This window comes from Tauraco erythrolophus, chromosome 5, assembly GCF_009769465.1.
Source record: "Tauraco erythrolophus isolate bTauEry1 chromosome 5, bTauEry1.pri, whole genome shotgun sequence".
NCBI classification, from domain to species: Eukaryota; Metazoa; Chordata; class Aves; order Musophagiformes; family Musophagidae; genus Tauraco; species Tauraco erythrolophus.
This window is the reverse complement of record NC_141469.1, coordinates 5,636,543-5,780,721: the sequence shown is the minus strand read 5'-3', so window position 1 is coordinate 5,780,721 and position 144,179 is coordinate 5,636,543. Positions and strand designations below refer to the sequence as shown.

Sequence of the window (144,179 nt, the reverse complement as noted above, 5' to 3'; positions counted from 1 at the left end):
ATTGGCTAATACATGTTAATTTTCCTCTATAGCAGCAGTATATTTTTGTGAGCAATAACCTGTCTGACAGCATGGTGTTGTAACGACCTGTGTTGTGTGCACATCGACTGTATCACTTGAGCTCTGATTCATTGTGCAGAAGCCTAAAACTCATGTGTAAAAAATTCCAGTAGTCATTGCTCATAATAGGAGTGGAAATGCTGGTTCAGAGCCATAAGAAGTGGCACCAGGAAGTGTAAGAGATTGTTTAGTATTAACTTTGCATATTCCTAAAAAGTAGGTGCATGGTTTAATAATAGCAGGCACAACCGTGTTTATTTTTAACAGGGCTTCTTTTTTTTTTTTCCTGCAGTCTTTCTTATTGAACATTATATTATCTCAACATAGGAAACTACTTGTAGTTGATCATTTGGGAAAGTCCGAATAAAAGTTTTAGCTGTACTGGATTAGCACCTTCAATTAAATAATTACAAAAAATGTGAGTTTCACATTTTAAAACTGGATTGTCATTCTTAGTACATTCTGCTCATTGTTAATTCTGTGCGAAAAGGAGACATAGGAGCAAAGAACTTGACCTTGCAAAATGCTCAGAGCTTCACGGTAGCTTAGTGCAAGAGCTAATGCCAATTCCACAGAGGTATTTAGGTGCTAAGAAACTGGCTAAGCACCCAGTTTCCACTAATCTCACATCACTTCAAGTTAGCACCCAAAACTTGTTTGAGGCTCTGGATCTCAGTATTTTTACTATGGAGTTCAGAATCCATTAGCCAATAAAAACAGAGTCCAGTCCAGATGGACTTGATTCCTGTAGTGTTTTTGAAACAGTAGTCTTTGGGAGTTGAGAAAGCTGAGGAAGAATTTATCTGGTAGGGGAGGTAGAACTAGTCAGACTTGCTTGTCTTATGTGAGTGAGATGTAGTGCTTTGTATGTTACTCATAACTCTACCTTTGACAGTTTATCCAGCTTCAAGAAAGCAGATGGAATAAAGGTACTAATTTAACTAATATTACAAACTCCTGAACAAATGTAGATTCATGCTGTCTTTCCCACAGATGATTACTAGGTGCTTCCACACTGGTAAAAGAGGCTAGAAAATTTTTCACCAGTAAATAGTTCTTCAATCCTAATAGGAATTAATCTCCAAGAGAAATCAGATTGTGTGGCTCTGTTCTGCAGCATTTGTCTGCTAGCACAGATTCATTTTCATGCAGGAGGAAGAAGGGTAGCTCGTCTGAACGGTCTATTCAGAGATCCTCAGAATCCAATTTCTCTGGTCCTGCATTCTGTCTAGTGCTGTGTGCTGTTGAACCGTTACTGGCTGTCTCACAGAAAGCCCTGCCTCACAAGGCAAACGTGCTTGACATTTTCTGCCACGACTTCTTCCTTCATTGACCTGCCAGCATCACAAGATCCCTGCAGCATGAAATGTGTACTAGACCCCGACTAATGCCTCTATGAATTCCTTAGTTCTGATTCTGCTGCTGTTACAAAAATTGCACTGCTACAGGGCTCAGAGTCGCCTCTTCATTGCCGGCAGTAGAAAAAAAGTCTGAATGCTGTTTAGTGCTGAATGTACTGTTAAACCCTGTGTGTGTGCATCTGTTTCAACACATTGGATGTCCCTAGCTGCCGAAGTTGTGTTGCTTTTACATTTTGTTGTGTAAGAAGCAAAGCTGAAAGGAACCTGCCTATGGCCTGTAAAGTCTGAGTGCCATTTTAGCAGATACCACTGAATAAACTGGGAAGAATCTCAGGCCCATTTCCTTGGGGAGTCCTGTGCATCACACTTTCTGTTAACCACATCCCTTCCTGACTCATGATGACTGTACCAGTGTTTTGCAGGAGAATAAACGTAATGGCACTTTATTGAATGATGAAGCGTGATAGAAAGCTGTGACTGATACCCTCACTGATAACAAAATGGTGCCATTATATTGCACTCTAGATGTTTAATACAGTATCATTTGCTTTCTCTCCAAGACTGCAATTAAAGAAGACAAGGATGCTGTGACCTAGATGCACAGAATGACTTAGTAGGATCTGGGCACAGAAGTCCAAAGAGATACCTCACCTTATGTGCAAAGCCCATAGGCTGTGAAATTCCTGAGATGCCTAACATTTTCCTTACACAAATGCTCAGATTTGCCTTTATCTTGGCTATACTGGCAGCTGCACCCATCTTACACCAAAGCCCATATGTGATTCTCTAATTAATAGTCTTTTGCCTAAACGTCCATACTTGAAAACACACATAATATGCTACTGCAGCAAGCTTTGAGCAAAGTAGCACATCAAGGCACTTTCACTCAAAATCCATGGCTGTTATTGTTGAACCTCTGTATCAAATAATAGTATGTTTGTGACCAGAGCTATTCTGCAAGAAATTGGGATTGTCTTCAGCCTGAGGGCATCTCTTCATAAGAGTGGAGCTCACTGCTCACAGTATTCCAGCAAAAATGCTACCCAGAAATAAAAAATTACAGAGTAGGACTCTTAGCCTAAACACCAGGCCACACAACTAATAGCAGAGAAGTGCAGGTCCTGTTTTCTGCTTCTAAATCTGTTTGTTTAGTTTACTGTAAGCAGTAATTGAAGAAAGTGCACTGAAAGACATGGGAACTCAGATGTAGGCCCAGGTTTCTCTTTCCCCAAGTGTCTTAATTGTTCAGCTGGAGAAAAGATGTTTACTCCCTCTAGCCCAAAGAGGCTTATTATTTTCTGTGCTATGGCACAGGTCTTAATAAGGGAAGTGAAGAGTGTTCCCACCTCTTCTGTGGAAGAGCCAGAAGCCAGATTGTTACACCTCTTCTCAGGGTTTGACCTTCCTGTAGAAATAAATCCAGGCTGGCCACATTCTAGGAAAATGCTTTTTCCAAAGAAATGAACCTTATTGTCTATACAAATTTTAAAAGAATACATGTGACCCCTCCTCTGTTTTTGGAAAGGAAGACTTTAATCTAGCCTTGACCTGAAGACAGGCAGACAGAATTAGGTGCTGTTGGCCTTAGCAAAGAGAAATTTAAGTTACATTTAGCCTTCTCTATAATGTTTTCTGTTGGTTACCTTGACATGCAATGTACTGTCCATTTTGAATCCCCCAGTCAGACACACCACTCTCTTGTGTATTTTTAGGAGTGTAGACACCTAAATAATGGCTGTAAAATCCTCTCCAAGAGGTTAGTATCTTGAATTTCAATTTAGCAAATTCTCAATTCCTTTTTGGATCTAATCCTTCTTGCTAGAAAACATAAACCTGAGTGTGCTGTATGTAACAGATCTTCTAGGTCCACCAGGCATCCTTTTATTTTCTTTTGGATGTGGATTTTTTCCATGAGGAGGAGAGTTGTAGTGGATTATATTTGCATGCCTCGTGTTTTGAATTTGCCAATTTCATAGTTTGGATCTGGATTTATGTGCGTGGTTTTAGGTTTTTATGGCAGTAACAAGAGAGAATATTGACCTTTCCCTTATGTGAATGCACATACGTTCAAGAAATTCGGACTGTAGTGAGCCACAGTTCTGCCGTGTCATACATAGAGAAAATCCTCATAGAAAGAAATCCGAACAGTTATTGGAGAGGACAACTAACAGACTATGAGACCACAGAGCAGCTAAAAAGCCACAAAGAAGCCATCATATACCATCTCAAGACACTAATCCCTATTAATGGGGCCCTGTCTGATCCTGTCTTTCCCAGTAACGACTCGCATGATGGATTCAGAATCTCTCTTGTAAGAGAGAGAACTGATCCTGTCTCTATTCCATGTATATGTATCTTTGGCTTTTTTTTATTGTTGTTGGGCTGTTTGTGTGGTTTTTTAATAACCATAGTACATAAACTGTGCTGTTACTGTTCCAGTGTTAGCAGCTGTGGCACGTCTCTTGGGCTTGTATTTGCTGTTTTGTCTGCTGAGAAGAGTATGACACACAGACTTAATTATTAACATGGTGATGTATATGGCTGTTATGAAATCAGAGTTAGTGTAGTGTCTGCAGTGCCAGTTTTGATGTTGAATTGTGTAATTTTTTAGTCTTTGCACTCATAGTTGAGGCCCACCTCAACTGCAGGAACACAAGTGATGTTTGTGTTATTTTTTTCTAAGTTTGTATTGCCATGAGTTATTTTCTTTTTCAATAGATTGCTGTCTGGGGTTTTGAGGAAGGGTTTTTGGTTTGGCTCAGCTGTCTGGAACTCAGCAGGGGTTATTTAGAGAAAAAGTGTCCATAAGTTCAATAAATAAAGATAGTGAGAATGGTATGAATGAAAGCAAAAGACATAAGTAAGAATGTGTTTTAAAACTTTCAAAATAGTTCAAACCTCAATATTGTCCATATATTTAGAGGTTCTACTGAAAGCCTCAGACTAGTTACTATGTAAATAACTTCACTCTCAGATCCCGTTCTACTTTAAATGTTTTTTAAGTCTGCTTGTAATATTTTCTGTGTTAATTTGTTACTGAAGGTTGTCAAAGATATAAAAAATGTTAACTGCAATAAAATATGCTATCTGCTAACTATTTGGTGTGAGGGATTGGCTGAGGGATAAAGTTCATTGTTCTATCATTACATAAGAAACAAACCATGTGTTATATTAGAAGAAAAATAGGCTGGTTTGCATTATACAGCTTACAAAGAAAGTTTTGACTGAGAGTTTCCCTGCTAGATCTTACAATTCCATTCCTACTGGAGTTAACAACAGAAATACTGAAAGGAGTTTGAAGCATTGCTATAGCCCATGTTTCCCATTTATTGAGTACACTGGATTCTAATAATTTCCTTCTTTCTTTCAAAATTTTCAACAATTCGTCTTGCATTCCTGGATCTACAATTTAATTTCGGATCCGTACTTTAGAGAGAGACTAGGTTCCTCCCTTATGCTCTTGTTTGCCACTTGTAGTCTGTGTACATGTTTATGCTTATACTTGCAAACACAGCTGGTAGGGTTTTTTTACAGCTGATGGAAATATTTCATTTCATAGTAATTTTTCTCTGCACTGTAAAATTCAGTGTCCATTCAGAATTACCTGTTAAAGCTCCTGTAGTCAGGCAGTTCTGGCTTTGCTTCAGGTTTAAAAAGCTTAGGATATAAAGCTTCCAGCAGCTCTGGGTCATCCCTAATGGCTTCTATCCAGGGAGACTGGTAATACTTTGGCACAGAAGTAGTGTTGAACTTTTCAGGAGGAATTTCTTTCAGTGGTCCAGAATATCCTGCAAGGTGATCAAGGCAAAACTGTTGTAATAATACTTTGAGTTTTCTGCTTCATTACCACTATCCATGTAATTAGGAAGTAAGATCCCATTATTTCACAGTTAGGTAAAATGAACGATTGGATCAAGTCACCTGGCCAAACCTACACAGAAACAGAAAGCTGACAGAGGGAATTTGTAGCCTTTTAGATAACTGCTCCAAAGTACTCCACCCTCTTTTGAGGCTAAGTTTATTTTAGTTTTACATAAATTTGTTTCTATCATTATGAGTATGTGTTTGAAACCAGACTATAACTACACAGCCCATGGACTGAATTGACAAAAAGATTTTTAAAACAGCCATTTGGTTAAAAATAAGGTAATTCTATAGTCTTTGAGTGAAATTTTCCAAAAGTATTAAAATGAATTAAGGTAACAGCCATTATAGTGGAGTTTTTTTCTTTGCCTCTGCCTTAGATGCTTTAAAATGTCCTACCTACTTAGTTCTCTGGTCCTTTTTGCCATCTGAAAAAGTGAAGAATCAGTTGTTTTCCCTGCATAATCATCTGAGGATCAAGCTCTGATCAGAATTTTACTAAATAAATAAACTCCATATTCAGTGTGATTTCTTCTAAAGCCAAGTACAATACGGCAGGAATAAATAGGGGCGGGGAGTGGAAAGCCAGACAATTTGAAGAATTAAAACCAGCAATGGATAATCCAATTATATGAGTTACACTATTTATTTGAAAACCAAGGAAAATCTATTCTACCCTTTTACCCTCTCACTGCATCTAGCTCTTAAAATTAATGCTGTTTCTTTCTATAAGCTTAAAAAAAACCTGTTGTTTAATATCTACTCCTTTTGCCAGACCTTTTTTTGCCTAAAGGCTTGAAGATTTCTATCATGTCTTAGCAATGGAAATTACCTCTCTCTGCATTGTATTTGACCAATGGATGCACAGAATCTTAGCAGTCACTAACAGAGTAGCATTGACCTAGTTTACATAGACTGGAAAAGGTCTGCACAAAACATGCATTGAGTAATTCCGAACAAAGAATGAATTTGTGAAAACCACAGTCTGCTCATGGATAATTCATAAACAGGAAGAAGGGCTATATCACTGAATAAATTAATTAAAACAGATTAGCCTTCTCTAGTCTTGAAAGAATACAAAATAAGGCCTTCTTGTAGCTCACTGCTTTAAATAAAGACAACAGTACCCTCACAGTTGAGGACTCACAAAACAACAGTTTATGCACCCAGAGGCAAATTCCTTTTGAAGTTACTCCTCTGTAAAGGTTTCTAGCAAAACTTAGTGACTTCAGATTTATGTTTATGGGTAATTACACTGCAATGGATAACTTTCAGACTGTTGAGCAGTGTTGCATATTAGAAACAAAAGTTTGGTAAAGCAAAATCAGTATGTTAATCTGCTTTTAAATCTAAGGATCTGTTTCTCAATGTTTATAAGACTAGTACATATAGGAGCAACCTGTCTTGATATTAGTGTATGTTTTCAGTTTAGGGAGAAGTAGTACAAAAGGCATATGAAATCTTTAAAAATGAACAGAAACAACTGAAGAGCACCACTTTACATTTCTGTGGGAGATTCTGATGAGTTATCAGACTCAAACTGATCCATTTCTAATAGTAAGTCCATTAACAAATTCTTGTTGAAGAAACTGTTTTATAAAGAGATCCTTCCTCTGCTGTGGAATGAGAACTAAATATATTTAATGTCTGTAAACTCATGTATTACCTGGGGCGATGTTGTCAGGGTGTGGTGGGCTCCGGGGATCAGGTGTATTAGGAGGTGTCATCGGGGCATGCTGGGGAATTCCTTCCACACTGAGGCCGTCCATTTTAACACTCTGTATGGGCTCTCCGCGCTGCATTCAAACAGAAGCATCATTGACAGCACAGGCTAAAAAAGCCTCTGTGATTCTCTGTTGAGAGGTGGAGTGATACTCCAGTTTACAGCCCAGATCTGAGACCCAGGGTGTACTATCCGGAGGCATACTGTCCTGCTGCTGGGTGCCCTGTAGCACTCCCCAGGATTTTCTGGCTCTTAGCCAGAAGACGGAACAGTTTCACAACTCCCTTACATTGGCTATGTAGGCAAAAATGATGAATTCTTCGGTGTTAATAGTGATATCCCAGCACGATTTTAAATGTCTGTATTACAGCTGTGTGAATGCTTTACTGAAAGGAGCGGAGGTGGTGTGTACTAGGTCAACAAGACTCCTAAAGCCTTATAACCATCCAGCTGAGTTGTCTGACCTTTTCCTCAGATTGGGATATTGTAATATTGGTACACAGTCTACGGAGAGAGTTCATCCCATCTGCTGCTTACACCGATCACCATAGCATCTACCTGTGCATGTGGGCTGTGTGGTTCACAGCAAAGAGTAGACCTGGTCACTTTGGCAGGGAGGCCCATAAAATGTGTCCCCTCGATCAATAGACACTAGAAGCTGTTATGTGCCAGATAGAGCACCCTTGCTACCCAAAAGTTCAAGAAATCTGGCAAGTTTGAGCCATCTGAGTTTCAAAGCACTGAAGTGTCTCTTCCCATATCAGTTAAAAATTCACTGCATTTGTTAAATCGCTTTTGTTAGGGATTTTATTTTCCTTTCTTTGTAATAGAAACAAGAACTTCAGTGCAGGTCACTTTCTGGAGATTCATGATATGCTGTTATTTTCCACCTTCCTATCAGGTCATTTGCTCTAAGGAAACATCCAAAGGCTTAATCATTGTTGCATAAATAGAGAATTAGAGTCTCATAAGAAGTCAGTATCTTATTTTAGCTATGACACATAGGCTAAAAGCAATTTAAATATAGACTGTTTTAGAGTAAGAGTTTCTTAAAGTAGGAAAGCAAGCAAATAATACTTGTTTAAACTTAAAACAAAAAAAAAGATCAAGGCAGAATGTTTTCTAGCCACCATGAAATTTGCTAGAAAGATTAATTTTGGCAGGCAGAATCACAAAGATGATGAAGACAGCACCAGTGGTAACTAAATAGACATTTAAGGAACAGGAACAGAAACCAAAGAGGCATCATTTTGTTCACATGTCAGAATGTCGTACTCACTCTATAGCATGTGTGCTTTATATGGTGTTGTGAGAAGTAAACTAGAGGGGAACTGATCTGTCATACTTAGTAGCAAAAGCGAGGAATGGATACAGAAATTCTGATGAGACTGATGGTGCTGTGCTCAGAATTTATCTGTGTAGCTTCTAATAATAGAGGGAGAAATTGGAGGGACAGTATTCGTAGATGGGCTTCTAAATAATAGTGTTCTAATAATAGTTTTGGGTGTGAAAAGACATTCAAATTTTTTATATTGGCTTTCTTCTGTGCAGATTTATTTTTAAAAGGCAGATTTATCAAAACTCTAACATGATCCCATTTTATCCCCATGTAATTTAATTTCTGTTGTGAGTGAGTGACCAAAGAAGTTTGAAATATCTGCACCATAAAAAAAAAAGTAAAAATCTTTATTCTATGACACAGGATAATAAGACATATTTTTCTTCCAAAGTAAAGTTAATTTTTTCTATGGGAAATGTAAAGGCCACAGAATTACCTTTACGGTCAACAAAGGATAGAGAATTCCTTCAAAGGGAACAAAAATATTTTAGGGATTTCAGCTGTGATATTGGAAATATTGAACTCAGCTCCAATACTCACCTCTCTGATTGTTGTGAGATCCCTCAACATTTTGGTTAGCATGGACAACGGTAAATTGCAATAGTTCCCTATTTGTACCGATACAAACTTTAGCTTACATCACAACAATACATTACATGTAGTTACTCTTTTTCTTATCCCAAGTGAAGATTAAAGAATTGAGTCAAAGTCTTTGTATGGATTCTGTAGGGGTTGGGTGCCAACACAATCATAGCACCACCTATGCAATGATCAGTTGTAAAAGCTTCAGGGAAACACAATTGCTATTCTACAAGAAATATTTCTTGGGTTAATTAACACTAATTAACTTTTGTAGCGTGTATTTCTTTTAATCTCCACAGCAGCTTGAAAGTACTAGGACAAATTCTGCTTCTTCAGTGGCATACCTTTGTATCCGAAATCAGTGGGGATGCATGCACTTAACTGTGAAGAAGAAAATAATGCAATACTGGAATTAGAGGGGCTGCTTGTGTGTTGTATTAGACTGGGCATAGAGTATTCATGTTGAGATAATTAAACCTTGCAACACACGGGAGAGTTAGGTCAAATTTATGAATGTTGTTGTCTCTATTTCCAGAGGTTAAACAAAAGGGTTAAATATTTTGCAAAGGCCACAGATGAGACAAGCGCCAGGTGTGTTTAGTTGCTGCCATGAGGATTCCCAGGTATCAGTAATGCTTTAACCCAGTTCCTCAAGGACTGGTTCGAAGAATAATTGTCTTTCAGTGACAAGCTCCATTCTTTTTCTCCTTGTTACGATAGGCAGGCCAGAAATGTATTAGTGCCAGTTGTGAGAGTCATTTTGCTGCCTGGGAACCATGTTCAGACCACCAACTTATTTTAATAAAAACACTTGCTGGTTGCATGAAACAGACTTATTTCTTACAGCCTTTTGTATATCATTAACTAGTTAATTTTTAGTAGTCAATGAGCAATTGTTACCGGATAACATCACTAGTAGCCTGAATCAAATTTGAATGAGAATGATTTGAATCTGATGTTCTTAAACACTAAGGCTTTTAGGTTTTTTCTCTGTAGGAGCTCAATAAAATACAAATGGTTCACTTCATGTTAGCCTTATTCTAGTACAGAATTTTGCTTTCATTCGTCCTGAAACGACAAATAAATCATTCACAATGTGTATCATGAGCACCAAGGGAACCCAAGCTGGTCTTATTGAGTTTCATTAATAAGTTATTACAAAATACTTACATTTCTTGGCTTGTTTGCTACATAATGATAATTTTCGTATGTATATTTGTCAGATCTCCGCTGACGTCTCTTGAAGAGTCTTGCACCTCTGTTGCTGAGTGTCGATAGTTCCTCTACCATGATATCTCTGGGAGTGCTGACCTTTTTTCCAAGGTTTAAGGTGGGTGAAACTGCAATACAATGGATAAATACATACCTTGGTTTTTCTTAAATGCCTGATAATGCATACCCTACACCTGAAATCCAACAACATGTTAATGCAGACTAATCTAGCACATAACATAGCTTCATACAGTGTTAGTGAAATTAATCATTCTTCCAAAATTTTGGAGCAGAGTGTGGAAAAGCACAAACCTGTTTTTTTGGAGATGCTAAGCACCTCAAGCTCCAAATTTACTTCAGTTGAATGACATCCAGCTGTTATCAAAATCAGATCTATAATTCCTACACACTCTCTTAATAGCAGACAGATAAAAACTGGCTTCTGCTGAAACCAGGAACAAAACTCCATCTGATCCCAGTCTTCCCACGTTAAACCTTCAGTTAGCTTTGTGTGTCCTGTGTTGGATAGATTAGCAGGTAACCCTTTTTAAACATACCTACCAGTTTCTTATTGCTTATAAACATTTTATTTTCAGTTATTCGTTAATATTCTGCCTGCTTTTAAAATTCGGGACATGTTTTGTACTTGCATTAGAAAATCTGTAATAACATATTTTTAACTATATTGAAAGAAGCTTCCAAAATAAAGCTCATGCTTCTATGAAATGATACATTTAGAAGATTTTATTTTTAGTTCTTTCTAAGAGGAAACTGAATTACTAGATGCAATATTACTGTATTGACTGCTTGGGAAAAATTCCTTCTTTGTCTTTAGTGACCTCCTGGGTGATTTGAAAATAAAAATGCATAAGCAGGGGAAGGGGAGATCAACTGGGACTGTAAATGGAGAACTCTGAATATCAGCAACTCTACTGGTCATCTTCGTGGTAATGTTCTGGAAACTGGGATGCTGGTGACAATGAGCAAGCTGTTGCTTAGTGACTGAACTCTCTCCCTAGATGTCCTCAACCTATAGATAAAGCTTAAACCTTAGAATACAGTAACTTCAGCACCCAACAAACCATTTTCTACTAATTTATTTCTGCTTAGAACGTTGTAGAATTTAACAAATATAACAATAATTGGATCACAGAGTGAAACAGAATTTTAAAGAAAATAATTCCTATTGCACTTACTTTAATATTTATCGTTTTATTAATTGAAATTGCTCTCCTCAGTTCATAAGCTTCAGGAAGAAAAATAGGAAGAAGCAGTGTGCTTTGAGGATTATATCAATGGTGTAGTATGTTTCTTTGATCCGCTTATTCAAAGTCACATTCTGTTATTTCTTTAATAACAAAACATTCTATTTTTTCACATATTCTTGTGGTCTACAGGATTTAAAGTTCTGAACTTTGACAGATATTTTAAGGCATTAAAATGAATGAAAGCAGATTACTTGTAAGATACTGCATCATGCTTCCAGAGTAAGTGCACAGGAAGCCCGGTTTAAAATAAACATTACAAATTAGTTAACTGCAGAAGGTACGGAATGAGAAAGTTAACATTGCATATGCAGAGTTTCATTTTGAGTAAATGACATGTTCAACATGGCACATGTCTCCTAGTAACTTGATGTTTGAAAAACAGTGTGATTGGCTGACGTTTAGGAAGACTTAATTAAGACAGATATATTAAATATTTAGCCGAAGCTGTATAGAAAAGAGTTTTCCATGTAGTAAATCAAACAAGTTTGTGGGCCCTGGAGTGCATCACTTCTGTTCATACTGATTCCAATTGAATGTTTGCAATAGATTTAGCTGGAGTAAGAGCAGGCTAATTGTAGTGTGAGCTGGAGCGTGTACTTCTGCTTTGGATCAATATGCGCAAAGAATCCTAACACCCTCCTGTTATTTAAGAGGTAACTACAAAACAGAGGGTTCTTAACATGGAAGAAAATGACTCAGCTTGCCCAGTGTAGCCATATCAGTGACTGATAGCAGCGGGGTTTTGGCTCTGTCATTGAGATAAGTGCACTGGTTATTGGCCTGCGGCCTGAAATTTAGACCCACAAGTCATGTTTTGATTTTGTCATTTCTCAAGATTACCCAGGGGTATGGACTGTTGGATGTTTTTTTATTAGTAAGGAGTAAGAAATTTAGCCCTCAAATCAGCAACAGTTTCACGTAGAAAAAGCTTTTCTTCATTGTACACAGAGTGGGTAGGATGTACATCTTCAGAGACTGGGGTGTCAAGGTGCTTGCAGATCTCTGTCCAAACCACTCAGTATTCTTCTGGGACACGCTGGATGTTAACTATTTTGGGCCTTGCTGTTCCCTTGCATATGTACTGTTCTTGTTAATGTTGACTGAAGGCTTCAAGGTACTTTGTAACCCACAGTTGTGTATCCGGGCAGCATCCCAAAAAATAAGTGTGAAGTTCATTTGAATCTCTTGCCAAGTAAAATCTAATCATCTGTCCAGTTTTATGATGTGTCTAGGGATCGTTTCAGTGTCAGTGCAGAAAAGGTGATGAAGAATGAGAAAAGGAGGACATTTAGAGGATGATAGAAAAAAAACAGCAATGTCATAAATGAACATTGTAAATTAATACTGGAAGTTTAATTCATTGTTTAACCTTAATCTTAACTTTTAGCTTCATTTCTTAATTTGTTCCTGCCAAGTCCTTCCTGTCCTGTGCTTAAAATCATAACAGACTGTATTTAAATATGATTTATATAGTTCCTCCTGCATTCACCGCCTAATCTCCTTTAATCCTCCAGTTTACAATCTTCTAAATACCTTAATCTGGATTATAAATTTTAATAGTGAATATTAGATAGTATGTTTGTTGTAGTATTAGAAATAAGATTTTTAAACTGTATCATGAAAGATAGTTAATCGTGTAGCAACTGAAGAATGCATTTAAGAAATAGTATAGAACAGGAGGTGAGATTTAAGTGTAATTGAAGGCTAGCCTTATAAAATCCAAGGGTTTCTTTAAACATAGGTATTTACATACATGGTTACCTCCACCAAGTAGCCTTAGAAGTGTTATGATTAGTCCAAGTCTGCCAGTGAAAAACCAAGGGGTTGGGGAGGGCACTACAACCACACGCTGATTTACTACTACAGTCTCTCTTCTGAGACCGTAAGAGAGTTTACAGTCAGTGTCTAATCCTGCAGCATTTTATGACTTGTTGAACTTCTCTAAAACACAGTCGTGTCCCACAGACCAACAGGAGATGTGGACTTTCAGTCATTACTGGTCTTGCCCAGAGATTGGTAATCTCTAAGACACTGATAAAAACTTGGCTGGTTTTGTATCTTATCAACAACTGTTTCTACTATGAATATCTTTTAACAAGGAATTTGAGATTCACTGTTTACCTGAGAGCATTATAATAAAAAGAGGCTGAAATAAAAATGCAGGAGGTATGCTTTCTGCGTGTCCTTCCAAGCTACCGGGGCTTGCAGTATACTGTTACTGTATAAACAGGTTACTGTTTGCCTCTGTTAACAGTGGGGAGTTCCACAGGTCTGTGAGACTGGCTGAAACAGTACATTTAATTTTTATGTTATTACCAGGTGCAGGACCTTCATTACTAATTGCGACACAAACCCCAGAAAGGAAGCAGTTCACCCTCCAGATCTCAGGTTAAGCTTGTTGAATTAACAATTAGGGGAAAATTTAAATGTCAACAATAAATAGACCTGAATTTATTCATTTAAAAACGAGATTTCTCCTTGATTTTTCCAAGAATTGTTCAGATTTCATCCCAAAGAACTAGTGTATACTTTCTGTGATTGCAGCTTTGATTATCCCTCTGTTTGTTAACTGGTTTCACTGAGCTTGTACAGTTACAAATTTCAGACTCTTACCACACCCATTTCATGAAATTTCATATTTTTTTTCAACTTTTAAATTTTCTAGGCATCCAAAGAAGATGCAAAAGCAGAAGGTACACTGAAAGAGTTAGAATTGCCTTCAGTCACCACATACTACAGCATATCTTGTAGGATAAACTGTCATATCTATGTATATGAATCTAAACCTGACAGCAAATCTGATAATGCGTAAATAATAAAAAGGACAGATTATGTGAGGCAAATGCCAAGCATCAGCACAGATTATCCAATAACGCCAATGATTTCAAGGACTGTGTGGTAGATTTATTAGTGTTGCTATGAATAGTAGCAACATTTATCATATGAAATGCTTGGTTCCAAACAAACATATGAAAGACCTTTTTTTTTATCACCCTGAAGAGCTTATAGGCTATTTCAGGCTAGTTCAGGCACATATAGTTTGGGTTTACAATACCCAAAAAAAAGTGGAGTTGTGATGAAATCTGTAAAGACAGACTGGCTTTTAGACTTAAGCGTGTGTTCAGTGCAGAATGGAGGGAGGAAAAAGGTACTTGCTTAGGAATAAAAATTACAGAAAAAAAATATGGAAATATCAGAAGGACTAGGACCAGGCACTGAAATTCATTACTTTTTTTCCTAAAAACCTCATGTTTCTTGCCCTACTCTTCCTGTAATCAATGGTCAGTAAGTAAGTACAGAAACCATCCCCAAATTCTTTGAAGCAAAAGCCAACAAGAAGGATTTTCAATACTGGCATTTAACGTTTAGTGTTTTATCCTCTGTGAGTGGTATAATTTTCATAAATTCTAAATATTAGCAGAGCTCCCTATTTTTTCAGTGAGGCTTGTGGGGTGATTATTACTTTTAAAACATTGATCTTTGACATAGATGGTAAAAAAGGCTTCCCGGGGAGGGCTGGAAAGATCTCCAAAAGCATCCAGCACATACCTAATGAAAGCCAAGCAGATTTGTATTCCCAACTGAGATAATTGCTTCTAAAGGTGTCACACTGGAATCATAATTTTAAGAACTTGGTTTAGAAAATCAAACTGCCTTCTCATAAGTATCTGCATTTCCATCAGTGCAACAACAGAAAAGTAAAATTTCTTCGTATAACATTAATCAGTGGCTGTGCATTAGAGAAAATTGCCAAATGCTAGTAAAGTTTGTTAGTTACAAATATAAAGTTTGAGAGAAAGGAACAGAGATGTGAACATTTGTTTCAAAATTTTTGATCATTCATATGAAAAAGAGTGAAACTGAGCAAAAGAAGAGGATACAGATCAGAATGTTTCTTAGATGATAGCCTTTTAAAATGGAATGAAGTCATGTTATTAACCCCAAAGAATATTCTGAAAGGCTATCCTAGCAGAATGTACATCAGCTGTTAGATTACTTCATTCCTCCACAGCAGTTGTTCATCTGAAAATAGCTTTCAAATGAAAAGAGGCAACTACAAAAGGATTAGTTACCATAGGCAGCATGATACTCCCACAAGATTATTTATGGTAAAACACCCAGAGACAAAGCTGTAAGAGAGTTAAACTCTATGATTAAAAAAATATATTAGGGAGGGCTAGAGGACATTGCATATACAGTAAGCTGGGTTCAGCGCTATACCATTGCTGTGTATTTCATCCATAATGGCTGATGCTTGTTGTTTCCTCTCTTTGACCATGGCAGAATGTGATAACATTGTGATTTTCTGATACGATTTTTCCTTGCTGAAAAAAAACAACACATTTTTACATTGTTGAGCCAGCTTGCACAATTCAGCCGACTTTAATTTCTAATAGCCTGGTTAGAATGGCTGAATAGTGAAGTTAGTTATTTCTAATTTAGAAATACTGCACTCCGAATTGCGCAAAATGCACTGGCAGTTCTTGCTTGCAGACAGATGCTAGGACATGTTCTGGTGGGTAGAAGATTCGAAGGAACGGACTTTGAGTTGGCTACATAAATTCTGTAGCAAGATCAGTGTCAGTGGTCTAGGCCTTCTCACATCTACGCATTATATAAAAAGATGTAAATTCATAACTAATATTTTAATTACGTCTTGGTTTATGATTTCAGAAATGTTACATTTTGACATTTCTTAATCTAATAAAGAACTTGAAGAACTAAATGAGATTCTCTGGCATCTTTAAAGAAAGTGCATTTCTAAGTAAAAAAAAAAAACATCTTTTTAATTGCAGAGTCAAGAGGTTACATAAATGTCTTTTATATGACAGTTTGTAGGACAGACAATGTCAAAATATTTCAGGAAACAATACACTTACCCTACTGTTTTGTTGTGCAGATAAAAGCGATCTCAACCCTTTAGTTGAAGCTTCAGGAGTTAGTTATGTATGGGGATGACCTGCCTGGTCCAGGATGGTTTCTACCCTTGTGCTTGGATCTGCATGGTACCTAGTACCGAGACAAACTGGGGGCTGATCCTCTTCAAAGGAATTGGCATCCAGCTGACATCAACTAGTTATATATAGAACCAAACACTCCAGCCACTCATATCTTCCTGGCGAAAGAAGGGAACAGAAAAGATTCAACTGCACCCACAACAAAGAGAGTTTATATCCTTTTCAGAGCTTATTGGAAGATTTAATGGCGTGCTCCCCTCACAGTCATACAGATCATCTCCTCATCACCTCTGAGAATAATAATCTCCATTATAACCAGGAAAGAGACATTTAAAAATAAGGTTTTAAATATATGGATGGGCAAGACTATATCAGATGAGAATGGCAAGGGCTAATCCCTTAGTGAAAGATGAAACCGTACTTCAGTAGTAGCTGATGGATAGAGTCAGTGGCAGATGGCTGATATACAAAGTTCATTCTGAAAAAGAAATGAGAAGTTTTTTGGTATTATATGTGGTAGGGAATAATTGCTCAACAAGCACGTGCCTGGCACACTGTTAGTCAGTCTCTTAATTTTCTTTGTGCATTAGGAACAGAAACCTGCAGTAATTTGAAACTTTGTAATATTCAGCATTCCAGGGTACTCTTGTATCAGTTCGTCAAAGAAATGTGCGATACGTAGAGTACAGATATTTCATGAAGGCAACCAACTTCAGACAGAAAAAACAGTGGCAGAAGGAAACATTCACTCTTTGCCCTCCTGTCTGAATGCAGCTAGCTGAATTACGGGGCAGTAAAGGCAAGATGAAGTTTTTGTATTGCTGATTCAGATTTGGATTTGTTCAGGGAAGTTTCTTTTTCTTACAGAAAATTATGGTCTTGTTTGGCTTGGAGGATTGATCAGAAAATTACTTGGATCCTGATATGACAATAGAAAGGAATTCTGACTGTAAATAGAATCTAGAGAGTAATAAAATACACCAACATGATGTGCATAACTTTTCAATCAAGAAGCATTCTGAGGCAGATAAAATGTATGTGCCTGATACAATGCCCTAAAAGTCCACCTGTCCAAACAAAAAAGTCGCGTTATTTTTTCCTCAAGGTTTTTCTTCCTACGCTTAGCTTTGCAAAACGTTTTGCTGAGATCCTAGACATCTCTGCCACAAAGAGGTGTTCATTTTAATCTTCGCTATCAGAATTTATCTGCTGCTGTTACTCATTGGTAATTCTTTTCTAGTTTTTGTGCTTGGATCAGCCACTTTGAACAGTACCAGCAAGCATGATCAAAGTCTTGGTTGAATCCTATTTATCTGTTCAACTAAAGACTAAGATTGTTCTCAGTGGGCCACCACCAAGCTGTCAAGTGGGATTGCAGGAAAGTCTGTCAAGGGTTTGTGCTACTCGGTATTTTCATTAATAACTTCAGTAATGAGGTAGAGAATGTCAATTAAATGCCAATCTAGGAAAATTACAAGTCATCTGTAGGGAAAAATTTAAATGTTAAATTAACTTGATGAACTGAAAAAAAAATAAAAAAAACAAGTGCAATTCAGTAAAACCACGTCCAAAAGAAATTATAAAGTGGGCATTCGACTGATTGACACTGAACTTGTCTTTAAACTTGAGTTTTTGGTCCAGAAGGAAATATCAAGAGGCATCCCAAATGGGATGGTCCTGTGCTTAGTCTGTTCTACTGTCCATTAACTAATTATTTGAGAGAATAAAAAATACACTAGTAAGATAAATTGTGCTTTTATGTATTGGACCAGCGTGTACAATTGAGCCAACCATGACTTCTGAATGACTGCAAGCTCTTGAGAATGGTAAGATTGCCATTCAAAATTACGCTGAAAAACTGTTGAAATAATTCAAAATCAGTAAAATTAAGGAATAAAATGCAAAGTAGTTGCACACAAGAAGGAAAAATCTATTGCAGGGAGAGAAACTAAGGAATAACTGCCAAAACCAGTAAGGCAGAAGAATTATATTGAATCACAAAATAAATACGTCACTAGTGCAGCACAAAAAAAAGGCAAATTTTTGTGAACAGAATAACAAAAGGAAGATAATCTGATTTTACTAACACTGAGGAGGTAGAAAATTCTGATAATCTTAAAAAAAGATATAAAGATATCGAGAAGAACACATGCTAAGGAATACTACCTGTGAGGAAAGAGTGAAAGAATTTAGTTTGTTTGGCTTAACAAACACAAGAAGGAGATGAGTCGTGATAGCAATCTCTTCACATGTAAAATGAATCTGTAATCTAGACTTCGGTCTTCTTCACAAAGTTTGGAATAAGAAGCAATCAGCGTATTTTATATCAGCAGTATAGACAACATATTAAGAACTTTCTTTTTTGGCGGATAGCTGGCATTGGACCAGCACACTTAGCGATGTTGTGGAAAGAATGTCCTGGCAGTGTTTAAAAGCAGGTAGTTTAGACATGTTGATCCTGCCTCAGGGCATGGGGATGAACTTGATGACTTTAAATTTCACTTTGAACCTTAATTTTTGTATAATTTACATGAAGACAGATATCCTCTAGATAGGAGTAATCACTATTTAACAGTCCGACCAGTTAACCTATTAGATAAGTGTTTTGCTTTTTGTTGGAATCAATACTGGAATTAGCTTCTATTTTTGCAGTTTTATTTCCAGCACTTAGCAAATCCAGGAGCTCCTGTTTGGCGTTCACCAAGGGGCAGTACTCACAGACTTCAGTTACACACGTCTATTTTGTTTGTGTTGAAGATTTTCACAAGCTTACACTTAGGCATCCAGGACCTGCTTCTGATTTTGTTTGCAATATTTTAATATCTGGATAATGGAAATACCATAAGAATATCAGATGTTGCATTTGATGGCCCTGAGGAAAAAATGGGAACACAAACACTGACGAGTTTGGAAGTTTTGTGAATTCAAGCTACTTATTTGTGGTATTTGTGTACGGATCTAAATGTTTATGGCAATATCTGCAGTTCAGCAAAGTGCTTCCGATTAGAGTTTTAAGAATGTTTTTAGTACTTTTGTTTATTTTGATACAGTTTTCTATTTTATGTGGTGTCACTTACTGCATTGTTGAACTTCAAAAGTATATTTTATTCCAAAGAAAATGTGGTGATAGCAACTTACCGATGACACAATCTGAAACTTTACTGACAGATATTTTTATTTGTGAATTTTATCATTTAGACTTTGAACTTTAAAAAACTTTGTAGAATGACTACCCCAGAATTTAACTTTCTACTTACTAGTGTGTCAAGATTTTGCCATTAACTGAAACAGAAATAAGCATATGTCCTTGCAGTTGGAATAGAGAATGTTTAACTGTCATAGCTGCAAAACTGGACCCGATCCTATTGAATGCTTTTCTTTATAATGCTCAGAGAAGTTCAGGGCCCCATAAAATATAACTAGTTACTAAAAGATCATTCATATATATACATGACTAATGGGATGTCCATAATAATGAGTAAAGGTTAAGGAAGTTGAAAGAATTACAGTACCATGTGACAGCATAACAAAATCAAACTTTGCATTTCAATGACAAGTATTATTTATCAAGTGGCAAACTAAGATGATTAATTCAGCCTGGGAACAGGGACAACATTTAGCTGTCTTCTTCCTTTAGGTCATTTTTGGTTAACCAAGAAAGACTTTTCTTTTTGGTATTGTCTTTTCCAGAACATTGTGGGATCTTTCCCACCACACTGTTTCCTCTGAATTGCATAATTGACCAGAAAGGAGGTCCTGGCTAGCAAGTGGAAAAAGCCTGAACTACATACACTCATCCACTTCTCTAACTAATTTCTGCCTTTTCTGTCTTCTTTTCTTTTTTTTTTGTGCTTTTTCTCTTCAACATGGAATAGAATGAGTTACTGGAATTTCCTCTGAAACAAGACTTAAACTAGAGGCAATTGAAGTGCTGAATAATACCTCAGTTCTTAGCAGATGCTTGAATTCATCATAAGACTGTGGTTGCCATATGTGCTTGATTTTATGCCATGAATTTAAATCAATGAATTATTCAGGGTATTAAAGTTAATATATATATAGTGTTATTCACTAATACTAATAATATACTAATAGTATATTATTCACAATATGAGTGAAATCAAAAGGTACAGGGATTAGATATGTTCTGTTTTTAAAAAACGGAGTTGTAGTTATGACACAATAACAAAGTCATTGCTCAGTTAATGATTTAACTGATGTTTCTGTATTCTGTATCCATCTTAGCTTCAGACAGCTATTTACAGGTATAACTGTTACTGTGAAATACCTGACTGGAGCCAAAGAATAAATTAGGCAGAGGTAAACTGCCAACAGCTGCTTTGTTTAAATCCAACTGGTCCTTACGGACATGGAAGTGAATAAAGCATTGCAAAAATAAGAGATGCAGGAGTCTCCCTTCTGAAGAAAACTTCCACTCTCCTCTTTTGCAGTGCTTAATTGCAGTAGTAGTCACGATAAAACTGTTAACTTTTTTAAACACAAACAATCGTAAAATGTTGTATACAGATTTACCTCGTAATAGATTTCCATGTATGTATAGAACATGTTTGATTTGTGCCGAAGTCAGACGATATGTATGTAAGAAAGAAATGAATGCAAGTAAAGGCTGGCATTAGAAAAAAACTTGTTCCATTTGTCAAGCAACGAGTTGCTAAAGAAAGCCTATATTTTAATATATTTGCTAAAACAAAATCTTAAAGACATCTGTCACATTTTCTGTCACAGGTCTTTGAAGTTGTATTTTGCCGCTAATGCATTGAATATTTTCTTTGCCAGTTCTCTCACTTTCAGGAAAATTTGCAGACATTTTTCTCACAAATTTAGCATGATCTAACTAAATAAATGTTTTTCTTGGCAAAAGTAAGAAGGTTTACTATGTCTTTGTAAAAGTTAAATCCTGAAGAAGATAGACCTATAGTCCTGCTTTTACTGAAATTCTGAAGTTGAGCAAACCTAAACCTCCCACTTGTGTTGCAAATGAAACTAAGTCCTACTATTGTTAAAAAATTTCATTAAATACTTCTTACATTCTGACAGAGGCAGTACATGGTTCACTAGTTTCACTTCTAAATTAAAATTCGTTTGAATGAAAACAAAATTTGTAGACTTATCTGGAATATATTTCCCTGCCTATGAAAAGTGTGGAAAAAAAAATTTAGTGAATATGTCCAGTTTTCAGTTTTGCTTAGGGGAAAAAAAAAAATCTTTATATTTGCGGCCTGAAAAATGAAGTATTTTCATTTCAGGTATGTGCTGGATTGGTAGTTTCTCTGTAGCTGTGTTGGACAGACTGGCAAGAGATCAATATATTTGAGGTATTTATATAATGTATTCAATAATGTAGAACTTACCGTTCTGCCAAGGTGTTGAACTTCTGTTACCAGAGCATTTCTTCAACAGCAATTTTTCTGTGCTGTGGGACTCTTCTGTATTTAGGACAGGCATATTAGAAATATATTTTCTGTGCAGAGGTGGTGATGGAGCAGAGCATCATTTTTTCCTGGAGGCACAACATCACCCCTGCTCCTTACTGAGAATGGTGCAATTGTCTCAGCAGCTCCAGGGATGCTCCAGTACTACAGGGATGTTTTTAGTTTGGGATACAAGAACAACAGATTAGGAGTGACTTCTCAAGATTTATCACTTACAGTTGGCTCACGCTTTCATGCTTTATTTCCAGTCTTCGAGGGTTGACAGACTGTCATTTTAAGAAAACACAACGCTGAGAGCCCGATTTAATCCCAAGAGCTAAGGCCACAAGCAGAGGCCTGTGCTGTCAAAGACTTAATCAGAGCCAGCAGCTGGCCAGGAAGCTGTAAGTTAGGATGTGCGTTTTCTGATGATCACTCGTTGAAAACTCATTCATTTCTGTGGGTGCTCCACTGCACTGCCAGGCTGACATATTGCTGGGTTTTTTCCTTTCATCAAAAGGCTACAGGTCTTCTCACTTCTCATAACAACACTACATTTTGACATAGTGTCACAAGCATGTGTTACACCTGCATAAGGAGCTCTTCAAGAGAGAAGCCTCACTTCTGAAATGTTGCATGGCATGTGCATCTCTTTGGCAGGTCGATGTTTGTTTGGAAATAAGTCCTGCTTTTAATTCTGACTTCTTTCTCTATATTCACTGAATCTATTTAGATCCCTTCACTAAATGATTTGAATACCTGCAAATTTTATTTCATTAGCTTTTTATGCTGGTGCTGTGCTTTTAAAAGGAAGCATTCCAAAAGAAAAATGAGTTCAATGAAAAGACTCTAAACTTATAATTCTATCAAGGTGTTGAACTTCTTCTGTTTGCTGAAGAGTGCCAAACATCAAATTGGCAGAGTATCTAGAGGCTTTTGATTTTGAAGGTGCAGGGGAAAATTTTAGTCCAAAATATGTTTCATAATGGTAAATCATGTAGCATGTTTTTACAGTATTTGAAGATGCAGATCCAACTCAAACCTCAATGTATATCTGATTTTTATGAACGCCATCGATATTATTAGATCAGCTGATTGATTTCATACTTATTTTCCTAGTATTGTATTAAGAAATCCAATCATTCAGAATTAAGATCCACAGTCTGGACAATGGTTTATAAATAATGTGGGGTTTTAAGTGCATTGCGGGGAACATACTAATTTTTGTCTGACGTGCACTTCAGGCATCTTTTCAGTTTTCTGAAAAGAAACTAATGAGATTCTTTTGAATTCAGGAGCTGGAAATTGAAAAAAAAAACAAACTTTGAAACTTGAGATTAAACCCTGAAATCTTAACAGCCTTGCTGTTCTGGCTCTGCTTTGCTGTTCTTCGCCAGTCCTTACTTGGAGAGAAAATACTTGCCTTCTTCATGTCTAATTCTTTTCTATTTGTTAGGGGAGCAACAAGCTTGATGATTATGCCCAGTGATGCTGGTGTTACTCGTTGTGCAAGTATCTTTTCAGTAGGAGTTAGGAGACAGACACTGAAATACCATCAGATGACAAAAACTTTGCGCGTGGCTTCGTTCTCCTTTAAACTACGGAGAATCAGAGAAGTCTCCAGAAAAGTTAGCTGAGTACAGCTCCTTTTGTGAGACTAGAAATAGGACCAAAGTCTGGCATGGCTACCACACACATTGTAACCATGCCATGGTGACCAGCAGCACTAGTGCAGACTCACCCACAGAGGTGTTCAGGCCAAATGTTGTCTCCAGTTTGACAGTATAACTTTGAAGTAGCTCCACAAATTAAGCTGTTCTACAACTCCTAAGGGTTCCTCAACCTATGTCTGATAAAATTTATGTAAAAAATATTTCAAAAGCTTCTCTCAGCCACCAGCTCTGAACTCAGTCGCCAGGCTTAAAATGTTGCTCTAACTTCTTTAAATTCGGTGGTTTGAACAGCAAGACTTTTGTTATGAGCAGGGGAAGTGCCTTTATATGTGGTTTACAGCTCATATGTTTGTTTTTAAGTCAGGATAGTGTGAACTCTTAAAAATAAACAAAGAGGAGAGCAAAATTCCGCCACGTAAAAATCAACCTTAAAATGGTAAACACAGGTAAACGAAGCTGAGAATAATCAGTAGGCAAAATAATTTGTGGTTTAAAGAAAAATAAAATTCTGATCCACCAGTAAATACCTGTTCAATTTTATGCATGCTTGGTCTACAGATTGCTACAGGGTTACAGTTCCAAATCAAGACTAGGCTAGTTGAGGCACAGGTTCAAGAACGCTTCAGTAGAAAGATGGTCTGCAGGATGAAATAGAGCTAGAGCTCTAGTGTTTCTAGAGCTAGAAACAAATTTGAACAGAAAGAAGAGTATTTGAACTATTTTTCTTACATCCAAGCATAAGCAATATCGAGCCTGTGTTTATTGAGTACGGCTTATATAGCTTTTCATGCTGAAACAATTTTAAACTGAACATAAAAGCTGCCAACCTGAGAATATCACCCAAGTGTAAAGGCAGAGACGGTGAGATGGAGTTGCGGCTCAGTAGGAAGACTGTGGCATGCACTCACAGGAACTCTCTTGGCAGGAAGTAGTCAATAAAAAAAAAAAAAAGAGGAATCAGGTGGCCAAGTGTTTTCTTTGGAAAAAGTTGGCAGGAAAACACCCTTGTATAAAAAACCCAGTACAAATAAGGTGGAAACGCTTACTTTAGTGCTTCTTTTTTTTTCCACCCTTGAGAAAGAGAACAGTTATCAACATTTTGACTTGCCTCAAGAACAGGCAGCCTGGCTGGCAGCCATAGGTAGCCCTGCTGTGAAAACATTTCTGTGGCTGATACAAATACTTTATGGTAACCATTACTGTCCAGCAAGAAGCACTCTACAGAAGGTTAACACAGTAACTGTTTCATTGATGACGTGTTTCAATTATTTTAAACACTTCTTCCTGAAACAAATATATAAAGAAAGCATGTTTTCTGAAAGATGTAAAATACACGGATGAATAGAGATACAAATAACAGCAGCAAGCCATATTGCAAAGCCATCTCGTGCAGCTTATAAATAAACAGTGTAAAACCGTTGCAGGAAAAGTAGTTTATTATAAGAAAAGTATTGTCAGTAGTCTTACATCTAGATGTCTCCATTTTTATTTACTATTTTGCTAAAACCAAGTGTTCAGTACTGTTTCAGTTTGTTCCTCCATTGTCTGGTACTCTGTACAGTTTATCATCTTGCCCAAGACCTCTGTGTAGTACTTCAGTGGACTTCTGGTTTGACAACCAATGTCAATATTCCTTTAGGATCTCAGGTTTCATTTATCACTTGCTCTAATTCTTTCCCCCAGATGATAAATTTACTGGGCTGTAAACTTATTCATGTTTATTTTTTATTCATATAGTTTTTTTAAGCCAATTGAATTCTCCCAGAAAGGAGAACATGTCCTCTTCTATAATTAGAAACTATATCCAGAAGTCATCATCTTCTGAAGGAGAATTTTCTTCTTTTGGTTTATTCATGTTCCAGACAGATTCTTTTGTCTGCATGAAGAATATGATCTAACATAACTTCTAATTACTACTTTCACAACACCCTAGAGTGTATCAGCTTCCACTTTATTATAACCGTTAACTGGAAAACATTTTGCTATTTTCCTTTTAGGAAAATAACATCTTCATTTTTTGCAAATAAAAAACATCTTGTCCATCTGTTTTATGATTAATCTTTGACTGAATTCTTCCCAGCACTAGAAATATGGAAACCAGATCATAGTACAGTCTTGTGGCTTCACAACCACCTGGTATGCCATATCACAAGTACACAGCTTAAATATAAATGTGATTTATATTGTCAAACATTCTACCAGAGGAACCAATAATAACTAATGTAGCAGCTACTAGAATTTCTTGTTATTTTTTCATCAGATAGTCCTTATTTTCCCTTAAAACATGTCCAAGCATAGTAGGACAGAGTGGGTAAAATTATTTTCATAAATTTAGTAAATAAATTAAATTAAATTTATAGCTGACATCATTTCCAAGTGTGCTTTCTAAGAATATTTTCTAAATCTTTTCTACTGTTGTACTGATTAAGGGTCAGCTAGATATCTTACCAAGAGGATGCACTGTGTTGTAGGCATAGTAGATCTGTAGGGTTTATGGGCTTTTTGAGTTGTGGAAGTTGCTTGTCAGATTTTCTGTAATAGAAGTATCTAACACAAAAAAATGCTAACAGATTTACTTGCAGAATTTCAAGCTGTGCCATGTAACTTAAATTTCCTTCTTGGGCAGTAAAACAAACGTATTTGTACCATCGGTGCTTATTGCCAGTGATGCAGAGGTTAAACTGGTGAGATGCAGAAGGTTAAACTCTAGGTTCAAGTTCTGCCTCCTCTGGCCTGAGAGGTAACTTGTGTGAGGTGAGGAAATGGGGTATCTGATAGGTCTACCACAATCCAGTTTAATTTGAGATCAAACACAACTCTGCAAGCACACAACACTGTCTGCATCCCCTCAACGGGATTTAGACTGTAACTTTGCTACAGGTTTCAGGGACAAACAAGTGCTGTGCTACCCCCAAGCACAGTGTCTCCAGTTCCCTCCTTCATGCAGCAGCGGAACAATCTGCAACTGCTGTGTCACTGAGAGCGACGAGCTTTCTCCTCATCAGCCTGCCTGTGCTCCCACAGACCCTCGCTGGAGTCACAGCGTTGAAGCCTCTCTTTCCACGCTGCCATGGCAGAGGACCCCTCTAGAGGCTGTTCTCCTTGCTGAGTTGCAGCCTGCAATAGAAAGGACCTGACTAATTTGGCATCCCTTTCTTAAGTCACTGTGTAGGCTGTAATATAGGTTTGAAAGGTGACCCCAATGACTAGTAGCCTTGAGCTATCCTGTCTCTTGATGCAGACATGTGCATGAGTGCCTATGACCAGGCACCTTATCCTATTTTACAAGAAAAATGGAGAAATGATGTGATACCCCTGCTGTCCTGCAGAAAAACCTTATGAACCTTATAATCCCTTGAATGAGGTGAGTCTATCCTGGAAACTTTAGCACAGTTCCAAGAGAAGTGTCATCCTAGGTAACGGTGGTTTCTTTCCAAGACACTTGTTCGTCTGGGTACAGTTGCTATTTGTAAGTGATTCAGACTAATGTCTCAAAGTCTGGAGGAACCTTCAGTCCTGCCACGGGGCAACTGTGTTAACCGTGCTTTGTCCTGGGTCGTTTTGGGCAGGCAGCTCTTGCACGCGTTGGTATCGCTGAGCTTTAGGCCTGAGTGTCACAGGGATGATGCTGTGCTTTATGAAGTGGGATATGTCACACAGCAGATATTCTGGTATTGGGTGTAGCAGTTTTTAGTTCTTCCTTAACATATCCCTAATGCTATACTCACAAGAATATTTTACTGTAAATTAGAATAAATTAGGAGAAATCCATTTGTGATTTAAAGCAGCTGAGGTCTCTCTCAATAACAAAGCTCCTGTTCACTCCAGAGAGAGCAAGATCATGTCTCCCTTCAGAGACATGCAGCATATTTCAGTAAGTACACATTACATAACTTGTCCCACATTTCTTTCTCTTTTTAATATCCTAGTGTTATGAAAATTATGTTCCCATTAATCATTATAGCTGCTCATCTTTTTCTGTTAAAATAAATTACCCTCTGCTGCCCTTCCTGCACAGGAACGTGTTTAAATCCAAACAAGTATATATACAGGATTGGTTCAGGGAAGGGAGTGTCAGCTAATGGGGGCTTTGCTACTGCAAAAGTATGAAACCAGGATTGTCTCTGTACTCAGTGGATTGCAATGCTGTGTGGTAGTGTCACCTGCCAAATAAGATTTCCCCTTTAGCACATGCATAGCTTCCTTGAATGTCAACGGAAACTGCGTGCATTCGTTGCAGGGAGACCTGCAGTTGGGTCTTAAATGTAATATTGAATCCTACAGCCTGGTATATCATCTACATCTGAAAACACTTTTGCTGGAAAAGCAGTACTTTCTAGAAAGCACCTATACAACTGGGAAAAAACAGCAGGCCTCCGAATTCCTGTTTAAGATTGTCACTGACTTGATTTGAGACTGTTTTTAGAAAGCGTTTAAAATCTCAATGTCTAAAATTACATATGCAGCACCATATTCAGCCTGCAAAACAGTGGGCTGATTTTTAGACATGGTGGACATTTATGCATTTTACTGGTTTGGGGTCTCAGCACCTCTGAAAAGTAAGTCATTTTTATTTACGTGCTTTGAACGTGGATTTAGTGACTTAACTTATCCAACACTGTATATATAGAGGCTAGGTTATTTTTAGACTTCACAATGTGATACTAGGCAAAAGGGCTTTTGAAACAGAGATTACTGGTTGCAAAACCACAAACTTGGACCAATACTTTTCGGTAACTGTCTATTTCTTCTTATTCAGGACATTAATTGAGAAGACTGAGATAGCAAGTTAAAGGCTGGTTGCAGGTGATCCTCAGGGAACAGGTCCTATATGTAGAGGTCAGTTTTCTGCAGTGAAGAGATCTGTGAATTTCCTTTTAAAGTGTATGTAAGAGATGAATTCGGTATTAGTTGTATAGGGAAAATGAGTTTCTTATTTGGCTTTTGAAGAGAGATGAATTTGCATTGATTTTGTGGAAGAGCATATGTTATATTTTGGAAAACAAACATACGATACAAAAAAGACTGGAAGTTTTAGGGCAAATTGAGTTAACATCGTTCAGACAATGAAGTACTTAAGAATGAAGCTTTTCTGCTGACCTCTTCAATTTTGTGATGAGAAATGAAGTCCTTATGTAGTGGAGGTAGCAGAAATTAAGAGGTCATATCAATAAATTTTCTGGTCGTCTTCAGCTGACAATCATAGGACCAAAACAAGTGGTTCCTTTTGCAACCGTGCAATATTTGCTGACGTTATAGGTATTAAGTGTCAGTTAACAGCCAGGCTTGTGAAGCAGGGACACCTGGAAGTGTTTGAAAAGCTTTCAGAGACTATTTGTTTAATAAAGTAGCAGAATGACTATTGACTAATAAGGTGATGCTTAAAAATCTCTAAGTCTACCTCTGGCATTTGTGAAGGTTCTTCCCAAGGTGTTTTTGCATAGGCAGACTCAGTATTAGCAGACAAGTAGGATCTGTTAGTTTTGTGTGTTTTCCAGAATCAGAGATGAGGTCTAGACCCCATTTTTGAAGTTGTAGTCTAGCTGAACTTTTTTCCCTTTGGTGTTTTCATTATCAAAGAAGCATAAGAGTTTCTGTCTTGTCACAGTTAATTTTGCTGAAGAAAAAGTTATACCTTTGCCCACCACCAAAGCAGCCTCAATGTGAAAAGGGAGATTCTCATTTCAGAAACTGAAGCCCAACTTGAAAAAGATTCAACACTATTGTCATCACCATAAGAAAAAAAAAAACAATCAAATTTCATATTTGGACTGTTTTTTTTTTTCCTATCTCACATGTAGGGAACAAGTTTCTGCACTCAGTTAGTGGTGCAAATCATTAGCAATCATCTTGAGTGAATTTTCACGAAATTGTACTGATGATGTTGCTATTCTACTTTGTGATGTTTCCAGTGTTTGGGTATTTCCTGCTGATCTCATTAACTTCTAAGTTAATTGGAATACTTCAGGGCTGAAATGTAAAATGCCTATAGTTGAGCAGATGTTCCTTTTGTAAAGGTAGCGCAGAAGTACTGGATTAGAGGTACCATTTCTTGGTTGCTGTTGTCAAGATGTGTCATGACCTTATCTTTCAAAAGTTTTGATATTGTTTCCAAACAACTTTAAAAGGCTCTGTTTGTCAATACCCAACCTCTTTTCATGAAATTGAATACTATATCATTACCTTAAGCAAGTATAAACTGTAAAACTGTTACACATCACAACTAAAGAAGTGTTACTATATTATACCCACAAATATACCTTTCAACCTGACCCCTATGAAGTGCAAAATATTACAGTAGTTTTCATTGTGTAAAGCACATCTACTGTACAACTGTGGGGATAATTTCTAAGTTTGTGATTCATCCTTGGCATTTTTTCCCTTTTTTCCTTTAGCTGTTATTAGAGTCATGCACAAAAGATCCCACAGGGAGCAGATTGCCACAGTAAGTACGTATTTTACAGTATTTTTGGAAGGTATGCAATAGGTTGGATGCTGTTCTTTACCAAGTATGAGCAACAGCATTGGAAGTAATACTTGCTGGATTACTGTATCCAGATTACACCATAATCAGTCCGCCTCTTCAATTTTTTTTTTAATAAAAATTAATTTACTGCATCCAAATAACCATGAATTCAGTTATATAAGTCTTAAACGTGGAGAATCAAAGACCAAATTTTCATCTATAGTTCTATCTTTGTATAGATGGCTGCAAGAAGAAATATTTTAAAATAGAAGAAGGAATATTTCACTCTTGAAATATGCTTTATTCCCCATCAGTATTGTTGCTCTTATTTCTTTCTTCACAGATTGACTTAGTTTAGAAACATTCCATGACTAATGGGCTTGTTAGATGATTAACAGAAAACAAAACTCCTACCATCTCATATTTTCCACTTTACAAGAGTCCAGCCATGCCATAGATATTTTCCATTCTCAGTCTTGATATCCTACAGATGTGGAATTAAAACTCCTTACACTATATGGGAATGCATCGTGGAATTGTACATGTATATTTTACTTTACTAAGTAATCTCTCCATTACTTTAGCTACACAATGTGGGCATTGTGCCCAGTGGAATAACACTTGCTGTACCAACACTTTTATACACCTTAATTCAGATAAAGCTTATCTGTCAAATCAAATAGAAACTGCCAGCATTTGGAGATTATTTACTTTTCCGAATTCCTCTTTTGCTTAGGATAGTGAACAGAACTAAAAGGAACAAGAAACTACTGAATGCAAAGGTCTGGAACTTCACGTTGTCTCTATAGTTCCATCCTCTAGAAAAATATATTGCAAGAATAAAGGTCATTGTTGCAGGACTTAGGGTTATTTTGAATGGAGAACTAGAATTTTAAAGCTTATTTCCCCAGAAATGTGAATTCTTTGAATGGAGAACTAGGAGTGTAAAGCTTATTTCCCCAGAAACGTGGACTCTTTGAATGAAGAACTAGGAGTGTAACACTTATTTCCAAAGAAATGTGGCCTTCCTTTCATCTGAACTCTGACAGATGCTATTCTTCAACGCCATTTCACTAGGAAAAAAATATGTATAGTATAGAGAGTACACACATAAATACAAAGGCTGAAAGTTTTTTTCCTAAGGAAATATTTATCTTGATGCTATGATATTTGATTTAGAACAAACAGACATGATCTGTAGCCCTAGGATAGAAGAGGCATGGATGAATGATATCTTAGGGAGGACAGATGCAATGTTTTTTTGCTTTTTTACTGTATTGTATTTACTGTTAGAAAGGAAATTAAAATAAACAGCCATGTAATACTGTCATTATCCTGTTTGGAGGTGGAAGAGAACTTGGGCATGCATGGCAAGGAAGCTGGAAACATCAAAGTCTGTATGATTTTTGACAGTCTACATAATGCATTTTAATTATGCCAACATCCTTCTCTTTCTCCAGTCTATCTTGTGCAACTTACTCTTAATATCTTGAATAGAAATGGCTGATATTTTATATTATATCTGCAGTGGCTGGAGTTTGTGGACATATATTCACATCAACTTACTGTTTGTCTGACGGTTATCCTAAAGCTGTTCCTTGCTACTCTGATTTTAAGGAAGGTTCGTTAGCAATAGGTGTGTTGTTTTTTCCGTTCGTGTACTTTGTCTCTTTTTTCCAAAAGATTCTGTTTCCAGGAATTAGCATTGCTAATTAATTAGAACAGATTTTTTTTCTTTAAGCTTTTATTTATAAAAATACTCTGCCAGCGAACTGGTTTTATCTGCATATATTATTATGCCACCTGTTTAGAAGTAGAAGTTAACTGTTAACTCCACTTTGTTGAGAAAGAAGTGGCAAGTTTGACAAGTTCTACTCACTCATTTTTGAATTAATCATGCAACTTCTTATTAAAGTAGTTTTCAAGGAGTAAGAGTAAGAAACTCTTACACCATCCACAATGACATAATTTTTCATGTATGTCATCTCCCCAGGTTAATGGAAGAGACTCCTGACATAAACATGCCTTGTGTTGATTAACTGCCTTCATTTGGTGCCTTTGAGTGTGGCTGTGTTATTCTTTTCCTTTTAGTGACACAGTCAAGCACTTGGGCAGCAGCTGAGTGCGTATTTTACGTTACTGTTAGGATAGATATGAAAAAAACTGCTCCTTAGTAACAGACATCATCAAGACCATCTGAATCTTAATTATTTAAGACTGAAAACATTGCCGGTGATGATTTGGCACACTGGCTCATGGGGAAACTCAAAGAGACTGTTAATTTGGATGGGGTTTATTTGCTTTATTATAGACTTTAAGTGAGACTAGAGTGGTGACATGAGAGGGGACAGGTGCTTTTATTAGAATAAGACAAATGCAGAGCCCTCTTTTATTTCTTCTGATTTTTTAAATTAATCCTTCTACTGCCCTTTGAGGTTAATCCCTATTCACCCTGCCACGGTTACTCTCAGTAAACAACTCCAAAGCCTTACATCCTCTGCCACAGGATTTGCTGAATTTTGTCTGGCAAACTGGGCCATAACTTGATCAGTCTCTTGAATTACTAGATTGTTTCTTCAAAGGATTTGGAGCTTCCTTGCTATTTCTTTTCTGAGCTGTAAGACTGTAATTACGCTGGTTGTTAAGTATACGCTACTACTATAAATAGTTAGTGGATTATAGGTGAAGGTAAGAGCCAAGCCTGGGTTGAAGTCCATTGTTACTGTTGTCTCAACAGCCTTGGGCAATTCACATGCTCTTTCATTGTCATATTTTCTTCTGTTTGTACAGTGAGATAATGACATCAGTCCTCCCATGGTGTTGAGGTCAGGAATAATTAGCTAGTATCTATGTGGTAGTCATTAAATAGTGTTGTGTGAGTACCTCCTATATCATCTTATTTAGCTCAAACTGTAAAGTTTTGTGGCGTTTGAGTTCCACTTCTGTTGCAGCATATATGTGGACTAACTGGTAATTACATTGTTTGGCGTCTGGTGTCCAGACTGATCGCCTTTAACTGAGCCATATCGTCTCTATTGAAACAGAGGCCTTGCCAGGGAGAGCCCATAGCATGTTGGCTCATATGGTTTGTGTACCATTGCCCTCTATTGGACGGCACTAGACTTAGTTACTAACTGCTTATCTTGTTTTGGACTTGAAAGTTGTACACTGAATGAATACACCAAACATTTTTTCAGGAATTGGAGTTTTGAAAAGGCAATTGCTTTGTCAGTAATTGTGCACTTCAGGATCTTCCCCTTCCTCAGCCATTAACAAAGATTAGATTTCACTAGTAATGAAGATTTGCAGATAATTTTAGATATCACTGTTCATGGATACTGACTTAGCAATTCAGCCATCTAAATTTTGTGTCAGACTCATCTGTTTCATCAGCTAAGGAAACAGAAACATCTAACAGCTACAGCCTAATCCAGTCAAACAGCACAGCTCAAGCTTTGGAAAAATTTGACAGAGAAGAAACATGATAACATTCTATACGTTAAGTTTAAAGTGTTTAGTGACAAATTGACCGACTTTTAACAGAAAATAAATGAAATTCACTGGCCAGTTTAGTTATTGCAGGTAAGTTCAGGATTGCATAGAATATTCGCATTGCTGAGTGTCCATAACATGGTAGTCTGCTTAGCTCTGTCATAAAAGAGGATAAAAAATAAATATAGTCTCTTTGATTTTTTTTTTTACTGGCGTGATAAGCCAGTGTGACTTGATCAGGGCATGAAATCTTCAGTGGCCGAAAGACATCGTGGAGTAGCAAGTCTGTTTAGAATACTGCTTAGCACTGTTGCCTGCTAACTTGTCTTAGCTCTGTTTTCTTGTACTCCCCCTAGATGTCTTTCTGTCTTTTTCTGTCTTTCTGTCTTTGCTAGACATTGGGCAACGGGGACCAGAGTCAGGTGTTCCAGAGATTGCACCAGTCCCTAAAATGCAGAGGGAGAATAGAAGCATGGAAACCTACCACGTCCTACAGTCTAATGTAAAAGTACTGTTCTGCTTCTCCGTTAACATATGATTTATTGGGGGTTTTTTTGCCTCTCACTCTGTGCCTATCTCACATCTTCTGTGGTCGGTAAGCATTCTGTGTGTAGGTAGGTGAGTGTTCATTATAATGCACTGCCTGTTTGACTTTACTGTGCTTCTTCAGGGGGTATATATGCTTCGTCAAGAAATATAATGCATCTCATACACACTATAGTGTCTTAAAGAGAGATCATGAATAATGGCAAAAATTTAAATCAGGAGAAAGTAATAAGTATCAAAGTAAGACACAAACAGTCAAATTAATATCTGGGAAATACAATCTGCCTTGGAAATGCCCCTAATCCTCACTGTAGTTGTGAACTTAGTCCTAAAGCACTTTCATGTTCTCTGCCCTCTAGTACACAGTTTATGGCAGAGTGTTCAAAGGAGCAGAAACCATTATAAAGGTCACCAGGAGAAATAAAGATACTGTTGCTACTGTCTGAATGTTATCCATCCAAACATCTACCAGCTGCCATCCAAACCTGTATTTAAACTGCTATTCATTTGAGGTTACAGAGGAGTCACATCTAGCTCCAGTAATACACATACAAAACACAATGATCCATATCTAATTCTGCCAGGGTAAATAGCAGCTGATTAAAATACAGGAAGAGATGACTAATGATCTCTTCCTTTGAAAAACCTTCATGTCGATTTTGAAAAAGTATCTACCTGAAGTTCAAGATCTTTATGGCTACTGAAACAACAATCATCTCTTCACTATCCTTGGATGGATTATCTGGTTCATTGATGATCCTTGTCACAAGTGCGGAACTATCCAGTCTGACCTCTGCAAGCCTAGATGAGTCTGGAGTAGCACAAGTAAGTGTTTGGGGTCCTGGGACTACATTTCTCATACCAGATCAAGTCTGGCCAGATGAGGAGCAAATTCAGGTGCAGCACTGCATTAGCATGATTATATAGCGTCTGAGACTGAGCTGGCATTGCACGCCCAGGTAGCATGATTTCAGAGCTATGGAGTCCTCTCACAATTCATTGTACCTTATGTACAATGTCATTAGGACATGCTCTAACACAAAAAAAAAACAACTTCAGGTCCAGAAACTGAAACATATATTTTGTTTCTTTGCTAAGTTGCCTTTTTATTTTACTATCTAGCTTAATGAAGAGTTGCTTGCAAATTAACAGCGTACTTGTCCTAATGTGACCAAAATTAAAATTTCACTTCCCATAATAGCTTCAGCCTTTTTAAAAAATAATTTACATGCCAAAGATTTTGCAATACTTGTACTGAAGAGGTACCTGTATATATAGAAAGCACTCTTCCACGCACATCTTCCAGCACTCTCCATGCTGTCAAAAACTCTTTGATCCTAATCTGTCCGAATATCCTGTAGATTTAGCATCCAGTCCACCTATTTTAGGCCTCTATTTGGGCATGGAGTTAGTTTCTTTTTAAGAATGCCTCTCCACATTGATTACACAGGGAGCCAAAACAGTAATACGAGCTTCAAGAGAGTCACAACTACAATGACTATCCGTGCTTCTGCATGTTGGAAAGAGCAAGTTCCTAACAGAAGATGACGTTAGAAAATCTGCCTAGTGCCTCTTATTGTTTTATTGATCACGTTTTAAAACTACAGGCTTCAAAATACTGCAGAACTACTGATACCAGTTCAGTGCTTGTGAATTCATGACCAGTTGTGCATTGTGGTCCTGCACATTTCTATGTGAGGTGAAAGCATTCTTGCCCTCCTGACATAAGTGGTAAATTAGTAAAGCTCCCATTGATTAGCTGGGATCAGGATTTTGCTTCATGGGATTTTTGTTGCCTTATTGTTCTGTTCTTGGTGTTCCTTTGAACTGCATTTTTTTCTCAGGGCTTTCTTATTCGGTAGGTAGATTTATCCATTTCTACACTGATCTTTTTATTTTAATTTACTACGATATAATAAATCATTTGGAGTTTTAAACTGCCAGAGGAAGTAAAGAATGGTGGAGAACTCCACAGAAATAGTGGAGAAAATAATTTTGAACTTTCACATAAGATGTGAAATTGTGTGGATGCATAGTGGGCAATTTCTTGGAAAATAGAAAATATATCTATTTGTTTCTCATCTTTTAGAAAAATAGCATCTGAGACTATTATTTTGTGCATGCAAGTAATTCACCAGAGGTCTTCAAATTAAGGTCTATGTTCCAATATACAAACTATTTAATATGCAAAGAGATTTTTATTTATCTGTAAATATTAACTGTTTCAAACAGACCTGAAAATCAGAGTGGCCGAGGAGCACCTGATCAAAAATGCTATGTACTGTTTATGCTTATAAGCTTTTCTGTTAGAAAAACGATTAGAAATACCACAGGGCTGAGCATATGCTGACTTCATGTTTATTCTTGTTTTCCAAAATTTACTGTTTTTCTGAGATTAAACTGAAGTGCATCCATTAATAACAGGAAGAGACTGATTAAGATGGCTTAGCAAATTGTTAATAATATTGAAAAGCGGCAATTGTTTATAACTGCCATAGTCCCGTGAGGTTGTCCATGCTGGGAAGAGATTCCAGTGCATCTATTATTCTGATTCTGAATGCCGTAAAGCTTCTTATTTTCATTTTTTGTCTTGGGCAAATTCTGCTGGTGAACAGCCTGCTTAAAATTATTGTTTCCAACATACAAAATTATTTTCCAGCGATTAGCATATCTTTCCTTAGATTTCTTTATTTATAGGGAGTCATGAAGTCATGCAGTCACTTTTATTCATAAGTCATGAACCTCTGCACTATTTAGCCAAAATTATCCTTAGATTTTTATTTATTTTAAAGTTGAAAATAGATCTAGGTATTATTAATAGCTAGGGCTTTATCAACACCTTCTTTTCTATATGTGTGTCACTTATATGGTAACCTTCCAGTTGTATTCAGACTGTACCACAGCATAGTATGTTCTCCTAGTTCTCCATTAACATCTATTAATTAATCATCAACATCTAAACATCTATTAATTGACCATTACCTGTCTTTCTCCAGAAAAAAAAAAACACCAAAACTTAGATGTGCATGCACACAAACACTCCTGAGGTCATTTTGGTTTGAATATAAAATACTTGAGTCCTTTTTTTTAGGATTGAAAATGTGTGAACAAACACCAAACATTTTGCAGCATATTGAGCACTTTTTCTGACTCAGCAGCAACACAAGACTCTTTTTTAAAATCCGATAATATATCCAGTGAACAGTGTAAATGCTCTAATGTTCAATTGAGGAGAAGTGGACACTGGCCTGGAAACATCCACCTTTCTTTCTGGACTTAAAATTACTCATTAGACCAAATATTCATTCCACCAGACTCACATCCAGTAATCGAGCAGTCTGCCATGCTGTAGTCATTTTAAACACTCTTAAATGTTGATGAATGCACCAGAAAATCTAGGGCATGTCAAGAAACCCAAAGTACATTCTCTGGAGGGTAAAACGTCATACAGAACCACTGACTGTTCACCTGCGTAGTGAGATTTTTAATCCGTTGCAAATTACTGAAGTCAAGGGAGTTGCATTAAACTGTGAATGTGGTTTATGCTTTCTTTCTTTACAATGTATTTAAGAATTATCAAAGAAAAATGAAAATATAACCGTGAAAAAGAATGATACTGGGGCTCTTATAACCTTGTAAACCCTTTGCAGAGCAAAGCTATTACACTGCTATTGTCAAGCTTCATCAGTTCCCCAAGTTTTACATGCATCAATCATTTTTCTTGGGGGCACAAAATTGGTATTGGGGGCAAAATCCTGCTTGCTTTAAGAATGCAAAACCACCTTTGTGATTCATTTCACATAAAGAATGAAAATTTGATCTAGCTTTTCCCAGATAGATTGTACATGCTGATCTTTTTTCCTTAAGAGCTATTCACCCAAATGGCCTGAATAGTTTAAAGACTGGGTTCACAATATATTCTCAATATTTATTTCTTCTTTAAATAGTATGTTTCAATTAAGAATAAACAATAAGAGAATACAGCAATGAGCAAACCTTCAGGAACTAAGCAAAGGTTTAGATACATGTAAGGTACACAATTAATTGCAGTAAGTAGATGTTAGTTGCTGTTTTTTATGGTGGGAATGAAAATGTTCAAACTAAAATCTGCTCTGACCACATAATTTTACCTGGCTGGATTGTGCTTCACTGCGTTTCCTTCCTCTGCTTGGTCAGTACAAAAATGAAATTCTACTGAATTTGACAAGTTACCTTTTGACCTGATGTTGATTTAAGCTTCTAGAACCTCATATCAGCATGAGGTCACCGACAGGCAAAGTCAGTGAATCTAAAAATGGTGCAGAAAAAAGAGATTAGGCTCTACTTAGACTCAGATTATTTAAACAAACAGACAAGAATTTAGGGGAAAAAAAATTGTGTTTCTCATCTGATTGGTCAAATCACTTTATTAAATGATACAATTTACATCTCTGGCATGCACTCTCAATAAAGTGTCCTTTGCAGTGAGCAACAAATCTTTAGAAGTGAAAAGCCTTGGATAAATGTAATACAGTCTGTAGCTACTAGGCAGAAATGCAATGTGAATAGACATTTGGTTGTGTTAAAGGAAACCAAAATGAAAACAAATTATAAACAAGAGTTGTGAACATCATCATCTAACATAACTAAAGAAAGTAAATTTTCAGTTATATTGTGTATTCAAATACTCTGCGTATTAACAGAGACACCTCTGAGGGTGAAAACAAAAGTAACGTATTTAAAAATCAGGATAATTTTTTTCCTCGCATTTGCTGAGCAGATCTGTGCATTCAAAAACAAATGTAAGAAATACTTGCGTTAATATATTCAGAACTCACGCACAACTGTCACAACTATGTGATAGAAAGATGCTTTGCTAGTGGAGGAGTGGAGTGAAGAACAGCAAGTGAAAAATGCCGTGTGGTTCTTCGTAAAGCTCTGTATGCGTTAATATTTCATTTCGTAGTCTGGGCCTGCTGCTTCCATTGAAATCAGTACATTGTCTCAATCTCGTTTTAGTCTCACTTTCTTTGTAAACAAGGCTACGTGATCTGTCTGCATGCCCGTGTGTATGTCTGTCCTCCCATTAATAACTTTGAAAATATTTATTTGTTTCATTTCTGTGTGGCAGTGGAATAGATCTCAAAGACAATCCATTGCCCACAGACTTTGTAAAAATAGACGACTGGGTGGAGGACGAATACACTTACCAGTGTGGCTTTTGAGGGAAATGCTGCAGTGTGAACTCATTCCTCATTAGATATGAGAGAAGCCATATGGGAAAGAGAGCTAGTAAATCCTCAGCAGGAGGAAAAAAAAAAAAATTCTGTTGTAGATCATGTTAAACGCCCAAGTTAATCTATGATAAGATACAAAGCCACATGAAACTCAATGTCAGTAATTCTCATGTTCACAGAAGTACTTAATGATGAATTGCTTCTTGTGAATAGAAGAAAGTTGTAAAGCTACAGGCTTTTACAAAGCTTCTTGGGATATTGAAAAAGTCAGTGATTTTGTCTGAAATTCTCTGATTCTGCCGTTCTTACATGTTTGTTGCAAATTTCAGGGGGGTGTTAGAGCTTGATCCTAGAGCATGTTTTTTGGTATTGCTATATGATCACAGCATTAAATCCTTTTTAATATCTCTTTGTATCATAACTTTTTTTTGTAATATCAAAATTTAAAAACTCTTTGGGCAATTTTCAATTTTAATTTTTAATTGCATGTACCTTAAAATTAAGCACACATTTCCTTCTGGTAGATATCTGACCTTAGAATTCACAACGGTAGTTTCGATGAGAATTCACAAGTTAGACATCTGATTCTGAGAGTTAAAATAATTGTATTCATGTTGCATATATGTTTTAGTTCTTTCTAATCTAACCACTTTACTCACAGTTAACAACCTTACTGAAAGTAGGGATAATTAACAGTGCTTCTGCAGTTATTTTAGTGGACTGTGCTTGACAGGTCTTGAAGAATGCCCCACAAAATGAGGAGGAGGCAGAGCACTTCATAAAACTGAGGGTATTCATTTAATGCTTTAGCAACATCTAAACTACCCAATAAGCTTGGAATACATATATTTTTAGCCACATATTTCTATTGTTTAAATAAGCTGTAAATGCAAGATATTTTTCACCAGCAAAAAAAATCATCATCTCTTCAGATCCATCAAGATAGTTTAATTGTAACCAACCGTCCAAATATTTGCTACTTGTACTAAACTCGTACCGTGTAACACATGTCAGACACCTTCTTTCACATACCAATTTCTGTGTAGAACGGGTATTGTTCTTGATAAACAACATATCTGTCTCATTCCAAACTGAGAATACAAATCAAAAGCTTTCTAAACATTGAGCTACCTAGATGCTAAGAGTAACTGCCCAGCCAGTCAGATCACCAGACACTGTAGCAGTAAACGTTCAGCAAGTAGTGCATTTCACAGAGAAATAAAGGCTGTTCGGCCTCTGACTTGTTTGATAGTTTATTACAAAATTAACTTGCAATCCAGTTTAGATACACTCTAAATACTTTCCTCATCCTTTTCGTTGTTCGAGTATCATGGTACTGATCTCTAATAGTAACACCTTTTTTCCTGTTGTGTTCAGACTGTTTGAGTCATTATAATATGTAAACATCAAAACTGTCTTGAAATCTGTCTGAAATGGATGACTGCATAAGATCGCATATATCTACATGTTGTAGGGATTCAGGTACCATGCTCACAGACGTATTTTAACTGTTGCCACACTAAAAGTATTAATTGATTTACTTTCTTAGCTCATTTTAAAAATGCAGTAAAGAGAACATACGGCAAATAAGCCAGTGCTTCCAAGTATTCCACTTCCATTGGAACTTTCCCAAGTCTGGTTATATCTAGTATCTTGGAACTCAGATATCAAACATACCTGGAAAACCTACAAGATCCTGTAAAATACTTCTTGCCTTTAAAATGCCCTTATTTTACTTTTTTTTTTTTTCACATTGACTTAACTGCAAGCACTTGTGCTGTTTCTATCTACATTCTTTCTAGATTTTTGTATTGAGCACATTGGTTGCCCCACTTTCATCCTACCCCTCATCCCAAGAAATGTGTATTTTTGCCTTTTGATGGACCAAACAGTCTTAGGTTAGGTGTAAAAATGAGTCTATTCTAGAGGCTGCTACCCCTGCAGTCACAAACTTCAAGTGAAAACTGTGCTCCATTCAATTTTACCTCCTTATTTCTTTAGTTCAGAAATGGTCAGGCCAGCAAGAAACTTTCCTTCTCCAACTCAAATCTAAGATTTGTAAAGCTGGGAGAAGGGAAAATATGCCAGGCCCTGCAACTGCTCATGTTGGACGCCTCCATCCCCTTGGCTGCGGATTGTAGTTTGAATCAGCTGTTGACAAGCAGTAGTCAGACCTGGAATCCATGGACATTATATCAGGATCTGTTCTGGACCGTTGACTACAGTAAGCATACTGCAGCTGAGAGCTAGCCTGTGTGGTGGCACTTGGGGCAGACAGGGAGCTTCTGGAGGCTGATACAACACCCGATTGCTTCCCTCCTAGCAAGGCTACACTACCACTTGGGGCTGGAGGCTCATAAGAAACCTTTTGTTTCCATTCATCTGGTGGCTCAGGAAGTGTTTTCCTGCGAGCAGCTGATACTACGTTAGCAGCAATGGATTCCTGCATGCTTTGGGGCTCAAAAGCTTCGTCCACTAGGCCAAGAGGGGATCTCGCCGCTGCTTCCCAGGGGGTCAGTCTCTTTCCGGGCCTGTCGGCTGCTGTGTCTGGCTTGCTGAAGTAATCAGGGGCAGGCTGAAATATAAGAGGAGAAGTAGGAGATATGGCTCGAGAAATGAATGAAGGTCTCCCAGGAAGTGATAATGAGCGTCCGCTTCTTCTTTCCTAGGAAAATAAAATACCAAATAGAGTTATTAAACAACAAAAAAGGAAGCCCTTTCTCCTCACCTCCAAACTGGAACAGCAGACCCTGAAAGCACATAACATCTTGGCAATCCCTTTTTATGTTTATGGGTACTTTTAAATACTTCAATTTAGTGGGAAGAGAGGAGGTATTAAAAAGGAGGAAAAAAAAAGAAAAAAGAAATAAACAGGAACAAAGACAGAGCAAATCGAATTTTTAAGGAAAGTAAATGGACCAATGATAGGATTTTTCTGAAAGGATTTCCACTACTTAGATAGTGTGCCTTGTTCTGAAAAGACCGTTCTTAATGATGAAAAAGGAAGTCGTATTCTGATGGTTCTGTATTTACAAGATTCTTCCTAACATGCAGGCACAGCCTAATTTATTTGGTAGCAGGCTCTGTCTAGGGCATCTGTCCGAGAACATATCTTTGGCAAGCTCCTTTTAAGAAAGGCATTTCTTACTCTAAAATTATTAGACTTATCCTAATTTTCACTTTTCAGAGCACAAAAATGAGCAGAAAAAATTAAAGACATTAATGCAATTGTTCACTTAATACCCTTACAGGACGCTACTTAACCTGGCTTCTTTAAAAGGCAATGCCCTCAAAATTTCAGTACATTCCGACCCATTTATGGGAGCAATCCATTCATATTTGTCAAATCCTAATCTTCTTAGTAATGCAGCACTTTGAAATAGAAACTGTGTTTCTGAGAAGGTTCTGCTGCAAGTTGATGCGTGTGAAACAGGTATAGTGTTTTCCCCAAGCCAGTCATGTTCTTTGTATTCTATAGATAAATTGCATTGTTCTTACGGAGTAGTTTCTATACATGTGGTTCCTAAACTCATTGATTTATACACACTGATTCATATCCTGAGGTCTAAATGCCTTTAACTCTGAAATCCGGTGTGAAATTCCAGGCTCTTTTGACAGAGGCTTTGCTAGAATTTCATTCAAACAACATTGGCCTGTGTTACTTTTCCTAATTAGCTTCTGAAACTTAAAATACTGTGAGCTTGATCTAGATACCAGCCAATAGGTAGCTGATCACACAAGGTATAGCTTATCTAGCAAAGATTCACATAGAAATGTTATGTTTTACAGGCTTTTCTGTCACAGGATCTTGATGCATTTAAGGACCTCTGCTTCAAGGTCCTTCAAGGCTTTCAAGTTACATTTTAATATCAGCCTTGTATATGAGAGATGGAAACTGAGAAAAAGGCTACTGATTTCATTATTTTCAGGCAGTTTGGTGGTGCTTAGTCTGAATCTCCTAAAAAAAGTGCAGAGTGACACACAGAGGTTATGTAATGAGAGTTTTGACAAGTTTCACAAAAAATGTTCATAACTATCCTATCACCTCTGAGCTATGACCAGCTACTCCTAGTTTGCAGTTCCAGGAAGGAAAATCCCCAACGCTATTAATCCTACCCCCATACAGTTATGGAAAATTTTCATGAGGTTCTACTTCTATCCAGAAAAAAATACTTCATTTTGGGCAACTTAGTTCAGTTAATCTTTAAGAATCCTCACTTAAACCTTGAGATGATCAAACATTAAAATGTGGCTGCTCAGATCATCACAGGTAGACAGATCCCAACAGACTGCTCTAAGATGGCAGCATATAAAAAGCAAGAACTATCTGTTTGGAAGGTAAGTGAATAAAAGAAAATACATAACTTCCCGTAGATTAAGTTATATGCTGTCAAGAATGGATTAAAATGGATTAAAATTTCTCCATATCTTCACCTAATGGGAGGGATTTCTTTTCTTACCTAGAAAATAAGAGTCAAGGCAATAGATCATGCTCGGGGCTGATAAGTGGTAGACCCTGATAGGCCAGTCAGAATACTTGTCCTTCCTCTAATGTATTGCAATTTCTTTCTTCACTGAACCCACAGAAAAGAGCTTATTCAACAAGGCTGGTTAGTGCATTTTGTTTAAATTATTGGCAAGAATAATGTTTTTTAAAGTTCAAAATCAAAATAGGTATGCAAAATGAGATACAGTTTCTATTAGAAATTAAGCTGATAGCCTGAACCATGAAGCAAAGAAAATAAAGTGGTACTGTGTAACTGCCCTCAGGAGGGTTCTAGCACATTGTCTGTGCTTAGTAGACAGAAAACTTCCCCTTTATTTACTGGAGGTTCCAGTTCCAAGCCCCATGAGTACTTTGTAGGATTCCAGAGATGCAAAGGGAGATGATACTGTTGAAAGAAGTGTTGCATAAAATATTTGACATTTCAAGACAGTTAGATCAAGATACTGTTTAGTCTGCCATGTTTAGAGAAAAAACGCAGAGGTCAAGTTGCAGAAGTGTCTTTTTTGCCTAACCGTTAGTGATAAAGCGGGAGCCAGTTTTCTCTGACAGGATTTAATCAGAGAATGGTGAGTTGTCAAGTGTATTTCACTATTGTCTAACTAGATGGGCCATGCTACTATGTTATGAAGGTACAAGTTTAACTTATAAAAGCAGAAATAATGTAGACAAAACTAAACGTTCACACTATAGTGGGTTCTACGTTTTTGTAGTACGGGTGTTAGATTCAACAGAAAATCAAGATCATTAATGGAAAATAAGATATTATTCTATGATGATGAAGACTTTTCTACAGATAGCTTTGTTATGGTATAAGGCAAAGAGACAGAACTGGCAGAAGACAGCTAAAAGGACCTAATAGAAAAAACCTCTGTATTAATCAAACAACACAGTATACAGGAACTAGCACAGAGTTTTGACAACCAGCAAACTGGAACATCAGTAGTGCATTGGGAATAAGCTTGGTTGTACTAAAATTCCTTGTATTAATTTTTTGCTTTGTTTTTAACTTTAGTCAGGCTCTCAGGGATAAAATCACTAGTTAAGAATGCAAATAGTTCATAATGTGTCATGATGTGAAGAATGTTTCATTATCTAAGGATGGCTTTCCTCGTCTCTGGATAGGAATACCCAGTTCTCACTCTATTGGATGAAAATGTCCGTGATTGATAGATTTTTTCAATGGAATTCGATTTACAGACTGCCAGGTAACCTACAGCAGCTGTAATAATTTTTCTGGCCAGTGAGAGATTGTGCCAACTTATCTGGAAAAAAAAAATCATTAAAAGTTGATAAATATTCTCCTTTTCTACCTCAGAACCCCAAGATAAGAATAGTTATTTCAAGTCTTGTCCGTTTTGCCAAAGTACTGTTTGAAAGCACTGGCTTTCATTTTGCCAGAGTGGCTTATGTTGTTTTTTTTTTTCATGGGTCTCCCGGATGTTGCATATTTATAGACATTTCTAGAGTTCATCTTAATAGCCGTCATCTGAGAGACTTCATTCTGAGCGAAAAACAGACCAGGTTATCCAAAGAATGCCTCAGTGGACTGCTTTGTTAGGTGCTACGTATCTTGTTTGGAGACTAGATACATTGGGTACAGTGATCACATTTAGTAATATCTGTACCATTGAAAATAATCAATGATTATTTCCTTCTGGCTGATTGTTCAATCCACGTCCAAATCAGAGCAACAAAGTTCGTTCCTGCTGCAAGATCAAACTGTCAAACTATGGTACTATCAGCTGGATGATTCTCATCTGTAGGCAGTTCTTTAGAATACTTGGTCCTTTTTTGATATTCCCAGACCAGTCAAATCCTTCTCCTTTCCCACTTGGTAGCTTGTATTTAGATACAGTTCTGATGATAGGCTGGTTTTTAACTTTAGAATTCTAAAATATGAAATTACTTATCTCTTTCCTCTAGATTTAATAAAGTAGGGGTTAATCTCTCCTTCCATGAAGGAAGGGCTGAACAATGTGTGTTTTTAACTACCAGTTATCTTCCTGGATTGTAAGAGGACAAAATCTGTGAGGATAAATAGCGTTCCAGATGATTTACCTAGAAAAAGGCTGAAGTATATGGGAAGAACTTTGTCCATTCCATAAGGATTTGAAGGAATTTGAGGTAGAAGTTAAGAGAGAGCCCCACTTACTAATGTCCAGTTATAATGTTGGGTCTGGCTTTTGTTGGAGATGAACAGTGGACCAATAATTTTTGACAGAAGAGGATATTGATAGAAGAAGCTGGTTGAATTCTCTACATTTCCCAAAAAGAAAAAGTCATAACTATGCTAAAAGAGAGCAGAAGAGAGTTTGAAGACTCAGAAGATCGAAGAAGGTAAAAATGTATTTGGCTAAAATGAGACTTAGTTATTTAGAATTGCATTCTTCCTAAAATAAATAGCAGGTTTGATCATCATGTACATTCCCATAAGCTCAGAGAGAAGGAATCAAAATTTTACATTTGTTTTATTTTTAATAAATCTAGGAAAATTAAATATCAGTTTTGGCCTGAAACAATTCTCCTAAGTTTTGTGAAGTGGCCTCAACTTGAAGGAGTTATAACCCTTTGGATTCAGGGAATAATTTTCTAATTTTCATGTCTGTTTCACAGAAAATTATTGAATTTCTTTCATCGCCCTTGGAAGAAATATAGCAAATGTATCAGTCACGTGCAGTATGCCATCATGCCTCAGTGTTTACCTGAAGGAGGAGGAATTTAGTCTCTAAGCCTACGGCCTGCTAAGATGGTTATGGTAGTATCTGTTGTAATAAAAGCAATCCAACAGCACCCTGCACAGCAGGTTTTTGTACATTGCTTAGTGACATCGTTTTGCAATAATTGGGTTAAAAGTAGAATATTTTTTATCTACCTCAAATTTATTCTGAAATTGAATAATCTTTGGCTTCAGAATATATAACATCACTCATTTTTTCACACTCTGTGGTTAATAGGTTTTTTGTACTTTTAGAAAAGCATGATTTTGCTAAAATAGAAGTGTATCTCAAATGTGGGAACTGAGAGATTATCAATATTGCCTTGTTTTTGTTGCAGTTAATTTTTATTATTGGTAGTGGTGTTCCTAGACTGAAAGTCTAGATCTGAACATTTCTAAATTCAAAGCAGATCTGCATTTAATATTCATAGACTAATTTCTGTCACTACTTTGGTGTTCAGCCTGTTCAAACTAACAGACACAAACTTTGGAATTAAGGCAACATTTACTCACTAGAATTCATCATTCATTTACTGGACAGCAGCAGCCAGATGTAGTGATACTTTCAATTATTTTCCCTTCATATTTAATTCTTGGAGATACATCTTTTGACAAGCAGGTACTAAAAAGAATGCACAAACCTCAGATCATAAGTGAGATAGTGGGAAATATAAAGTGCAAATAGAGAATAATTATCCTACCCTCTATCTCCCTTAATCTACAAGAAGATCATAAAAAGAGGGGTAGAGATTTTCCATTTTTCTTCCCAGAAATTGAGGGAGAAAGGAAAAAAGAGTGGTATGTTACCAGAATTATGACATTATCACATATTATATTACTGTAATCTTGTTGTAAAACATTCATTATAATACTGTACCGACACTCAAAGTATTATGCTGCAAAACAAACCAGAACCTTGTACAGTGATTACTTTGTTCTTTCTGTTGCCTCATGTGAATGTTTTCAGAGGGAAAGATCTTTTCTGCAATAGTTACTGAAAGGAAAATGATTCTTAGATGTCAAAAAGAGGAAAGGCAGTTCAGAGCTGTCTGTTGCGTTCGTAGAATCCTAACAACACCTGCTGACTGCTCGGTATCTATGCCCGCAGATTAAGCTTTAGGTTTAGGTTAACACTGGTTTTGAAAATGCAAACTGCTTATAAACTAGTCAATGAAGCAAACATTTATTTTACCACAAGCATCTTTGATATTTATAAGCTGTATATTAATATAAACTAAAACGAATATATTACTTCCAAAAGAAGCTATTTCCATATATAAGTAAATGAATGTAAGCGCAGTACGTATAAAAGGTGTATGCATGTATACATCTATTTAATGAAAGTAGGAGTGTGAATGTGTACCTTTGATTCAATAATATCTATAGTCCAGAAAAAATGATTATTTTGAACTTACTGCTATTTCAAATTTCTTGAAAATTATGAAAAACTTAAAGTCAAAAAAAGCATAAAATAGTGCAAATTTTAAAGGCAAGAGTCAGAAAGATGTTTTCATTTTACAGACCAAATGGGAATGCAAAATACTTAGTGAAATGATTTCACAGTAACTGTTGTTCTGTCTCAGGTGGCACATCTCCTTAAAAAGTGAAAACTGTTCATATGTTTCCATGCTGAAACTGCCTTTTCACCAGTTAAGGAGACATATATTACATTTTTGAAAAAAGTCAAGAGTTCTATTTTCAAAACTATGCTGAACTCTTAGTAGTCCATTTAAGTTCTCTACAACATAGACTCCCTCCTGATCAAGTCACTTGAAAAAAAAATGGACCGAGGTGTCTGAGTCATTAAGGCAGTTTTATTTTTATCTTTTCATTATAGTCCTGGCCCTTAATCCTATGTCAAAGCATATTCAAATCTGAGTTACCATTACTGCCTGGCTAATGTTTACGCAAAAAGGGGACAAAGGAGAAGGAATTAGATAAAACTGATTGTACTATCTCAAAAAATTACTCTGTCTTTACAAAAAGCCTAGAGTGATGCATTTCTCATTTTGCTTTCTATGCTCTTGTAGTGGTTATTGCAGTTAGAGACCAAACCACTGAGAAACGGTAGGACAAAATAAGTAATATTTGATTTTTATGCCTTTTAATTCCTTCCTTCTTTCCATTTTTTTAAACTTAAGCACTTTGGATTTTTAGATTGAACTGCATATAGAAGGGAGACATATTGTTAATCTTATTATAGCTTTTTACATCCCAAACCATTTCCAGTTTAAACTTTATGCAATAAAAAAATAATTTCTCTGTGAAGTGCTGCCAGCTCTAGAGTAAATGCTGCAGCTATTTTACAATGTGAGTATCAAAAATTTTGAAATACAAATGGAAAAATCATGTTCGTTTGAAACTCTGAAACTAATTTATAGCAGGCTGAAATTGGAATGCAGTGTTTTAATTAATGGGGATACGAATGGATGGACATGCAGGGAATCTTACCTGTCTAACAATTAAAGCCTTGTCAGTGACTGTACTGAGACTAGAAATAGACGAGAATCACATAGTTCGTGTCTGATCCTAACTTCCTCAAAGCTGGCTTGTCAAGGCTTGCTTTCAAAAACGCATAGGGAATTATACATCTGGAGCCTAATTTATTCTAAGTTTAGGTTGTTTATAACTGTGGTATTATGTCAGGTGAGAATAATCTTGTTTTCGTCATTAGTATACGAACTAATGAAACAGTTACTGTCAACCATTTTACATAAGCTTTGTGCCAAATTCTGCTTTTGACAATAAAGTTCTTTTTAATTTTCAAGTAATGGTAGAAGAGAAAAGTAAGACATTAGAATTAGGCCTTCACTACTGCAAAATGCCTCCATGGAAAGGAAACATAAGAGTGCTGCTACCCTGGCATGAATTATTCAGTTAGCTTGGTTTGTACATGTGTAAATGAAAGAAAAATAGTGCTTTCCTTTATCATTTAATCTTCTTCCATATACGATTATCAAAATACTATACAGTTATGCCTATGAAAAGCAAATGGCTGAAACTTTTTTGGCCATAGGCACCTTAGCTTTCCTTGGAAAAGACAATTTCTTGTAAGGAAAAATATTTGCTGCCACCTTGTGGACTTTCATATTACACAGCTGAGAGGAAGGTCTTAGACGATGAAGCCTTGTGAATGAACATTTGAAAAACAAGTGCAAAGTTGGTCCTGGTTTCTGACCTTGCTGTTTTGTATGAACAATAAAAGGGTTTTAATTAATGTAAAGTAAACGTTAAAGATATCTTTTTCTAAAATCAAAGAAAATAAATATTAATTATATTGTAATACCGTGGCACGATTGTTGCTGAAGGTATCCAAACTAAAAAGTAAATTATCCAGATCCTTATAATTTTCTTATCAAATCTTTCAAATTGAAATTTTCAGTCTTAGTTGTTTGTTTTCGTATTTACTTCATCCCAAATGATCCAACCATTCAGATACCTTTCAACTACATGAACCTATATAGTTCAAATATTTCAAAGAGTGAAAGTAGGGAAAAATACATGCCAATGAGAAAAAATTCTATCATCCTTTTCCTCGGAAAGTGTTACCACTACATGCTTTAGAACTGGTTTGAGACTAATCTTTGTATTTGAAGTGTCTCACATTTCCATGCAAACTTGCCTCAGGCAAGCTGAGAGCCTTGTAGGCTCAGTAGGAGCACCTTGCTTTTTACAGCTGCTTCCTGAGAACTCTGTTAGCAGCGATAATATTCTGTTAGGCAGGAAGATTTTATTCATTACTACAGATCTAAGCTGCTGTAGGCTGTGATGTCTATGCAAACCACACAGGAGAGCTGGGAGATTGTCCTTGTGTTTTCTCTGCCTGTCTAAACTGTGGGCTACGTGTACCCCCCAGGCTGGAGAAGTCACTGGGGTGTTCCACAGCTCCTGCACTGGCTGCACAGCTGGATTTTCACTCACAAAAATGTAGTGCATGCAGATGTATGGTGCATATCCGTGTCTCTTCCCACCATCAGGTCCGGACCTGAGGCTGCACGCTCACTGATCAGGACTGAGATGCACTGCAGAGCACGGCTGCCCATTGACAGAGGCCAAGACCTCCTGTCTGGGCCCAAGCAACCTCGAAGGGGAGAACGTCTGATTTGAATACAGAGGGGCAAGAAGCAGACTTGCAATGGGGTAAAAGAAACAGACAATGGGAGGACAGAGAAGAGGTTGGACAAAGCAAAACGAGGAGCTGGTACAGAAGGAAAATCTGTATTCGGCACTGGCTTGGAGAGTGATGAGACTAGGAGCTGATAGCCAAAGTTCCTGAGCTTGGATGAGAAGCTTAAGGAATGGAAAATTGACCTGTGTAGCTCGTAATGAGACTACAATGAGGAGACCAAGAAATGAAAAAGATTAATAAATGGGACAAGGAAGGTACATTTGGGGAAAAGAACCTGTGCACACTACTGTGTACTTTCCTCCAAAGTTCTAGGGAAATTTCTTCCCCAGGGGAATGGAGGTTGTCCTTCCTTGGTGTCTCTGCTGTCAGAAAAGACCATGAAGGCACACTGGAAACCTATGTCACTCTCCCAGTGCTGCTTCGCAGGTGGGATGTCAACATGTGTTTGCTGCCAGTTACTGTAGCAGCACGATGGCAGTTGTCTATCATGGTTCAGGCCATGCTGGAGGAACCTGTTGGTTACAGTGTGCTGCATGATAGTATTCTGGGGTTTGATTTGCTGTTCTTAGAAAACTCTTGTGTCTTAAACACACACAGCTACCTCGAAGCAATGCCGGTGAAGTTGGAAGGCAAAGTATTCCAAAGCTGTGAAATGCAAGCATCACTGCCCAGTGCATGTGCATTTTGATTAAATTTCAGGACTTCTGCCTCATCCAGTGCTTTTTCAGGGCTTCATTTAGGAAATACTGGGATTATACGGAAAAGGAATGTATTGTGCAAAAGGAGCTGCTTTCATCGGTTGGATTTCATAGCTGGTAATTGAGGATTCCCTTTCTGGGCTTCCACCTGGAGACCTGTGATCTGTTAACACTCAGACTGATGTTAAGGATCACATACGTTGATACAGTAACTAGTTCATATGCTACTGGACTCTGAAGATGCCAAATATCTTGAACTGGACACCCAAGGCTACTTAGTGTCCTAATATCAGTGCTGCATTCTTCATGCCTTATTTACTCATTTGTAAAATGTAATAGTGTAAAAATCATAGAATCATAGAATGGTTTGGGTCGGAAGGGGCCTTAAAGATAATCCAGTTCCAACCTACCTGCCATGGGCAGGGACACCTTCCCCTACATCAGTTTGCTCAAAGCCTCATCCAGCCTGGCCTTGAACACTTCCAGGGATGAGGCAGCCAAAACTATGAACTATGGCTTCTGACAGACTTGGATACTAACTAAAAAAAATCCATGAGGAAATAATTCTGCATGAAAAGCACACTTTGAAGAGTGTATATTAAGTAAGGAATGGTGCTAAGCATGAAACAATATCAAAACAAAACAGTGAGCGCTATTCATCAGATGAGCAGTACCATTCTGTGCCCTGAATTGAGTGTGGAGTCCTACAGAAAAAAAATAGCAGATGATGACATGATTACAGATGTTTTTGTGTACACAAATTCCCAGGATGGTTGGATTAACATTAATTCCAAGTGCCTTATTTTACAATCTAAACAGTAGTATTTAACATGTTTTTTCATAATTACATGTATGTAGGGTCAGGTGTTTGCTTCAGTACTGTTCCTGTAGCAGTACCAAGTCTGTCATGTTTCTCTACCAAAACACCTCTCTGAAAGTAATCTTAGGATGGGAAAAGTTAATAATTTTGTACATATGAAGTACTCACAGCTGTGCAACAGAGTACTGTGGAGGTACACCATAAAAAGTTGTGTTACTGCCTCTCGTTTTGAGCAATTTTTTGAATTTTTAATAGAATGCCGTCATGAATTTTTTTTTATCATTTGTCACACCTCTGTACTTTCTGACATCAGCCTAACGAGCAGCAAGGAAGTATGTGGAAACCTTTTCTGAAGAATACAGCCCAGTTTAGTTCATGAAAGATACTCAGGTAACATGGCTAGGACTGGCAGAAATATCTCTACATACCTAAAAATGTTTACCTAACCAAAGAAAATTAAACTGAAGGCAAATTTTGAGGTTTTCTTGTCACCTGCTTAGGTTCCACTTTTAAGTTATAGGGCTGGTGTGGGAAAATTACGAAGACTAGGAAGAAAACTAAGTGTACCCAGATGCCTATCCTTTGCCTTTGTTCACAATGTAAAGCAATGTACCAACAACAACCTGCACAGTGAGACTATAAAAAGCAGCATTCTCACAGATCAAATAAAAGATCACTAGCAGTTATTGACATTTAAAAAAAAAAAAAAAAGTTTTTTTTTTCACAAAAGCTTTCTTTAATAATTGAAAATATTTGTCTACAGGTCGTTACCGTGTGTAAACTTGATTCTGACATAAGTTACTGAATTCTTTGCTTTGCAGTCAGTTTAAGCTCATACTGAAATCGATGACTGTTGTGCTCCATGTCACCCTTTGAAATCCAACATGTATTACAGTGATTGGGAGTGTATTTTATTTCTGTAACGTTCTTCCTTTTCTTCTGTTTGTTGTGCATTTCTTAAATCAGTTAACATCTATTGTCTCAGATATAAATGGAAAGATCAAGAGAAACATTCCATTTGTTCAACATCTTAGTCTTTACACCTGTTTAGAAATGACCTGGTTACTTTCATAGCAGCTTATCTTTCAATTGCCTGGAATTAGGAAGGGACTCTCTGTTTTAAGATATCTGTCTTAAAGACATACAAAAGAATCAAGGATTCTTGTTTGATAACACTATTTTTGTGCTGATTACCCCACACAGGAAGCTTCATCCAGATAGTCAATCTGTAAGCATGGTTCAGTAAGTTGTTTTCTCATAGCTGAGTTTCCTCAGCCTAAAGGAATGTGCAGTTTTTATAAGATACTACCACAGAAGTTTGTGCAGGTTTCACGTGCACTGAAATTAAAAACAGTTTGTCAAGATCATTACAAACAGGAATAGATTTTTCCCTCTGAAAACTGCAGAGGATAACAGGAGACTTGATTAGGATGCTACATAAAGAAAAAGTCTTTGCCTGCCTTACTCAAGGAAGCAAATGTTAAAACCATGGAAATATCATCGTATGGTAAGTCTGAGCTTGTAAAGGAAGAGTTCAGGTCTGCTTGTTTAGAGATCCTTCCAACATAGTTTTTCACTGAGCTTCAGGATTTTTCCTACTTTTTAAATAATTTGATAAAAAACCTGAAGTGCTGCCTGAAAAGCTCCTGTCAAACAGCTCTTGAGTGGTTCCAACTCCTCCCTTATGTAATCACATGCAAAGGTAACGCTGACTGTAAAGCAAGAACAGTCGTTGTCATGTGTAGTATGAAGTTATGATGGTGGCACCAACTGTGCTATGAAATTATCAGGCTCACATATTTTCCCAAGAAATCTACCAACAGTGAGTAATTCAGAGCTTCTGAATCCACAGGTTTTTGAAGATCTCATCAAGTTTCTTCTTTGTATAACTTTTCTATTTCAAGCTGAGTAGACTCGTTATGAAATCACATTATGCCAAGCTGTGTAATTAAGATTTGCACTTGCCATGCTGAACCACCAAAGCAATCAGTGGAATCCTGGGTGTTTGGCTTCAGGCAAAGGAAGTTGTATCATGCTTTGTTAAAAAGGCAAGACTGGAAGAGTGGATCTTTTTAAAACCAATCATTTTTTATTCTTAGAGCTACGAAATCTGGAAAAGGATCCTGGAAAAAGAGAGGAGAAAGATTTTGCAAATTGTTAGTTGCAAAGAGTGCTGTCGTTTCACTGGTATTTCCCTACCTCATAGTGTACAGACGATTCCCCACAGAGATGCTGGAGCAGCAAAGCATGATGATAAGGCTGGTCTCTTGTTGAGGTGTTGTCCTGGATGCTTGATAAACAGTGCTCCTCCCAGATCACATCATCTGGTGTCAAGTTCTCTTTATAATTGTGTATCATTTTTTGTCAGAGTTCATCTTAGCACTTTTGAAAATCCTTGTGTATAGAAGCTATCTAGGATAGTATGTTTATAGATCTCTTCTCTCCAAAGCAATAGTTAGGGCCTTTTTTTTTTTTAAAAGCTCAGTTTTTTCTTTTTGATGAGTATTAGCATTTCAGTTCTTTCACTATTTCTTTTTGTAAATAGTAGAGGAAAAAAATCATACCCAGTGATGAGCACTATGTTATCCAAGAATAATCTAGAAAATTTCAACAAAAGGCTGGAAATAATCAGCCATCTCTGTGCAGAATAATTAAACCCTTCTTGCTGATTGTTTTCTTCTCTTGTACTTTCAGTATTTCATGATCCTCTGATAGGTATTTTATCCTAGCAGTTTTTTCTTTTAAAATTGCTGCTCTGCCACTTAGCAATAATTTTCCCATCTGAACCACACACCAGCCCCTCACTTCCTGATTTTTGGAGCCTGCTAAGACTTCGACATCTTAGTATTTCTTTATTTCAAATACAAATTTGTGTGAATTATGAACATTTGTTTTAATGTGACTAAAATCAGCACTCTGCCAGAAAGCAAATAAACTCTTTGCCACATGATTGCCGTGGTGACAGCAAAATAGGTCACTGCAGTTTTAGGGGTGATTTTGTGTCCTGACACTTGAATGTCTCATGTGAAATAAAATTAGGTATACAAAAAACAAACAAACAAACAAACAAACAAACAAAAACACCAAAAAACCCACAACTGCAAGTCTTGATATGAGTGTATTATAAATTCCCACGCTGTTGGCCCAGTGCTTTTGGAACCAAGCAGCTTATTGCCACTGGATATTGTCACATATCTTAGGACACTGGCAAAACTATTTAATCTATCAGAGAGCAAAAGATTGAGGCTTGCTTATAAGAGATGGTAATGTTTACTCCGTAAATATTCCTACAGAAAGAAATTAATTGAAATATCTTTCTATTTGTTTCATAATATGTTATCTTTTGCTGAGCAGGAACATGGTAAGCGTGGTTCCCCTAGAGAAGGGGGAGAAGTTAAGCCGTTCTTTGTTTAAGAACTAAATTTTGTCTTTTATGTTTACAACAGAAATTTTAACTTTTTGTCTGAAAGCTGCTCATCTCCAAAACAAAACTTTTCAATTCAGGTTTTATAACAAGATGTTTATAACAGAATCAGAAATTGAAAGTATATAAACTCTTGATTGAGGTAGCTGCTTTCATTAGAAAGTCATCTAGAATGTGAGATCCAAACTAGTGCAGTATAACACCTCCAGTATGTGCTATAATTAAATAGATAATTAATTCTCTTAGTGCTAAAACTAAGACAAAACACTTAAATTCCTCTTTTAATGTGAACATACTGGAAGTATTGTTATTAGGAGTGGCCTAAAATTCACTGTTAGATATACTTGCACGGTAAACATAACAAAATTGCATCTTGGTAGCCTTGTCATATTATATTAAAATAATTCTAACAGTTTTTTCAGAAAACTATTTACAAAAACCCACTGACGTTTTGAAGTGAAATTTCAGATGGCTCCTCTCTACACAAACCATTCATTTTCTTGACATTTCAGCTATGTTTGACATCATCATTAGCTTTTAATTTGGACCCATGAAAATGAACAGCTCAACTTTCCTCTAAATATCTGCTTCACAAGAGATTACGTTTTAGATAATACTGTCACTTTAAGTAGGCTCGTCTTCCAAAATGTCAGTAAGAATTATGGACTTACCTGATTAGTAAAAAGAGTCTTGAAGTCAAGTTGGATCCAATCACTATGCATGTAGAATGATGTGTATATGTGAAATTGAATTCAGAGTTGAACTTTGAATGGGATTTTCAAAAGATTTTACCTGAGTTAAGGGGACTAGTCACTGGGGCTTTTGATTTTAACTCTTATTGGTGGTTTAAAAAATCCTTCTGTCATTGCTATAGGCCATATGAAATACTTGAATAACAGAAAAAAATCCAAATGTGATCAAAATCGAAATTTTCGGCATAGATGCACTTGCTTTTGTTTTGGACAAAGTAAAGAGAAGACAGGCTGACAGCTATATTTTATATTGCCATCACAGGAGCTGTCTTTTTGCTTATTGCTGTAAACATGCATATGATTTAGTTGACTTCCTAAGTGAACTGTTGGGTTGTGCTGAAACTGAAAGAAATAGCAAAATGACTTTTAAAGATGACAATTACACATTTCTGTCTTTTGGATGAATTTAGTTCTAGACAGATGACTCAGGAAACTGAAACGTTCTGTTTCAGTCCACAGCTCTCCTCTAGCTCCTATTAACTTAACTTCTTTCTGCAGAGCTGATTTCCTTCGCACGAGAATATATCCCAGCTTTACATCTTGTTTCTTCTGCTGATAATTAGAATAATAGCACTTACTATTTTTCACTGGGAAAGTGATTCGCCATATAGGCATACGTATGCTAGAAGTTACATTTTGCTAATGCCCATGTTTCGCACAGGATACTCAGAAGCTGGTGATGAATTCCTGAGCCTGGTATGAACTGGTGGCTGTGCCGTGTAAGCTGCAGTATCTTGTTAGTAGCCACATGCGTCAACATCAACACTTGTGGTGAATGTACAAAACTGCTAAAAATCTCCTCATAAAGGAAATATTCTTGGGGTGGTAGCGTGAACAAGCACAGAGGTATGATTATAATTTACAGATGCATTTTACAGGAGGAGATTGTAATTAAAGACTCATAAGGCAATATGAGGCTGATTGGATTTCTGTGTATCTCTCTAGCAGCACTACTTATCTTTGGAAAGATATCTTTATTCCAGGTAGAAACTAGTATCTTAAACTTCTACCTCAAATAGTTTAGATAACTTCAGATAAAACTTTTCGTAGAGGAGAAGGAAGGAGGGAGGGAAGGGAAGGGAAAGGGGAAAGGGAAGAGGAAAAGGAAGGAGAGGAAAGGAGAGGGGAGGGAGATTTCATAGTGATAGAATAGCATAGAAAATAGATTTCCCCTAAAATATACTGTCAGTCTATACTTGTTAAGAGAAACAAAAAAATAGCAACCAAACCAAAGGAAAAACCTCAAACAGGCAGAGAGAAAAGGGACAAGTTTAATGACAAAAGAAAAATACAGATATTGACAGTGAAAAACAGATAGAAGGGAGATCTCCAAAGGATTAAAATACTGCTACTTTCTCCTTCCAGGTAAATGTGGTATAATTCTTGAGTTTTCCAAACTATTTTTTTTTTCAAATTTCCCATTATTCTCCTGAATTTTAAGAGGGAAATGGATCACTTGGTCATTTTCTACTAATGCAGTCAGTATCCCATCCAAAATTTAAAGGGGAGAGTAGGATTTTGGAGACCCAGAACTCAAAGGAGTGATTTTTGTTGGCTTGATTTGACTTTGATTCCAGCCTGCTTTCTGCGTGTACAACCAAATGCATTCTTCTCAACTTAGACTGCAGTTTGAGTTACTACCATGGGACCAAACTAAGGAGATTTTGTTCATACAGGGGAATGTTTTCTTCATCAGGATAGATAGTTCTATTAAAACATCTATGATATAAAAGATCCATAATCTGATCTGTAGCTAGCTGAATGGTAGTTTAAACAAATACAACAGATTCTGCCACCTTTATTCACAGAGCAATACTTTAATCTTGAGCTTCACACGTGGGATGGATTTTGATACCCTTAGTTGCATGAAACACCACCTTGTTTCAGACCTAGCACCACTGGTGTTAATAGGACTGCTTGCTGAAAAACTATTCAAATATAGTTCCTTGATTTCGGCAAGACTGTGTATTTACTGCAATATTATACAATAAGTTTCAAGACCACAGACTCTAAGAATTTTCTACAGTAGCAGTATTTCAATACTTAGTCCCTGATACAACTAGTAAAAGGTGAAAGTAAAAGACCAGAGTAAAAAGATTTAAAGTGGGAAAAGGCACTGTAAAGCCCCAAGTGAAAATACTAAAATGTGTACAGGAGACCAATAGGAAAACATGGTCATATGTTCGATTTACTGTTAAGTGCTGATTTCTGTGGCATGTACTACTCTGGCTGCAAGAATCAGTGCTCTTGAATGTACGTGTCTCTTCAGTTCTCAGTCACTGTGCTTTCACAAGAAACCATTGCGTTACGCTGTAGCTGCAAAACCCAGCTCACCTCTCTGACTCTTCATAATTTTGATTTACCGGCTTCTATCTTACTTGCTGGATTCAAGGCAACCTTTGGCTAAAAAATATGCAAATATGCACTGGGGATGTCAAATTTCCCCAAAATGGGAAATCTTTAGCAATTTTTCCAGCTGTCTTTCCATCTCTTTTAGTCTTCAGAACGCTCCAGCATCTCTTATAGGATGTTCTCTGTGAAATCACAGAGGCAATTCATGATTTTGGATCACAGCTGATCCACATAGCTTACAAACTAAGCCCCTGGCTGATCAACCAGATTCTTGTGGAAGGACCTTTGAGCCAGGACAGATTCCGACTGAATTCAGTGGGGCTCTGTGCGGGCCAAAGGTCTATCCAGTTGTAGTTTGCAAGTGATCAGTCAGAGTCTAATGTTGTCTCTATTTTATGCTAACTAGTAATACATATTACTATTGATATGATTTAATAAGGCACTTCTTTAAAAAAAAAAAAAAAAAAAAAAAGACCTTATATCCCTAGGTCATTAGAACACAGCTGGGGAGGGGAGCAGAAAGAAAGCTCTTCTCTGTTAATTTGACATACCAGGAATATTGCTTACTGTTGTTTCTGTTGTAGTAGTCCTAAAGCAAAAACCTAGTGTCCTGCTTGCTTAATACGGTGGTACTTATTCATTTCAGGATGTTATGTGTATAAAGCATCTGGTAATATGCATAAACATGCTAAAATTTGTATCTATTTTGATTCCTTAAAAAACTTCAAATATTTTGGACCCAGATTTGAGGTGATGCATCTGACATTATTAAGTAAGCTAAGGAACAGTATTGGCTCTGTTTCTGTGCCAGGTTACCACTGCAAACAATTGGTCGCAAGCAAAAGGGGACACTAAGTTTCAGCTATAAGGTTTACTCCTCAATAATTGATGGCTTCCACACCTGTGCAATGACGCCAGCTTTCTTTGCTGAAAATTTGGGCCTCGGAGCAGTAAACAAAGAAGATGTGGTGGTTTCTGGCTTAGAAAATGCAGAGTAGCCTGTAGATGAATATGATTCATTTACTGGGATAGAGGCATTTGACTGGAAGGAAGGTTGTGTACTGTAGGCTGGCACGGAGTACACTGAAGATGCCCGGGCATTAGTAGGAGAGCCAGCACTAGGTGGTCTTAAAGGTAGAGCTTGCTTTGAAGTGGACAGCTTCGATATCTGCTTAATACCAAGGCTTTCCTTAGGACTGGGAGGTTGAAAAGTAAATAAAGATGCATCAAGTTGATAAGGTTGATGTTTCATAATATCCAAAGCATTGAGACCTTTCTTAGGTTTTCTTTTTGTATTTTTGGTAGCAGCAGTGGACTTAGAGGAGGGCTTGGTAGCAGCAGGAGGGTAAGATGGGCAGTGGATGGGATTATAAGCAACAGGCGGAGGTGCTCGGACATTAGATGAATATTTCCAAGAAGCTGGTAAAGATGGAGTTGGAGATGGGGCTCGCGCCATGTTTGCCTGCACAGTTTCTGAATCTACCACATACTTCTCCATTCGAGAGTGCCTTCTGGCAAATAACTGTGCTCCTTTTCCACTCATAGCTGGTGGCATCTCAAAGGGTGGCTTTGTCCCGCCAGCACTTGGTGTGACTGGTGTTGTCTTGGGTGTATGGTTTGGACTTGCTAGGGTTGCCTGAGGCCCTTTGAAAGGACCAGCTAGATTGAGAGTGCTTGGGGGATGGGCAGGAGAAAGAGGGTACTGTGGAGATTTGAGTGGTGCAGGATATGCTGCCTGAGGTGAGGCTGGTGCTGGGAAACAAGGAGCCTTGTTGGAAGCTGCAGCTGAAGGTGACCAAACTGGTGAAACTGGAGTACTGGCAGTAGGAGAGACCTTGAGTGAAGGCTTTGGAGCAACAGGAGGAGGGGCCTTTTGTTTCGATGCTTGAGTCTGCATGAAATTGCAAGCTTCTGCTCCTAAACTGAGGTAGTCTTCTTCAGGTCCTGATTCAAAACCAGCTCCGGTACCTTTTTTGCCCTCTGCATTGTGTACAAGGGACAACAGGGCAGGATTAGGACTCACTTTGGGTGTTTCTTTGAAAGTGAACATAGGTTTTGAAGTGCTTCTTCTCTTTGCCTCTTGCAGTATGCCAGTTCTTTTGGCTGGCACCGCAATCCTTTCATCTCTGGATGCTATGTGTTCTGTTGGCTCGGTGAGTGACCACACGCTTGGGGCAGCTCTGCTGGCTACAGGAGCTGAAACAGGTCTGTATAAAGCCTCAGGTGGTGGGCTGATAGAGCAGTAAGGAGGTGGTGCTGGGATATCTGAAAGAGGACTAGTGACATTTCTTATGGGTGAAAATGGTGCAGCTGCTCGGTTTTGAACCCCAGAAGGAAAGGGCTTAGCTGTTTTATTCAAAGACATTGCTTTTTGGGCTTCAGAGGACTGAAAAGAGAGGTTTGTGTCTGGTGCTAAGCCAAAGCCATTTTGTTGTACCATTTTGCTGTGATTATGGCTCACGTCTGCGTAGCTTTTGCTCACGCAGGTCTGCTGTCTTGACACTTCTTCCTCTTTTGTTTGATAGACAGAAGAGCTTACTTTCTGGAAGTTCTCTGACATGGTGGCTTCCCTTCGTTCCTCTGTATGCGTTGTCCGTGCCTTCATCTCCTCTTGCTCAGCTGTAATCTGATCCATCCTCTGCCGTCTCTTGGCAAACATGAGGGCCCCTTTACCTGTGCTCTCTGGAAGCGTCTGCATCTCGTCTCCACTTTTTGTTTTCTTTTCAACCTCAAGTAGACCACTGTCCCAGTCAAACGTCACAATCTTACCCTCGTTTTCAATGTCAGAGAAGAAATCTTCATCTATTTCTGACTCGCTCGTTGCAAGCAAACTCACTTCAAAAGTGTTTTCTTTGTCCCCCTCTTCACCTTCGCCTTCACCTTCTTCACCCTCGTCTTCGTCACGTTCTAACTCCCCAGTACCGTAGCTGACTAAAGTATATTTCCTCGCCCTTTGACGACGCTTCTTGAACATCAACACCCCCTTGGAATTGGGATTGGGAGCTGCTGTCAGCAGCAATGCAATACTTTTACATTTAGATTTGGCTTCTTTGACCTGCTTCTCCGACAGACTCTCACTTCGCCGGAGCCCTATGGAGACAGTTGAAGTGCACACTTCATTACATGCAACCCAGAAAAATACAAGAAGACAAATAACAAACAGTTCTGTATTTACCTCTAATGAAATTTACCCACTGACCCCTTCCTCCATATTGAATTTTTTGTTTTCTTTTGTATGGAGAGATCGTTATACTTAAGCTTTTCCCACAATATCAACTGTGTTGAAAAATCCATACCCAGCATTCCTTAGAGTCACACCCATGCAAGTTCAAAGGCTACATCACTTTCTTTAGGACTTTCTTAGCTCGACAGGAATGTTGCATGTGTCTTTATTTCTACCGTTCTCGATTTGTATTCTTGTAAGTCATCTCAGCAGCAACAGGCAGATGGTATTTTCTCATTTATTCAATTTCTAGGGTCTGGTATTTAGCAAGTGTTTGACCACAGTTTGTAGGCTTACAGCAGACATTCGCAGCCAGCCAGGCCCATGGCTTCTTAACATCTGAGGCCAAATGAAACAGGGTGTGTTCTATCTGATGGTGGTAGCGTCTGCTATTTATGTGTTTATTTTACTCATATGAATTAAAAATGTATATAGTTGCTAGAAGTAGATATGTATTAGCTACTTGATTTTACATCACAAAGGCATACACAGAAACTCTCAGCATTAACTTTCAGCCCTTGGAAGACATGGGAGTTTGGCAATGGTACTCAATGAAAGCAGGTTTCAGTCTTTTAACAAGCATTACTTGTCTGAAACATAATCCAAAATTGTATAGGACGTAACAGCTCTAGAATATTTCTTTTGAAAATGTGGCAAGAATGAATACACATTTAAGAACTGAATCAGCTCAGCTGAATCAGCTAAACTGAACTAGGCTCAGCTAACTTCTCGAGTATTTGCTATCATATATCAGTAATACATATGTCTTAAAGCATAAATTACATAGTTTTCATCAAGTCGTGTCGAACAGGAGTAGATGCAGTGTACATCAGCATGACTGCTTCCTCGTTGTGTGACATGGAGCACGTGCCTCATGGGGCAACGCTAGTCAGGTGGTGTCCCTGTTTCTTTCTCTTCCTTGTATTCTACAACATCATCTCATGAATGACAGCCTCAATAGCTTCTCCCTGTCAAAACGCTAGAATTTAAAGCTGTTCCTCCCTAAATAAATGGTCCCCTTCCACTTAATTGCAAAAAGAAAAAATGTGCCTCTGATCTATGAAAATAGAACAGTAATTTATCTAGTATTTTTTGTTAGCATAAGTAAAGCAAACTCATTAAAGAAAGCCATGTGATCATTCTATTAACGATCTTTTCAGCCATGTCAGTAGATGGAGTCTGATACTTCTCCTATTAAAGACAACTGGAGTTTTGCCATTATGCCACATGGCAGCATGACTGGACTCATGGTTCTCACAAAAACCTATAAAAGAGAAAAGAGCATGGCCACCGTACCAGCAATTTGTGATATTTTATTGCGAGAGGGCCGAATCACAAAATGCTTGGCTCAGTCCTTTGGCAATCCAAATGCTTACAACGGTCAGTGAAGACATTTTCCCGAAGTACGGGCTTTAGTGTTAGAGTCCCTCTGCAAACAGAAAGCATGTAAGTTCTGTGCTTTCAAATAAGCTACTTGCATCAGCAGTGAGTGTTTTTCTGGGAAGGGGATTCAGCAGGTACCCAAACAGTTCTGTGGAAAGCGAAAATTGAAACTTTTCATTTTGCTAATGTGTTTTTTCTTAATTCGTCTGGATAGTTACTTTAATCAGTAGTTTCAAAAGATGGCAGAAGAAATGTTACCTGTTCAGGTAAATATAATCTGATTACTATTTACAGAGAAAATTTCTGCTAAAGAGATCAAACACCTATAATAAATGTGTTTCTCTAGTTTAGACTTAAATGCTGCATTGTAACTTTTAATTTTACAACAAACATGCATGATATTTGCTGTACACAGATTATTCCCCTATGCTTGGCAATTTGTTTGTTGTAATGTGTAAATAGGATTTTGCAAGCAGTAATAATAATAATAATTAATAGTTATTAATAACAATTAAAAAGCAAACATTTTTATAGATAAAGCCAGTGGTTCCTAAGGAAAATGACCTGGCACTAGATTAGAAGGAACTGAGGTTTTCGTAGTTGAGATGGGAAAGGACAGAAACTGTGTCCTACTTGAAATAAGAGTTTATCATGTAATATGTAGTTCATTCTTTGTACTTTTCCCGTATTAGATGGACACTGCAAGGAATTCTCTAGGAAGGACAGGCACAGTCCCTCAGTTGGTTCTAACGTCTCAGCCAAAATTTAAAGCATGTGCACTTTTCTTTTATGCTTTATTTAATATGCCAAAAATATGTGGGTTGCATACAGACACTTAGGCATAGTAACTGGTTAATCCACTTGCCAATAGATGCAAATGGTTATCATGCTAAAAATATGCTTACAGAGGAATTAGCAGTGGGTTAGCAGACTAATTCCAACACTGCATATGAAGTAGCTTGTTGCTACAGTATATCACTGCACACATTCAAGCACCTTTGACATACTGCTACTAAATCCCCAGACAGGATTCTTAACATTGTTGGGAAAGAATGAGATAGAAAGATCTCAAATGAAAAAAAAAATAAAAAATAGAGAAATAAAGAAATAATACATATCTACACTCAGTTAATATTGGATCCAGTTGCAAGTTTACTTTCATGTAAACTTCTTGGACACATTTGAAGCTGACCTCTGAGTATGGGAGTCAGAAGAAATAGCATGTTCATTTTACAGTCTAGAGAAGACTGACAAAACCGAAAGGATCATGTAACAGTTACACACATGCTAGTGTCTGTCAAAATCTCTTCTGCAGGCAACATAAGCTTTTCTACTAGCCTTTTTTATTAACTTTTAAGAGCAGTGGCATGGCTTTGATTTTAGATGATGCAAATGACAACACGAAGGTTTTGCTATAAAAGGAGAAATCCACAGGACTCACTTAGACATGTGCAAGCAACTTGCTTTTTTGTTAATAGTCTACAGATTGCCTCTGAATATACATTAGAAGACCAGCAGAATTCAGCCCTTTTTGGAGATGTAAGTATTTTTAGTTGGACAAAGTCATGAGTTAATTTCCAAGTGGAAGTCTACTAAGCAAAGTTATTCAGCACAGTTAAGGCATGGGTATACTCTTGGCTCATCACCAGGAGCATTGTATTACCCTGAAAAAATATATAAAGCAAGAACAGAAACTTCATTTAAAAGAAAAAGTTAGAAAACTGCAGAAAAACTCTCTAAATATTTTTTTTTAATGCAGCCTAAATTCTGGAATTATGTTTAAAGTTACAACAGATACCCTCAGGCAGTGCAAATGATTAGATGGGACATACTTACTTGCGTGTCTCGCCCTGTGCTTGAGAGGTCTGTGATCCCTTTCCGAGTGCTGGTCGTCTTCTCCCTGTGCTGCGCCTTCTGATGAGATTGCAAAGGAGAGGAGGGAAGGAGGTGCTTCCGACTGCCCTCCTTCCACTTGAGAATCAACACACCCCCTTTCAGCGACAGACCTGGCTGCTTCCTTCTCCCTGTCCGAACAGTCTAGGATCACCTCCACCCTGGGGAGAGATGGAGCTGCACCTTGGATCCTCTTGACCTCTTTGCCACCAGAAAACTGGACTACTTTGCTTGACCACTGGATGTTGCCCTCTTTCACACCCAGGGGAATTGTGATTACAGGGCTAGTCCCGGCTTCTTGTACACTGGGTCCTCTTCCTGAAGGGGTGCATTTTTCTGCCCCTAAGAGAGTCACAGCAGGAGCATTGGTGCCCTTGTGTGCGTCATTTGAGAGGGACAACTGCAGCTCAACCATAGTACCTGGCCTTCTTTCTTCTGTCTTCCCTCTGAAAGCAGCCTCATCTGTCACGAGCACTTGGGAGGTGCCTATCACTTTGGGAGTTATTCGGTGGCTTTGTGTGGTCTCTTGTTTAATTTCAGAAAAGTGTATGTTGCTTTCTCCTGCTCCCTGGTGAGTCTCGCTGTATATCTCTGTGATGCATAAATCTCCATGGGGTCTCTCCTTCTCTGTGTTAATTTGCAGTGTAGTACTCTCCCTATAGTCCTCATTTTTTATGTTATCGTGCTTTCCATTTTCTCTTTCAGTGCTCAAGGTTTCATTTATTCCATTGGAGGATCTGCATATACATAAACAAATAATTCAAGAAATTAAACTGCTGTAAGCACAGCAATTGTAAGTACAGTTTAAAAAGCCATTTCTATATAGCGTTTTTTCCCCTATATTAATTGGTATCTGCTAGCAGGTCTATTTAAGTAGAGGTTTCCCAGAATGTAGAGGTCTTAAATGGAAACAACTCTGTATCTTTCAAAATTCTTCAATTTAACAGTTCTGTAAGAGGTAAATTACACTAGTGAGGTAGAACTACGATCCATCCTTCTGCAGTGTTGAATTATATCAATCCTAACATCAGTATGCTTTCACAGACAAATTTCTGTTACAGTGTTTCCAGACAAATGCTACTGAGACTTCTTAGACAATAGTTCTTCATATTTCACATGTGCATGAGAGAATTAACTGTGTGTGACACCAGAAGAGTGGTTAATTTTTGGCTCTGTGGCTACTACTGCAACTGTTTTAGGCATCATCCTCACACACAGTTCGTGTCCCAAATAGTTTACTCTCTAAGGAATAGGTAAGTACTGGATGAGGATCAGAGAGAGGAGAATGAATACTTAAAATGCACGTTCAAAGAAATCTTATGAGGATCATCATCCTTATATATCATGGCGTAATTAAAACATTCTGTGCCTATTCCAGTGATCCAGTGAAAAGGGGTAGTGAACCCATACAGTATTTCCTGGTTATTAAAAAAATACATGTTTCTTCTTGACTTCCTGAAGTCTATTATATACATCAGTGTAGCTCCCTTTTTTAAACTATTCCTTCTCCTGGCCCAGTTAGGCGGTTTTACTGGTCTTAGGACTCCTAGTCTTTCCGTACTCTCGGCCACACTGACTACTATTAATTCCAGAAGAAACCTTTTCTATACAGCAAGACTGCAGCGTGTTATTAAGGCTTTCTGTTGACTGGAAGGTCGCAAAGCACTTTTTCAAATGAGGGAAGCAGCAGGTATCCTTAGTGAAGTGTTAATATCAAGTATTAGGGAGATTTTTGAAATCAAAAGTGGGTCCCGGGTATTCTGAAACTCTGGGACCCCCTACAGAGAAAGGCTGGAAGAAGCAACAGAAGAAATAAATCTGTCAGTGCACTGAAGAAACTTCAATATCAATTGCTTTTCTAAAGATGCAGCACACTGTAACAGTCTGGGTCTGCATCAAATTGCACAAAATGTGTAACATCCATTAAACCACATATGGAGCTACATAAAGGTCAGACAGATTTTAATTTAGGGAGCTCCTTGCGAGTGCTGCTGGTTTCCTTCTTATTATGCGGTTTGGATGATCTATTGTACTGCTCTTAAGTACAGATAAATTACAGAAGTCTCTAAACATTTCCTTGTAAGATATGAGACTGGCAGCTGGGCCAGCTAAATGTTAGCCTTTATTGGTAGCTGAATAATTGTGTGTATGTGTGAGAGAAAGATTTCCACCTTAAAAGGCCCTTGTTACTTATGAATATACTTCTACTCTATATAGACATAAATGTGTATCCATGTGTCAAGAGCCAGAATACTGGGTCTGATCTCTTTTTTGTCATTTAAGATTCTGTTTTGTTAAATTATGATTTTTGTTTCAGGTGTTTCCAGCTCACTGCAGGAACAACACCCCTGGTGTTATTCCAGCAAGGAAGCAGAAATAATGGAGTCAGCACGGCAGGGTTTGTCTCAGAGTCATGTTTTACTCCCTACATGGTGCATTTCATTTTGGTATGCACTGAGCACACTCCCTACTTCCTGCTAGAAATGTTCTTTCTAGACTCAGCAGCAGCCCAAGGGTTGCTAACACTGATGTGAAAAGGGCAGGCTAGCGTTTCTGTTTCTGTCTCCAGTCTCGATGTTTTGCAGATACATCTGGTCAGCATTTGTCGGGAAGGTCAGTAAGATGCTCACCCACATGGCATCTGGAGAGTGTCTGCCCTGCAGGGTGTCTCTTTCCTCTCCTCCCGTAAATTGAAGATTTTGTGGGCACTGCTGGTCAGTAATTGACTGTGGTTTGCAGGGGATTGGGAAAACTTTTTGTAGGCATCAAAGGCCAAGCAGCATTTTTAAAACTACTGTAAAAGCCTAATTTTCCTCCCAGTAAGCTTAGGAAGAGCAGAATTAGACCAACAATGAATGCCTATGAAAATCTCATCCTTCATGTGAATAGTTCAGGAACAGTCAGAACAGAAGCTTCCCAAGGAGAAATATTTTTTTCCTGGCAGCAAAAGATGCTTGGATGTAAAGGTCACCATTGGAACACCACTTTAATTGGCCATTATTCTTTCCCCATGATTTCCAGCATTTTCTTGAGATGGCTGCTAACAAGTGGCTATTCAGAAAAGGATTTGTTTCTCATTATTCTCAGAGGATGCTAAGACACTTCCTGAAAAAATCCTTCTGGTGGTAGTGCTGAGAGAGCTACTATGTGCAAAGGAGGTGGCAGGGAAAGAGAAGTGTTTCAGTTTATTCTCCCATACCCTGGAAGATACTGGCAATAGGGGCTGGGACTTGGAGGAGGTGAGCTGATGAGCAGAAATTCAAAGATTCTCACGGTGAATTCCTTTAGAACATTCTAGTCACTTTCAAAGTGTTGTGCAACTGCAATTTTCTTAAAATTTCTAACAGACACAGTTTCATTCCATGAAACACTGAATCACGTGGTCTAAGCACTCTGTTTCAGTTCTGATTTTCAGAACTTGTCTTGCCATTCACCATACATGCAAGGAGAGACAATGATGTGAATGGAGGATGTGCTGTCACTTACAGCTAAAGCATACTGTGGCCTTCAGACCAAATCAAACAGCAGTTATAGAACAGCAACAGGCAGGAGTCAAAGCATAGGGAGCTGTTTCTATGGCTGCAAAGAAGACAGCTGGTCAGCCGCAGCGGGTCAGCCACAAATACAATTTTTACAGGTGCAGTTTCAGCAGTCATGTTATGAATTAAAAACGTAAGAATGCAGGTATCACTTGAGGAGCATTCAAACGGTACACTGCTGAACCAGAAACAAGAGCTAGGCACTGTGGAGAAGGTAAGCTGTAATCCTCAGCTATCACTGCTATCAGTCTCATCACGTTGATCCATTACTCAGCCCAAGACAACGTGCACAGACAGGCCATGCAAAATGTCTATTCTAAATAAAATGAATACTCCTTGAGAGCATCTTGTTTTGAAGGCAGATCATGACTTTGAACTGCTAGACACTTTAGGAAAGTTCCTGTGTGCAGGTTGCAGGAACCACAGAGGGCTTTCACATACTGTATAGATATCCCTGTTAAACATAGACAAGTGCATTTTTTGCACAAGTGTCCTTTCGCCCTTTCCAGTGACACTGCTCTGTTAGCTGTTGCGATGAATCCTGATCCCTTCTGTCCTCCAGGTCCTGCCTGTGGGAGAGCAGACACAGGGAACTGCATTAGCTCAGGGGACAGCCATAATTCCTTACAAAGAGTGTGGAAGTCTGAGGTCTTTTCTTCCTCTTCTTACCCACACTGAAGGCAATCCAGAATTCATCTTGTCAGAGTTCACAAAGAATATGCTTACTGTAGGTGATTCTGAACTCAAGATTGCACATATTACACTGATGACAATTACAGAACGGTCATTCGAACAGACTGATGTGCAGTGAGCAGTAACGCTGGCTTGCTTGCAAATTTACATCAAGGTTCTCTAAAAAGCTCAAAGCATTTTCAAAGAAAACTGAAATTCGCTATCACTATTTATAAATGGAGAAGCTGAGACCCAGAGAGCTGTGACTTGCCCCACCTCATCTACTGAAGTGATAACAGCTACAGAAATAGAATTTGTGATTTCCAGACCCTCTCTCCGTCCTGACTACTTACACATTTTGCCACCCAAGAAGACCATTCGCCGTGTCATCATGAAGGCATATCTATGTAACACACTTTCTCCATCTCTACAGCCTTTGCTTTTTGTAAGCCTCACTTCCCTATCTATGGGGAATAACAACACTTCACTACTTCAAAGGGGTGGAAAGAATAATTGAACTCAAGACTCTGCAGTATGCAGATATGGTAGTGGACGTCTTGTAAGTATTAAGAATGCTGAGTAAAAAAATAAAATCGTTACATTTGGAGACTGTACTCTTAATTCTCTACTTGCTGTTCAAATTATATACATCAGTTTCTTCAGATCAAATACTCTATCTTCTCTCCCTTTTCATACAGATAAGCAGAGTTACAAACATTACTGAGGACTATCAGAAGCTCACAGTATAAGTCTGCAAAATGAGTGCATTCAAAACCAGCATTTTCCATGTGGTTCACTGAACAGAGTTGCATCAAAGCATTCTGAGCATTCCTGTACCTCTTGATAAGCATCTGCAGGACGTCAGTCAGGTTTTCCATCAGAACAAGAACTTCAGCATAGGTTAAGTCTCCACAAGGCTTGCCATTGATAGACACCACCTCATCTCCCTCACAGAGTCCAGCCTTAGCTGCTTTGCTCTTGCTGCGAACCTACAATGAGTCAAAAACAAATTCCAAATTGCACAATTAGTGTTCATTTGAAAACAGCAGCAACCATGTCCTCAAACTACTTTTGTCTGTACAAAAGAAAAAGAATCTAATATTGATCATAAACAAACTTCCAGTACCACAAATTAATGTCCCATTTTAGGTTAACGCTGTTCTCGCCAGTAATAACGAATACAAAAACTGCTTTAGTGAGCTTGTGAACTCAATGTCAAACAGGCTGGATTTTAAAAAAAAAAAAAACAGGGAGATGTAGAAGTTTGTTACAACAATCAATTGAGAGAGTTTAGCAGAAATGCAAAACAATCTCATTAGTTTCTCCCAAAATGAACGACTACTAGAGCTGAAGTCTACACCAAAATTTTAGAAGAGGGTGTAGCTTCAGGGTCCTCTAGACAGAATGTCAGTATCTACATACTATAAGAGCTGTAGGTACATAGACTTCTGGTATACTGGACACTTTTCCTTAGATGCCCAACTGTAGGTTTAGTTGTCAAACTTCAAACATCTGAATCACTGGAGATCCTAAATCCATGTTTAGTCATCTGAGTAAGTGCCCTGACTCTTAAGTTAAGACACGCCTGTTATGGTTTAACCTTCCCCGTTAAGTACTCATTCAAGAATCTCATGCAGCTCAGTTTTTGCTGTTTCACTTCTTTTTCCACTGGCAGCATGTTGTAACTTATCATAGTCTTTGTATAACAAAAACTAGACAGCTTTAGCACCACTCAAGGTATGCCATACAGTCGACTGCTATTTTTAAAGCACATATTTGGCAATCAGTATGTTATATTAACCAGGATGCTTGCAGGGGTCTATTTTAGAATGACACTTATACATAAAAGGGCTGTTCTTGGGTTCTTTGCTTTCAGTCTTCCACCTGTTGGTGTGAGTACTTTGGCCTTATGCGATATTCAGTTGGAGGGTCGATACATTGTCCTTATTAATTCTCATAGCATTTTCTTGAAAATTTTTAAAGCAGCAGTATAGTTCTTTATATAGCAGCAGAGCCGGTACCCGCTGACTCTAGGAAAGTTACTTCTGATATACAACAGATTGGAGAGTGCAGCTGTCCCACAGACTAATGGAATTATCCCAAATATACTATTAGGCCACTGGGCTGGTAACTAAGATGCATTTCTGGAGGCAATTTTGAAAAAGTTCTTAGAGTCAGGATGATATGTGGAACAAAGAGTGCGATTGCATGTTGTTCTGTGGCAGGGCCATGTGTCTCTGTTGTTTCAATTTACACATACCTGTGTGTCAAACTGTGGCTTTTTGAGCAGTGAAGAAACAGAAGCCTGGTGCATACAGAAGCCAGTTTCTACCTTGCAGAGTTAACATTTACAAATATGGAGTGGTATGCTGCTCTGTTTATCTCCCCTTAGGCAAGAGCATAAACATCCTTGTGCTTTCGGAAGAAATGACAGTTTAGACAGTGTTTAGAATATTTTGCTTCATATATGAGCTAGGATTTGGGTTGAGGTTTTGTTATTGTTTTTTTAAATAGGAGGATATGCTATTAAAATTTTACAAGACATCTTAGGCCTGAAAGTACATGTTTAATGTGGATGCTAGGAATAATTTAGAGTGACTCTTTTTCAAAAAATGTGCAAACAGCAATTATAGCAGCATATGAACTTCGAAATAACATAATGTTATACCTAGATTGTGAGAAGAAAACTTGGTTTTGTTTCTTCATGTAGTGTCTGAGAATTTGGGGTCAGCTCTGTCGTAGATGACCATTACAGCTATCTCAGGAGGGAAACTGTTACCTATTCCATAACTTCAGGGATTTATGTCAAAAAGCAAAAGTACACATGTGCCATACTAATAGGTTTACATGAATTGCTAGACAGCTCAGCCAGTTTCATATTTTTTTTAACACACTCCTTGGTAGCATTCGAAGAAAACAGACAATGGCATTGAATTTCCTTTTAAAGTTCTTGAAAGGGCCTCTCAGTCCATTTTGCTGCCTTGTGAATGGTTGAAAGATCACAATTGTGAGGTATTTGGAGCTTTGTACAAAAACCCAGCCCGTTCTTTGACTGGTCATGCAGGAAAGAAATTACTGTAAGTCACTATACCTCAATCTCTGGTAGTGTTTCAGTTCATACACACATTAGAACAAATTTCCTGTCAATATTATGTTTCCATGTTTATTTACATAAATCAAACCTTTAACATAATTTTGCCATTGCAGGATCACGCTGCACATGCTGTACGTATTAATGGTTCTTCTGACTGAATGTCAGCCTTTTTCCCAGCCTCCTCCAGAGGCACCTGTGCCTTCCAAATTTGGACAATGTCTATATAAAATGACCTCAGTATTATCCTTTTTTTTTTTTTTGGTATTTCTGTTGGGGGAATAAAAGGGAGGAGAAAGCACTGACAGAAAAAGAGCAAGGGCAGGTTGTGTAGTAAATTGTAGCAGGTTGCTGCTAGGGTAGAAATATACATCATCATTTGTGTTACTTCAGCTACCAGATTTCACCAGGTTGCTCAGCAATATGTAGACTTCCTTTACTCATGTAAACCAAAACTTTTCATATTTCTGGGGAGAAAAAAAACAACAATAACAACAAAAAAATCCCAAGGAGATTTGTGGGAAGCAGGATCTGCCTGGTAAAATATGTATTTAGTGGACAGTTTTCACTCAAAGGAAGTTTTGGCAGAAAGCGTTTGACGAGCCCGCTGGGAAACAAAAACTGCCTTTGTTAGCAGAAATACAACTTGGTCACACAAGGGACAGTAAGAAATCTGTATCCAGTTTGTATCCAGTTCTTGGGAACCTAAAGCAAGGCGTATTTGGTTGTAAAGCAGAAGAGATTCTTCCAAAAATAGTGATTGCTCTTGGCTTACAGTGCAGCCCAGGCTTACTCAGTTATTTGTTTCCGCTGTCTGCTTTGGGTTGGAATTTTCTTTAGGAAGGAAAAGAGTTTTTTCCTGTAAAATTTGTGAATGGGATCTCACTACTAGAAAAATATGGTTGTGAAGATTTTCTTAGTTTTTCAATGCTTCCAACACTGGTATAACACAGCAAAACTGAGACTGTACCATTAGTGCTGGACCTGTCAAGACACCAGCTGCTCCTGGGGCATGTCGAAGCGTTTTATCTCACTTTCCCTTGGTGCTGCCTGTATTAGTTTTCTGCTCCCCCTCAGTCAGGACTCTTCTTTTTTATTATTCAAGTTGTATATCATGCGCTCGTTAGAATTCTTCAGTTTCCTTCCAATCACAAAATTTCCGGTGAAATGACAATGGAAATATTTACTCTGATTTCCAAAAGTTTTAAGGAAATCATTGTACAAGGTGTATTGGTGTTGCAGTAGTACTGACCTTAGTCAATGCTGCGCATGCTCTGCCCATAAGGAGTTGTAGATTTCTGAATTGTTAGTGGTAACTTTAACTTTTAAACTCTAGTGTTGTATAGAAATAGTTGTACATAAAGACTTCAGGTTATTATGAGCTGTTTGTTACAATATCCTCTAATTTCAGATGTTTAGATCGCTGTTGCTAGAGGTTGTGAAGAACAGTGCTGTATTACTTGGACAATTTACCTGAAGTACGTAAGTTCTTGTTGTTCCCAGATTACTCCCGTATCCAGAATTTCCCACTATCAGGAGTGCCCCTTGCTGCTTAAAATGTCAAGTGCTGAGCAATTCCTCATATCCACAGAGATGTTAATCTTAGGGGAAATTACTTTTGTGAAGAATTTGGCCTGGATGCTCACTATTATCTGAGCACCAGGGAGGAGCCTGGACCTCTGGGAGCAGTGCTGCATAAGCAGCAGCAGCTGAGCTCCCTGGGACAGGTGGCCACGGGGCTAGTGGAGTTCTCCTCAGCCCCTCACCTGGCACGTACTCACAAGCAGCTGCTGCAATGGGGGGCGGTCCAGAGGCTCTTCAGGAGGGTCTATAAAAGCTTGGACCAGAAGCTGAGCAAGGCTTGGGTGCTGTAATGTGCTGGTGAGAGTTCATGTCCTAAAGGCACAGGTATGTGGGGAGGAAAAGCATGGGGAAAGTAGCTTATTGTGGGTTGGTGGTAGCTGTGGGATGCTGCTGGGGTTGGAGTGGTCATGGAGGGCTGCAGTGCATGACAATTTCAGTGAACTTCCTAACCAGTGAAAGATGACTAAATTAAGGGGTACACAGTGGCTGTGCTCATACTAGTGTGGGGCAAAAGAAGGGTTTTGTAGAGAAAGCTAATGCTGAGTGTCTAGCCTTTGTGCTAGGTGTATGTATGCTGTAGTGTGTAGACTAGCTTTAGTCTCATTCTGCTGCCTGGAGGCTCCTTGCCACATAGCAGGTATTAGGTTTGCTCCTTTGATTTGATCTGAAAGCAGTTTAGTTTGCACAACTTAAAACTGTTCCATGTTATGAAACAATGTTTCTCAATTCAAAGCAAGCTTTCTAAACCATGAGCTACTCTCAGAACTACTTACTGATCCTTTTTCACTTTGCCAGCAGCTTTTAGACAACAACAGAAAATATTGCCACAGGATGTGGCGGAAATACAATTCCCTGCTATTCAAGGTCCCTTGCTCATGCGAACAGAGTAGTTTCTTCTGTTGAGGGATTGCCTCTGGAAGAGCCTGTTCAGTTGAATATCCTAGCTGATTCCTGAAGCCTTTTCTGAACTGTTGTATGGCCCTCAAGGCTTGAAGCTGGTTTCAGTGAGCCTTGTTTACACGTGTTAGTCTTGAGGCTTTGATGGCTGACCTTGTGTTTTGTTATGATGAAACATGTTGCTCAAAATAGCAAGGCTTACCAGGCAAATGGGACTTCTGTATATCAGTTATCTGTCTTCATCATTGTTTACTACTTTAGTTAAGTCAACTGCAAACTTTATTAGCAGTGACTTTGTTTTCTTCTAGACTGATGAAACATCAATAACAAAGGCTGAAGGGTGTTTAACAAGGATATATCCTTTGAATACTGTTATGCCCTGTCAAATAATGATTTCCAATTCAAAGTTACCTTCTCAGACCCAACAAGTAGTCAGCTTTTAAAGCAGTATTTTTTATTGCAGTAGCAAACCGTGCCCTTAGATGTCTTGCCATCGTCAGTAATGTGGAACTGTGTTTAAGAAATATCTATTAAATAGTACTTTTTAAGTAAAATAATCATTAACCTTAATCTTGAGTTTACAACTCTTATTCTGTGCAGTCACTTCAGCCTTGTGGGGCTAAGGGTGTGGAAACACTGCCTCTTCTTTCTTTGTTGCTACTAGTATTAAAGCAACAAGTGTTTGATGCACTCTTTTTGTAAGTGATGTTTTCCCTAAAAGAAACAATTTAGAATTCTAGTATTTGATGCTCTGAATATAGATTTGATGTTTCTGAATCTAAAACTTTTTGGATACAGTCAGGTATCTTAACTTGATTTTACGTTCTGTTAAAAATTCAGGTGAAATGGGCAGTATATGAGAAATAACAAGAAAGTCAACTGACTTGAATATGACCTCATCCTGGCTCTAAAAGAGGTGGTGATTGAAAGTGATTCAGAATGCAGGGGCAGTGATGAAGTGATGCAAATTTGTTTAATTGCTTAGATTTTTGGATTCTGCTTGCTGACAAAGTGGCTAATTGAACCACATGTGGAAGTACATGAAGTGTATGTGGAACTCACTTTTGCCACTTAAACTAAGTACAACATAGTATTGCCCCAATTAAGGGCCTGCTTGCTAGTTGCTGCTGTAAATTTAGCTAGCTAACATGTTTCTCTTAAATGTGTTGAAGGCCTGTATGAATAAGTTAATGTAATCAGTGCTTAGTTTGATTTTTATCAGGCATTCACTCATACTTTCCAGAAGTTACTTTTCTCATGAATTGATTAGCTAGGTGTAAGTCGTGAAGTTCAGGATCAGGGATCAAAGATCAGTGTTTCCTATAGACAGTAGTTTAAAAAAAAGGTCTAAACTGGAGGCTTGGCATTTTTGGCAGGCCGGAGCTCAGGCTTAGGGTTTAAATATTAAGCAAGATGAGTTGTATGCTATTGAGATGGCGTTTGAGTGGGATGAATTAACTCTGTAGGAGTATTCTGTATACAAACTCTCAAAATCCACAATGGCTGTATACATTTTACTCTTATAAAGGGCCTCTTTAGAGCTGGTATACCAAATTCTAGTCTGTTTTCATTAGCCATATCTATATTTGAGTATGAGTTTGCTGCATGATGTGGCTCAAGCTATTTGCATCTGTGCTGCCCGCAGGTGAGGTTGCGTCAAGCTGATACCAGTTCCCATCTTCTCTATACTGAATTTCTGCACCAGACAAGTTAGTTTCCTTCAGACCCAGTCACAGTAAAAGCCACAATGTAAAACCATCAGACAGGGCAAATTGGTCAAGTATGAGATCCAATGCCTCCCTCGTTCCTCTGAATGTATGGGCATGCAACAAGGAGCCTTGCCCCTAGAGCATGTTAATGGTAAAGCTGGAGTGCTGTGACTTTAGCCAGTATAAATATAGATAGTATAAGTATAGGAAAATATAGTTTTCTATATTTTACTTTTGGAGTCAGTGTCCCATTCTTTAGGGAACGTTTGTAGAATTTGCACAGTAAGACTAGTGAGACCATGCAAATATCTGTTAATTAACTGGGTTAAAGAAAGATCCTTCTAAGCTATCTCATGAATGCTTTTCCTGAGAGGAGGCTTTGAATAATGAAGTATCTTTGGCTTGTACATTAAGCACAGAAATATCTCCTGTCACCAAATTCTTCCCTGGAGCAGGATAGCAATCTTGGAATTTGGCAGTTCAGCACTCTTTGTGCTTCTGGTCTTAAGGGAAGGCTCCTGGACACATCCACTGCTGTAGAGGTGGCTTTCATGTCTGTCTGTAAAGCTAAGTAAATTTCTAAATGGATTTTTAAATGTGAAAATGCATTCAACATTAGAGAGATCAGAGGAGAAAAGAGTTAATGTGTTCAGATATATTTTTGTTACTTAGTGTTCTTTAGTGTCTGATACAGTTCTTGAACTGTTGGATTAAATCTAAAAAGTCTTCCCAGAGTGTGAGGTAGGATGTTACTGAGTTCATGGGAGTGCTGCCATTTGATCATTAGACAAGTTGAACAGTGGTATAATATTATGGTAGTTTATGGCAAAATATGTCATACAGGATGCTAAGCTACATAAAGCAAAGGTACTTTTTAACTTTAAAACCCATTGATGCAGTTGCCTGAAAGGTTCTGGCTTTACTTACCAACTCACAGCTAAATCAAACCTTTAGTCATGGTTTACTCAAAAGTTCATGGAACATTCTTGTGGAAGAGTACCGTCTAGTTATTGATTTACTTGTTGTCTAACTCTGTAGTTGGTCCTTGTGTTGTGCTATACATGTAAAATCGCACTTCTTGAGCACACTGGTTCAGTTTGTCTCCTCCTTCCCGTAGTGTGAGAACTTAGATAAAGGTTTAGCTAGCTTTCTTCATAGTATATTCAACAAATGCAGTTTGGTACAACTTCTTGTGTGCACTGTTGAGGGAGGGTTAAAAAAATGCTTGACCATTTATATATTGATGGAGCACTTGTGCCATTTGGAACCAGAGAGCAGGCTGAGCTCAGTGAAAAGAAAAGCCTGCTCAAATTCCCAAAAGACTTGCCTAATGTACTAGTGTATCATCTTGCTGGTGGTTGCCTTTCTCTGGCAGAAATCCAAAGTTAGCAGCTGAAGAAGGGATGAGATAATGACCTCAGAAATATTGATCTGGTATGCTGGTGACACAGCAGATTTCCAAATAGTGAGCTTGGGTACAACACTTGAAGTCTGGTATGCATTTTGCACAACGCACCTAGTGTATAGCCTGGCTATGGATTATCGTTTTTTGGGCTGTACTACTGCATACTTTTAGCTGATGTGTCTAAAATGATGTGCTGACTTTCTTTTTTACTAGTGCTGCTGGTGAATTGGTGAACATGTGAGGAATGATGCTGTTGTTTGTCAACAGTGTGGCTGTGCATTGTCTGCTCTACTTTAATTTCCCCTTTTCTTGTTTGCTTGAATAGTGACTGGCTATATGCTTCCTGGCTTATTTTTAAATTCTAACCAACTTTGATCTCTCTATGAACATTGTAGCTACACTTTCATTTCTTTTTTCCCACTGCCCACTGTGCAGAGAGATAATTGAATTGTCAATACTACTTTGGGACGGAGAAAATAATCTGTCTTTACTGAGTGATTTAGTATATAGGTAGCATCTGAAGTCTTTTAACTACAGTATAACTTATGGTCCAGAGAAGAGAATTTCTGTCATGTTAAGGGAAAATAGAGAATAAAAATGTGTATATTATCTGCTACTGAACAGCTTGAGGCAATGTTGGAAGTACTTCAGTAGACAGTCCTTGTGGTAAGCCTATCCACTACCTAATCTTGGACTGAGCTATTGTCACTGATACAGCAGTGGAGCTGCTATATACTTGCACTGGTAGCATGATCCTAAGACAGTGCACTACGTGTTTCCAGTAGAAAGTGGGACCTTTCTTACACAGAAACTGCAATCAAAGTACAGGTAAATGAAAGGTAAAATGAAAAACTGCCATCTGAAAGTATTTATCTTCTGATTGTGCTAAGATAATAACAGGGTATATGAACACTGTTACAAAGAGAACATTTCTAGCCTAGACTTGTGGCTGCTAGTAGAAAGCAGCAAAGATGTGTGAGAACTAAGCAAGCACTTAAGCACTTTCAGACCTGCAATTCAGTTTATTAAAAAAACAGCAGACAACTGGATTCTTTTCCTATTTGTCTCCATGAGCAAGAAGGAAGGGAGAAAAAGTGGCCATATGCTTCCTCTTTGTTTGACTCAGAAACAAAGGAGATGAGTTTTAGTCCATTCTGTTGAGTTTGTACCACATCATGCAGTGCTGTGAAACAAAGATGTATGGGCTAACTTCAGAGCTGGGAAGTGGGATAACTGCATGAGTAAGATACTGAATGGGTACACCTGAACCATGCCAGCAACTGCCATCCTCTAGGAAGAGGAGTTACAGGTCCCTTGGAGGCAAATGGAGGGTGAAAAGAATGGAGGCAGAAACAGAGGGTGGGGTGCTAGAGTCAGGAGTCTGTCTTCAGCTCTAAAATATATTCATATAGCTTTAACTGTAAGCTAGAACAAACTGAAAACATACTGTTAAGTGGTTTAGGAATGAGCTGTGTTAAATGAGCTCACAAAAAAGTCTGTGGTGCCATGGCAAGTCCTTCAGAAAAAGCATATTACATCAATGTGATTACAAGTTTCCTTGACAGAGTTAATATTATTGGGAGAGAACTCAAATATGCCATCTTATGTAATCATTAATTGCATATTCCTGGTTCTCTGTCACCATACTGACTCTTCTATTAATATAGTCAGAGCTGATATCAGAACATGGAGTTACTTGTGTTTATCCTTTTAAAACACTGACACAACACTTGATTTTTCTAGGCCTCTGACACAGAGTGCCATGTTCTGACTTAATGATAATCAACATTAGCTATCCAGAGGCCTGAATTTGCTCTGGCTTGTTTATCTGTGCTGGAGGCTGTTGAGCCATCCCTCAGTCTTGACTGGTCTTGAGGTTATAGGCTCCAGCACCAAGGCTACAATTGGCACTAGCACAGATACTGTGGTCAATGCTGAGAGGCCAGCTTCCCATCTCTGGTTAAGGCAACATTGTTGCCAAGTTAAGGACTCATTTTGTTTGAGTTCTTGTAATGTGAGGATTTGAGTGCTGCTCATGGCTTATAACTCACCCCTATAATTCTGGGCAAAGGGACAGGACAGGAGAACAGCGCAATGTTCACACTGAACAACCTTGCATTCAGCCATCATTAAATGGGTGCCAAGTTTCATAGGTGGGTCCCTGCTTTGCCTGGACTGCTCTGGATTTTTGTGAAGTTTGGAGTTGTCCTGAGCTTTACCTCAGGAGAACTTAGGTGGGCTTATGAGTTACAGCTGCAGCTAGTTTTCCTGTACCTCAGATCTGTAAAATAAGCTACATAATCTACAATTAACTAACTTCTGAGAAGTTTATGAATGAGGTTTGAGGCAGATTTGCAAGTTCCAGCTATGACTGATGGCAGAGCCATCAGTGTGAGTGGTAATTCACAGTTTTCTTCTAAGATAACTTTTGACTGCCCTTTGGCACAGACCTGAGCAACAGTAGAGGGTGCATCATCCCAAGAAGGTCATTGGGAACTTTGGCATCTTCCTTGCTGTGGGTCAAAGGTAGCAAGGAAGAGAAGAGAGTCTATTTGAATAAGAGAATAGACTCTATTACCAGCTGGAAAGTTATCTAGTGCTGTGTTAAGAATGGTGCTGAGATAGGAAAATCTGTCTTAGTGGGAGAATGGTGAGTTTGGAGGGAGAGTTTGCTGGAGATCTTAGTTTAGTCCAAAGCATGTTTGTGTAATTTGATGGTTTGTCCTGTTACCTGCTTTTCAGACCAAAATGGGTTTTTTTGGGGGGTGACTCAAGGGGTGTGTGGTTTCTTTAGGGTGGCAGGATGACTGGCTTCTTAATTAGTGACATACAGGCCATAAATCCATCCTACTGGCAGGCAAATGAGCCACTCAGCTACTAGTGTGCACTTGGTCAAACCCACTCATTCCTAGCTTCGTATCCTGTGTCAATTACTCTGTCCTGTGTGGCTCCCCCGTCTCATTTTTCACTCCATTGGTCATCTGCCCAAATTCTCTTGAAGTGAGGGGACGGAGAACAGGCAGAGAGGGAAGGTGGGGGGAGGAGGGTTCTCATTACAAATCTGGATATGAGATGACACATTAATCCTTAGAGCAAAACTACTCCAGTGACAGTTAAAATGAAATGGTTATTCAGTCTCCCCAGTCCATTCCCTGAAATGGTATTGTTTATGACAGTCCCTTAACATTATGTCATGTGTTTGCAAATATGCAAGCATGGCATAGGATCATCCTCCCAAAGGAATAGCAAAGGCAGCAAGAAGAAACAAATGCCATCTTGCAGGTTTCTGTTTCAGTGAGGGCTGTAGCTATTGCTGTCAGTGATGTCAAGGTTACACTGAAATGTGTGCCCACTGATGTATTTCTTGCTACTTGCCTCACTGCTGAGGCAGCAATTCAGTCAACACCAGAAGGATCATGAAGAGGTAACTGGAAGCTTTGCCTCACTTCCAGTGGAGAAAGCAGTGGCACTGTGTTTATTATGAGACCTTTCTGTGTGTACGAGGCTTACAATCGAGCCAGATCTCAAATTACAGGGTAGGGGGGCTTTTGGAACTGCATTAGCACAAATGAGTCAGATTGTTCAAAGAAACCAAGTAACAGGCATCTGGTAAATGCAGCATCTAGATAATATGTATTAACCAGTTATTGTATCGTGCACAAATAAAGTGGCCAATGCCTAATCTTCAAAGGAAAGCACAAAGATCTGAGTCATTGGAGAGGTGTGAATCCAACAGTGGCCCAAACTCAGCTGAAAGCTCAATACAGGGACTGGCTCCCATTACTTGCAGTCATCTTTAGCTGGACCATTCAACAAAATAGAACTTAGACTAAAGAAAGTGGTCCTCTGAAAGCTAGTAGCTTTATTTACTAGGATTTCACTTTAAACTCCACAATTTTGTTCCCTCTTGAACTGTTTCTATTTCTTTCATTTCTCGAAATAAGTCAGCTAGACTGAAGCTTCTCTACTTCCCTGGAAAGTTCTCTACTGATCAGATTTCAGAATTGTCTATTTAACTGTTTTACCTGAACTTCACAATTCCCTGATATTTCTCTACTACTTCACAATTCCCTGATATTTCTCTACTACTTCACAATTCCCTGATATTTCTCTACTACTTCACAATTCCCTGATATTTCTCTACTACTTCACAATTCCCTGATATTTCTCTACTACTTCACAATTCCCTGATACTTCTCTACTACTTCACAATTCCCTGATACTTCTCTACTACTTCACAATTCCCTGATACTTCTCTACTACTTCACAATTCCCTGATACTTCTCTACTACTTCACAATTCCCTGATATTTCTCTACTACTTCACAATTCCCTGATATTTCTCTACTACTTCACAATTCCCTGATATTTCTCTACTACTTCACAATTCCCTGATATTTCTCTACTACTTCACAATTCCCTGATATTTCTCTACTACTTCACAATTCCCTGATATTTCTCTACTACTTCACAATTCCCTGATATTTCTCTACTACTTCACAATTCCCTGATATTTCTCTACTACTTCACAATTCCCTGATATTTCTCTACTACTTCACAATTCCCTGATATTTCTCTACTACTTCACAATTCCCTGATATTTCTCTACTACTTCACAATTCCCTGATATTTCTCTACTACTTCACAATTCCCTGATATTTCTCTACTACTTCACAATTCCCTGATATTTCTCTACTACTTCACAATTCCCTGATATTTCTCTACTACTTCACAATTCCCTGATATTTCTCTACTACTTCACAATTCCCTGATATTTCTCTACTTACCTGGTTCTTCATATCTTAGGCAGTTTATGGACAATTTTATGTTGGCTAATGGCTTTAGCCATGAAATAAGAGTTTCAGACAGATTTCTCAGCACTTGCTGCTAAAACAAACAAATGAAAATGCATGCAAACCCAGTTATCTGTCTTGCAATTCACTTAGCATCCCTCATGCTTAGGGTGCGTTGTTTTGAAACAACCTTTTACAACTGAGGGCAATATCAGGCCAACCTGTGGTGGTGCTTAGGAAAGAAAGCTCTGCCAAACTGGCTGAATGCTTTGTGAAGGCTAATACATAGGTTTACGCAGAGGCCTTTGTGTTGCCTGGCTGCTGTCCTGGACAGCTCCTATTTTGTGACTCATCAAGGAATTTGGATGTTCAGCAGCCTCACCTCTCCCTGATGGCTCAAAGCTGGCCAGGAAAGCAGCAATGATGGCTCAGAGGGTGGAATTGCACCAAGGATATCCATGCCTACCAGGGGAGGTCAGTGGTCCACTTCTGGTTTGCTCTCCCAACAGGCAAGACAAGGTTTCTGTGTTTGTGCTGGAGGCCCTAATGAGGGGGGTATATGGTGACTGGAGACTCTCAAGAGATGTTTCTGTAAGCCTCTGGAGAACTTGGAGTTGAAAGTATTCCCTCTGTGGGTTTTGTCTCTCACCTGATAACAACACTGAGCAAGTTATTTAGACTTGTGCTTTTAATTGAACAATTAAAGCCCATAATTTGCCATGAGGATTTCCTTATCTGAGTCTCAATTTTTTTTAAGCTTAGGGTATATTATGGATTTACACTAATTTGATTTTTTTAAATGGTTGTAGTTGAATTGATGCAAACTGGCACATAAAATTCTTCCTTTATTTAGTGGTTTAGTCTGAAATGGCTTTAACAAAAGATGATTATAAAATAAACAGGAATAAGTATGTCTATTGGAAAGATTTACTTTGTCACCCTCTCGATTCTTTCTTGTATAGGCAGTCCTGGAGCCCATTTGTCAATTTGTGCATATTTCATAAAATTGACATGAAGATTAGTCTTCATGAGCTGCTTTTCAGCTCTTAAAATACTGCATAAGGCTGTATATCAGAATTCCAGTGTGGGGCCAACCAGAGGAAAAATGAAGTATCTTGCAAGTAGAGCATGAAACTTGCTCTGGAACTGAAGGCTGAAAGATCCTTTCTCAAGGTAGGCTAGAATCATATACCCATCTCCTCATTCAGACTTTAAGATCAGTACTTGCTTGTATTTGTTAACTTGATAACACCAGCTTCAATTTAATATTAAATATGCTGCCAGGGAAATGTTATTCTTCCATCACTGTAATTTTTATGGCATGGCAAAAGGATAGTTGTAGTCAGAACATTAAGAAAATGCTCTTTTACTCAGTCTGTAACTGTAGAAGCTGAGCCAGATTTCTGGCTGCCATGTCCATCTGTGGCGGCTGCCTTCGCACAGTTGTCTGAGCAAGTCTGACACAGAGGTGCTGAGCTCTGTTTAATGCTCCTGGACTTAGTGCTCTGAAGAATTAGACCTTCTATTCTTACAGTCTCCAGTTCAGTCATGCTGCCAGAGTTGGCATTTCTGTCCCTCGACTTCAGTAAGAGCAAGTTGTCAGCATCTTCAAAAGCTGAACGAAGAGGATTTGTGTTCCACCTGCCCTTTCGTTTCTGTGTCTTTCCAAGAGGAATGTCTGGCTGAGAACTGGAAAAACTGCTACACTGACATGCAAGACTTCTGTTTGCTTGTTTTTGTCTGTCCTTCTGTTCTCAATGCAAGCGTTGGGCTTAACCCAGGGTATCTTGCGCAGTCAGGCAGTCTGGGAAAGGCTGGCAGTTGTGTACGAGGGCAGCGGGAGGGGGGAAGAAAGGGTGTTATTTTGGCAGAGCTGTAAATCCAGCACCTTTTGCCAGTGCTGCATTCTTTTTTTATTGCTTGTTTCTAAGAAGCTATTGCTGCAACAGCACTGGCTGCAAACAAAATCTCATTTACTCAAAGTTCATGACAGGACAGGTCGTGCATTTTGCACATTTGTGGGACACTTGTGAAGGAAATGCAGAGTGTGCTTTCCAAAAGCTCCAGCTTGAAATGCAACAGTTACCATGCTGCCTGGAGCTTCAATGTCAAAGATTTCTATTTTTAGAGGGAGATTCTACCCAAAGAACTATATAAGGCTGTGCTGGGGAGACCATTATTTTTTTATAATACATGAGAATACTTGTTGCTCAGTGGGGGAGAAAAACTATAAAACTGGAAAACACAAAGGTACTCTGAGTTGTATGTCTTCTGGGAGGAGAGGGAACTGAGATGAGAACTGAAGGCCCAGTATTTTTTTAATATCTTGATTTCTCTCAAGTTCTTGAAACAATTGCTTTAGCCATCAAAAAAGTCAGAGAAGACTCTTTATCATGAGTGATGCAAGAGGGAGGAGTTCCAAGCACAGCCTGATGCCAAAAAATAACTTGCTAACAGGTGACAACACTGAGAAAACCCAACAAATTACTGTCATGTCCTTCATGGGAAACTGGTTAAAACTTGATGTTACAGATGCAGCTTTTCTAACTACAGTTTTCTTGGTTATCCTGAGTACAAAGTGCACCTAAACAGATAGTTTTTCTGCAGTATTCAATTAGAGTTGTCAGGTGGGCTAAAAATAATAGTCACAGTTAATGGCAGAAGAACAGAGTAGTGTCTGAAAGGCTGGCTTGCTGGGGAGCCTTCTTCTGAAGCCTACTTTCTCCTCATGTAGCATTCTCCAGCAAACACTTCACTGATACCCTTAATCCCTATTTTTGTATGAATAGATAGGAAAATGGTCTGAACAGAATTGGTTCAACATGTGTTCTCAATTAACTTTCTCAATGTCAGTAGAAATTACTGCAGTTTTAAGAGGAACTGTTTGGCTTCCAGGGAATAATTTGGCTATGAAGCACTGGAGACTTTCTGGTCTGGCTGATCCTTCAGAAGCAGCCTAGGTAATACTGGTTTTAGCAGCTGATGCCAGTGTTAGCGCAGCAGTTGGGGCCAATAAGGTTTTTCTTGAGTAAGGACTAGATGAAGTAACAGAGCTAAATTAAGGACACTGCATCCATTTCTGCTGTAGTCTGACACAGCTCCTGCAAGGAATTCTAAATCAGAGGCAGGACTGAACTGATGCTGATCTTAACTTGTCTTAAGCTTCTAGTTCTGTTTTTATTTTGTCTAGCTAGCTGTGACATAACCTGCTTGGCTTCAGGTGAGTAAAATTAGGAACAGCCAGATTAGGGATGCAAAAACACAACCGGAAGTGATGTCTGCATTCCAGTAAGGTAAGGAGTGACAGCAGTGTTGTCATGCAGAAGATAAGACAGGGCAGGCTAGTTGGTGGCAAAGCAGAAGCATAGGCAGAAATTGCTGAGTAGTTTGGACTAGGGAAATTTCTTCATCCACCCAATGCACCAAACCAGGAAGAGCAGGAGAAGTAACACTCTCTACTTTCAGAAGAAATTAAATCATTGACGTTGAAGTGTGCATTTAGAATGCTTTGGAATACATCGACATACTAGTCCTGGCTTGTAATTAAAGTATGAGAAGCAGTTTGAGTATTTAGGGAGCTACTGTTCTGCCAAACGGTCATGCACACGAGTGCTTCTGCAGACTTGTTGGTGAAATCAGCTTTATGTACTGGCTATATTGCGTTTGAATATAGGGCAGGAACGGAACAATGGGATGTCACTACTGGCGTTGTGGGCACTTGTCACGGCGTGAGTTCAGGGGCTGCACCTGAAGGGGATGGCTTGGGCAGGGACCCGCCGGCTGGGGAGCGGGAGGCGAACCGTACCGGCTCCCCGTGCTTTTCCCGGCCCAGCACTGCCCCCTAGCGGCGACTGGCAGAACAGCGCATCGGGGAGCCGGGCGCGAGGTACAAAAATGTGAAGATAATTGCAGGAATTGCAGGGTATTAATCACGATAAGCTTAAGCAACAATATGGTTCTGCTAAAGGCCTCTTGCTATATCTGGTCATTCCTGGACCAGCGCCACAAAAAGCAGCGCTGCAGCCTTCCCAGTCTGTGTCAAGAGCAACTAACTCTGAGCTTTCTTCTCTCTCTCCTGTCAAGTGCCTGTTTACCTTCCCTTGCCTCACTGAGAAAGCACCCAAGAAATCTTCCTATGGCAGTTCCCTCTTCCTTCTTAAATGTCATCCGTACTGCTGGCTCACTCTGCGGGTTAGACATGTTCCTAATTTGATCTGCTTCACAGCTGTCTCGGGCAGGAATCCCAGGCTGCCTCTCCTCGGTTCCTCAACAGTTTCCTTCTGGGATTAAACAAATCCCCAAACAAGTAAAGGGTTGAGTTTTTAGAGGTTAACTCGGACTTGTTGGTTGTGCATTCAGGTGGCAGTGACCTCTTATCCTTGTTGTTTTTATTAATAAACCTAGCAATTTGATGATATTGAAAAGATATTTGTTAAGCTGTTGTATGTCTGGTCAGTCAGTTGTCTTAATATATTCTCAATTAACTTTCTCAGTATGATTTCCACTGAAAGTTTCGTGCTCTACTTGTAAGATACCATTCTGCACTTGCATTTGTTTTCATTTTGTTAGCTGTTATGCAGAAGGAGATTAGAACTGGTAATTGCTACATAATAAACAGTAACTGTTTAATAATTACATAAATCTTATATACAATATTTCCATTTGTAAAATGTAAGTATGAATACATTCATTTACAGATGCTTAGTCCAAAGCAATCATAAAGGACTATAAACTCCAAGGTTAACTTAGGCACCAGAGAAAGGGAAGTGTTAATTTAGGAAAACTCTCTTCTGGTTTGTTTACACCAACATATATAAACTTGCATTGTTTGAGCTTTTCCCCCCTACATCGACAGGGTGGGTACGTTGAAGAAAAAAATTGAAAGCGCTAAAAACCAAAACATGACTTCAGAGATTTTAGTCATCATTGATTAATCATCTAAAATGCTGAATACAAGGATACATAATTGATCATTCAAATTGTCTTAACTTTCTATTTTATTCACAAACTCTTATATTATTTGAACTTCAGAACTCGATTGGATACTATTAGAAACCGACTCCCCAGGTTTTTTTCTTTAACTTGATTCTAATGTCTCTCATGCACCTCTAGACAAACATGCTTGTTTTCACTGCATGGTATTCTCTAGTCATGTCCAACAGTAACATGTTCTGCAAATTAAAAGGGAAAAATTCTTTAAAGGACATTGTGAGAGAGGTAGAAAGCCCAAGCTATTTTTCAAGACTTTTTGAAAGAAGCAGCATCGTATCAAAATGCTGCTGTAGGAGACAAATAAGATTAAGCAACACCATTATTATTATTAAGCAACACCATTAACAAACACTGCTGGTCTGTAAGTCATGGCTGTACAATGATTTTATCGGCCTCCTCTAAACAGCTGAAAGCTGGCTCAGCAGCACAAAATGCATAATGTTACAGAAAACAGCTGTAGTGTGTGTGTTTGTGTAAGCCTGAATTTAGTTAAGGATAAAGGTTTGTTTGAAAAGCCACTAACTTCCAAAATATTTATAAACATATTACTAATCCTGGAGTCCTGTTTTGTAGCTGTTTTAGAAATGTATTTGCCATAGTACTTGTTCTGAGAGTCCAAAACAAGAAGTGAAGCAGACTAGGTAAAAGACTGAAGGGAAAATGCTGAATTATTTTTGTTATATACTTCTAAGTTTGGAAAAACAAACTGTAGGCAATGCTTGTAATTTTTATTATTTATTCAATATTATGATGTCTAAGATAGTAAAATGGTGGGAGCAATGTATTGTGGGCAGGTGAGCTTTTGGAAAAAAAAAGAGAATAGTGGTCAACATACAGTCCCAGCAGGAGTATGTATCCTGTTGCCCGGAAAGGTGCAGCTCAAAACTTTTCACAGTCACTCTGAAATAGGTAGCCTCAGTATCAAGGAAGGCTACTCAGTTTTTGAGGCCAGCCTTAATAGTGTGTTAACTGGGTGTCTTATACTTGGTAGTCTTGCTACAACCAGACTTTAGTAGCTCCCTTTCACTTCTCAGTATTCACCCTTTCAAAATTCTTGTCTCATACTAAATAAAGATTTCTGATAATTTATTGAGTAGTATGAAAAGTTGTTTTGAGAAGAGTCTTTTGGGGTTTGTATCCTGGATTATTTTTTTCCTCCCACCCGTCTCCCCTTCAATGTCTGACTTTAATATTAATCTTTAATGAATTCCCTGTGGTAATGTGTGTTTGCATGTGATCATGTGTTTGTCATTTAAACTATATATGTAAACATCACAGTTAATGAGCACCAGGTAAGTGTGAGAATTTTTGCCTTTCACCCCTCTATTCTTGCTTTGCTGTGATATGGAAAAAATTATGATAAACATTATATGGGATTAACATAAAGAATACATGTAATATTATTTTATTTACATAATCAATAATTTAAATTACAATTTTAATACCTGACACTATTAAAATTGTACTTAAACTAGTTTAACTTCTATCTCTAGCCTATAAAGTTGATGTGTTTTTTTACGTATGGTAGCCATTCTTTACTTTTTAATATGGTGGTCATATTCCTTGAAAGAAAAACTATAAATTAGAACTGTACACATAGAGAATATATTGTTTTGAGATTTTACTGCAGAGTTCACTTTCATGTTCAGCCATGCAAATACTAAATGTTTGGATAGGACATCAAAGTTTCCTTATATGGAGGTAGATAGTTTATTCTGAGAACTATGTTAGAAACCTTTCAGTAGTGTGTGTTAGCGGAAATAGCTGGCTATTGTCTGTGGGGAGATAATGGTTGTGTGTAGATGATCATGGCTGTGGTGGCTTTGGCCACAATAGGATCACTGTGTATGATCATTTTTTTAAAAAGTGTCATTGTATAGATTGCCATGTTAGAGGTCTGGATGCAAACAGCACATATGCTCTAACTGACAGGAGGACAATAGCTGGTCTTGACTGGTCTCTTTAAGAAGTCTTGTGTCAAAATAGAAAGTAGATGAAGTAACTGATAGTGATGATGAAAACAGCTGAAACTGTCATTCACCAGCCACATGTACAGCCAAGACAGAGTAATGTCTAGGGAAGAGGCTGTGCATTTTACTAAGACAGTAAAAACAGAATCCAAAGAGGGAGGAAAGACTGGCTACCTAGCAGGAAATGGGCAGCATTCAATATGAGTGAGTAAAGACTGTTTTCCAAATACAGTCTGAACGTGGCTGCTTCTGAAGCATAGTCAGTGAGGACTCTTATGGAATACAGTGTATGATAGCCCCTCAAAATGAAATCTATTTTTACAAAAAATGCACATAACCAACCCTCAGCATAGAGTACTTTCTAAGGATTATTAATTGTCTGGAGTTAGCTGCTTCTCTTCCTCATTGATTTCTCTTGGCAAGTTACTGTGATCCCCAGAACATCTTTAGCTGCAGCATGACACTACTTGTATGTTTTGAACAGTGAGAAGTGCTCAACAAGCTGTTGAATTGGGATTTGCAATGTGAAATTAGACTATCAGAATAAGTGTGATATTGTCACCAGCTGCTATCTTGAAATGAAAATGTACTTGCTATTTTCACCTTGTTACTGTTATATTTCTCATGAGCTCAGTGACCTAAATACCATTACATGATACCATTACACCTTAAATACACTAAATATTTGTCACATGTGTTTTTCAGTAGTTTGTGCTGTACCAAAAATTCCCCTGTACACTAAACACAGTTCAAAAGCTGCTTGCACTTTTAAAATCTGGATCTATATATCGTGTCAATCATTACCAGAAGACCCAAATATCTCTTTGAACAAGCTAACTTAGGTGTTGAAAGTAGAACGGTGGAGTGACCTGTTGCCATTCAGCCTCAAGTTATATTACCTTATAGTAAGGTGAGATGTTACGTTATTTTAGTGGGTTTTGAAGAGCTTGTCTAGAGCTGGAACAAGTACTTTTCATTGTACTGTATGGACATACCCAAAGTCTTGAGATCAGATGTTGACATCATTTTAGTTGTCTAGGTACCTTTCTAGTCAAAGATGATTAAATCTCACTTTAAATAAACACCTATGTTTCATCACATGAATGTATTGATTAGATCTTCCTTTACTATTAGGTCTGAAGTCAGGGTGGCGTTTTAAGTGTTAAAAGTTACTGAAGGTCCAAGATTCTACATGCCTCCATTTGTTGATAATTACTGATTTATTTTTTAACTCCTGTTGCTTGGGTGCACACACTTACTGTGCCCTTTGTACAAAGCAGTGTAATTTAGTTCAAACATCTTACTTTAATGAGATAATAACCAAGACTGTCACTCTATTTGCATGTTATGGTAACAAAAAGCCTTACTACTAGTACAAAGTTTAATTCTTCTTAAGAAGCAGATGAGACTACTAATCTCTTATAGGTCTTCCAAGTCAGATTATACCACAGTTGGCTTGAAAGAAGTTGTTCCCTAATGGCTTTACTCTCATCTCAAGCAGTAGAGGGCAGTGAATCCTCTACACAGAAAAATAAAAATGTCTGATCATAGGAAAATTATTATTCTCTTCCCTTACAATCGTACTTCCTAGTCATTCCCTATCAGAAATGGCTGCAGTAGGGCACACACAAAGTAAAGTACAAATCTATGTGGGTATCATGATGTGGTTTTTTTTACTTAATAGACCCAATACAGGCACAAATAGATAAGCTATGATTATTTTTTGAATAATGGTTACTTGTCGATTAGACTACTGTGTGCTGCTTTGCATATGTAACTTAAACCTCTCCTATGAATTTTTAGTTGTTGTCTTGATATGTTGCAAAAGGGAACAGAGAAACAGGGCAGAGGAAAAAGAAAGGGACGTAAGGCCAAAATTAAAATGCAGGGCAAGTAATACTGAGGACAAAAAAAATATCTGCAGCTATAGTTCTGATGGGCTCTTTTGTAGTTTCCATATGAGTTTTTTGACAGAAGTGAAATATAAACACTAAAAGCTGTTCAATTAGGGTGGGGGGAGTTAAACACACAAAACTAAAAATCCATCAGTCAAAACAAACAAAAAAAACACCAGCCAGAAGGCTTGGGACTTTTCCTCATGAAAACACAGACATTGTCCCCAAAACCACTGAGTTTAAAACTCAGGTTTCCAGAGAGGAATATTTTGATTATAAAATATTCAGGCAGCTATATTAAAAGCCATCCTAAAATAACTTCTAATGGAGATATAGCACACTCACAATGCACACTGGAAGTGTTGCTACTCATTCAGTCAGTGCCATTTTCACATTTCTTAATTATTTTTACAGTCTCTTTAGCCTGAGAAGTTTGATCTAGCTGAGATAGACGTTTTTTCTTTTGTCCTCATTAAGTCCATTCTGATACAGTGTTTTTTGTGCTTCTCTGTCTTCTCACAGGTTATTTGATGTAGGCACATAAGGATTTTCACCAAATCTCTCTAGGCAGGAAAAAATCCCCATAGGATTGAAAACTGGCTATTATTATTAATGACAGATCTCCAGTGAGTTTCTGTATTTCCTTACACAAAGCATACCACACTTTATTGCAACAAGATTCCGTCTTTGATTAGAAAACTATTAATGTTATGTTCACAGGCTCCAAGCAAGGATTTTTCTTACAAGTCTTTCAAGGCATTTATCATTATTGTCTGGCTGCACTTTCCAAAGTTAGATTGCTTTAGAAAATGATATTTTAAAAAGTAACATTCTAAATTCAGTTATGGGCTTATATCGTGGATCCCTTCTATGACTTTTCCATTAATTGTGCAATGAAGCAATACATAAAACTGGCTAATAATAGCCCACTTATAAAAGTCACATTCAAAATTATCTGGAAAAGGGGAAGACAGTGAAATGATATAATTCATTACTGTAATACATATGGCTCCACTTGGGAAAGAGAAATGGAATTTATGAAAACAAGAAGTGTCTTGCTGACACCAGTTCAGCTGCAAAGGTTCTGGGGGACATTTAGTGTGCTTCTAAATTAACGAAGAAGTCTAGGACGGGGGTAGGTGGTAGGGTTTTTTGTCATTTGTTAGAGGTTTTGTCCTTTAGTAAAGAGGGAAATATGATCCTGGGCCATAATAATAGGGTAGCTCAATTTGGAGAACATGGAAGGTAATTATTCATCTTTATTTGGTGCTGTGAGTACTCTGTCAAGTTCAGAAAGATGTGGGCAAATTGGAAAGGGTCCAAAGTAGATCAGCAAGTACACAAAAAAGTTAGAAAGCATGACCTATGAGGAAGCTGTGGAGGAATTTAGTGTATTCAGTCTTTCTCTTTTGGAAAGAAAAAAAAACAACCAACAAACAATTGGAAGGGAGGACTTAACCTCTTCACAGCATGAAACTATTATAAAGAAGGCAGTATAATTGTTTGATCTTGATTTCTTCCTAGTTTTGGCCAACAAACAACTTCACAGCAAAGAAAATTTAAGCTTACATATTCAATGTTTGAGGACAATGAAAGATTTTGCTAAATTTGGTGTCCTGAAAACTCTTTCACTGGAGGCTTTTGGAAGAGTTTAAGCATGTTTTTTGTGAGAAATTGCCTGGGCTCATTTAATCCTCAGGGCTAGAAGGTGATTTTCGGTGGCTCTTGAGTGAATTTTAACTCTGGCTACAAGTTCTAATTCATGATGACTGAGGTTTTGATGAAGCACAATTGCAAGAGATTATAAGCACAGCTGGTAATATAGACCGGTTTTGGCTCAAATCAGTGGAGCAGTAATCTCTCAAGGTACAAGTAGCCCCACACATCTATGATCAATGTTAGCAACCATCTAAATAACCTTATGGGAAAGGAGGGGAAAAAAGCAGCCAGGTGGCCAGAACCTTACAGGACCCTACTGGATCTGTAGTTGCCACAGTAACTGAAAAGACCCATACAAACATGTCTTGAATTGTATTCTAAACACAGCCTTGTTTCTTCTTAGACATATTTTTGAGAGAAAGAGTGCCTATAACATGAATCCTTGAAAATGACAGCCAAAGCAGGACCACTTTACCTCTGTGTTGAAAATAGCATAATAGAAGATACATGCATTGCTTTCTAGAATAACTCAGCACAGAGCTCCCTAGACTCCATAAGGTCCAGCCTGATTTTACAGAAGAGGGCAGCAGCCACAGAAAAGACTGTATGGTATGATCCCTCCTGTTCTTTTTGGGTCGATGCAGGAAGCTGTACTCTGTGCTGGGAGGATTCTGCAGTCATCTTGAAAAGATTACTCTGCTTGCATTAGCAAGCCTGTTGGTGACTATAACAAGGTCTGGTTATGATAAATAAGACTCATATGGCTCCCAGTGCCTTTATCAGTACCTTTCATTTAGACTCATCTGGCAAAATTGATTTCAGATCACTTTTGCTATTGGGAATGTAATTACCTTCTAAAGTATGGTTAAGATGAGTGAAATGGCAGAATGATTCCATGAACAAGTACTTCATTTCTTTCCTGACCCAAGTTCATATCTAATATAGAGAGTCTGGAGTGATTTTTGACGTCAGCCTAATCCTCTGCAAATCCTTGTTCACCTGGCATCTGGAGAATACTCCAGCATTGAGTCATCTCTATCAAAGAGGCCCCACACACTAGAAGAGCAGATCAGGACTGAAATATTGAGGAGAAAACAGGCACACACAAAAACACTTTGGGGAAGTCTCCTCTTGTTACTGTATTTACACAGTGAGATGTAAGAAGAAACCAAAATGCTTGCTGGCATGAATAATTCAGGGTCATTAACTAAGTCATTTAGTACTGCTGACTATTCGTTTGATGGATTACTGCATCTAGACTTGCTCTGAGAAGCATTGTGTCACAACAGCAGCCTTGGCTTCCTGTTTAGGCTGTTTAGTACCAAAATGGCAGGAGATTTTCTGAAAGACCAGTGATACTTGTAGGTAGTAATTGCCTATATATAAACTATAGCTTGAGCTCTGAGGAATAAGTTCGGTAATGTTACATACTGCCCCCGAAGTATATAGAGATACGTGTTGACCATGAAATGCTAAATTCTTTTTTCCCCTACAATTAATTATGACTACTGTAGAGATTTATGCTTCATCCAACTCTGTTCTTCAGGTTTTCCTTAAACTCCTAGGAAGGAAAGATAACAGATTGTGTGTGTGTAGAAGCAGCATAGCATATAACAACAAGGGACAGGGAGAACTTGCTACATACAAGATACATTCTTACAAGGCGCCACACCATCTCTTAACATTTGCTTGTAGTCCAGCTGGGTATTTGTTATTAAAATATCTTCTCAAAATCTGTTGTAATAAACAGTAGAAATGAATCTTACTTTGATGGCCAGCTTCCTTAGATGAAGTTGTCTTAATTATGTCAGCTGTCATTATTAAGACTGCAGAGGTTTCAAACATGATGCATAAAAGTGAAACTACTAACACTTGAAGAAAGACCAATAAAGTAATGGAATGGAAACTCAGTTTCCTGGCCAATGAGGAAAGCTTTTTTTTTGCCTGTCTAGGCAATATTTTCTCTCCCTCTGGGAATGACAGTAGCTTTGCATTCAGTGAGACTACCTTCTGAACACCCTAATCATCTATTCTTATGAGATAATCCTCTTGCTGTAATTATTCTGAATTATTCCTTGCCTTATGGCACATTACAAAAAGAGGAAAACACCTGAAAGCATGCTATGCTGTATGGAATATGTAGCCCTCATAAAGTTCATCTGCTTAAATTCATTCTGAGGAAGATGAGGAAATCATCAGAACTAAGTCGAACACAAAGCACTGGAGCTCGCTATTCGTCTGTTACTGTTAATGATCTCTATCAGGTTCAAGGCCCTTAGACTTTCTTCTTCGATAGCCCTGCTTTTTGTTGTTCTGTAACTGAAAAGTCACGACGACCCATGCCAGCCACCTGACTTTCTGCAGATATCTTTGTTTCTTGCCAAGCCTCCCCTTGTATACAAAATGGCAATTACTCAGTCATTCTTCAGTACCTACTTTTACTCAGCAACATGGAGGGAGGGAGAGGAGGCTGATTTCAACCCAAATTCTAGGCAAAATTATTTAGTTCAGATTTTAGAGTTTCTCTATTCCTACCCTATCAAGTGTTCAACTTGAGCTCAGAAAATTAGTCCGATCTCAAATGCTGCGTATCACAAGAAACAAATATTATCTAAGGAGATTGCCTGTACCTCTGTAATTCTGCTGTTCCTAGTGTAGCTGTCACTGTAGCACCTTCTAGAAATTATTTTTCCGCCATGAGGAAAAACTTTAAAGGTATAAGAAAGGGTGCTGGCTTTATTTTTGTGGGAGGAGGGTATGAGGATAATGACTTTGCATTGTTTTCTATCCATCCCTACATGGAACACATGCGTATCCTGGTCTTGCAGAAGCAAATGAGTAAGTTATGAGAGCAACTCCATGAAGGCAGTGACCCTATCATCAAACATGGAATAGATTGTTACGTAGAAACTCATCTATTCAAAGTACTAAGAATGTGTACTACTTAATTCTTTCAATAATGTTCAAATGAAATATGAGAAGTTCAAGCCAGATTTGACTGCCCTCTACAGTATTGTGCTCAGAAAAGCTGAAAGTGAGCTCTTCAGGTTGTGAACTGAAAAATTATTCCATTTTCTTCTGGAACAATATTTGCTCTCAGCACCTCATTCTTGTCTGCTTTAACACTCAAACGAGATGAAGTGAGAAACTTTAAACACAGATATTGAGAAGTTTTCTTACAATTAATCACTCTGAATAAGAAGCATCTGGTTCTGAGTGAACTATATTTATGGGAGAAATCAGAACTGAGATGACATCTTAGAGCAGGGCTATATCTTAACATAAACAAATAACTCTTGTATTTCTTTTGGAACTCTGCTGTCCCAAGCCAGATATGAGAACAAACAAGACATTAATTATATTTCCCAGTATGAAAGTCCCTTAAAGCAGCCTACTGGGAAAAGTGGGTCTGAAAAACACTGACATTGTCTCAGTCTAATCTATTGGGGTTGTGATGAATTAAAAAGGGCAAAGTTCTAATTTTAGTAGAGTTTTAAGTAAACTTGTGAGAATTCAAAAGAGGATTGAGCTTGCTCACTCATAAAGGAAACAACTGTTAGTTGTGGGTTTTTTCTTAAGAGGAAACTTAGATTAGATAAATATTGATTAGGACATTGGCACACATCTCAGTCTTTTCTGCAGATAAGGAGATGATCAAAGAAGGGCAAAAGGCAGATATCCCTTTCTATCTCTCAGCAAAGTCTGAGAGAGATGAGTAGAAAGTGCAGTTCCAGCAGGGAGCTTGGCAACCATCATGATCATCCCGTGGACAGTTTACTTGTGTGTTATGTGTTCCTCCACAGCAGATTGCACCCAATAAGTAAATGATACCTCCTACCCCCTTCTCTTATCGGGAATTTATGTCAGAGCATTAGAATATAAAAGATAACAAGCTGGATTTGACAATGCTGGGCAACAGCATTGGCTGTGGAAGCTACGTGCGATGCAGTAGCCCAAGAAAAGGCAGGGCAAAAGAAATAGCTTTTCACTTACCACCTATGCAATGGCAACCATTGGCAACCATCTACAGAAAAATGTCCCTTTACTCAGAATTTGCTTGCCAGATCAAACATTTCCCGTACTTTCCATTTAAGGCATCTCTAGCTATATTTTGTTGAATCAGCAGTATTTCCTTTGTTTAAAAGAAATGAGTCAACCTCAACAAAACATTCCTTGCTTTTTTCCTTCTATTTAGCTGAAATGCACAGGCTTGTTCTGCAAGCACAGGCTTCGGCATTTCCAAAAGCTAAAGGTCAGCCTGAAATCACACAGCACACTTAGTGTACAAAAGCCAAGCACGGAAATGTTCAAAACGTCTTTGGAGAGCATTATCCTAAAATATAAACTTACAGTTGCTTCAATCCCATGTGCCTCATGGCCTGTATTTTTTCTTTTTTTACAAAGGATATTATTAATATGAATTTCTTCATATTCTGGAATCTCTGAATAAAAGATTTAAGACATCATTTTTCCAATTCTTTATTTTTCCACGAAGAACGGAGATGCCACCTTTTAGGTGAACCTACATTGGCTGTTTTAAACAGGTTGGATTGTTGGTTTTTATTTACTGAAGTTAGTTATTTTTTCCTTAGACTATATTTTGCCCTCAAATAGCTTCTTTTGTGATGTGTTCATAAGGTAAATGGACTAGATATTGAAAATAGACTTCAATATTCCATAGTTACAGTGGATGGTCTTAGCAGCACTACCTGTCCTATGCAATTCTGTTATCAGAGAACACACTGGGATCTCCCTAGTCTCGAATAGGTGACTTACCCTGATGATAAAGATATTTATTGACTTTTTTGCCTGCTTATCACTGTTTGAAGCTATCAGGAAGAGTTCCTCCCTGAATGTAAGTATGAAAAGAAGGGCGTGGACACCCACATGCATTTTCAGATGACTACAATTGTTGCCGAAAAGAAAATGCTTCCAACAAATCTGCTTGTAATTGGACCTGTATCAGTGCTGATTCTTCTAAAGCTGGCTATGAAAATGGATGCTAATTTCAATCAGAACTACTTATATTCTGCAGTTAGAGTGTGGGACTTACTGTTTTCTATCCATAATATTCTCCATGAAAAGTTGAAAATAGTTGCGCAAACTGATAAAAGAAATTTATTTCTTCAGTAAGAAAATTGTACTGAATGTATCTCAGTAGTACTTGGACAATGTTTAGTGAAATGAGAAATTGAACAAGAGAAGATCCCCAGGAAACTATTGCCTAAATATGTTGGAAACAAATGGGATTCGGTTTGGTTGGAAGCCTTGTTCCTAGCAGTGCACTAAAGCTAAACAGCAGGAGGTGAATCAGTAAATCATGTCAAGGAGTAGAGCAAGCTGGAAAACTAAAGCTATTGTGTACAAAAGTCCTCATTAGCTCACTAGTGGGTTTTTGTTGTTCTTTCTCTTCAGATAAATCTAAACAGACATGCAATGTGGGGAAAAGCTTGCGATGGCTACAGTGGGAACAGAATCCACCCTGCATACAGCAGTCTCACATTCTGTTCAGAGACTTATTAAGTCTTCTTTCAAACTTTTGTATAAGCTTCCATTCTGGTAATTTTCAGTGCTAAAACAAAGGTAGGTAGTGTTAGTTGTTGCCTGCATTTTCATGTGTAACTCTGCCCTTTTGGTACTCAGCATTAGGAACAGCAGTGCTGAGAGATCCTCTGAAAGGGTTGTCCTGATTTATATCCTCAGCAGTGCTCAACAGTTTGTGTGTGCAAGGGACTTCAGAGCTTCAGCTCGAGATCCAGGCCTTTTGAGTTTGTCATTGCTACTGTGAAAGATAAGCTTATGACTGGCAACCAGACCATGCCAGCCCAGATCTGGGATGGAGCACTCGTGTAAAGCCACAAGGAGCTCAGACTCGGACAGACACCAAAGTGCCAGACAGCAGGCCTGATTCCAGTTCTCTTTGATGTCAAATCACTAGCTGGACTCTGTAGAAAGTGATGTGTGTAAGATTAGGGCAATAATCTTTAATGCTTTACATCTACATTACACTTTTAAAGTTTAACAAGACTCAGATTTTATTCTTTTTTCTGCAATGGTGAACCATAGTTCCCTGTGCCAGGCTAAAGTTATTAACTCTTACAGTTTTTTTTACCCTTGCTATATCATTTTTACCTACTCATTAGTCTCCTGCTGCTAGAAAGTCCTTCACTCAGCTCTATTTTCCTTTTTCCATGTTTATCTTTTACGTAGGTACATTCATTCCCAAGATATCTTGTTACCTATTTGCATATTCACCATGTTATCTTTTTATCATTTTAAGCTATATCTCCTAGAAACAAAAAAAAACCACAATCATGTCTGTGTGGTCTAGAAGAGGGGAGAAAATGACTTCCAGGTCTCTGAGCACCAGAGTCTCTAGGTAGTTGATTTATTCTAGCTTGGACTCAGGTCAAAAAAAATATTGCTGGCATAACTATTCTGGGTAGGATTATTGGGGAAAAAAGCATGTTTCCTCCATGAGGTAAGCATGCTAGGAAACCCTAATACAAATGTCACTATATTGTCCTAAAGTTTCTTTCAGTAGCATAGTTTGAGCACCTCACAGAAGGTGCCACTATGCTACAGTGGCACCTTCTGTGCCTCTCCAAGACGAACTTGGAGATACCACTGGCAGAGCTGTGCTGAAACAGCTGTGGGGGAAGAGCTGTTCTGCTTTAGAGACCCTAAATTTAGTGGCTATTTACTGTTTCTGAGGCCTGGTAAAAGCAGGACTTTCTTTGAGGTTGCTAGTCCAGAAAGGTCTGCAATGTCACTGCGCCTTTGCCGAAGATAAGAGGAAGGAAAGTGACCTAGGCCTTGATCCTGTATTATACAAAAAAAAGAAATTGTGTTTCTCACACAAAAAGTAGTGATGCCATGCAATCATCTGCTTCAGGGCTTACTCACAGGTGGAGAAGAGGGTCAAGACCTAGATCTAACTGCAACCTTTATTATCCATTTCCTTTCTAGACCTCAATTAGGTCCTAGACGAGAAGTTTTGCAATTCTGTATGTTCATTCACCCCTGACCTTCTCAGAGCTTCCTTTCTAAGACACTGATTTTTTTTTTTTACCTAGATGCTTCTGCAGGCAAAACTGCAAGGGGTTTGCCAAAGACTTGTTGTTTAGAACCTGTCTGGGTGAATAGCAAGCCAGCAGAGCAAATTCTGTGGGACACAGAAAACAAAGTTGCTGCATTAAGCTGACCAATTTAGCCTTCAAGACTGGGCCTGGGAGGGCAGGAGAAAGTAAACTTAAGCTTATTTCTTAAAGAAGCTCTAAACTGAAAATGAGATATAGAAGAAGCTGAGATTATTTTAAGTTGTACACTCTGCTGAAGAAATATATTGGTTTGTGGCATGGAGCTCTATACAAGAATCCATCTCTGAACATCAAAGAGAAGATACAACCTTCCTGCTCCAGTTCTGATGAACAGTCTATGTGAAGTAAACATTGTGATGCTTTACAGTTTATTTCTTTCCTCATCTCCATTTCTAAATCCTATGGACGGATACCTAAACTCATGGCAGTGGTAACAAAGCATCTGTACCTGACTGGCTGCAGATAGTAGGCTTCTGTTGTTGTCACTGGGGCTCAGTGTTTCCCCAAGGGTCTGTGTGAGGCTGCTGTGTGCTTTGTATTCTGTCCTGTTCTTTCTCTAGCATATACAGAAGTTTAACACTTGAAATCGCTTTAGCAGATTAAATTTAGAACTCAAGTTAAGATTGTCTTGCAAAAGGGAAAAGAGCCTTGTGTGCTAGATGCTGAGAGGATGTGCTCTTTGGACTGGTATAACAAATGCTGCCAGCAGTCATAGGGTCTCATATGGTCATATGAAATCATTCAGTTTTGTGGCAATAGAATCTGTATAAAGAAATTTTTACTTCTGTTGGCTCTATTTTATGCTTCACTGTCTTCACAGGAATGTAATTGTGTACTGGCTGACAGTTGTATGTGCTGTGGTTCAGCCAAGTATAGCAGCATGAATCTAATTCTAAGCAGATAGCCTTTGCATTAATTAATGCTCTCATATTTGTACAAATCATACGCTCGAGCACTCTGCTGGGTTATGACTATTGTCAGTGCATGTCATACTACTTCCTGCTGGGAAGGTAGATAGAAATCAGTAGTTATGAGTTGTAAATTCAGCCCCAAAAGATCTGAAAACTAGAACTTTAAAAATTTTTTGAGAAAATTGGTTTCTCATATACAGATGCACAGCATAGTGATCCATCTTGTGTTGATTGCTTATTTATATTTCCACAGTACATGCATGTATGTTGTTGTATGTATATTCTACAATTGCTGTTGCATAGCCTGTGCAAAGGTGCTTGTTCTATAAACATAATTAATGCTAATATTTAAGAAATCAAATATTAGGATAAATTAATACCAGTAGCTTTACCTTTTACAGATTTTACAAGCATGGCTGTGAAAACTAAGTTTTGCCTTCTGTGTATATGTCCATGTAAACAGCTTATACGCTTAGAAATGTACATTGAATTTGAATGAACTAAAACAAATCTTGCAAAACTCAGGTTTCACATGAAAACTGAAGAGACAACAAAGCAACTTCAAGCTTATTTGAAACTGAGCTAAGGTCCTCCTAGCTTGCTTATTTGTGAAGTTTTGTGCTACTATTTGAAATGCAGTGCTGGAGTCAATAATGGGCATTAGATATTCTTTCAGATGATCCCCACAGGAACACTTGTTTCCTGCAGAAGGTGAAACCACAATTTAAAGAACAGTATTAAATGACTTTTCTGTTTTTAAAGTGTTTTTTTACATTTTTTAATCTAGAATTAATGCTCAGGCAAGGTTACAAGCTCTTTACACTGGTGGAAAATAAGTAAGATGGAATTACTTACCAGGGCTCATAATGGGTTCCTGTCTCATAATTCAATGAACAGAAGTATTTTTGCAGTTAGAATTTGAACTATTAGAGGATCAACTGATTTTATACACTATTGTAACTGTAATGGCCACATTATGCTTAGGATTTATTATGTGAAGACTTTGCTTTTAGCCTTGGGGATAATTTGCATTTCACAACCTTGAGAAAACATACATACTCTTACGGACAGAAGGTAAATCAGAAAATCTGTTTTGGTTAGTGTTTTATCAGTTGAATCTTTTGTCTGTATCTTTTCATTTAAAGAAAAGACCTCCATGTCTGACACTTTTGTGAGGGGGAGTTTAAGACAATTTCTGTGGCTGTGCTTAATCTATTCAGAGCCTGAGATTTTACTCTATGTGCTGTAATTAATCTGCACTGCTTTGGAAATGGGTTATTATTGCACTTAATCACCAATGGATATCTACTGTGAAAGTCAGAAAAGCACATAACACAGTATGTGGTGCTCCCAAGTAGCAAAATAGCATTTGGCATTAGTTTGATAACTAGGAGCCCAAAACAACAACTATGATAAATTAGATATTATCATACTGGAGGATCATTTGCACATTATTTTATGTTTTATACTCATTCTGAGTTCTTCTTGAAAGTACTGAACAGTGATGATTCTGTGATGGAGTTGTGGATCTGCTGAGACTTTAAACTCTGGAAATGCTTGATTTCTTTATCTGTGGAAAAAGTTAAGTGCTAGGTAGGACTTTTTTTTTCCTCAGGATGAGGAAAGATGGATAAGTGGAAGTTAATGTGAGTATGAAAAGTACAACTAGCATTATTAATCGATTTCCATTACTATCCCATTGGATTGAGTCATCTCCAGTGGGATTTCAAAAACTCGAATCAATACAAGGCCTGTATTTGATCAGAGCAGTGGCTATAGAAGGAAGGAAAAGGGGACTGGGAATTTAAATGGCAGTCACAAAACTATGATCATTAAAGGTCTTACCAACCAACTTTTAATAAATTATATGTGAAAGCCTGAGAGAGCAAGACAGGGACCAAAACAACAAGATTTCCTCTGATCTCCAAACAAAAAGAAAACAGCAATGAAGGTAGTGATCACCCAGAAGGAAAGAGAATTCACAAAGGGTAGTCTTTTGTTTGGATTTAGGTGCTCCATATCATTATGATAATTTGGCTAGGGCGATGGTTTGCTTATGTTGAACAGCCCTGTGAGATATTTGTTGACCTTCTCTTAAAATGGCTAGTAAATCAGGACTAGTTCCTCTTCAATGATTGTACAGTTACTAGTGGTGGCCATTGTGTTGCCGCCTTTTTTCTTTTTATGATGTTTGCAATTCTCCAAAGAGCTTTGTAGTTTTGCTCTTGCATTCTCTGTTCTGTTTTTTGCCCTCCTCTCCCTTGTAGCCAGCTACTTTTGGGAGGGACAGGAATAGCCACTGACTCGAAGTATATGATTTCATCTCCTTATAACCTCAGGGAAGATAAAAGGTGGCTTACTTCGGAAGAAGCAAAGGAGAGATCTCATCTTATAGGAAAATAGGATTTTGTTCTTGAATTTAAAAGGAAAATTACTCTCCTCACATTCAGGAGGAATGCTTGTGATTGCAATGATTCTGTGTTGACAGCACATATTTTTGATGTTGTAGGAGAACCAGAAGAAGATGTCTGCTTTTACAGAGACAACGCTGAAAGGTTCTTTCTTGCCCAACTCACAAGTCACTAGTCAGACAAAGCTTTACACACACTCCATGCTGTCTCCTCTGTATGATGGTCTTGTGTACAAAGTAAACTAAGAAAGAGCAGAGTGGACATTCTTTACTACTGAGATTCTCACTCTATTTATAAATGCTAGGATTTTTCTGTTTTACTTAAAAAATATACAGAAAGAATACATAAAATGTAGAGATTAAAAAAGTGTTTCACAAAAGGGCTCTTTCTTAAAGGAATAAATGTTGCACTCCATCTTGATTCTTGATCTTGTTTTTGATCTAGCTGCTAGTGTACTTCACAATTCTGTACCTGGTTTGGGGCTTGAACTGTGATAGAGACACAAAGTTTAAGAAAATGTGACCAACATTAGTTAGTGTAGGCTTAGTAAAGGCTTTTTGTGTGTTTGAGAAAAGCAGACAATATACTAGTGCAGGGTTAGAAAGATGAACTTGTTTCATGTGGCTTTAATCAAATCTGGGATGTCTGGAATTAAGGGTCATCACCCTGCGAGGCACCTTGAGAAGAATTGCTGTTTCAAATAAGGCCATTGCTGACATGAACGTGGACTGAAAGTTATGCTTTGTTAGAAACCAGGCATAACAACCAAACCAAATAAAACCAGAAAGAAAACCCACATATCAACAGAGCATCTTAATTTGTGTTTTACAGTAATTTATAGTACATTAAAGAATGAAGATCATTTCATTGTCCAAGAAAACAAGAAAATTAACTTATTTAAGCACATTTAATATATTATACAGTAATGATTCCCAACAGTTCTGTAGCCAATCCATACTTGAAAAAATTGGCAAGACTTGCTTTCTATTATATCCACTTCACCCTGCTCCCAAAGTTGGCAGCAGTGTCCTCCTTGTCTCTGCTGACTGCAGCAATAGCACTGAGCCTGGGCTAATGAATCTGGTTCCACCTGACTGAACGTGTCAGAGCAGCTCCTGTGTCCCCCCTTTGTGCTCCCTAGTACTCCCAGTTCCAGAACCGTGAGACAGGGGCTCGTGAACCAACCTCACACTGAACCACAAGCCCTGACAGACTTGGGCTCCACAGTGTGCCCGGCTTTGTGATGTGCCAGACCCCCCCATGCAGAGCCATAGCTCATCAGGTGCCACAAACTTCCTCAGGCAAGAGCTCATTTTAGGTGGCTGATAGGCCATGATGCATTGCTCTCAACGTGTTCTGCTGGGAAGTAGATAAAGATCAAGCAAAACTGAAACATCAATTGATGGTAAAAGACGCATACCTGAGTTAGGTATGCCAAGGGTCTGCAGGATTTGGATCAGAAGTTAAAACTACAATTGTTTCTGGCAGCGATGTTGAGTGGAAATGGTATTGTTTTTTTTTTTAAAGAGATGGAGAACATTAGAACCCCCAAATTTGTGTTGGTCTAGATTGTGTATTCAATTTCATCTTCTGAAATAATAAAAAAGTTGGATGTGCACAGCTTAGTATGATGCAGTTTGACCAGGTCGTGGGTAGTTGTTGCCCACTTGTTGCCTAGCTATCCTGAGTACAAATAAGCAAACCATTCAAGGTAGGCATAGTTCTGTATGGTGGGAAGGGCTAAAATTTTGTTCTGGAAGACTTAAATAAGCAGATGAAAATAGATTCTGACACATTATACTGGGCTGTTCTGGCACAAAACTAGCCTTGTTGCTTGGCTAAATATTATATAAAAATTGTGTTAGGATTGAAAAAATAAACTATCTAAGGGAAAAAAGCTCGAAGATAAGACTGCAATAACATGACAGCCCTTTTGTGTAATGCTTCTACCAAGCTCTATGGTGTCTGGTTACTTGTGAAAGAGGATTGCTTTGTGAGGACAAGAGCTGTCTCCCTCACAGTGACTGCAGGAGAACTAGCAGCACAACTACCAGTAGGTCTTTGTAATGAAGTTTCTATATGCTTTACCCACTGTGTCCTTGAAAGATTCAAATGCCAGTTTTAAAGAGAACTGGAAGCCTGAAGCTTTCAGTTAGCTCTCTTGACACAAGAGATTTCATGATGGAGGAAGAAGATCAGAAAAAGGGAGGAGGGAAAGCTGATTTCTAGATGTGGCCAAAAGATAGTTAGACATTTAGGTTCATTTAAATCTGAATCTCTAATAATTTAAAGTTGAACACTTAAATTTACATTTGTGTAATGTGAGGGGCAGAAAATAGAAGGAAAATGGCAAACATCTTCCCAGTGTTTCCACTTATTTACCATTGTAAGGAAGCTATCATGCACACTGAGGAAGCCCCAGCCATATCTGGGTGTTTGCTCTTCGCAAGGAATGACTCTGCAATTGGTGGTGTCAGGCAGCTTGTCCAGACGGTTTTCCCTTCAATGTGCACCACGGATGCTCCGGGCATGTGAAAGCCAGTGGCCTATGTCATGGGATAGCGTAGGCCTGGCTTGTACTGAGTAGCATCATGTTCTTGATACAGGCACATAAAACACTGCAGAACACATCTGAGGTCTCTTGCTTTCCAAATGTAACTGAACAGGAGGAATTTTTTTTCCTAGAGCACTGAATATTGTCCAGCCCTTCCAAACTGCATGCTTGGAACCTTTATGTTGTATGAGAATTTGATACACTGTCTTGAAACTTATGTATGTTACTATTTTGGGTACAAATGTAGTAAATCAGTAATACTAGCAAATTCTATCTGAAAGGTAGACTTTCTTTGAGTCTGACAGACTCTTTATAACCCTCTTTATGGACAAGCAGTGAAGCAGCATGTGTGACTGCATTCTCAGTGCATGGAATGAAACTTATTGTCATTTTGGATCAGTTTGCAGTTACATTATTGAACTCAAAGAGAAATCTAGACAAAAAAAATCCCTAAATAGGACAAGATGGTTACATTGGTTAATGCTGTAGAATTCAAAGTGCTGTAGATTGCCAGGATAGGAGTATATTTTTGTTTTTACTTGTCCCTGCCAAGCCTAGTTAAATACTGAAGCATATTGTAATTGGATATTGCTATTTGCAAACAGCTACAGGTGATTTTAGCTGGGAATTGGCAACTTTATTTCTGTATTTCATATCAATGCTTCTAAAGATGTGTTTGGCTGATGGTTGTTTGTTGTTGTTATGGTGATGCATAATACACAAATTCCATCCAGTGTTTCGTGTGTGCTGTACAATTTTGTGACTTGAATGGTTAAGCAGTTTATGTATTGGGCCATCAAAATGCTTACATGACTGTTTCTGATACTGTTGTCATTTGAGGGTGTTTTGCTGTGAGGGGTAGAAGTGATGTTAAGATTCCTTTAGAAAAGCCTTAAGCTTATTAAAAAAAGAAACACAAAAAAATCCTTAAACAAATTTGGCATATCTTCAAAGCTATCTCAGCTGTACAGATGTGCTCTTGTTATGCAGTCCAAATAGTTTTCTTAGACCCCCCACCCGCTGGCTGAAGTAAACTTGCTCAGCTGCATAAATGAAAAAGAATGTCATACTGAGTATGTCTGGAGGCTTGTAAACCAAGTTCAATCTACTGTCATTATCATTTGTATTTTCTTGTGCACACAGTATTTGTAGCAAAGCAGTTAATACGTTTAAATTACTGTTCTTATGTGTTTAATAATCCTCACAATCCCAGACAGAGCTGTAGTCTTCATCACATAACATGGCTTCCCAGTACCTTTACTCAGAACAATTTCTTGCAAATATGCCTGTTCAGTTCCTTTCTTTAGAACACCTGACAGACGAAGGAATGAGAAATGTCATGAAAGATGTGTATATGCTGGTAAAGTAAATAAGGGGGAAGCATGATAGAGCTGTTTCACATGGCAGAAATTGCCAAAAAGGGGATCCTAACACCACAGATATTACATATATGTGGAAGGATATGGGAAAAGGGGTGGAAGGACAAGGGGAGAATAGCAGAAAATAGGAGAACACCTTGTTTAGGAGGTAGCTTAGCCTAAACAATGCAAGATATTTGAAGACAGATTTTTAGACAAAGATTATTTGGAAGTGATTACTCAAGGACAGAAGTTGTATGCTCATGTCTCTGTATGCAAAAGGAAATTAGAGCAGCACACTGCAGGTGTCAGAGCCTGGGGAGGGACAAGGGAAAGGTGAGAGATTAGATGAGGCTTTGACTGCAAAACGTGTTCAGAATTGATCCACTTTGTATTTCAGCTGTGATGAAAGGCAGGTTTGCAGATCAAGAGCAGTAGTTGGAAAGCCAAGATCATAAATATTTCCAGAAAAAGCTGTATCTGAGTCACCTAGAGGAAGGTGTCCCTGCTCATGTCAGGAGGATTGGAACTAGATGATATTTAAGGTCTCTTCCAACCCAAACTCTTCTATTATAAGCTTAAATCTGGGCCTGGAATGAGACTACTCTGTGTGGACTCTTAATTCATCCCTACCCCCATCAGCTCTATCTCTACCTGCTGCAACAATCACTGGAACCAGCTCTTCCACTGGAGCTCTTCAGTGTAATTCCATTGACGTTAATCAGTTCTGCTGATGACATTAATCCAAAAGCGAAACACTTTTCTAAAAAGCTTGTTGGAACAGTCCTGGGCCCAAGCTAAGAATTTGGTCCTGGCACCCAAACCCCTCAAAATTTGTAAGTGCAAAATTTTACAGCCATCTCACTCGTATTGCAGAAGTCTGAAAAGGATTGAGATAGGAAGCTTGAATATTATTTCTAACTTTTTGGTTTGGACTCCATCTTTAGCTCTTTGGGAGTACACAACTGGTCATACAGTTCTATTATTAGTACATGTTGTCACTCTTGTGTGCATCAGGCTATTTTTTTCACAAGTAATTATTTCAGTTATACAATAAGGTTTGAAACTAGCCATGCTTTCTCTTGCAGTTTTAATTTTAGATATTCTAAAAAACAATGTGTTACAGATGTGGTCATATCTTGCATGTGTACTGTCAAAAATGGACTTGATTGCCATTTAGTATTTTGGCTCAGCAAGAGTTAGATACATGTCAGCACCACTGGTCCATAACCAAAAAAGGTAGTATTTGAGGGGGTGAAAAGTCTTTCTAACACTTTCAGTTTCTGTTTATGATTGTAAGAAAGCAAACAAAAGAACATTTTAAATTGTGAGCATGGAAATTTTCCTCCAGCAGAGTTTTGTTAGGTTTTCTTCCATAATGATTGGTTTAAATCCCAGTACTCAGGGTGTTAACTTTTGTATAGGAATTCACATTTTAGAATGGAACCTGTTTAAGAGCACATTTAAATTTATTAATTTGAACCAACAGAAACATTCTCACCTGTATTTTGTTCTCATTCATATTGAAATACATACTGAAAGCTTAGAACTGTTTTTATTGCTTTTCTAAATCAAAGTGTTTAGGCCTCCAAAATACACCAAGTTGGAGTTCTGCTGGTGATGTGTGTAATTTTGTGTTGCTATGAGCTGAGGCTACTAAATAATGCATAGGAGAACTCAAACTTGTAGAGTGGAGCACTTAGAGGAGGCAGCAACAGGAAAGGGACAAGGGAATAGGACTTGAAATTTCTAATTGTATGTTTGACCTCTGTCAGTCATTTGCTTTGCACTGGGAAAAATATAAACTAAACTATTGGCTTTTTGCAAACTTTGAGAACTCTGCTTTGCAAAAAGTTGCCATTTTGAACCTTTGAAGGAAGGAGGAACTCAATTGCAAATTCCAGAACAGTTTGTGGTAACACTTTTTATTTAAAGACTACCAGTATTTTTCTCCAGATACAAGATGTATGCTGCTTCCTGCACAAACCTTTTTGAGAAGCTTTTTTCCTTCAGTTCTCTTCATTAGCTTGAGTTGCCTTCATTATTATTTTTTTAAGCAGGAAATTCTGATTCCAGAATACCACCCAAAAACAAAGGCACTTTTTTACTCAATACTAATAAGTACCTATGTTATCTCTGTTCTCCTGAATATATGACCTAACAATCTCTTGCAATATGACTTTCTCTTAAATATTCTCATGTATCAATTCACTTTTTAACTGTGTTTTTTCACTCACACTAAACTATCTACAAAGTTTACTGTAAAAAGGAAAGAAATCTAAGCAGTAGGAAAATATACTACTTCGTACAAAAGAACCCTACTTTTCTCAATTACAAGCAGTACTTTGTCACTTACACCCAGTTTCTTCCCGAATCTCTGGCATCAGTATGAAGTGCAGGGCCTGTTATAAATTAAAATCAGATATTTGCTTGCTGTTGAATACCTATACCACTGCAGAACAAATTAAATCTACAGTTGTCAGGAAATGCTCAGGATGCTTCCTTTCAAATAAGAAAATCTCTCCCATTAAATCAATTAGTTACCACTTAGGGGAAAATGATCCAGGGTATCTGAAGGTATTAGCAGACCGTTGGGTCATTTCTGCTCGATTAGGGTTGTATCCTGGCCAGTGATTTGGTCAGTATATTTTAAAAATCTGAAGTCATTCTTCTAGAGCAACCATTGTCCTCTCTGCAGCTGTTCAGCAGAAGGGGGAAGGAAGGGTTTGCTCACAGTCCTATTCTCTCATGCTGTTGCTTGTTTTCCTTTCATCACCAAACTAAGGCAGCAGCTCCTCAGTCTCTGTAGGAAATTGGTGCCCTGCTGTGTCACTGCCTGCTATGGATCCTGAAAAATTACCCATGTCAGATGGGCCAACACCACGTGTGCAACCCAAAATGTAACCATGTCCTGGGCATGTTTGCAACTGTGCGATACAGTGGCTCATGTGAGACAGCACAAATAACTCAATATACTATAAAGCATATCTGTGAGGATTCTGATTTCTGTGGTAATACCCGTTCCTGATTCAGGGAGCCTGTTTATTTTAATAGTTCACTTAGTTCTACTGATGCACTGTAATTGAATTCAGTGCAATTATTTCCCCGTCTGCTGCCAGCCTTCTCCCTCCCATGGCTCACTGGCAACCAGGTCCAGGATAAGTCTTTAAAAGAAGCATAGACTCTTTTGCAATATGACACCCCTTGCTATCAGGCAAGGAGGAGCCTCCTGTCCCACCTGGTATCCCATTCCCAGCAGCAGGACCACTTGCTCTCCCCTCCCAGATAGCAACCTTACAGGTCCCCCCACTGAACAGCACTGTAGAACAGCAGTAGCAGCAACAGTTTCACCTCTACGTTTTTTTTTAATGTGAGATCTGCAAAGTATGTTTTTTAAAAATCCATTAAAAAATCTAAATTCTACAATTCTGTCTATCCACAATCTACTGCAATGGTAAATTGTGGCTGCAACTCTAGATCTGTCATCAAAGGTGCCTCATAAAGCATGAGCAGCACGTGTCCTCCTTTGCAGTATAGCCTGAGCTATAGTGTAAAGCATAGAGTAGTCTGAAGTTATGCAAGACTTTTGGGTTTGCAGAAAACTGAGTGTTTGTGATAGATCCTTGAACCTTGTTTGACCACGACATTCTCAACTGACCAAACATTAGCAAGGTGGAAGGGGCTTTGAAACATTTCTTTTCTTTTCTTTTAAAATGTGTCTTTGAAGTCTACAGGTTATTCTACATATATTCAGAAGAAGATTCAAATGCAGTTAGTCTCATGGCAGTTTGAAATGTTCAGCATTTTCCTGTAAACTTCCTACGAATGGGAATGGGAATTCCTAGTCTTGCCAAAATACTGTTCTGTTTTTGCTTTCCAAATGTGAAACTCCCATTGCAATCATTTGGTCGCTTTCTATTAACTTCTGTCTTGGTTGGAGCAATCTTAGGAGGAACACTCAGGGAAAAGTTCCATAGTGCTACAAGCATGAGAAATTAAAAAAAATATCTCCTACTAGCACTTTTGGAAACTTTAGTTTATATAAATGGCCTATACTGGACATGCACTTTCACATCAAAATGAAGCAACGTAACAGTTCTCTGATATTTAAGGGAACACAGAAATAGAATATGCCTTGACTGCAAGTGATGAATGCAGCAAATTCCTTTACAATATGGGCGCACTAAGGACAAAGTAAATAAAAAGTAAATAAAAGTCTTTAAAAATATTAACACCTTTGTGTTATGAATGACAATTTATCATCTTTGTTTAGAGAAGAATAACTGTAAATTATTTATGTATAGTAGTCTTTGGACTGCAGAGTAAGAACTGTCTTGATCTGAAGCAACTGACTTGTCCCATGAAGTTTTATTCCTTTAGAGTGTCCTGTAACTTTAAGGTGAAATGTTTTTCAGTGTGCTGTTTCTCTCCAGATGGTTTCTACAGAATTTTGGCTGCCACGAGACGATTAGTGTGGTTGCCCTTCTAATCTCACACAATTTAAATAGACAAGTCATATTCTCACAAAAACTGTTACAGACTCTTCAGCAGATCTTTAACTATCAAACTGTGTTTGACTATCACAATAAATAGAATATCCTGACCCTATTACTAGTTTAGCTAAAAACATCTAGACATTTAGCTATTTAAAGAGAAGATTATATAGCAGACTCTATAGTTCCTGGTGCTGTGTACAAACTTCTCTTGGTAAAGTAACAATATATAAACTGTGCTCAACTTAAAAAAAAAAATCTATGTTTCTACATGTCTTGCATCGAATGCTTGCTAAACAGTCAGCATCCTTCACCTAGCTGTTGCATCTTGAAATTACATACACCAGCTAGCATGCGCTTTTTCTACGTGTATTCCTAATATTAACAATGGCAAACGCTATTAAAATTTAGCTTTGTGAGACATAACACCAGTTTCTCTTGCTTTTGTAAATGAAGATAGGATACTTGAGTGTTGCAGCACGCAGAAAAGCAGAACTTTAAGTGCCATGTTGGAGACTTGATTTTGCACATAAAATTGTAAAACCTAAGATGGAGGTTGTAACAAGTTTTTACAATGTTTACTTCAAATGATTAAGTAGCTGAAGTACATGGGATGCAGTAGAAAAGTCACATTATCTGTGCATAGCTAAGTGATGATTCCCAAGTGTAGTGTGTGTTTTTTGGGAGTCAGTGATTTGCACTGGTAGGTGCAGGAGCTCACTTCCAGGCCAGATGAGAATGAAGTAAAGGTAAAGTTTGCTTATGAAAGGGGACTTCTGTATTATCTGTAAAACTGAAACTAAGCATATGATTCTCTCCTGCCCTTTTTCCCCTTCCCTTTAAAACACTACAGTATTATGTTGATTTACAACATTCTGAAAAATTTGATATTTTTCTCCTTAAAACTATCCTTATTGTACCCAAAACAGAAGATAATTGGGTTTGGTTTTACTAAAATCCTTTCTGAACTTTTTACACTGTAGTTATTCTTCTCAAATGAGTCATACAATAACCATTCCCAGTTTGTAGCCAGTTCTCCAAAGAAGCAGAAGAAAAAAGAAACAACTTCCTTTTAAGGAAATGAGACCTGTTCGTAATGATAAACCTCTTTCCATTTCTATTTGAAGACATTCTCCATAACCCAAGAATTGATAGTTATAAAAACACTACCTACTTTATTTGGATTACAAAACCATTCATGGCTATAGAACATTGTTTAATGTTAGCCTAAAGGATCTGTATATACACTCACGCATAGGGGTTCTGTTGAAATTGCACATGCAACATGTCAAAAGAGCAGATAGTTTACCAGAAATCTGTAAGAAACAGTTTTGAAATTGTTTAATTTCATTTTGCTTAATGTTTTAAATAAATGAGTTTAAACAAAGAAGTATTTAATATTTATGTGGAATGAAAACTGTTCAAGAGCATGTAGTTGTGTAAGTAAGCTAACGCAGCAATTTCTATTGAAGTGCTGTATGATTCCCAAAACTCATCATACTGCTTGAATGCTGGAGTATTCACATGTTCTAAGAATTTGGGAAAATATCTACGTGTTACACATGGCTGCGACAATGTCTGTAACCTCTGAAAACCACTGTTTTAGTAGCAGCTATGTTGTACATCTCAATTTCTGTCCATAGAAACAGATAATGGTGCTTAGGTGCCCTCACTGTGCATTTAGTTTTTAGGCTGTGGTCCTTCCAAACCTCTTCTGTTAGACCTGCAACTAGTTAATAACAATTTCTTTAGTACCATATGAAAATAGATTTAAACATTAAAAACCTGGGATTACTTTTTTCCCCTCTTGTGGGTGGGATCACTTTGGAATCTAGAATATCCAGAAATGTATTCTAATTTTAATGAAAGCTGTAACTTGGGGGAACCAGATTTCTGTATCTGGTACTGTAAGAAAAACAGTATATGTCATGAGACTCACAATAAATTTTAAAAAGTTGGCCAGATAGCCATGGTTATTTTATGGTTTTTTAAGCTATAAAAAACTATAGGTAAACTTTTTCAAAATATTAATTTTAAATGTGTAAAATGGGAGTTATTGCATAGAAATTAAAATATTTCACTGGATGTGTTACCTAGATGGAAAAAGAAGAATAGTTAAAAACTAACTAAGGGTTGAAGGGGAAAATATCCTGATATTAAATTGAGATGCAAAAGCAGAGATGATTTAAGTTGTATTGCCATCCATTTAGCTCTGAACCCCTGACACTCTAGTTTATTAGAGAGGTGGAGACAACAGAATTCTTTGTAACACAGATTTATATTACCAGAGGAGCTACAGCAGACTACTTCTGTGTTGTTAAAATAAATTAATCAAAACCAGCAGGGGAGTGTCCTTGAATTACAATGGTTGCATTATTCTGAAACTGTAAAGATTGAATTTTCAAGGAAATCCAAATGGCATGTAGCTTGAGAAAGAGCCAGTTGTTTTTTTAATGCTGCCATTTTTAACAATTCTTGACATAAGGAACTGGAGTATTGTTTCAAACTGGAGTATTGTTTCATGCAGATCTTTGGCATACATTTTCTATTATTTTATTTAATTATCTTTCTCTGAAGTATTATTATTATGTACTTAAGCTTAATATGGCATCTCTTATCCCGGATAGATTCTGAAGTATTTGAATGACCTTTGGCCAAATTCTCTGCCAGCTTTAAGACGTGTTGGCTAAGTCAAGGATGCAGTAATATACATAGAACACTGCAGCCCACACATTGATGAAATGCAACAGTCCTGTAGCAAGAGCACCACTTCTAGGAGGTACAGTAATATCTTACTGACAAAACTTTCAGAGAGATACAGAGTAACTAATGTAATCATAGTGTAGGCACATGTTGGAATTTGGTCGAGACACTGAAAGTAGTCTCTCCTGTGAATGGATTTTTAAAAAGTGGAATCACTGCAGGTGGTCAGAACCTCCAGGTACATGTTTCTTGCCAGGATTACTCAGGGGCTGACTCAGCAGGGACATGGCCACATACTGAATGCACTGCATTGATTTTCTGCAACACTCTGGTTTTGTCAAGAAGGAAGGGCCTTGAAAAATGAAAACACAATTTGAAGTAGTATTATTTACATTTGATGCAGTTTTTAGTTTTAGTGTAGATAATTTTTTTTATAAAAACGTACTGCTGAATATGACAGACAAATATCACCACTGTTGCCAATTGCAGTAAGTGATGCATAGCTCATAAATGCAGCATATCAGTCAACTGTAGGCTACCAGTGAGCTAGTCACCCATAGCATATGTGTGGGTACATCTCCTTTTCCTGAAGACAAGGAACTGAAGTGTGAAATAGTCAGTACCTTACATATTTTTATAATGGAAGAGCACATGTAAAAAGCTTTGTGTTTTTTTAAAGACATCATAATTCCTGTGCATTGTAATTTAACTAAACTTCCATGTAAATGTTAAAGTCAATTAGACAAAACCTAGGACAAAATCCTACTTGTTTAAGTAGTCTAAATTAAGTCCTAGATTTTCCTGCTATCAAGCATTCATATTTCGAAAACTTAAAAGATCTGAAACTTGCTATAAGAGTATGATAGTTCTGAAGAACTCTGTTACCCCAAATTAGTCATATTGTCCCATGTAACCTTTTTGTATTCCCCTGAGCTTTGTTGAAAAGGCACTACAGTTCTAGCTTAGCTTCTTCAGCTTCCGGAGAGTTATGCAGCAGAGGTATGGCCTATTCTATACAGTGTTATCGAAATAAATGTTAGAACCTGAAGTAATGATAGGCTTCTGTTCTTTTATCCTTTCTTCCAAAAGTATAAATAACAGAAATAAGGATTAAGAAAGTTGACAATAGAAAAATGCTATGGAACTAAAATAAAATCAATTTTCAAATCTTACTCAGATGTTAGAATGATAGTAAGTTTTAAAGAATTTTCTAAAAATAACAACAAAAGTACATGCAAATGAACAGGATCATCTTGACTGTATCAAACATCCAGAAAATATAAGTGCACATAAAAGAGCTACTCATTTTAAGGATTTAATTTGATAACTCATCCTGTTCAAAAAGATTAACATGTGGCTGTAAAATACCTACTTGCCATTAGAATATTTTTCCCCTACATAGTTGTAGAAAGTTTTTTGACAGCCCTAACTCTATTGGTTTAGGACAACAGCATTCCTTTTGATTTTGTGTAGCTACTGTTGCTCCAACTTTGCTACAAGATATTCTGCATATTTTTCAACTGTTATATGATGAGCCTAACTCGATTGCATTGTTATGGTCATCTGGAACCAGATCTTCATGACCTGATTTTTAGAGTGAGCACTGCCTTCACTACATGAGAAAGCAACAAACAGCTTTATCTGATACAGAGTTAGAGGCACTTTTTGTAAATACTTCTGAAATTAAGTCTCTGGCAGCTACAGAACCAAAATCCTCCATGTAGTATTTCTCTTTAGATCTATGGCAAGTGCTTCAACTCCCAACAAAGGTCAGATACTAGTTTAAAAACATGAGACACAAGCAGAAAAAGAAATGGAAATCACTGTCTTTTCCTCTCACAGGCCTTGTGCTGCTTTCAGGGCTTATTTGTGAAAGAAATAATCTGAAGGAACATCTGACAATATGACAGCATGGCATTCATGAGTGATTGCTTGAAGGAGTGGCAGTGAACCTGTGGTGATGGCAAAGTCAGCCCTGGTCTGCGACACTCTTCCAAATGCCAAGCACCAAATAAAGGTAACAGAGGCTGGGAGGGACTGGTGAGGGCACAGCTAGGAACTGAGAAGACTTTTGTGGATCAGTTCTGTAACTTTGTATAATATAGTTTCCTGAGCAAGGCCTTCCCTATGATTCACATGACCATGTACATTGGAAAATGATGGGTGGTGTAGCTCCTTATCTCATGGCAGTTTTTATAGCTGTCTGTTTAAGAAATGGTTTCTGTCAGACACCAATATCAGCATACTGGGGATGTAAGAAGTCATTTAAAAATCAACTGAGGATCAAGACTGGCATTTTAAGCAACTGAATAGGAATGTAGAAATGTACAGTGCTCTTTTCACCTAAAAGAAGATAATCTGACTCAGATTGTCTCAGAAGGTTTGCAACTTTGCTGATGCCTCTCTTACTAATATAATTTTGATGGAAAGGTCCTGTTACATGAACTGCTAATATCTTCTCAAGTTTCTCTGGGAAGCACGCTTTTTAAGGATTGCGTAGTCTTTAAACAGATGTCACAGGTCAGCACCTTGTAAATTAAATTCAGTGTCAGAATCAGTGTCCAGTTTCCTTTTCTCTTTATTATTTTGCCCTGAAACTTACCTTTTTGTTATTAACTTAAGCCTAATAATTAATTTAAAGAAAACACATGGCAAGAGCAGGTTAATGTCACTGTATCAGAGGGGATTGCTTTCAGGTTCTTTTCTTCTTGCATGGAAGAAACCAGAAATCTACACATTGAAGTAAACTCTTGCTTTCTGCCTGAAGAAAGAAGCCTTAATGCTAGTGATTAGTGTAATTTGTGAGAAGGAAGAGAACGAGTCCAACCTCTCCCCTCATGCCCCTTGCCCCATATTCCGCACACATTTCATAGGTTTTTTACTTTGTGAAAGTATTTATCCAAAACTGACACCACAGGAGTGCAGCAAAGCTTTCTGCATCAAAAATAAGAGGGATCCAGAGATGGAGGTGATGTTTCAACAAGGACAACCTCAGCAGATCTGACAGACACATACTTTCTTCACAATAACCAATATTAGCTGAAGGATGGAGTTGGGGTTTGCTGCTGAGAGGGATTTTGCCTTAAATATTCCTTAGCTGTGTGTACAGTCCAAGCAAAGCAGTCATACAGATGTATTTCTGACTAGTCAAGCGCAGTTGTGGCAGGATCTGGATTTGAGATACTGGTTTAGATTGTGACTAATAGTCTTAAAATGATGGAGAAACTAGAGGTGCACAAGGCCTAAGGGAGCCAACTGAAATAGCCGAAATGAAACCTGAGCACATGTAAATATCATCTGGCCCGAGAATATCTTACAAATGTAGAACTAAAGAAATCAAAAAAGTTCAAGGAAGCTTTTAAATGAATCTAAACTCACTTGGGCCAATGCGTAAGTTTTGATTTAAGTGGCATACAGGTATAACATGAGATTACATAATCCCTAAGGGAGAACACTGCTTTCCATAATACTACGAAATATAAAAACAGAGAGAACTTTGTAGCATATTGTTTCCTCTCTTGGTAAGGAGAAACCTATACAAGAGTCCTACGATATAAAAGGGACTGGCAATCACAAAGAAACCTATTCGTGTAGTATTTTGACCACATGTAGAACAAAGGTCTCGAGATATTAAACTCCATTCTACAATCTGTGGATTACTCCAGGTAATATTCTCATTGGAAACTGTTGATGCCAGACAGCACAAGTCTTATCTGAAGGCTTAGTCATAATGATCTGATGGAAACCTATTAGAAGAAGCTTTTTAGTTGGATAACAGACAAGCAAGAGGCACTACATAGGACTGAGGCTGTAGGTGACTCCTACAACTGTGACTGTCGCCGTGTCTGCATCCAGCATGATCAATCTAGTCACTGAAAGTGTGTTACTTGTTGTTTATGGAACACACCAGCACATAAACATGAAACAATATTTTCCAGCCTTTAAAAAAATGTTTGGATCTAGAGCAGTAAAGGTTTTGAGGAAGAATTTGTTTTGGCACTCATGTTAGATGAGCTTGATTTCCATGCTGTTGTCTAGAACACCTGAAAAGAAAGTATTTTTCATAAGAGGAAGGGTTCCTTCCCACACTTTTCAATTTCAGCTAAGATCGTGCTAAAACGTGATCCCATTTCTGCCTCTCTATTTTTATCCTGGGACCCAGCAGCTTGATGAACTGTGCCAGAGTTTAATTCTTCAGAGCTGGATGATGCAGGACTCCAGAAGGCTTGAACTCAAGCCTAATTTGAACAGGCCAATGCATCTTCAGTTTTTGCTTGAGTCAATTAGCACCCAGCATCAATTTGTGCTAATTCCTGTTTTCTGCAACATTTCCAGGCCTCTTATGCAAATAAGGCTGGGAAGCAAACAACCAGCGAATGACCCAGAAGGCTGGTACGGGGCTGGGCACCATTGTTCTCAGGCCAGTGCTCTGTTTGTTCATGTAGTAACACTAAAAAGAACGACAGGCCACAAAGATAACTATCTCAGTCTTAATTATCATACCCTTTGTACTGTTCTTGCTAGTGTAGAAAAAGAGGCATTCATGGTCCTCTCTCTGCATTCAGATTCACTGGATTGTTTTTTACTCTTCCTTTACAGGAGAAGGAAGAAAATTCTGACTCTGAGATTTTTGGGAAATTTGTGCTTTCGTAGAATGAAAAGATGTTTTAAAGTCCAAGTGTTTTTGCAGTCACAAATTGTGCTATGAAATCGGAAATCTTTTGGTAACATCCTGATGATCTGGAAAATGTAGCACATGTAGGAGCTGAATCAGGGCCTTTCAAATGAGGATTCAGTCATGGAAAAATTAGTTGGATCACACCTGTACTGATCTGTTAATTTAAAACTATTTGAGTATAAACGAGCTTAAGCTGTAAAACTCAGGTAGATATCCAACATTTTTCCAACATTTCTACACTGAAATTATTTGGTCCAGGAGGTACTGAGCTGAACAATACTTAGCAGCTTCAGTAAGAAAACATTAAAGCTAGCAACCAAAACTTCTCCAAGGTGTAACTGTCTTTACATTCACTTACCTATGAGTTTAAGGATTGTGAATAAGAGCACCATCTAGTGATAATCAATAATACATCAGTGTCATGAAAAGGTGATTATTCAGTCTGGACATAAGGCACACTGCTAATTCACTCAGCAAAGAGATTTGGGGGCTTGAAAGGAAACAGTGTTCTAGTTGTGATTTCCAGTTCACTGGAATGACCAGTGTCTTTCCCTAGATACTCCTAAATATGCACAACACATCTAGACACTGCCTTTGGCTGACAGTATGGATACCATGAGATAACACTTTAAAACTAACATTTCCATTCATAAACCAGTGATGTAATTTTATTGTAACAAAACCTTCCAAGTTTGTGAATGGCTCATTTTATATTGATCAGTGTAACATACTTATTCCACTGACTGAGAATTTAGATGAAACCATTCTAATATCCTAGGTTTCAAGGTTTTTTGAAAAGCCAACAATTCTGAAACTTTGGGCTTTTTTCAGTGAAGGATGCCAAAAAGCTGCTCCTCTGTAAGAATCTTAGGCATTAAATAGTATTGTATGTTAGAATTTGCTTAAAACATCCATGCTTAATGACAGGATTTTTCCTAATATGAAGGATTTTATAAGCGGGTCTTACACTATCCATTCTGCAAGTATTATTTCAGCGTGCAGGAAGATCATTATGAATATATGACAATATATAAAGCTATTTATGCCTTTCAGATTATTTCCATATGCATCCTCTGTAATTAAATCAGTGGCTTATGGCAGCTGGTCTTTGAAGTGATCTCTGCAAAATAGGAAAATGTAATTTGTGGAACAAAATGCTGATCAGTCTATTCCAGCCTGTTAAGCTCTAGTAGTTCAGAGATTTCTGTGATGAGTGAGTTCATGCAAAGCAGATAGTTTCCTGTATTTCTTTCAGCCCGAAGGAAATTCACTGGAAGTGATGGGTACTTTTCTAACCAAGTAAGGTTGTAAGTCTGAGGTGCTGTTTGCCCATAAGTTTCAGTGAATTCACTGAAAGTGATGCTGAAGTAAGTAGCTGTACTTGTATATTTAAACAAAAATAATACCAAGAGAATGGTAAGAGAAAGCAGAGCAAGAATTTCTGGCAGACACGACAAGGATTTAGATAGATGATCTCTTCAGGAGCACCAGTGGTGGTGGTTTGGTAAAGCTAGTAAAATTCATTACGTGATTGCCCTCAATTGCAGTACATTTTGGAAACACCAGATATTATATGGATGTAGGCAATCATTGTAATTACCATAAATATCCTAACCTGGAGGTTTCTACACTTCAAATTTTATAGATGAACTGCTCGTGTGATTGTTCCCTGAGCTGTCAGGCAAAACGAGGTGAGTTAGCAAAGCCCTGGTGTCTAAATTGTTTAAGAAATACCTGCTCATTTCAACCAACACAAGCCTGTCTATTTGTGGAGTTGAAGAAAGCAAGAGGGCAGTTACAAGTAGTCCCTTCAACCAGTAAACATTTGCAACTGAGAGAGATGTCCACAGTCTATATTTTCTCCTTAGCTTACACTGATGCATTGTCAGTCCTTTAATAAATGGTCTCTAGTTTCTAGTGGTGTTGATCTAGTACCTATTATTAGCAGTCATTTCACTCTCTTATAAATATACAAACTGAAATGTCTTCAACTCGGGTATCTTTATCCTTACGAAGACTTCTAAGACAGCTTGGAAATGAAATGCATGGTTACCAAATAACTTGAAAATATTGGGTTAATTTAACAGTGTTATCGGAATACCCTGAAGTCTAAAGTTTTTTTGTGCCTTTGAAGGGAATGACTTCTGCTAGACACAGAAAACTGCAGTAAGTAGATCCCTAGCAAAACCTGCTACACCCTTCTCAATGAGGATTTGTATTCATGATATCTGCTTCTAATTAAATAACTGCACTGTATTATACGTATTAAGGCCCAATCCTTTGCTGTTTGAAGTCAATGGCAAAGCTCCCATTGAGTTCATGGGAAAAAAATTAACTGCTTTGTCAAGGCTTTCTTTACAGTAATTTCAACTGTTAGGTTTTTAAAACAAAGATTCAGCTTTGCCTGCAGACAACAAGCAGTTTCTGATACTCCTTGTATTAGGCAGAGTACTAGGAAGGGGAAATTTGGTCTTATTAAATTATGTTCTCTGTCATTCCATTTGTTTTTCTTTCTGGTCCTGTAAAGTGCCACAATGGATGTACGATTGTCTTGCATTACGTTTATTTTAGAAACTTTCTTGAAATTCAACATTGTAGCAATTTATGCCATACGTGGCATGTTTATGCTATGGAGAACATATCTAATGAAACCAGCAGTACAGAAAACCATAGCTTATCTACTTTTTCATAAGTTTGACCCATCACCAGTTCATCTGCTAAACAGTTGTAATATAAAACATGCTTACAAAAACCAAAGCATCCAACTTCCTAAATGGGACCATATTTCTAAAATATACTTACAAAAAGGCAAGTTTATAAAATAATGATTCTACAGCTACGCAGTCCAGGATGACATAACTCTTTCAAAGCAGAAGGTTACCCGTGTATTTGATGCCCCATCCCAGATGTAGGAAGGAGATATCAAACAAAGAAGGAAACTTAAGGGATTCAAAATACATTTCTGTGGAAGACGAAAGAAGACTTGTAGACGATGTTTCCCTGCTAAACAAGGAAAGAAGATTCTGTGCTGTGCCCAGGACTGCAGCACATGATAGAGAGCTCGGGGTATAAGCCCATTTGCTCTGGCAAGCTTAGAGCTGGGGTTTTGTTATAATTTACCTTCCACATAAGCAACAAATAAAGCAGCCACTTCTTCACTGCTCTTAGCACCCCACTGAGAGCAAGGTGCTGAGGTGTTTTGAAGATTTTTGGCTTTCGTGCTCAACACCATGTTGTATTGGCAGGTAACCAAAAAACAGCACTTTGATTTTGGTGCACGCTGAAGTGTTTCAGCCGAAATATGCATTAGTCTCATCCGAACATCCACACTGACTGTGGAATACAGATTCTAATGAAATGGGACAGATGGGAAATATTACAGAAAAGGAAAAAGAAATCCACTGTGTAACTTGTGTACATAAGGTCTGAAATTTAAAACCTTCAAGCTGATATCCAGGGGGGTTTTTTACGGCCAGTTTTGTTCCAGCCAATGAACAGTGCTTGTAAGTACTGGTTGCAATCTAAATGTTATCATTTTTGTCCACAGTTAATTCCATGCACAGGATTGTTCCTCTTAAAGTTGAAGCTATCTCTGCCAATCAGTCTCATTTTATAGAGTGCTAAGCATTTAACCCATGAAATATGGTCCCTTAAAGTAATTTCTGCTCTAAATATTTCTCCTGTAAATGTGAAGAACACAGAGTTCTGTATTGGGAAGAAGGCCCTTCTATGATATGCATAAATTGCTAGCTGAATCCTCTCAAACAATCTGGCACAATCCTAAAGGGCTTTGTAAACAACATTTCCTGTTCTGATATTTTAATGTGAGCTTGGCCAAAAGTCATACTATTACATTTACATTCACAACAAGAATGCAATGGCAGAAAAGTACAGAACAATGAAATATAATGATGTCGTGCAGTGTATTTTAAATGTTTCCAACAAAGACACTAAAAAATGAAGCAAAGATCTATACAAAGCAGCTAATCTAATTCAGTAGGAATACACTGTTCGGGGTTTTTTTAGTTTGCTTAGTTTAAATCAGTGTGAATTATGTTGCTCATTCTATTCCATTGAAAACTCTCCTAGCATGAGAGATGGAAAATTATCTATTGGGAGCAAGCACAAATGAATAGTACCATGTATCCAAAGCATGCTTGTATTTGCCTAAATACTGTGGGAAGCATGCCAAAACCAACTCAGTATGTAGTTCTGTATATCCAAAACAGGGTATACAGTCGTGTGATAGTTCAGCCTACAGTTTTCAACCAACAAGATGGGACTTTAGTACTAAACGTTTCCACTGGCACAATTGCTGGAATGCAAAAGTTTGAAACTAGAAAACGCAGACCCCTAACCTTTGGAAGTACATACAAACCTTTGCTGGTAAAGGTGTATGATTTTTTTGGGGGGAAACTTTAATTTGTTCCTTTGTTTTGCAAAATAAATTAACCTAACCTCTATAAAGCCCAGCTTCTTCCCAGTTTGTCAGTGGAAGTTTTGTCATTTAGCTAAATAGAAGCTGACCTACGTCATCTAAACATGTGCAAAAGCGTATTGGTTATAAAGTTGGGTCAAGGCTCGTAACGGAGTCAAAATCCCCTTCAGAAAAGATAGATAAAACCGCAATTTTTCCACATAACTCCTCATGTGAAAGAATATGTAAATATGCCTCACAGGGTTTTCTGAATATCAGCAAATACCGGCTGTGTCAGATGGTCTGAAGAGTGAATTTAAGAATACGAGTTTGTCCAGGCTGCAAAAACAAACTATGTTTGGAAATGTATTAGCTAGCGAATTTAAACAAACAGTTTTAAATGCAGTCCAAGTAAGACAAGTTATGTTTAAAATCATGTAGATTAACTCTAAACTCCCCTTCTTTGCTGCCAAAGTTCACCTAGCATGTTTTAAACATGGATTGCTCTGTCTACAGCTAATGCATAAAGTTGTATTGAAATTCTGTTTAAAATGTCAATTGATATAAATAAGGAAATAGCAGCAGGGTCATGTTAGCTCCATACTGAGCCTTTACACAGCATGCTGAGCGTTTTCATTTCAAATACAGTAGCATACAGTAAGATCCTACTTGACTATGCATTAACAAGTATGTTTTCAGAGGCAGATGGCACCAAAGCACGAATTGCAACTCCAGGATGACTTTTAATGTCATCTGGAGATGATCTGAAACACGGAACAGTCTCTTACCTTCATCTGACTAGGAAGATGGTGCTCCTAGGCCATCAGCGCAGAGGCCAGCAGGCGAGTAAAAAACCACTTCTTCAGCAACCTGGTGGTTTATACTCCTCTGCGTGACTTAGCACTGAAATGAGCTAGGAGCACAGGTACGACACAGCGATATTTATCACATCTCAACTAGAATGTAGTGACCACTGTCAGCTTTACTAACCTAGTTTTTCTGCCTGACAGTGTGAGAATTTGCCAATGGTGATGGCGTAAGAGAATAACAGGAACTTGAAACAAGTTTCCTTAAACCCAGAAGCTTTGATGTACTTTGTGGATAGGCCATCTGTGTGCTAACACACACGTGTCAGTGACATACTTTGCCATACCTCAGGATCAAAAGCATAACTCTGCTAATGTGTCTTATCCTTTATTTTTTTTCTTCTAGACTGAGTGTAAAGGTCCACTTGATGAAAGCCACTTGGGGTTGTTCTGCATGTGTTGAGTATTTCAGGGAGAAAGTCAAACTACCACAACAGAGCCCACCTCTGTATACATCTGATATTAAGTAATCATATCCAGGAATCAACTTTTCACACTGTTGGTTCAGGTTGTTCCCAAGTCTTTGAGTTTCACTTTCAGCTTCAGGTTCCAATGAGTCCAAAATTATGAAACTGTGACTTGAATTGAAATCTGAGTGTTTTGATGGATAAGTGTGTAAGTCTAAAATGACCAGGCAGCCGGTTGTCATTACTGAGCCAAAGGTGAAACTACAATTTGTGCAGCAGCAGCAGCAGTCTGTTTCAGAATTTGGAAAAATATTCACAAATTGTGCAAGTTTTTCATGAAGTCTAGATGAGGCCATTGGATTTGAATCCTGAATTGTCAAAGCAATAGGATTAATAGGACTAATTCATAGAATTAATTAGGATATAGTTAACATTCAAAAGACAATGGAAAATTCCATGACATTTGGCATGTTTGGTCATAAGAAAATATTCATAGTAGAGCAAAAATTTTCAGGGTGCAAAGTCACATTGGTAAGAGTTTCAAAATATCCGTTAAGTTCTTTCAAATAACTTGACATTTTAGAGGATAGGCATTGTAATGCACTGGCAAGCTGGCATGGTAGAAATTCAGTATCAAGTGAGGCACTTTGTCTCAATAACATCACTTTCACCAATGTCTCAGGTGTGAAAACCCACAACACAAATGATCAAATGGGTTTTTAGGCATCTGTTCATTTTTACCTTTAGGATACTGATAGGAAAAAGAGGAATTTCCTTTGAAGTGCTTGGAGATCTAAGTCATGGAACTTACCACCCTTGAACACTAGAACTATTTGGTTAAGTTTCCAAATTTAAATTAGCAAGACTTAAACAGACACAAACAATGAGCTCATCAAATTGCTGTTTGGTGTAGGTAACAAACATTATGAGAATAATCTAACTCTATTGGAATAAGAAAATTTAATGGAGTTACATCAGGGTTGAATTACAAATCTAAATCATCTATAGTACAACTCCATTAAATTACCTATTGCAAAAGAGATGCTTTTGAAAAGATACAGCTTCATTATGTATAACATAGCTGGTATTGTTAAATATTAGTAGAAAAACTCACAGGACTTGCTTTCAAATGCTAGTCCAGAAAATCATCCATTATTTTGTACATACAGTTTTTATGTATTTTAAATTAAAAACTCCAAAGACACAAGAAAGAAAAATCTATGATATTCATTTAAAAAGTGTTCTTTCATACATCTCACAGTGGAAAAAGAAAGGACATCACGTGTCACTTTGCTCATATATCTTGAATTCTTAGCCATCTAGGGTCACTGTTGTACTGAGATTCCCAACCATCTCCTGCTTTGGGAAAGCTATCCTTGCAGTGCAGTACTGTCATGGTTTAGTGTCTTGGTGCATAGACAGCACAACTGATACAACCACGATTTTCCTTAGCTTTATTCTCCCAATTAGCTTTTTTGTTTTTAATAGCTTTCATGTATTAGATATCCTTCTTAGCAGAATATGGCTTTTGACACAGTATTTGAAATAGATTTTTTTTTTAAGTCATTATGGTATGTGTGAACAGTATACAGACTGTGCAAATTCGTTTTAACTGAAAATAAATTTTTATGAAGTATTTACAACATTAGTGGACGTAACGAAGTAAGTTGTTGTATGAAGCCAGGGTTGGGAAGAATAAACATTGATTTCATTGGGAATGCTACTTGCATATATGCTTTTAAAGCTAAGCAACAAACAGTGGGGGAAGGGTTTACATATTTTTTTTATAAATGTAATAAAACAGTATTTTAAAAAGCATAAAACAAACTGGTAAAAGTTGCTTCTGGCGGTGAACTGCAGTGACTTAATTAGCTTTAAAAACAGTATGTTTCCTGTATCAAAAGGGTAGATAAGTGTGAATATGGGATTTTTCTATCTTGCCACATTTTCATAGATTATCTCATTTCCTTCTGCTTCACATCCCTCTCCCCTTTCGATCTGTTTCACAACCACTGCTCTGCTCATGACCGGGGTCCGAGTGCGCTTTCCTCTGCAGAAGTCCAGGGGTGTACTGTGCTCGGATTATGTCAGCAACCAGACAAGCAACCCTTCTGCAGCTTTCCCAGCTCCTGCGAGCTGTCACTAAAACCAGAAACACACATTTCTGGCAAAATTGCGGTTCTTGTAAATTGGCAATGACCCACTGGTTCCGTGGAACTATGTTAATATGCACCAGTGGAGAAGCTGAACTCTGAACTGGGGAAAAAAAAAAAAACAAACAACAACAAACCGCCGGGTTTTTTTATTGTTTAGGAAACACAAACTTTGAATCTTGGAGCCAGTGGGAAAATTACTGTGCTCTAGTTAGGTAATTCTTTATTCTTTCATGAGTGATTAGATTCAGTTTTCAGGGACAACAGAATAAAAGCTGAAAACATTGCCTCTCCCCAAAAAGGGTCACACACAGCACATCTGCAGACCCCCCACCTTGCCGTGCCTCGGCCTGACGGTGGTGCCTGACCCGGAGCCCCGCGTCGGTGTGCCTCTGAGCGAGCCTGGCTCCCCGGGGAGGGCGGCGAAGCCTGCCGACAGCGAGTCCCAAAGGAAGCTGTGGCCCATCAACTCAAAGTTTCAGGTTTTCAGCCAGATACTAGTGTCCGTTTTCAAACCTCACTGATCCTGACCAACTTTTAAGCATGGAGAAATGAATGATCTGGAACTCATAAAGCACCGATCCACCATGCTTGTAACACACACATGCTGATACACGTGTGTTACAGTGTTTTCTGAAGTATTGTATTCCTTGGCCTTATGATTGGGTTCGTTTGCAAGAAAACAAACTCATGCTGCTTTGATTTTTTTTCCTAAAAATACATATTATTATTTTTGTCTAAATTTAGATATATTTTACTGATGGATTTTCCCATTAGAAGTAAGGCGCAACTGTTACTATGTGTCTCATTCTCAAGTCCCAAATTTTAGTGGTAAAACAGAACCCGGACTTAAGTGCCACAGTTTAGAATGTAAATAAGAAAAAGAAAATTGTGTAGCTCATTTTTACCAGGAAAACTAAAGCTTAACCAGAATCTTGTGTTCAAACTACTGTGCTTTTTACTTTTGGTTTTATGTAATCAAGGCCACTTGCCTTTTACCATTATTTACAATTTTTTAAGTTCTAGCTACAAGTTTTCACTAGATGGCAGGATTCCACTGTCATCTATTATCAGTGGCTTTACTTGCAAAGCAACACTTGCCCATCGATAGGAAGAAAATTTAAACACGTTCAAGTTTTGCAAAATGTAAAAACAAACAAAAAACTTAACATTAATGAGAAAAACTATACAGCCACTCAATAAATCATAGCTCTGTTACTGAATATGATTAATAGTATGGGTTGGAAATCATTGAAAATAATAGTGAAAGGTATTCTTTTCTTGACAGAGGAACTAAAAGGACCTTCTTTTATAAAATGAGGTAGGCTTACTGTTTCTGCTTTTTGTGAAAAAGTTAACTGATCCAGTAAATGACATTTAACTAATTAATAAATATGTTGACAACTTAAGAAAGTTAGAGCTTAAATAGCTAAACTACTGATCTAAAATAATGTATCGAGGTACAATAAACATTAACACTCAATGTATTGGATTACTAAAATACTAAAAGGGGATAAGGCACATTTTAATCTCTCTTCTTCAATTTAACAAGGCAGAATCCATTGTATGGTGATCACTCCTGGTATCATTTCAGCCAGTGTTGCTTTGCTGACCTCGGAGCTCTGGACAAAATTTGTCCCTCTTGTCCAGGACAACAGAAGGCAGCTCCATACAGCCACATAAGCTTTAATAACCGTGACAAATCTTCATTGTTGCACTGATTTTTAACAAAACTACCTTTTAACTATTATTTTTGCAACTTAGGATTGCAAATTCTTATTTTATATTTATTCTGAATTTTTACTGTTTTGTTCTCATTTTATACGGGAAGATAATTTATGAAGCGTTCAGTAATTTTCAGTGTTGCTTATGAAATGTAAGAGGGAATGTTTGGCAACTATTAAAGCTGCTTCTAACACTGGATAACTTTCCAAAACCAGAGATAACTCAGTGTAATGCTTTCCAGGATTCCCAAAATAGTAAGAACATTTTCTCATGATAAAGCTGTATTTATTCTATGCCTAGAGTAGAAAAAGTATCATAAATAGATGACTGAAATAGCATTTCCTAATATGAGATTCAGTTTTGCAATATGCCGAGTGCATTAAAAAACATACAGAGAATCAAACAGGAGATGAAATGCATACACAATTTCACAATTTCAAACCTTTAACATTTAAGAAAGTGTTTGCAATACTTGCAAGCTATCAAAAAGTAGCCATTCCTTCTTATTCAAACAAACATAGCACCTGTAGAATCCGTGCAAAACATGTTAGCAAATTCAAACAAGCATCACAGTAAGATCCACGCTGACCATTTCACTGGAAGCAATATACATTTAAACACACTATTCTCTTCACTCGTGTTCACAAAACACTGATAACATCTTTCTCTCTCGATCCTACCTTGGCGATTTGCAGAGGTTGCTTTTGCTCCTTGCCACCTTGCAATCTAAAGCCCCAAGGCGCCCCTCCACTCATAGCAATGCAGAGATAATCCCCTGTGCCCATTTTCCTCGTGCAGTCAGGCAGCGTTCATTTACAGGAGAACACGAAAAATTTGTCCTGCGGACGTTCAGCGAGCTGGAGGTTTGTCTGCCAGGCAGAGCTGGAGACCCAGAGCACCACACTGTTGCTGCTGCTGTGAACTGCACTAACAAATGTAGTCATTCAGAAGAATGGAAGAGCTCCCCCGGATCAAGGGCACAGCCCACTCTTTCGTCAGATTTCTACGCTCAGCCCACCTTCAAAGTAAAGTAAGTAGCGTTGAGGAAATGCACACAAAGAGACTCAGCCATGAGACAGAAAAGGCTGTATTTAAACATGGCTCTCCTGACAGTTAAATCAAAGCAACAGCGTAAAGAAGGGTACATTTCCCGGTGACAATTTAGGATGTAAGTTTACTTTAGCAAATGGTGCCAGACGTTCAATTTACCCATTTCTTGCATTCATTCTCCGAACAAAGAAAGCAGAATCTTGAGTGAAACACCATATACATCCTTTGAATGACTTACTTATATTGAACTAGGTTTATGATTTTCATCTCTACCCTATATACTTCCTGCAGTACTGCAGGTATTAAAAAAAAAAAAGAAAAATAAGAAAATCTTTCTAACTTTCCTTTTCTTGGTTCTCTCTAACCTCAGTATAGTGTAACATGCACTGCTATTTAGCAATGACCTGGATTATTATTGTACGCTAGTAATACCTGTTCTTATGCAGCCTGTCACCTTTCCTACCAGAGAGGGAAAGAGGATTAGTGGAATGAAGTATCAGATCTCTCTACTGATTCTATCAGTGGATGATTTGCATTGTGGCGTTAAAGGGGAACTTTACTATAAGCACAAAAAAAAGAAGATTCAGTGGGAAGTGAATTTGCCAGTGCCTTACAAGACCCGGGTTCAGTTCTGTTCCCTGTCGCTGACTTGGAGTAATGCAGACTGTAAACAGCTGAGCTCCTCCAGGTCTAGTTGGAGTAGTTTAGGAGGTGACCGTTCTTCAGCAAGGGATGAATATTGCCCTAGCTGGGTGTTAACAACTGGCAGCATAAGTGCTCCTACTCACTTCAGCCGAAAGTCAGCTAGCTCAGCCCAAGTCACATCGCGTTTTGAACTGAGCGAGTTCTAAAGGAGAGTGTTCAGCAGGTGGGCAGAAACACCTTTAACGGCGAGGCTGGTTTCTGAAACAAACACCTCTTACTTTGAGACCCAGGTTCTTGGAGGTCGGTGTCAGTTTCCCATAGCCTGAATTCCACTGAGGTCCCTGAACGAAGTGTTTTCGGTTGGCTGGTTCTAGGTCTTCAGAGATGTCCGGGCAACAGGAAACACTCAGCATTTAAGTTACATGAGTTTGCATCTAAGTAGCTGGCAACTGTTGAGGCTTTAAACCTAAGCCTATGTGTCTGTCAGTTCAGTGTCCCTGGAGCGATGCTTCCTTACGCTGCAGCAATGTTCTTTAAAGATCATTTTAGCAAATCTTTAAAGATTTAAGATCTTTAGCAGATCTTTAAAGATCTTTAAAGGCAAAATATCAAGGTAGAGACAGGATCTCCTGTTAAACTGAAGTACTATGACTGGAAAAAGTAGACAGGCTTTTAGGTGTTGAGCCCTTCATCAGGCCTCCAAAGACACTAAAGTAACCCAAAGACTGGGTGGGGGACAAGCTTCCTACTCAAACAGAGGAAAACGTCACTCTAAATATCAGGATTTAATGGGAGGAAAAGTGTTTTCTTTATTGACTGCAAGTCAAAGGCTCTGGAGAAGCGAAACAAGCACAGCTTGCCATACAATTAATTACTTAAAGAAAACACTATTAGAGAAGCCATGCTTAGAAAAGGAATGGTCTTTAAAGGAACTTTGCTAGACAACCTCTGAGTGAAGACACCTTGTTTAAAATAACTCAGTTCAAGGTGGCTAACAGCTGCTTATTTATCTTGTGCAATGTTGATTTGTTGCTATAGCAGACAGTTTTTTAGACTTGCCCTAGGCACAATTTTGCTTTAGACAAAATTCTCTCCGCTTTGCTTAATGATGCACATTTTTACAGACTACTTTTATGACAATAAAATTCTGAAGCATATAGCTGCAAAAAATGCCCTATAACACTCTGGTAAATACAAAAATAACCTTTTTTTTTTTTACAAATATGAATCACATAATTATCAGCCCTTCAAATGTTATAAATTTGTGATGAACTTTTTATGTTTAATTAGTGTTAGGGTGTTTTGAGCTTGTATTAGGCTCTCTTTTATCATTTTGGTAAGAAGGAATAATCAAATCCAATCTCTGTTTGTGAACTTCTTCATATATTTCTTGTAGAAAAGAAATTGAGAAACACCCCTGAATGTGGATGGTCATATCTTTGATGGGAATTTGTACTAGATATAGATGCTTTTATCTCCTTTGACCACATAACAGAACTGTGTAAAATGATGAAACAGAACAATCTTGATTAGTTATGGCTCAGCTGAAAAATTAATGAGTCAGAACACCAAGATCTGTTTGATTTTCTTGTATCACATAAATGAAATGTCTCTGTACAGTTGCTGAAGTATCAGTAGTTGGTGTTCCTTGAAGTTAATGCCCCACCATCTATTTGACGTCCTCAAGGCAAAAGAGCAGGGAAGCACTTTAAATTTAATCGTCATAGCAAAATAGTGCCAATGGTTTTGCTAAAATCAGTATGTAAAACATTAGAGAACTTCCTCTTAAAAGCAAAATTAAGTTGTCTACAACACTGTGAGCTAGTTGTTTTGATCTTTAAAGTTGAATACTTTAGTGTTTGTTTTATCTTCTAATGGCTTCTAATCTGTGAAATCTACGTGGCACTTTAGAAGTTAAATCATCTTGTGGAAGTAATGGCAACAATAGCTAACATCATTGGTGCTATATTATCTCTGCTCTCCAAAGAAAAACGCTTCTTTTTTCTGCTGTTTGTATATATGTATTGTGTAATAGTAATTCCTCCAGAACATAGTTGTGAAAAGCATGTAATAGTTTTCAAAAAACAACCAAAAAACCCCAAAATCTTTAAACTAAGAGTAACCTGGTGTAGTGACAAAGCTTTGGGGACATTTAAACCTGGTAAATTTAAAATGATATAGGAGTCTTTGCTTGAACTGGCAAGAATTGTGGTCCTGACAGGAGAACAAAGATAGGAAAAATAACTTTTTTCTAGTCAGCGTGTTGAGGAGGTTGTATAACAACAACTCCAAACAAATCACTGCTTTTTTCTTCTGAGAGAGAATTTGTTGCTTGTTCTGCAGTAAGAAAAACATTTGAAGTCTGTAGCTAAACTATTGCCATGATAGGGAAACCCAAAGCTTCCTATGTCCTAATCTAACAAATAATACTCCACAGGCATTAACAACTCCCATTTGCCATATATGACTTTCTTAAATGCTTATGCCACAGCATATCTTGCTTTGTAATACTAATCTTATCTTGTTGTACATTCTCTGCATCCTTTGGGATTTCTAAATGCTGGTCAGAAACTAGACATCATGATAAAAGTGGAGTCATTCATGGGGTTTATGACATTTTGGTCTCTGTGGTCTCTATAGCATAAATAAGTTGTATAAATTCTGAGATAATTTTTGAAATCCACTGAAAAATGTAAAGCTAATGACAACCACAGCCACTTAACCACTGCCACCATCTCCATCATTTCACTAAAACCTGAAGATCCAATTCTAGGCAACAACTGATAAAACTTTCATGTCGCGAAAAATAACCTTCTAAACTTGGCAAAATGACAAATGCCAGAACTCACTCAACATCTATGTCCACCCAAATACAGGTAAAGCTTTGGCTTGAATCTGATCTTCTATGATGAGATCTGTGTGAAAAAATTTCCAGGTCAAACCCCCACCTGCTCATCTGCTTTCAAGAACTGTCAGTCAAAAAACCTAGCACGTTAACCTTGGTGAGCTGTGATAAACTAAGAATAGCCATACTTAGACCAAAGTGAGGCCATCTACCCTAAAATGTTGACTTTGATGTTTGCAAGTGGAAAATGGTTTCTTAGGAAAAAGAACAAGAACATGGAAAATGCACGCTACTTTCTTCAGGCAGCCTCCAGTGACTTCCACTCAAAAACTTCCTCAGATGGATGCAGTTCCTCTCTACTTAGTAATAGTCATGAATTTCTCTTCCATGAACTTTTCCACGTGTTTTTTTCTTGAGCCCACATAACTTTTAGTATCTATAGCTTATCATAATAAGTTATCCCTAACTACATTGTGACATAAAGAATCACCTTTTCTTCTTTGAGTCTGGATCCTACGGATTCATTTGATGTCCCCTGCTTCTTGGATCAGAGGAAACTGTGACCAAGCAATGCCCAGCCGCACTTTCCAGGCACGTATAGATATCCATCTCAGTCATCTTTTTTCAAGGGAAGAAGAACAGAGCAGTTAGTCATTCTGTCATTCTTTACACATAAGCTGTTCATACCTTTCATTATCCTCATTGCCTTTCTCTACATCCTCTGTAGTTCTATATCCTTTCTGATATGAGGGCCTGGAATGCCAGTCTTCAGACTGCAGATGAAGTTGGGATTTATACAACAACACAATAATATAATCTATTTTTTTCTCTAGTTGCTAACCCCAACATTGCTAACACTTCATTTGCTTTGTCAGACACTGCTGAGTTGAGGTATTCACAGAACTATCTTATAAAATCTTAAAACCTTGTGTGATGATAGTCAGTTCAAAGCTCATTGTTTTATATGTGAATTAATGATTTTTTCACCTTATACTTCTAAGCCATGTCATGGTATGGCTGCTTAGTTTTCTTAAAAACCTTTGGTGAAGGAATTTGTTGAAAGCCTTTTATAAGTCCAAGATCAATCAGATCTCCCTTATCCACGTGTTTTTTGATCCCCTCAAAGGCCTGCCTTATGTTTGTGAGGCAGGACTTCCTTTTATGAAAAGCTTTTTAACTCTTCCCAGATAAGTCATATTTATCCAGATGTCCACTGTTCCATATTATAGTTTCCACCTATTTGTTTTTATAGATATCAGGCTGATAGGCTTGTTGTTTTCTGAATCTCTCTTGGAACACGTTTGATAAAAAATGGCACTCTCTAATCTCAGATAACAGTTTTAAATAAGAGTCAGCTTTTTCAGCCTTGAATTCCTTGAAAGCTCTGCGTAGTCTTGGTGACTGCTTCTTATTTGCCTTATCTATTGTCACTTGTCCAGATATTTTCCTTTCTTATTGTAATAATTGTTTATGATTCTGAACAGTTTTACTATAAGTGGATTTATCTAAATCAAGTAGTTCAGTAGCTGAGTTCACAAGACATTCTACAAATGTGAAAAGAAGACATATGCTCGTCTTTCATTCAGCAATAATAGAAAGCTGTCCTTTCACCTACATTTTCCTACAATACTTTCCTAGGTCTATGAATTCTTTAAGTACGCAAACCTTTCCACCCATTCCTTAGTAATGAGGAAGAGAGCGAGGGAAAGGGGATATCATGATCTCTAATTTATGGGCAGCATGTTGCTGCTGTAAATACCCAGATGGTCTGATTTCCTCCTTTTTATGCATTTCATTTTCTTCTCCTATCTGACTTTTTTCACATAAAATCAACATAAACTAGTTCTCTAAAAATGCCTGTTTTAACAGCTTTCTAGTAGATTCTAACTGTATCATCTGTAAACAATTTAATAAACTCCCTAATTTATTGTAGATGTGATTTTAGCCAAATGGGAGAATCAGCAGATGGAAAAAAAAAAAAATATTGACAGTGCTTTTTTGTTTGTTTGCCTATTAATTACATGGAAAAAATAAATTGTAAACATATAGCTAGTTTAATGGAATAAAAGATAAATCACAGCCATGCCACTCTAAGAAAACATGACTTACAGTCTCTTCCAAATGAAGTGAAAGTGGCCTCTTCTAATATGTCCCTTCAAATTAGATTATTTTTAAAGCGGCTTCCGCAAGCTGGGTAATGTAATGCAATGTAGCATACGTTATTGTCCCGAAACATTCCCTAATAACATTCTGAGTTTCATAGTAATACAACTCAGTAGTTGCATAAGCTAAAAACAAATTTTGAAGGCAAAGCTAAACATCATTTTCCCAAAACCTTACAGAAGTAGGAGAATACATTGCTGCCTAATTCCTACCCTGAATTTTTGTTCTCCTGACCGTAGAAGCAACAAGAAACAGAGCCACATGGAAAGGATTTAATTTTCAAAAAAGATATAAAATGACAAAGTGAATGAAATATATTGATGGAAGGTTCAAATGCACGGCTCCAGCTAGCATTCATTAAAGCTGGTTGCTCTTCATTTTTTCCTATCAAATTTCTCTTGTCCTACAAGAGAAATTAATAGAATCCAGATGTTTTGATTGCGCTTTGCAGTGCACTGCCAGCTAAAGAGGGTTTGCTGACTGAAAGTACAGACATAGAGTAGTAAAGGTGCTAAAAAACAGTAATACCAAGTTCTTAGTGAAGAGAAAAGAAATTAAAAATACGTCATAGATAATTATAAGCTACCTCTAAGGCCAGATGGGAAAGTTCTGCAATCTGCCAAGTGTAAGGGGTAACGCAGGACAGCGCTCTACCAAGCTTCTCTTGAAGGGGGGAAGTAATTTGCTGTTGTTCTCTGCTGGAGACCAACTCAGCTCCATGCCAGCTCAGCTAAGGTTAATGAAGTTTTAGACCTTGAGGAAGAGTCAAACCTTTACCTATTTATCTTACCCCTACGTCTTTGTTCCCTGACGTATTCTTAGTAGGATGAGAAGTAGTAACTGTAGCCACAAGCAGAAGTTTTTTAATGCAGGTAGCCCACGCGGAGGAATGAGAACTCTGCTCCTCTTAATGGTAGACTTCTCAATGGTCACAATCACGCCTTTTGTTATTAAAGTATCTCTCTGTGAGTCTTGAGATGATTGCATGTGCAGTTAATAACAGACATTGTTATTTGACAGGTCTGTTAGATCACACTCCAAGCAATTATATATGGTTCACTAAGAAGACCATGTAAGTCAGCTAAAAATGTGAAGCTTGTCATGCCACTACCAAGAGGGTATTTCTCAGCACTTATGTTAGTGGGTGTCATCCTAGATGCTTGTAATGGCTTTATCATTATGGTTTTAATATTTATTGTGAAAAAAAAAAAAAGAAAAAAAAAAAGAGTTTCCTCCAAAACTCAGAAACAAAGTTGATATCCTTGAGCATTACTAATTGATAACACAATAAGTAGAAATTTATGCAGTGGGTGTTCCCTTGTAACTCTACAATTCACCATGTCAGGATGTAGATTAATGAAGATCTGCTCTCTCAGCATAGGCCTAGGTGGCAACATGTCACAGGCCCTCTGTGGACAAACACTTGCCACTATTAAATACAGTGAGTAAAAATGTATGGATAACTCGAGTTTGGAGAAGAGAACTCCGATGTTTCTCTGGTGTTTGTCCTACCTGTTCCTACCACAGCCAGTCCCAGATATTCAGGAAATACCTTCCTGAACTAGTGCCTGAAGGGAAGTAGATTTTTTTTCTTCCTGGACTCTCAAAGTCTTTTGAGAAGGCTTTCAAAATTCCAGGTGTGCATACATGAGCGTCCCAGCTGCCCACTACAATGGGAGCTTCCTGCCGTTCTCCCGTTCCTTTATACAGACCAAGCAATTTGGAAGTACAGGTGGTCTGAAAGCACCCAAGGAGTCTCGGGAAAGGGGACAGTAAGATACATGAAAAAACGAAGATTTCAGAATATGTCCAAGAATCAATATGCAAAATAGCTACAAATAATCCCCAAGATTTTGTTGCGAAGAAACAGTAAAACACATTCACTGCAAGATTTGTGAACATGGAAAAACTGTTTGTGACACTGGAATAACTACCTGTTTCTTGTTAATCTTGAAGTAAGGGCTAGGATTCATGTTTCCAGGTGTCATTCCACTGCTGGTTTTACTATCACTGTGTTTTAGCAAGCGAGAACTAATTTTCTCTTGGGACTTGGGGATTCTCTTAGGAGTCTATCTCCATTTCATTTTGATTCCCAGTTGATGGGATGACTACATCTTTGACTTCAGTAGTTGGGAAAATTCTGATAAAAAATTCTAAAGTAAAAAGAAAACTATTTATGTGGTATTTTCTTTCTGGTTTTGGCAGGAAAAGGTTGCATCACATTCTTCTTAATAGAGCCTACAGGACTTTACAAAATTTATGTGGTCTTGAGTGCAACATGCATGTAAGGAGGTGTTCTGCATTCCTCACCTCTGCCATAACGCTTCACCCTGCTCTTTGAATTGTCATTTAAAGGTGGCGGTTAAGTAACACAACATCGTTTCTCTATCTGTTCATCTCATGCAGTCAGCTTTTCTGATCTCCCCACTTCCTACTGAAAGAACCCAGTACAAACAGTTCATGCCTACTTAGTGGACTAAACAAATATACTATGCTAAACTCTCTTCTGATGTACTTTGTACATGATGTTTCATTGTACAGTGAAATGAATCAAGAGTAACCATATCTGAGCTATGAATTCGGCCCAAATAGTCTACTGAATTTTAAAGTGATGGTTTGATGTGGAACTGAAGATTGAAGAGATCCTGAAGATTTCACATTAGTCTGATGAATACTCACGTGCATCGAATTTCATCTTTTACATTTTGTTTCCTGTTAGGTGGCATAGAAGTGATTAGCTCCCTTTGACTCGTTGCTTTTAAAGAGCTCAATGACTGATTACATGCATGGCCACAGTCCAGCATAAAAATTAACTATTTTTGCGTCGCTGTTTGAAGCAGGTATTGTTTGTCACTTGTATTATGATTGTATTCAATCATAAGATTGAATTTATCAGTAGAGAAAACAAGAATGGGAGAAGCAGAGGAACAATTGAGTTATAACACAGTATGGGTCGCGGGAAGCTTGGGTTCTGTTTTTACACTTGCAAATTCACATTTAATTTTTGGTCTAGGCCTGTAAAATGGGGAAAATAGCCACTATACAGTGTAACCTTCAGAAATCTGCTTGAACTTCTGAAAATCTCCATTTGTAGTTTGACAGTTTGAACCCTCCTGTAGTACCCTGTTCTTCCTTCTTTCCTCTGTGCTACAAAATAAGCTGTAAGATTTGTAAAGCAGTTTCTAACACTCACTTTGCAAATGGAGTGAGGTATTTTTTTCAGTGTCTGCCCCAGTGAGTCTGATGTTGGTGGTTCAAACTACAGCATCTAGCAAAAGGACAGTGCATAAAAAGTTGCCATGGCATCAAGTTACATCTGCGTAAAGCTGACAGCGCGGCTCCCTCTTTGCATCTGGATGGTTCTGTTTAGATTTTTACCAGAGAAACAGTAACAACAAAGATGATCCAAGAAGGACCTCCTTGCATGAAATCTTACCCTCTGTGCAAATAACTGCAAGAGATCAAAAAAAAAAGCCAGATATCTTCGTTCCTGGCTTTAGGAACAAGAATTCCAACTCTCCGCTTTGATAACTAATTCCTTTCCAAATGGAGCAGATTATATTAGAAAAGTCTGCCCTCCAAAAACACCTTGATGTTTAACCCCTGCTGATCCTACATCCTTGCCTGTTGTGCTGTATCTTCTTGCCAGGAACCAGTTTCCAGACTTCTCAGCAACTTCTATCTTTTGTACAGGCTTCTGCTTTTGGTGATAATCTACTGTTTAGCTGGTGTTGGAATGGATCTCTCAGAATTCCAGACAACTGCCAATGTCTGCAAACCCTGTACGAGTGTTTTCTGTGCCTCTACAGAGCAATTCTAGTATACGTGCTGTGATACCAAGTGTGATGAAGAATTTTGCTCCTGTCCTTTGCTGTTTTCTTACGAGCTGCATCTCCTGTCCCTTCGCTGCATCTATCATATATAAATAATGAGATGAATTTTTAAAAATTTTAGTTCTGATTTTCTTTGATTTAATTCTGATGGTTACTTTTGTTGATGATGGAGAAGGCGTCACTCACTTTATTCTAAAAGTATCTGAATAGCACAAAACAAGTATTTTGAAAACAAAACTGATATTTTTACAAATAACAGAGATGCTTACTGGTATGTAGTACTTTTATTATTTTTCCATGCTCAGGTAGAAGTTTTTTTACTTCCACATTAATGGTGGTGTAAATCAGAAGCACAGTGAATGTGAGTCTTTGCATCTTAAGTAATTTCAGAGTGATTTTGAAGAGCTGTTTTTCTTATGCAACAGATTCATTCAACAGTTATGAGTATTTTTCAGTACCAGCAAATAGAAACCAACTTTCCTTGCCTGTGATGTCAAATGATCAGAGAAAGGAAATAATATCATATGAGTTAGAATCATAGAATGGTTTGGGTTGGAAGAGACCTCAAAGATCATCTAGTTCCAACCCCCCCGTCATGGGCAGGGACACCCTCCACTACACCAGGATGCCCAAAGCCTCATCCAGCCTGGCCTTGAACACCTCCAGGGATGGGGCATCCACAACTTCTCTGGGTACCTGTTCCACTGCCTCACCACCCTCAATGTAAAAAATTTCTTCCTTATATCTAATCTAAATCTACCCTCTTTCAGTTTAATGCCATTGACCCTTGTCCTATCACTATATACCCTTGTAAAAAGTCCCTCTCCAGCTTTCCTGTAGGCCCCCTTCAGGTACTGGAAGAGTTGCAGTAGACGATCAATTATATGGAACAAATATGACTTACTAACAGTATACTCACAGTGTGCAGAATGAGTATGAGCACCGGCTGAAATACAACTGCATTATTAACTGGACAAATAGAAAAAAACACACTGTAAATTCATCCCATGTCTTCCAATGAGAAAACTGAGTAAATCAAAAAATAGCAGGTTGCTATGAAGAGTTAATTCAAACAGTTACTTTTTTTAAATGATGATAAGCTTATTTGAGTACTCTTCTATAGCAAGACTTCCACTAACATCAGAAATTTTATACGTGAGCAGGAAACATAAAATGAAAGCCAATGAAAGTAAAGCTACTTCAGATGATTTTGAATGTAAAAAAGAAATATATCTAAGTGAGAAATTGCATATATTCAGCAAGCAAACACAGAAACCATCGTATAACTTCCTGCTGTCCTTTCTGAGACTGACGGCTTAATGTTTATTCACAGTAGTTTATATATCATACATTATGCATCAGATTATAGTAAGTTCTCATCTTTGTTTCTGTGTTACAGTTTGTTATGTAGCAATTCCAGCAGGGTAATCAAGTCTTGGATTTTTTCCTTTAAGAACCGGTTGGAAGTGCCATTTTCCACTCATGCATCTCAGACAGTACCAAATTAATTTAAAAAGATAATTGAAATTCCCCAACTGAACCATCACAGCAGTTTTCTCAGAACACCGTATCTATCTCCTGTAAATGTTCCAGATCAAGTTGCCAGAATGTTGCTTTCATTAGGAAACCAAAATAGCAACAATCAGTGAGAGCAAGCAGAGGAGCCTCACAGTTTGCAGATATTGAAAAATCCAGAGGCTTGAACTAGCCAGAAAGTCTTTTTGAAAGAAAGCAGCCACACTCAGTTTTCTAAAGCGCATTTGTTTTTGTAAGTTCTACGCAAATCACACATTTTTTGTGTGATTTGCGTAGAACTTACCACATGTGGACCATAGAGCATCTAATAATCATTTCTGGTTTACTGACTTTCAGGGAAAGAAGGTGGTTTTAGCTAATGGGGACCAACCTAACAAGAAGTCAGGACCTTCGCTCGAAGGCAAGTACCATTTTCACAAGATACAGAGTCTCTCCCAGGCAAATAATAGCATTAAATACTCTTTTACTTGCACATCATTTTTCTTTTCTAAACACAATTTTTTACTTTGCAAATTTGCCAGTAAAGTGTACCAACACTCTCCAAGGTAGGCAACGAACTCTGTGGCAGCTGATTTTTGTCCTCCCTTTGGGGGACTTAGGGACCATGAAGACAAAACAGTCTGTCAACTGTGGACTGAGCAGTTGCCAGTGATGTTTAAAAGGGTTGGGGCAGGGAAGGAGTGACGCACTCCCAGTCCTTCCTCTCCTCGGCAGGGCATAGCAAAATCGCAGCCATTTCTAGGGTGGAACAACGTGGCTGTTCAAAAGTTACCAGGAGCTGTGCAAGTGCAACAAAACTGCCCAGTTCACAGCAGGGAATACAGAGTAATATTCGGTGTAAATGAATTTGCAGATGAATTCAGACAGACAGAATATAAGTTTATGAATTGGAATTGGATTTACACTCCTTCTCATCTAAAAATATTTTGGAAACTTTAATGAGCGCAAGGAGTCATGACCTCTTTGTGTATGGTACGCTGAAAGGAGCCTGAGAGGTAGAACAGCCTTTGCCATCCCTGTTATTGTGGCCCCATGCCTGAGCATGGGGGTGAGGTCATAGTGGATAGTCACTGTATAAAGTATCTACTGACTTACTGAAGAGAAAATATATATAGCAATGAATCTATGCCCAGGATTTTAACATTACTGTATTATTTTCCTTGAATAACAGCAGCTACATCAGTCTAATATTCTGCAAACCATTTCCTCTCTGTGTTTTCATTTTAAATAGAGCAGCATTTAAAAGGTGTACTCCGACAATATTTTCTAATTGCCATTGAGATTGTTTAATCAAATTATCAGTAAGCACTTCTGTTGTACCCTTATTTATGTTTCTATTCTGCTTAGTTTTTTTATATTAGAAATGTAACTGTGTCACAACACTGATATATTTCTTCTTACAGCAGTGTTGTTTCCTGAAATATTACATCTTTTCTTTTTCTTCATGTAGCATTTTTTAATCTGACTTCACAGTCACACTATTTTATTTCAGAAAAACATAGGCCCTTCAAAATGTGATTGCCTCTCTTTTACTAAAGTCTTTGCTTTCATTTTAAGCAAATACAACCTTTGTAAATATTATTTTCCATTTTGCTTCTAAAGTGCTTTACAGTAAACTCTTTTCCGTAAATCTTAACTATACAGTAGGCAAAATATTAAAGAAGATTTTAGTGATTATATTTAAGCAAGACAGGAAAAGAAAGTAATGTTTTGATATAAACAGGTTTTAGGACCTTTCTGATGTACAAAAGCAAACCTGTGGCTTTGTCTGCAGGAGATACAAATGAAATCAAAAGGAGAAAAACAGTTTCAACAAAAAAAGCCTTTTAAAATGTAGAATCTTTGGGAGTTTCATGAACTATTCCTTGTGATGAAATAGTCTTTTCTTTAAAGAACATACTCAATATTGGCCACATCTTCCCCTAGAGAATGCTTTAGAATATATTTTGATTTAAAAAAAATAAATAATCATATAGTACTGAATTGCAGATATTTGTCTTGTCACAGCTATGTGTTAACACAATCAATGTTAACTGCTACAAAAGCTGTACTATAGCCATCATCGTGAGAAATACATGCCTGTAGCTCAAATGCATCACGGTGGTGTTCTGATTCTCCCTGGAAGCTTGTGCTGAGGATGTATTTTAAGGACATCCTCTAAATGAAAAGGTTAGATTAGGATTTAGGTTTCCCAGAATCACACATTGTCTCCATGCAATGTGCTATGAGATAGAGACACAGAATTCTGCACAGTTTGTACATGAGGGGCTTTTCTAGACCTCCAGTAGTAACCTCAGGGAAGAGATGAATCCCAAATGATTAAAATAATAATAATGACTTAATATTGGCCTCTGAAAGATTTGAATTAGCCTTCTATAGAGCCTGTATTGGTTCTGTATCCAATAATCTCTCAAGCTGATGAATGACTATGTGTTTTTTTTGTTTCAGAACTAAAAGAAAAAATTCCAGTGAGAACTTTAAAAGCGAGATTTTAGAGACAGGAGATTTTCTATTTTTTAATATACATGAAAAAGCTTACAGATTTAAACAGATTCTTCTATTTACTTCACCAGTACTGACTCCAAATCAGGTCTGAAATATATGAAATCACATTAGTTTTCAGCAGCATTGCATAGGTACAACTTCAGGATAAATCAATTTTTAAGAAAGGTAATTTAACCCACGAGATTGTCATTATTGATGATGATAGAGAATAAATCAGCCTGATTCTCAGATTTTATCATACATTTTAATGACAATTATTTCATTAAAATGAAGTGACGACAGCTTAGCAGTCCTGCAACCTCATTTTTATGAAATGATTTTCCAGTCCAAGAATGCACTTAAAGCTTTAATGATGTTTCCACATCTCTGAAATTGAAAACTTTAAATTACTTTTAATGTTATAGGTGGAAACTAGATAAATACTACTTGTAGCTTCAAAACCTCCAGACTGTGACATGTTGGGTGCCTTTTGTCTCAGTGTTCCAGGCTAAAAGACAATGGAAGCGAAGCTGCATCCTCGAAAAAAGAAGCA

The 144,179-nt window shown here is 37.9% G+C and overlaps 2 protein-coding genes across 3 annotated transcripts in view; both read right to left on the bottom strand.

Moving 5' to 3' along the window:
• The window catches only part of MYOZ2 (myozenin 2), an 18,128-nt gene extending 2,422 nt beyond the window's left edge, over nt 1-15,706 (bottom strand). Inside the window, exons 1-4 of the mRNA XM_009980501.2 lie at nt 15,631-15,706; nt 10,100-10,269; nt 6,952-7,081; nt 5,026-5,209 (exon numbers count right to left, since the gene is read on the bottom strand). Coding sequence (XP_009978803.1) covers nt 5,026-5,209; nt 6,952-7,081; nt 10,100-10,269; nt 15,631-15,706 — 560 coding nt within the window. The remainder of the gene's footprint in view (nt 1-5,025; nt 5,210-6,951; nt 7,082-10,099; nt 10,270-15,630) is intronic.
• Nucleotides 15,707-41,293: 25,587 nt separating this feature from the next.
• On the bottom strand, nt 41,294-129,870 carry SYNPO2 (synaptopodin 2). Of its 2 annotated transcripts, none has more exons than XM_086612071.1 (5): nt 129,751-129,870; nt 70,138-70,289; nt 65,033-65,826; nt 59,492-61,680; nt 41,294-41,857 (listed from the first exon to the last, which is right to left on the bottom strand). In XM_086612071.1, the coding sequence occupies exons 1-5, from the start codon at nt 129,853-129,855 to the stop codon at nt 41,294-41,296; spliced, it is 3,804 nt and encodes a 1,267-aa protein (XP_086468197.1). In that variant the 5' UTR covers nt 129,856-129,870. The 2 variants fall into 2 exon arrangements, with proteins under 2 accessions (XP_086468197.1, XP_086468196.1); XM_086612070.1 differs by having other exon boundaries at nt 41,294-41,849; nt 59,490-61,680; nt 129,751-129,855.
• Nucleotides 129,871-144,179: the final 14,309 nt, after the last annotated feature.

Excerpts from the sequence above, each read along its gene's own strand:
- SYNPO2 (XM_086612071.1), bottom strand. The coding sequence starts at position 129,855 with ATGGGCACAGGGGATTATCTCTGCATTGCTATGAGTGGAGGGGCGCCT. Across the intron at positions 70,290-129,750 it reads AACCTCTGCAAATCGCCAAG|GTTCGCAGCAAGAGCAAAGC; the intron begins GTAGGATCGAGA and ends GACTCATTGTAG. Across the intron at positions 41,858-59,491 it reads AAGCTGGCGTCATTGCACAG|GAAAGAAGAAGCGGACGCTC; the intron begins GTGTGGAAGCCA and ends TTATTTTCCTAG.